The sequence below is a fragment of the Chelonia mydas genome, chromosome 27 (assembly GCF_015237465.2).
Source record: "Chelonia mydas isolate rCheMyd1 chromosome 27, rCheMyd1.pri.v2, whole genome shotgun sequence".
Lineage (NCBI taxonomy): Eukaryota > Metazoa > Chordata > Testudines > Cheloniidae > Chelonia > Chelonia mydas.
The window spans coordinates 8,426,290-8,564,750 of NC_057860.1; the positions used below are offsets into that span (position 1 = coordinate 8,426,290).

The following is a 138,461-nucleotide window of genomic DNA, read 5'->3' on the forward strand; positions in this document are numbered from 1 at the left end:
GGGCAGAGAGGTCAGAGGGCGTAAGGGATTCAAACCCCACCCCCTTAAACTTATGATTTGTATCCCCAGGCCTGGACCAAGTGCTGGACTCACACGCCCCAAAACCATGGTCCTCTAGCCCAGTGATTCTCAACCAGGGGCACGCGTACCCCTGGGGGTACACAGAGGTCTTCCAGGGGGTGCATCAACGCATCTAGATATTTGCCTAGTTTTACAACAAGCTACAGAAAAAGCACGAGCGAAGCCAGTACAAACTAATATTTAATCCAGACAATGACGTGTTTATACAATAGTTTTATTCCAATGGATTAATTTTGATCATTGTATGGTAAACACAAGACAGGGAGCAATTTTCCAGTACTGGTGGGGCCGTGACACTTTTGTATTTTTATGTCTGATTTTGTAAACAAGAAGTTTTTAAGTGAGGTGAAACTTGGGGTACGCAAGACCAATCAGCCTCCTGCAAGGGGTACGGCAGTCTGGAAAGACATTAGAAGTTTTTAAGGTCAGGCTTGACAAAGCCCTGGCTGGGATGATTTAGTTGGGGATTGGTCCTGCTCTGAGCAGGGGGTTGGACTAGATGACCTCCTGAGGTCCCTTCCAACTCTGATATTCTATGATTCTATGATTTACACAAGGAGCGTGGGGGGACCCCCTGCCCCGCATGAATCAGGAGACCTGGCGGCTCTGCAGGGTCCTGGATACAGCTTGGCACCGTCCTCCGAGAGCTGCTCTGGGGGTCCTGGGACATAAGTGGGGGAGGATCAGGGGAGAGGGGAGAAGCAGGTGTCGGAGCAAAGCTGGGAGGAGACAGGTTGGGTGCAGGGGAAGTATCGATCTCTAACCCAGGCTAAAGCCGTGGGGCTCTCGGCTGGAGTGTCCTGGGGCTGTGACTGTTAACAGAGGTGGCTCTTTACCCTGGATAATGGAGGCTTCTGCTTTTAGCTCCAAACCCCTCCAGCTCAGCCCGCAGAGAGGGACTCGGCCCAGGATGCCCTTACAAAGGGCAGCAGGCTTGGAGGACAGGACAGACGGGAGGGATAGGGTTGGGGGGAGACCACGGGGCAGGAGATGTGGACGTGGGGTCACAGCATCTCTAGGCTGCGGCGCCGACTGGGTCTCTTGGATCCTAACTGAGTCTTTTTGGTCATTGCAGGGCATGATCCTGAGCGGAAGCCGCCTTGGGGTGAACAGGAAAAGGCCTAGGGATGGAAAAACCCAGCCCCGGTGCTGATCCCTCTGTGATTCTCCTCTCTTCCTCCTTCCTGAGCCCCCCGGGGCCGCCTGCTTCAGAAGCAACCAACACTGTGCCACCTTCTCTCTTTGTCCCTCGGTTCCTGGGTAGACTAATGTGAATAATGATCAGAACAATAAATCTGGGTGGAAGACGCATTTGGCTTGCTGCTCTTTGATCTGGAGCGAGGGGAGCGCAGACACCCAGTCGTATGGGTGGTGGTGGTGGGGGGCAGCACGGCTGTGGGGTGTCAGGGGCTGGGACATCTTGATGGCTGGGGCGGGGGTGTGCGTGTCTGTGCGTGTGTGTTTGTGCATTCACAGCAGGGTGTCGCAGGGGGCCCGCTGAGGTTCCAGTCACCAGGGATAGGGATTGCTCTTTACCCCGGGGGGAGGGAGCATGAAGCCAGCATCCGCTTGGCAGGGGTGAAGGGCCAGGGGGCAAGAGGGGTATCACTGAGGCCCAGGGCAGCTGTATGAGAGGGGGATGAATGGGCTGGTGAATGGTCCCACAGCAGGGTGACCCCCTCCATGGAAGCATGCGCCCGTACTTCCCTGGGGTAGGAGGGAATCCCCTCACGCTCAGGGCCTGGAAGGTCTGGCCCCATTGCATTGGCACACGGAGCCTGGTGTGTGTGTGGGGAATGGAAGTCAAGCCCTAGAGCCTCTCCCTGTGTGGAAGTACCTTCCCTGGCCTTTGTCTGGACCCACAACCCCACGCCTCCCCCCAGCGCCCGCCGAGCAGGCTCCTGGTGGCTCCCCCCCATCCTAATACCCAGTGCAGGGGCAGGCAGAGGGGCAAGGAGCAGGGTAGGGTTGATTGTGAGGAACCTCTGGTATCCTCCCTCCCAGGCCAGTCCTGGGGCCCATGCCTGTCCGTGTAAACTGTGGGGGAGGGAGGCAGACAGCCTCATTGAGATCTCAAAGCGCTTTGTGGGCAGGAATGATCAGCGCTTCCCTGCCAATTCTGGGGGGGGGGGGGAACGAGCCGATCCCCTCCCACCCCCCTCTCCTCCGTTGACTCCTTCGCAGTCCTATTTCCCCATTCCCCCGTCCCTCAATGGACCCTCTGCTCTCCTATCCTCCCATTCACGCCCCCGCTTCCCATTAACTCATCCAGCCGCACCCCCTTCATTCTGCCCCCACCGCCCCTCAGGGCCCAATCCCACAGCCTTAGCACGGCCTTGGCTCCGTCCTCTGCCCTGTCCCCTAAAAAATGACCCTGGTGCTCTTTCAAGTGGTCTTTTGGAAACACAACCCCCCTCCCCCTTGCACCCTGTTCCCCCCCCAGTTTGCTGGAGATAACTGATGCCCCAGCAGCCTCTGCCTGGCTCAGGTCAGGTCTGCAAGGGTGGGGCAACCAGCTTAGTCACACACCTGCCTGCAGAGGCAGGTTGCGGGCCCCCTTGGGAGATCTGAGACGTAGCCTGGGGCGCCCCCAGGGGTCCCTGGAGCCCCGGTTGAAACCCACTGGGTTGCAACGGACCAGCCAACAGCCCGGCCCCCGGCTCGGTGGTGGGACCCGGCCAGCCCCTTCCAGCGGCGTTGCTGCTTTAAGAGCCCCAGCGGCAGCGCGGAGGCTGGCAAGCGAGTGGCCGCAGCGGGAGCGGAGCGACCCCAGCGCCGCCCCGCCGCGCATCCGAGCCAGACCGGGGGCCTTGGAGCAGCGCCGCTGGGGCAGGTAAGAGCCCCCCCCGCGCCTTTGCCAGCTGCTGGGGGGTCGCAGCGGCTAAACTGACACCCCCCCCCCCCGCGGGGCTGCTGCTGGGGGACCCCTTTGATGTGTCAGGTTCACCCACCTGGGCTGGTCAGTTTCCAACCTGCCCCCCCCCCCCCATTTCCACACCTGGATCCCTGCCAGGAGAAATGCCTCCTTACTTTGCCAGCCGGGCCCTGGGGGAGTTTCAGTAGGTGCCCGGCGAGCTGTGTCTCTGACCATCTTCCTCGCCTCCCCCCGGGGCAGCCGGCTCCCCTTGCCCCCTCCCCAGCCCCCCGTCCCCAGATCCCCTTGGCTTCTCCCCCCTTCTGGCCAGGGCTTAATTTGTAATGAAAGAGGTGCAGAGGGGGGGCTCAAGTAATTTTTTTTACATTCATAACTGATGCAGCAGGCCCCGAGTGGCCCCCGGGGCTTGGCCCTGCCCGGCCCCGAGTGGCCCCGGGGCTCTGACCTGCCCGGCCCCGAGTGGCCCCGGGGCTCTGACCCGCCCTGCACCGAGTGGCCCCAGGGCTCGGCCCTGCCAGGCCCTGAGTGGCCCCGGGGCTCTGAACTGCCCGGCACCGAGTGGCCCCAGGGCTCGGCCCTGCCAGGCCCAGAAGTGCCGGGGCTATGAACTGCCTGGCCCCGAGTGGCCCCGGGGCTCGGCCCTGCCTGGCCCCGAGTGGCCCCGGGGCTCTGACCTGCCCGGCACCGAGTGGCCCCAGGGCTCGGCCCTGCCAGGCCCAGAAGTGCCGGGGCTATGAACTGCCAAGCCCAGAGGTGCCAGGGCTCAGCCCCTGGCACAAATTAAGCCCTGCCTCTGGCTTTGTGTGGGCTGCAGAATTCCTACTATTGAGGGAACCGTCTCTTTGGTTTGCTGGCACGGATTTTTTTTTGCGTGGGGTGGAGTGGGGTGGGGGAATGGATTTTATTTTCTCCGCTGGTGGGTTTCGCTTCCCCAGCTGTGTCCCTCCCCGGTTAAAAATGCGAAATTTTGGCTTCCGGCTGCGTGTCACTTTGGGCATGTCAAAAAGCAACACGTTGTTACATAAGAATGAAAGTAGCTGCTTTCTGAATGGGCTCGGGGGGGGGGGCGGGGGGGGGAAGGCTGCCTTCCTAGCTCTTGGTTTGTGTCCCCCCTTCCTCCCAAGCTGAGGGGTGTGTGTCGGTGGGTTTCACATCCTGATCCAATTGTGAAGCTTGAAGTCTTGGCTGCCAGGCTATGGTGCCGGAGATTCCGAATGAAAGAGCAAATTACCTAGGCCGTGTAAAGATTGGGCGGGGACGGGGTTACGATGAGCTCACTGCCAGTCGCTTCCCCTGTACGCCGTGACGTGTTTACACACAGACCCACGCTGCCTCTCACCACCACTCCAGTCTTTGGGCCCTGCTGGCGCTGAAGAATGGCTGGATTCAGCCAAGCTGCCCATCTGGGCAGGGGTTCAGTCCGCGGCTTTGTTCCCCTCGCTGTACGTCTGCCCCGCAGAACAGCTCTGTGTCGCTCGCAAGCTGGTACTTTCCAAGCGGGTCCCAAGAAGACATTCCCTCGCTCAGCCTGTCTCGCTCATATCCCGGGACCACGGCGCTGACTCTCCCGTCAGAAACGTCTGCCCCCGTCCTGTGGTTAGAGGCAAGGCTGTGGGGTGGCGGAGAGGCAGCGCGAAAGAAATGAAACGCAGTGAGAGACGGGCCGGAAACCCGCCAGGCCTGATTCCCTGCTGCCCGTGCTGTCCTTTACCCCCATGCAAAGAATGGCACGGAGCACCGTGCAGCCAGTGCAAATTAGCGACAGACAATAGAAACAATCAGTGATTCATTAGAAACGGAGAATGGTGTGTCCTGGCTCCCCGTACCCTGTTCTAACCACTAGGCCGCACACCTTCCTGGATCTGGGAATGGGACCTAGGATGGAACCCTGACTTCCATGCTCACTGGTGGAGCCAGAAAACACTGGATCTCCTCTACCCCCAGTCTGTTGCGGACTCTACGCCCACTGAGCTGTCCTTAGTGGATTCTCTGACTTGTCGGCTGCGTGTTCTCCCCTTCGTAGGATATCACAGGGTTGAAAGGGACCTCGGGAGGTCATCTTGTCCAACCCCCTGCTCAAAATAGAACCTATCCCCAATTTTTGCCCCAGATCCCTAAATGGCCCCCTCAAGGATTGAATTCATAACCCTGGATTTAGCAGGCCAGTGCTCAAACCGCTGAGCTATCCCTCCCCTTAGTACACTCTCCTTGTCGTGACACCTGGCTGGGACGGATCCTGCACTGTGAGGTCATGTCAGCGTCCCCCCTGGAGCAATTAACGCGCGCCTGCTGCACCCCGGGAATGCGGATGGTTTTCTGATGTGGCTGCAGCCGGATTCACACACCAGTGCTCTAAGCTGGGACTCCCACTCTGAGCCTCGAAGGAAGCACAGCAGAATCCAGGCACCGGGGACCCAGGGCCAGGTGTCGCACTAGGTGTGCTCCAGGATCTGCTCACCAGGGCCTAGTACCAGGATTCCCACGCCCAACCGCAGTGCGGTGCTCGTGGCAGGGCTCATTCCCAGCCACAGCCGCCAGGGGGCAGGCGGCACATCCCAGGGCGGTAGGATGAGGCTACATGGATCCAACCCTACCCCGGTGCTGTCATGCCAGGCTTCGTGCTCCCAGCCTCTGGGCTCAGCCAGATCCAGGAGCTGTCACAGCTACTCGTGCCCCCATGACGAAGATCTGCGGTCCCGGTCTTGGGCTCATCCTTCTTCCATCAAGCTGCCGCCCCGGAGCCGTCGCTGGAAGCAGATAGCTGCCCTGTTTGCTTGGGCGGGCCTCGCTCATTCCCTGGCTTGGAGTGTGCAACACCCTCCATGAAACGAACTCCGATTCCATCCTTCTCGTGGAGATTCCCTCTGCCTGTCACTCGGGGTTCTCCAGGCTGCGCCCCCCAGTGCCAGGGATGGAGCAGAGTGGGACAGGTCTAAGCTCACTTCAGCTACGGCCGAGAGAGATGCTCACCTGGGCAGCTGCCTGATGGCTGCTCTATCCCCGACCAACCATCTCCAGCAGTGAATGGCTCATGCGGACCACTTGGTATGCTCTTCAGGCTCTTCTGGGAGCATCCCCCATCTGCCACTCATGCTGCCTTCTGAGTCCAGAGCACCCCTGGATAAGTATCCCTCCCTGTGGGATGAAGTGGCTGCACTGACCAGGAGATTCTGGGTCTGTAGCAAGGCCAAAGGATGTGGTGGGGGGATGTTTTATTATTTATTTTGATTTCTAACTGTTCAGTTTGCCTGAATGTGGAACTGCTCCATGTGCTCTGACATCAAGGGTATGTTTAGTCTGCGGAAGAGAAGAATGAGGGGGGATTTGATAGCTGCTTTCAACTACCTGAAAGGGGGTTCCAAAGAGGATGGATCTAGAGTGTTCTCGGTGGTAGCTGATGACAGAACAAGGAGTAATGGTCTCAAGTTGCAGTGGGGGAGGTTTAGGTTGGATATTAGGAAAAACTTTTTCACTAGGAGGGTGGTGAAGCACTGGAATGGGTTACCTAGGGAGGTGGTGGAATCTCCTTCCTTAGAGGTTTTTAAGGTCAGGCTTGACAAAGCCCTTGGCTGGGATGATTTAGCTGGGGATTGGTTCTGCTTTGAGCAGGGGGTTGGACTCGATGACCTCCTGATGTCCCTTCCTACCCTGATGTTCTATGAATCTATGACAGTGATAAGGTTTCTATTTGTCCCTGCCTCCTGGCTTTCTTTGTTAGGGCCTGCTGGGTCCAGCAGAGGAGTTGGCTGGTGTGATGAGACATGGGTTTGTGCAATGCTGGACTGGCACGAGCCTGCACCTGGGCAGAGTCCAGATCGGCTCGGGCACAGAACCACCGGCACAGCATGGCATTCAGGCTGAAACTGGTATCTGCCCCATTCACTCTCCTGAGCTTCCCCCCCCCCCGCCCTGCCCCCAGACCAGTGTGCATGTGGCTTCTTGCCAGGGAACATTCCAAAGGCACCTGCCCAGGTGGGTGGGGCGGGAGAGAGAGTTAACCCTTAAAGCACAGAGCAGGGAAGGTGTCCTAGCCTGGAGGGCCGAATTCCTCCCCGTCCCTTGGCCTGAAATGTGACGTGTTTGTTGCTTTGCCCCAAAAGAGTGAAACCGATGCTCTGGCAGCTGCTAAGCTGAGACCGGGCGTGTTCATTTCACAGGGAGCCGGCTGGATTCCCAAGATGTGGGGGGGAGGGATGGGGTGGGCTGCGGGCGGGGAAGAGGCCTGGAGTTTGACAGCAAGAGTGGAGCAAAGAGGCTGGCTGGGGATGTGTGCATGCGAGAACGAGGAGCTCATCCCGGCTCTGTGGAGAGGTTGTTTCAGCTATGGGGGCCTTTCAAAGCTGGGGGAGGAGGGCTTGGAGGAGAAGCTGGTCTGGATGTCGCCTCCTGGCATGTCGCTGAATCAGGGAGGAATTTGACGCTGAGTCTCTGCCCTGAGGAGTTCACAGCCAGTACGTGGGCAGGAGGGTGCGGAGACCTGCGGCCCCCGGAGGCCAGCTCCCAGCACGCGGGGGCTACGAAGCCGGGCAAAGCAGCCTTTTCGCAATCTCCCCCCGCGGCATGGGGCTGTTGGATGGGCCTGCATTGCCCCTGGGTGGAAGGGAAGCAGGCTGACCGGTTCCCAGGGTGCTCAGGTGGATCTGGATCACCTGCAGCAGCAGCAGCCCCGGGGGCCTCTCCAGATGACGCAAGGGACGGCTGCAGCCCTGGTGGCCTGGCAGGTGCAGAGGTGGCTGGGTGATGTCCTGCAGCCCACACGGCTTCAGGAGCAGCAACACTTAGCCCGACAGGGACTGGCCCTGTCCTGGACTGGGAGAAGGGCCCATGGACCCTCCCCTCCCCTCCCCTTCCCTGCCCTCCCGCACCAGCTCGGATCCCTAGCCAGCTCCCTGGCAGCATCTCCAAAGGTGACAGCCAGCTGTAACCTTGAGGGGTGGGCTGCAGGGGGGGGGGGGGGAAGTGCTCCAGTGTTGCTATGGCAACCAGGGAATTAGCATCTCCTCCGTGTGCTGGCGGCTTGTCCGTGGCCGTGTTTCCTCTGAGCAGCCCAGTCCTGAGAGGACGCAGGCCTGGGCCCGCTCCCGGCTCCCGGGGCTGCTGCGTGCTCAGCCGCCCCCTTCTTCGGCTGCTGGCTCCGGGCCGGGATTCGGAGCTGTGAGAGGCAGAGAGAACCATGGGGTCTGGCTGCGTCCGGCCGCCTGGACGGGTACGCCCCCTTTGCAGGTGTCATAGGCAGGTCCTGGCTCTCCCCTGCCACAAGGGGCGCTAGACGGGCGAGGCCTCATAGAGGGCAGCCTCCTGTTGCTCTGGGGTCCTGAGCCCACTTGGCTTTTTTTTTTAAACCCCCTTGAGTTCACCGGCCCCTGGAGGCTGGAGCTGCCGTGGACGGGTGGGAGCATGGGGTGACGGGTGGCTTTTCAGGGCATGGGCTCCCTCCGGCACTGAAAGGGTGAATGCCATTCCCGGAGCAATCCCCTCCCGGGCAGGATTTTAGGGAAACAATGGCAGACAAGGCTCCTGTTGTCTCCCAGCAGGGGGCGCTGGGGAGGGGGGGATGGAGCCGGAGTGCTGGCTGTGCGAGAGGGGGGGTCCCAGGTATTCCAGCCCCTTCCAGCAGGGGGCGCTGTGGGGGATGGAGCAGGAGTGCTGGCTGTCGGGGAGGGGGGTTCCCAGGTATTCCAGTCCCAGACCCTCCCAGCAGGGGGTGCTGTGGGGGACGGAGCAGGAGCACTGGCTGTCGGGAAGGGGGTTCCCAGGTACTCCAGTCCTAGAACCTCCCAGCAGGGGGCACTGGGGGGGGGGGATGGAGCCGGAGTGCTGGCTGTCGGGGAGGGGGGTTCCCAGGTATTCCAGCCCCTTCCAGCAGGGGGCGCTGTGGGGGACGGAGCAGGAGTGCTGGCTGTCGGGAAGGGGGTTCCCAGGTACTCCAGTCCCGGACCCCCCCAGCAGGGGGTGCTGTGGGGGACGGAGCAGGAGCGCTGGTCGTGGGGGAAGGGGCAGCTCCCCGCTGCTCCTGCCTCAGCCTCACCCTGCAAACATCCCTCCTTCGTGCACAGGGTGCCCGGTTAATTCAGCGTCTCCTCGGCTCCTGCGCGTGGAGATGATGCTCCAGTGACCCCCGGTGGGAAAGGGCGGAGAGTGGCTCTGAAGGCGGGCGGCTGGTCACTATGTGCTGTTTCTCCTTATCCCTCTCCCTCCCTCCCCACTGGCAGCCGGGTGGCATTACTCACTGGGTTCTGTTGTGCCAGGCCTCCGGACGGGACTTGTATGCCCACAGCCGGGGTAGCTGAGTGAGGGAGTTGTTAGACGGACGGTCCTGGGGCTGTAGGCTTCCCCCATGTAGCTCCTTTCTTCTGTGTCCTGTGTCCCACCCTTGCCAGTCCTGCGTCTGCTCCCGCTAGCCCCCTGCCTCTTCCCCCTCCCCCTTAGAGGGACTGGCTTTCACCCTTTCCTCTCTCCGCAGATCCCTGTGTGTGCCCGTTTAGAGAAGCGCTCGCCACCTGACGCCCCAGCTCTGCCCGAACTGCGCCAGCTGCCGAGATGCCCGTGGCTGCTACCAACTCCGACCTGGGTAAGTCACGCCCTCTCCGGGCTGGAATTGTAAAACATCACCTGGGCCCTGCGTTCCTTTATGGGCACAGGGCACCCTCGGGCTGTGCCCCTGAACTCCCATGGGGCTTAGGCAGCTCCCCACCGAACGCCCGGCATAGGTGGACACTGGAGATTGGCCCAAGTTTGGACTCAGATAAGAGGGCCCCACAACAAGATCTTGGGTGTGAGGGTTGGCCCAGAGGGGGCAGGTTGACCGACTCCGTCTCTACAGATCTGGGAGCTGGGAGAGGAGACTGTCCCGTAACAGAACGTCAGTTCCCTCTCCACACTGGGGCTCCCGCCTCTGCACCTCCATGTCCCTCGGATTGTCTAGCTGGACTCTAGAGGTGCCTGCTTCATCTCTCTTGTCAGGAGGATGGTTTATTAGCAGGGTTACGGGAGAGGACTCCAGGAGCTTTCTAAACCCACTGCATGGGGCCGTCCAAGCTCCCGAGAGCTCTGTTTGTTCCTTGCGCTGCCGGAGCAGCTGGCTGCTGGCGGGGAATGGAGGGGACATGTTCCCAAGTCAGAGGAAGGACAGCTCAGTGGTTAGAGCCCTGGCTTGGGACTCAGGATCCCTGGGTTCAATCTCCAGCTCTGCCACAGACTACATGCGTGACCTTGGGCAAGTCACTTAAGGCCAGATTTTTAAAGGTATGTAGGAGCCTAACTCCTATTGAAGCTGCTGGGAGTTAGGTGCCCAAGTACCTTTAAGAATCTGGGCCTGTCTGTTCCTCAGTTCCCCCATGTGTAACGGGCCTAGGAGGATAAATACCCTAAAGACGGTGAGGCACTCAGAGGCCGCAGGAATGGGGGTTATAGGCGTGTGTGAAATGAACGACCTGACTTCTGTGCCGGGAGCTGTGTTTTTGGGTCTGCAAAGCTCGGCCATTCGAACAGAGGCGCCAGGATTATTCTGGCTTTGGGGTGCGGGGGGCGTGCAGGGCACCAGGCTGCGCTGAACACTCACCCCCCTGTGAGGTGATGGGGGTCAGCTTCATTGTAGGGGACGAGTGGCTGGGAGCCAGATCTCCTGCTGTCTCCCCGCCTGACCCCCGCTGCCTCCCCTGGAAGGGGTAGGGACGATGCCGCGGTCAGGGGCTGGCACTGCAGGTTTTGGCTGAGGCGAGACGAAGGCTGGATCTGTCGGTGCCCTGGCTTCTCTGCCATCAGGACAGCTGGCTGCGGCTGCAGAGGTCGCTTCCCTTCCACCTGCATGCTGGGATCCTGGCACTGACCGCCGGCACTGCCGGCTCGCGGGTGTCTATGGAAACCCAGCGGCAGAAATGAAAGAGGCTGCCCGGAGAGTCTGGGCTGTGCAGCATCTCCCCCCCGGCCCCGCTGGAGTGTGTTACCCCCCCCAGGCTGCGGGGGACGGACAGAATGGGGCCTGAAGGAGGGGGGAATGAGATCGGGAGGGGGCAATGGGAGAGGAGCAGTGCAGGGAGAATGGGGGGTGTGTGCACCATGGGATGGGGAGAAGGGCTTTGGGGGAGTGAGGAGGGTTCAGGGCGGGGGGGGATTTGGAGGGAGGGTGTGTGTGTGTGTGTGTGTACGCACAGCTTCTGCTCCCTACCTCCCCGCCTCTAACCCTCTTACATTTAATTAAACCTCTTCTCTTTCGCTGGTGATTACATTGTAGGCCAGGCAGGAATCCAGGTGCTGTGCTTTAATCCGGTTAATGGCACACCCGGGCCGTGGGGCTTGGCGTGACCCCCAAGGCCGGAGGAGGGCGCTGGGAGCGTGTGCGCGTGGCTTGGGGAACAGGCGGGCACACCTGTGGGGGCGTGTGCCCGTGCAGCTGAGCGTGGGGGCGAGCGCACGGCTGTGCACCAGAGCGTGGGCACGTGCATGCCCGTGCACCTGAGCATGGGTGGAGCATTTGAACGGGAGACCTCTCAGGAGCAGCCCAGACACTGCAGGGAATGGGGTAGGGGGCCCAGTAGGGGGCGCTCTGCCCTCAGAGCCAGTGCTGACACGCCCCCCCCCCACCCCTCGTGCATGGGGCTGCTCCATCTAAAACCTAAATCTGAGCTTCTGGGCACGTGTGTTCCTCAAGGGTCCTGTGTTTCCTTTGCGAAACTTGGGGTATTAACTTGGCATCTAGGCTGTTTCCTGAGGCGGGAGACTCCATTCTGCCCCCTGTGGTTTCAGCTGGAGGCAGGGCGCTGCAGGGAGCTGCTAATCCATCGCTGTGTTGCACCCCAGCACTGGCCGCATCTCGGGGGGGGGGGGGGGTTGTATCGCACCCGGGGGCCTCCCTTGGGGGGAAACAGCTTGAGAAATACAGAGCAGGTTGAGCGGGGTCTTGGGGCCTTTGTGTGAAATGAGGCAGGACAGCCTGTGGGTCAGGCATGGCTCTGGGGTTTTGGGGAGCCTTCCTCTGCCACAGACTCCCTACGTGAGTCACTTGGTCTCTCTGTGCCTCTGTTCCCCACCCTGTAATAGGCTGAGCAGAGTGGGATCAGATATAGGGGGTGGGACGGGGTCTGGGTGGGGTGGGATGCGGGTCTGGCAGGGGGTGGGACGGGGTCTGGGTGGGGTGGGAAGGGGGTTGGGGTCAGAGTGGGATCAGATATAGGGGGTAGGACGGGGTCTGGGTGGGGTGGGAAGGGGGTTTGGGTCAGAGTGGGATCAGATATAGGGGGATGGGGTCTGGGTGGGGTGGGATGCGGGTCTGGCAGGGGGTGGGACGGGGTCTGGGTGGGGTGGGAAGGGGGTTGGGGTCAGCGTGGGATCAGATATAGGGGGTGGGACGGGGTTTGGGTGGGGTGGGAAGGGGGTTGGGGTCAGAGTGGGATCAGATATAGGGGGTGGGACGGGGTCTGGGTGGGGTGGGATGAGGGTCCGGCGGGGGGTGGGATGGGGTCTGGGTGGGGTGGGAAGGGGTGAGGCAGGGAGGTGGGACGGGGTCTGGGTGGGGTGGGAAGGGGGTTGGGGTCAGAGTGGGATCAGATATAGGGGGTGGGATGGGGTCTGGGTGGGGTGGGAAGGGGGTTGGGGTCAGAGTGGGATCAGATATAGGGGGTGGGACGGGGTCTGGGTGGGGTGGGAAGGGGGTTTGGGTCAGAGTGGGATCAGATATAGGGGGTGGGACGGGGTCTGGGTGGGGTGGGAAGGGGGTTGGGGTCAGAGTGGGATCAGATATAGGGGGTGGGATGGGGTCTGGGTGGGGTGGGAAGGGGGTTGGGGTCAGAGTGGGATCAGATATAGGGGGTGGGACGGGGTCTGGGTGGGGTGGGAAGGGGGTTGGGGTCAGAGTGGGATCAGATATAGGGGGTGGGACGGGGTCTGGGTGGGGTGGGAAGGGGGTTGGGGTGGAGGGGGTGGGGTTAGAGTGGCATGTGGGGTGGGGGAGTTGATGGTCAGGCAAGGGGGTGGGATGGGGTCGGGGTGGGTGGGAAGGGGGGCGGGGTGGGGGGCAGCGAGGGGGGCGCAGGTGATTTGGGGTGGGAGGGGCTCGAGCTGGGGTGGGTCGACCTGTCCCTTTAAATTTGTATCCGTCCTGGCTTAACGTCCTTGGATGTAATCCCTTCCTGCTGCCATGGCAACGAGGGTATAATCGACCCAGGGCCAATGCCGCCCGCCTTAAAGGGGTTAAGGCACCGAGGCCCCTGCCCCTGGGGAGGGACTCGGGACGGGGCCTCTCCCACCTGCCGGGTGCCTGGTGCATCATCCGCTTCCCCCCCGCCCCCGTGGTCCTGCTCATCCCCCGCCGCCCTTACGCCCCTGCTGGCAGGAAGGGGTTAATAATTCAGGGTGGGGCACAAGGCTGACCCCCTGCCGCACTGAGAAGGGGGCAAAGGCAGGGAAGGGGCAGGGGGAGTGGCCACAGCCCTGGGGAGCAGAGCCCTGCGGGCAGGCTGAGCTGGGCGGGTCTGGGGCTGAGCCTGGCGTGGGAGCCATGTGGGGCGGGGTGGGTGTGTGTGTTGGGTGGGGGTCTGTGTGTGTGTTTTGTGTAGCTGTGGTTGTCAGTATGATCAGTTGTGTGTGTGTGTGTGCTGGGTGGGGCTCTTGTGTGTGTATATTTGTGTGCCGTGTGAAGCTGTGGGGGCCAGTGTGATCATGTGTGTGTGTTGCATGGGGCTCTGTGTGTGTTTTGTGTAGCTGTGTGTTTGTGCACCATATGAAGCTGCGGGGGCCACTGTGATCGTGTGTGTGTTGCATGGGGCTCTGTGTGTGTTTGTGCACCGTGTGAAGATTGTGCGTGTGTTGGGTGGGGCTGTGTGCTTGTGTGTGACTGTGGGTGCTGTGTTTGGTGGGTGAGAAGCTGTGGGTGTCAGTTTGATCAGTTGAGTGTGTGTGTATGTTGCGTAGGGCTGTGGCCTGTGTGTGTGTGTGTGCGTACGTACAGGGAGCGGGGAGGATCCTATGTGGTCGACCTTTCCAAAGGTTCAATGCTCCCAGGTGCCCTCCTTAACCCCTTCCCTGCTGCACTTTCCATGGGATGCAGCCGCCAGCCCCGGGACCCTGAGCCTCATTCTCCGTTGCCTTGAGTAGTCGTTTGTCCGAGTGGAGAAAGGGGGCAGTCGTTCCCATTGGGGATGTGAATGACTGCAGGGGGCATGGGGCGTTGGAGAGCCGGACCCGCTGTGTCTCTGTGGGCCAGCCCGTTCCTGTGCACTGCTGGGGGGAAAGCACCTCGTACCTCAGCTCTCTTGGTTACTGTGTGTGTGTGTGTGGGGGGGTGTTCACTGAAAATTCCCAAGCCTGGCTACAGAATAATGATACCAACATTCAGCGCTGGCATTGGGCTTCTCCTCCCTAGAGCTCAGAGGGGTGCTTGTTGTTAGTCCCCATTTTATACATGGGGAAACTGAGGCGCAGGGCGAGGCAGTGACTTGCCCAAAACCTCAGTGGCAAAGACAGGAATAGAACCCAGGAGTCCTGATTCCCAGTCTCCCTGCTGGAACCAGTGGGAGGTAACTGGCAGTAGAACCTAGGTGCCTTGATTCCTAGTCCCCTTCTGTAACTACTAGGCCACGCTCCCAAGGGCGCAGAACAGGGAGGGCTCCTGGACTCTGTACTCTGCTCTGTCCATTAGGTAACACGCGGCGCTGAGAATAGAACCCAGGAGTCCGGTTCCCAGACCTATACTAAGTCCACTAGGATGGCACCTGCCCCAGGCTCCAGTTCCTGGTGCCGATCCACTTACTGGCGGGCTTTGCATTGGCCGGCTGGCCCCTCCAGGCACCGGGGCTGGTGGGGTCACAACTCCCCGCTAGGCAGCTGCTCTCGCCCACCTTTGCCATCTGGTGCCAGCACTTCCTGTGCCAATCACGCTGCCTGCAGCCAAGCTGTCTGATTGGCTGGCATTTTTGGGAGATGCCTGGTCTTCTCTCCAGCCAGTGGCTTCTGCCTCCTCCGCCCTTCCCCACGTGGCGAAAGCGTCGGGCTCGGCCCCATCCATCGCCTGGGCGGGCGAGCTGTCAGGGCAGTGGGATCTGGAGACGGTCGCCGTGGCAGCCAGCTCGGGTACCCGCGTCTCTGAGCAGCAGTGCGGAAGCCTGTTTCTGAGCATCCCTGACCGCAGCCATGAGCAGCAGCCCCGCCAGTGGCGTCTCCTTGGAGGGGATCTCGCTGGATTCCTCCGAGGAGTCCGAGCTCCGCAGGGAAGGTAGGGATTCTCCGCCCCAGCAGATGCATGGCCGGGGGGGAGGCTGCTTCTGGCATCATGAGGGGGATTGGCTCCCTCCCTCCCCCCCGCCTTCCCTGCTGCCTCCAGGGCTGTGGTCCAAGCTGAGCTGCGACGTGAGATGTCAGAGATGCTCAGGCGGGAGAGGAGAGCTGAAAACAGGAGGCCAGGGATGGTACAACTGAGCTGGCTAATCCCCCAACAAAGGAAGGAAAAGGGACACCAAGATGGGTTGGGGGGCAGAGGCCGTGCTTGAGCCAACTCTGCCCCCAGGGGAACCACTGACCCCCTCCCCCATTTCCCCACTGCTCCTTTCCCCTAGGGGTGCAAATCTAGGTTCTGCTCACCAGGAATGGGCACTGGGCGGGTGAGATGCTGCAGGCTGGGATCTTTGCCCAGATGGCAGCGCTGCCTGGAATTTGGGGGGCAGAAAGGGGGTGGATCTCTGGGGGGGTTGGTCCCCATCATCATGCTTTTCCCATCCCTTCCAAAGAGATGAATGGCTGGGGGGATATTCCCTCCCCCTGCTACGCAATAGCTTGTCTCTGGGGGTGTGGGACACATCAGTTCAGCTCCCTCCTACCTCTCTATTGGCACTTTAAGGCACTGTTGCTAACTGGGGTGTGGGGGCTGGGACCACGGTTTTGGGGTCTCCCTGTGCCCTTGGCTCACCCCAGGGTCTGTACTGGGGACGGGGTTCAGTATATATAGTGCAAGAGCTGGGTGCCAGCAGGGGCCCTTTGCCTTGCTGACCAGGGCATCACTCGCTCTGTGGGTGGCTCTGCACACACTAGGGTGCCCCCATTGACTCGAGTAGGGTATCACTGTGGGCAGGAGTTGGTCTGTAGTTATTAATACGGGCATTTGGGGGAAGGAAAATTGGATCCACCTCTCTTATCTCCACTGAAATGCACTGGACTAAAGGGGCTTCTCTGGGGGGCAGGCTGGAGGTGAATGGGATGGGGGTCGCCAGCATGCGTGCACCTACCCATTCTCCCTTGATTTCCCTTGAGTTGATTTCCCTTGAGTTTAGACAGTGGCTTATGAACGGGCAGATGCAGTGCTGGGAGCAGCTGCCTTGGGGGGTCCCTGAGGTGGTGACGGGGAGGGGGGGTTGGCGTCCCCGAATGGAGAATGGTACCTACAACAGCCTCATAGAGGAGGGTGCCATGGGTTGTTTCTCTCCTTGGCCTTTCACCTCTGGGGCGCTGGGCTTGGAATTAACCAAGGATCCATGCATCAAGGTGTCTGTGCTGAAAGCCCGGGTGGTCTTGACGCCCACCGCACTGGTGGACACAAGGGGCTCTCTTTCTTTCAGGGACAGCGGTGGAATAGTAGGAGGTGCTGCAGATCATCATCAAGGTACCTGAGGTCCATAGATGGCTCAGGTCTGAGGGGCGTCAGCAGAGCTGGGCGTGGGGCTCAATACTGGACAAGCAGGGGGCTGTGGGTTGGGACTGGGGGACGTTGGCAGAGCTGTGTGTGTTGAGGAGCCTACGACGGCAATGCAGAGTACATAAGAACGGTCACACTAGGTAGGACGGTCAAGCCCCATATCCAGGGTCTGACAGTGGCCGAAGCCAGATGCTTCAGTGGGAGTGAACCGAACAGGGCAATTTCAAGAAATCCATCCCGTCTATCAATCCCAGCTCCTGGCAGTGGGAGATTTAGGGATACCCAGAGCATGGGTTGTGTCCTGGACCATCTTGGCTAATAGTCATTGATGGATCTATCCTCCATGAACTCATCTAATTTGTTTTCTTAACACAGTTATACTTTTGGCCTTCACAACATCCCCTGGCAATGAGTTCCGCAGGTTGACTGTTCGTTGTGTGAAGAAATACTTCCTTATGTTTGTTTTAAACCTTCTGCGTATTCATTTAATCAGGTGACCCCAAGTTCTTGTGGTACGTGAAGGGGTAAATAACATATCCTTATTCACTTTCTCCTCGCCATTCATGATTTTATAGATCTACCTTAGTCGTCTCTTTTCTAAGATAAACAGCCCTGGTCTTTTTAATTGCTCCTCATATGGAAGCTGTTCCATACCCCTAATCGTTTTCATTGCCCTTCTCTGCACTTTTTCCAGTTCCAATATATCTTTTTTGAGACGGGGCAAGCAGAACGCCATGCAGTATTCAGGGTGTGGGTCTACCATGGATATATACAGTGGCATTATGACATTTTCTCTTTTATTATCTGTCCCTTTCCTAATGGTTCCTAACAATGTGTTGGCTTTTTTTGACTGCCCCTGCACCCTGAGCAGGTGTTTTCAGAGAACTATCCATGGTGACACCAAGAGCTCTTTCTGGAGTGGTAACAGCTAATTTAGACCCCCTCCTTTTGTATGGATAGTTAGGATTACGTTTCCCAGTGCGCATTATTTTGCAGTGATCACCATTGAATTTCATCTGCCATTTTGTTGCCCAGTCACCCAGTTCAGTGAGATCTCTTTGTAACTCTTCGCAGTCTGCTTTGGACTCGGCTATCTTGAGTCATTTGGTGTCGTGTGCAAAGTTTGCCATCTCACTGCTCACCCCCTTTCCCAGATTGTTTATGAATGGGGTGAGCAGCACTGGTCCCCGTGCAGATCCTTGGGGAATGCCGCTATTTACCCCTTTCCATGGTGAAAACTGACCATTTATTGCTACTCTTGGTTTCCTGTCTTTGGACCAGGTACTGATCCGTCGGGGGACCTTCCCCCTTACCCCAGGAGTGCGTCCTTTGCTTAAGAGCCTTTGGTGAGAGCCCTTGGTCTGGTCTACACCAGGGGTTCTCAACCGTTTCCTTTCTGAGGCTCTCCCCCCACCCCACATGCTAAAAAATTCCACAGCTTAGGGGGTAGCAAGCAGGGCAATTGCTCGGGCTTTGGCGTTTTGCCCTGGGTCCCAGTTAGTCTAACACCAGCCCTGCTCTCTGGCTTATTTTGGCGGCCCCCCTGAAACCTGGTCGCGGCCCCGCAGGGGCCCTGGACCCCCAGTTGAGAACGGCTGGTCTACACTATGGAATTAGATCGACCCAAGGCAGGTCCTGTGGAAAATGTCAACACTTAAATTTCACGCCTGTGGACGTAACTGCCTCGCTACGCCGACTTAATAACTCCACCTCCCCGGGTGGTGTAGAGTGCAGGTCACTGCAGTGTCAGTGTGGACGCTGCGGTATGATATTTTCCCTTTCATTATCTATCCCGTTCCCAATTGCGTTGGCTTTTGGGACTGCCGCTGCACAGGGTAGATGCTGGGTTGCTTACGGCGGGACTGTTCCTGGCTTTCAGGAGCCCGCCCCACACTGCCCCACGTGGACAGTACAATCGAAGCCAGCGCTCCTGGTGAGGAGGCGCGTGGCCGACACGAGGAGCACCGTGTGGATTCGCACGAGCCATGTCATTGGTGCGATGCCGGCCCGCGGGCGTAAATTCGGTCAGCTGCGTTTTGTCGTGTAGACAGGGCCCTGGAGGACTGTGGGCCCCAGGCCAGAGATGCAGTGGGGACGGACTGCTGGGAGGATGTGACCCCTTAGTCGGCGCGCGACCGCTGCTGATTAGAGGTGCTGCTCGTTTCGGAACGGCCTCTGGGTTCATGGGCCTAGTTAACCCTTCAATGGCAGGATTGTCAAAACTCCCTTGTGCTGAGCTGGGGGGGTCTCGCTGCTCAGCCTGTGTTGATTGAAACGTTGCTGCTCTTCCCTTGTGTGGCAGGCCAGCTCCAGAGAGTTCGGCACAGGGGCACCCGTTTGCCCACGCCCGTGCCCACATTTCTGCCCGGGCTCCATAGGACACGTGTTGTCTCACACTTGCACTTATCACCCACGTACACACGTGGAGACAGAGCTAGTGCACGTCTCGACGCTCACACTCCGGCCTGTAGGTTCAGACACTTGCCCGCAGATACCCGGGCGCTTGTTTGGCACATCCCTGCCCAGACTCAACCACGTTTGCACGTCCAGTGACAAGTGTGCACTCACATGCCTACCTCCCCCCATTGGCACCTGGAGACCCTAGTCATGCTCCAGCACCCCATTGTGCTAGGGGCTGTACAAACCCAGAACAAAGTCACTACCTGCTCCAAGGCACTTGGTGCATGCGTGTGGGTTCGCACATGTGCTGACTCACAGATCTGTACTGTCCGTCCCTAACACTGCGTGTGTTCTCCCACCCCATTGGCATGCACACAGATGTATTTATGCCTCCCCCTGCCTCCAAAAACATTATTTTTATTCAGGTTACCATAGCGACTGAGATGGGTGGGCCCAGCGGGGTGATGTGCAAACACCTTGTCCCTCCCCCAAAGAGCTTACAGTGTAAAGGGACAAAGGGGAAACTGAGGCACAGCAAGGGACCGTGACTTGCCCAAGCTTGCCCAGCAACAGAGCTGGGAATAGAAGGCAGGTTTCCTGAATCCTCGTCCAGTGCTGCCTCTGTTCACAGCCGTCTGTCTGCCCCCAGAGTTGGGTTGGGAATGGCACCTTGCCGTGATGAATACAACCATCCACAGAGGGAATATTCATGGGATGCTCTGTGTGTCCCGCCCCGTCCCCATGCAAATCGTCCCCTTATCCCCACTCCCTATCTTCGCTATGGCCCTTGGCTGCAGGTTCGGCTGCTGGTGCCCTCTCTCCTTTTCCTGCACGCCCTGTCTCCTGGGCACGGGCCCAGCTTGCCACAGCCAGCAGCTCCATTCCCCTAGCCCCGGCGGGGTCTGTAAAGAGGAGCCGGCTTGTGCTACCGCCCTGATTCGGCCACCCCCTCCGGCCCCGCAGCAGGAGCCCAGGAGCAGGGTCTGATCCGCTGAGCGTCACCCCCCCTGGAACGTGGGCAGCACGGAGCAGTAAACAGCCTCCAGCCTGGCTGCTCCCCCGCCCCCAACCACGCGCGGCTGCTGCATTCAGTGGCCTGGAGCCAAATCTCTTATTAATGAGCTCGGTGGATAGGGCATTCGGGGACAGACGCTCGTCGCTCGCTGCCTCGGTGGCTTGTTTGTGGTTTGGGCACATGTGTTTTGGGGGGGATCCACCCCCCCCCCGATTTGTTCCTGAGCAGTCGAGGTGCATTGGGAGGCGTTTTCCAGTGAGCCGGCTGGTCCCAGCTGGGGTCCTACCAGTGCCCCCCCCCAACTCCTCAGGGATCCCCAAATCCAGGGTTTCTCCCATAACACCCCCCCCCCCCCGACTCCAACCCCCGAGGAGGATCCAGCTGAACCCTGGATTCCCCACCTCACCCCATAAAGGGATCTGCCAAATCTGGGCTTTCTCCTAGGAACACGCCCTACCCCTAATGAGATCCCCCCGAATCCAGGATTGCCCCTCACCCCACCTGCTCACTTGTACTCCTCCTAGGTTCTGTCCAAGCCCCATATTTCCTTTCCCGACAACCTCCTGGGTCCCAGATTCCCCCCCACCCCCGCCCTTCACAGAAAGTAGCTATAAATATTCCAATGTGTTTAATATTTAACTCCCCGGCTCCTCAAAGGAGATCGTTGCTGTGGATTCCAGGTGGATTGTTGGGGCTGCACCTTCACCAGCGGGGCTATTGCCTGGGGCAGGGAGCTCACCACGGGAGGGTGGGTGATGTGTGCTTGGAGTCGAGGGTGAGTCCTGCCCTGATCCATCAGGGGCAATGCAGGTTCCTACGTTACCCTGGCATCAAAGCTCCTCCCAGTCTTCAGTATATTTACCCTCATCACATCATAGAATATCAGAGTTGGAAGGGACCTCAGGAGGTCATCTAGTCCAACCCCTGCTCAAAGCAGGATCAGTCCTCAATTTTTGCCCCAGATCCCTAAATGGCCCCCTCAAGGATTGAACTCACAACCCTGGGTTTAGCAGGCCAATGCTCAAACCACTGAGACATCCCTGTGAGCCAGGGCGGTGCTGTGATCCCCGGGTTACAGATGGAGAACCGAGGCGCAGAGAGACTGAGGGGATGTTTACGAGGTAATTAGACACTGGGGTTGGCTCGTGCCAGCCGACTTGGGCTCGCCGGGGCCAGGGTAAGGGGCTGTTTGATTGCGGCTTGGAGATGTTCGGGATCCGAGGCTCTAGGATCCTGGGAGGGTCTCGGAGCTCGGGCTGCAGTCTGAACCTGAACGCCTACCCCGCAATCAAACAGTACCTTAGCCCGCGCCCTGCAAGCCTGAGTCGGCTGGCATGGGCCAGCGGCGGGTGAATAATTGCAGTGTAGACACACCCTAGGTGACCTTCCCAAGGTCACGCAGGGTGTTTGTGTCAGAGCGTGTGCCCAAGCCAGCACCTTAACCATTGGGCCATCCTTCCGCTCACTTTGCTCCCCCAACAGTGGAGATGGGCCTCACTCGAACCCCCCCCAGATCTGAACGATGGGGTCCAGTCCAAACTGTGCAGCCGGGACCCACCTCCTTTCTGCTCCAATCTGAGACCAACTCTCCTTCCCTCCCTGCCCCTTTAAGAGCCCCGGATCCAATGCCCATACCCTTAAAGGGACAGGATCCTGGGGGTGGCGACATCTGTTCCGAGATTGGGGTCACTTCTCAGCAACCCGGGAGCGAGCCGGACACGTGGGACAGGGCAGGAGGCCGGCGGAGTTGCAGATGGCACAGCTCGCCCTCCCCACCCGGATTCTCCACCCTTGCCCATTTCTACAGCCACACCTGCCTCCTGCCCTCCTGGGTGGTGCTGGGAAATTCTCGGGTTGTTTCTTTCTTTAAGGAGAAAATGCACCTTTCCCTGCCGGCGCCTGTTACCATTTGGGGTGGGGGAGGGAGAGTGGGGGGTCTCGTGGCTGACTGGGTGCTGAGCCATCTGCCTGCAGAGAGGGGGCAGGGCAGGGGGCCGTGGTGATGAAGTGGCTAATTGCCAGACGCAAATTGGCCCCGTTTGAAGGGGTTAGGAAGTGGCCTTTCTCCCAGGGGTCCCAATGCAGGACGGCCTGACTCTGACCGATCTCGGGGTCATGCTGATTGCCAGATTCGGGGCCAGGAAGGAATTTACCCCCCTTGGGCAGATTGGGCTGGGACCTTGGAGTTTTTTGCCTTCAGCTTGGGGAGGCAGTCGCTGGCTCGGTTCATCTGCACGTCTCTCACCTGGTCAATTCCTTGCCATTGCAGGGGGCTCGGGCTCTGGTGGCCCCTTAGGCTCTCCCGTTCTCGGCCTGGGGTCCACAACAGTTTACTCTGCTGCGGGCTGGCTTAAGTGGAGCTAACGCCATTGGGTTCAGGGGGTCTATCTGGGCGACAGGCGATGGCTTGTTCCTTACAGGAGGTCAGACAAGATGAGCTAATGGTCCTTTCTGGCCTGAAACTACACACTCCTTTTTGGCCCGAGGGTGTCTCAGAAGGACAGGGACCCGGGGAGGGGGGGGTTGTTAGGAGCCAGGGAGGGGGGCTGTCACTGAGACCTCCCCATCCCCTGTCCGTTTGCCAGCGCCCCGAGCAGCTCATTCTGGGCAGCGGCGTGGCTGATTCTTCTCTCAAGGCGGTCGCAGCTTGGGACGGAGTGTGCCAGGCTGCGGGTGGTTGAATCCTGCTGGTAGGGTCTGGGTCAACTCTGTGCCCCAGCAGAGGCAGTGCGGGGCCTTGACGTCCGCCCCGTGTGGCTCTTTCTTTTTCTTCTCCTCCTCCCTCCGTCTCTGCCCCGCTTCCTTGCGCTGGGATTCCCTCGCTTTCACCCTGCCCTCTTCTTCTGCACCCCTATTTCTTCCCCCAGCCATGCAGCAGGTGCTGGACAACCTGAGCGACCTGCCCAACTCCACCGGGGCGGCCGACCTGGATCTCATCTTCCTCCGAGGCATCATGGAGAGTCCAATAGTAAGATCTTTGGCTAAGGTACAGTCGCCTGGGGTGGCCGGGGAAGGGGCAGCAGCTGTGTTTGAATCTGCTTTTCCCGATCGAGTGCAACGTCCCCTGTCCCCGTCTTCCTGCCGCAGGCGCCTTTGTGCGGCGGTTCTGTTGCACAGTCGTCCCTGGCTCTCCCTTGTGTTTCCATTTCCATGGGCGGGCTGGGGTAGCTGCTACCAGGCCAGGCTCTTCTGGGTGTGGCTGGGAGCCGCTGATGTCTGGCCTGGCCCCAGCTTTAGCCCCCTGCACTGGTATAGAGGGTCACCACCTCCTGTGACCTTGGACTGCAGCTGGCCTCCCCCAGGCCGCCCCTTGGCCAATCGCATCCCGCTGCAAAGTGCACAGGTCTGGAGCTGGGGGTCATGCGCGTGGATGGGTGTGCAACGCCTGTGCGAGCGTGTGGAGTGTCAGCGGCTGAGTTGATCGAGGGGGGGTGACGCATGTGTAACGGGGAGGAGGTGGGTGTGAGATTCTGGGAGTAGGGGTGTGTGTGTGTGTGGATGAAGCTGTTTGGGGGGGGTTGTGGGTATGCGTGTGTGGAGTTTGTAGGTGACACGGGTCTGTGGATGCTTGTGCGTGCGTGTGATTTTGAATGTCACTGGCTGATTGTTTGGGTGCTTTTCCGAAGGGTCTGACTGCATAGTGGGGTTGTATGAATGTGTGGGACACAGGTTGTGCTTTCCAGGTTGTCTGCGTGTGCTCCAATGAGCTCGTGTGTGTGTGTGTGTGTGTGCAAATTGGTTACACTTTGGAGCATGCTGGTTACACTGGTGGGTGGCGATGCACTCGTGCCTGTCTGTCTGCCGGCTCCAGCCTGTGTGTTTGTGCACGCACCCGTGTGCTGGCTCCAGTGTGTGGGTGTGAGTCTGTGTGTGACAATGTTATTTTTAGTACCCTTCTGTACATTGCTCCTCTGGGTGCCCAGGCAGCGACCTCCCACCCTGCCAGCCCCCGTCACTGGCACCGACAGAGGGGGAGAGGAGAGGCACCAATTCAAGCAGGCTGGAGATGGGCTAGCTTGCTGGGCTGCTCCCGGGCTTGGCTGTCGGGGTCCCTCTGGGGGCTGGGTGACGAGCGTGGGAGGGGGCTGGCGGTGAAGTGCCAGAGGCACAGACCCACGGGGCTGGAGGCGCTCAGGAGAGGGAGATTTCTGCTCCCCAACTCTTCTCTCATCACTACTCTGCCAGGCCGACCCCCTGCCTCTCTCGGAGGGCTAGTGGCTGGAGGACGTGTGTCTGCCTGCCTGGATGCTGGATGCTGGCTCCTGTGTCTGTGTGTGCTACCGTGTGTGTGTGCATACCAGCGCTCTGTGTGTGTGTGTGCGCCGATGTGTGCATACCAGCCTTGTGTGCATATGAGCACTCTGTGTGTGTGTGTGCGCGCGTACCAGCACTGTGTGTGTGTCTGTGTGCGCGCCGATGTGTGCATACCAGCACTGTGTGTGTGTGTGCAAACCAGCCGTGTGTGCATACGAGCACTGTGTGTGTGTGTGTGTGTGCATACAGCTGTGTGTGCATACAAGCACTCTTTATGTGTGTGTTTGTGTGTGCATACAAGCACTCTGTGTGTGTTTGTGTGTGCATACAAGCACTCTGTATGTGTGTGTGTGTGCATACCAGCTGTGTGTGCATACCAGCACTCTGTGTGTGTGTGTGTGCATACCAGCACTGTGTGTGTGTGTGTGCATACCAGCCGTGTGTGCATACGAGCACTGTGTGTGTGTGTGCGTGTGCATACCAGCCGTGTGGGCATACGAGCACTGTGTCTGTGTGTGTGTGTGCATACCAGCCGTGTGTGCATACGAGCACTGTGTGTGTGTGTGCGTGCATACCAGCACTGTGTGCATATCAGCCGTGTGTGTGTGTGTATGTGTGTGTGTGTGTGCACACCAGCACTATAGGGCAAGCAAGGAATACGGGTGTGTGTGTGTGTGTATGTATGTGTGTGTGTGTGTGTGTGTCTGTGTGTGTGTGTGCATACCAGCCGTGTGTGCATACGAGCACTGTGTGTGTGTGTGTGTGTGTGTGCGTGCATACCAGCACTGTGTGCATATCAGCCGTGTGTGTGTGTGTGTGTGTGTGCATACCAGCACTATAGGGCAAGCAAGGAATACGGGGGTGTGTGTGTGTGTGTGTGTGTGCATGTGTGCATGCAAGATGCTCGGAGACCCGATCAGCGGCTGTGACAGCTGGTGTGGCCGAGTCTCAGCGGATTCCACCGCCCGCCCCTCCCCGTTTTAGCCCCAGAGATGCTGGGCTGGGTGGGGCTGGCCTCGCCGACGGGCCCCTTGCCCCCTGCCATCCTGTTGTTGCCTAGGAGCAGATGCTGGGGTATTAAGCACCATGTGATCGGACGTCTGTGTCACAGGGCTGGGGGTGGCAGGGGGCCAGGTGCGGCATCACAAGCCCCCCCCGCCCGTCTCTTCCTTTCCGCGCAGGGCCCGGCGCCTCGCTCTCGCCGGCCGGGGGCTGCAGGGGGCCGGGGGCTAACGGGGTTTGTCTGTGCTCTCTCATCCCCCTCCGCAGGCCCACGAGCGCCTGGAGGAGACCAAGCTGGAGGCCGTGAGGGACAATAACGTGGAGCTGGTGCAGGAGATCCTGCAGGACATCGCCCACGTCGCTGGGAGCAACAGCACGGCCGCCGAGCTGGCACGCATCCTGCAGGAGCCCCACTTCCAGGTGCCGCCGGGGGGCAGGGCTGAGCATGCCCCTCTGGCTGCGTGTGTGTGGCAGGGGCTCCGGCTGGGATCTGGGGGGCAGGGCTGAGCATGCCCCTCTGGCTGTGTGTGTGGGGCAGGGGGTCCAGCTGGGATCTGGGGGGCAAGGGGTATGGCCAGGGTCACGCCCGTCTGGCTGCGTGTGTGTGGCAGGGGATCTGGCTGGGATCTGGGGGGCAGGGCTGAGCATGCCCCTCTGGCTGCGTGTGTGTGGCAGGGGATCTGGCTGGAGTCTGGGGGGCAGGGCTGAGCATGCCCCCTGGCTGTGTGTGTGTGGCAGGGGATCTGGCTGGAGTCTGGGGGGCAGGGCTGAGCATGCCCCTCTGGCTGTGTGTGTGGGGCAGGGGGTCCGGCTGGGATCTGGGGGACAGGGGGTATGGCCAGGGTCACGCCCGTCTGGCTGGGTGTGTGGGGCAAGGGGGCTGGCTGGGATCTGGGCGGCAGGGAGGCTGGCCAGGGTTACGCTCCTCTGGCTGGGTGTGTGTGGCAGGGGGTCCGGCTGGGATCTGGGGGGCAGGGCTGAGCATGCCCCTCTGGCTGTATGTGTGGGGCAGGGGGTCCGGCTGGGATCTGGGGGACAGGCAGGCTGGCCAGGGTTATGCCCCCTGGCTGCGTGTGTGGGGCAGGGGGTCCGGCTGGGATCTGGGGGGCAGGGGCTATGGCCAGGGTCACGCCCGTCTGGCTGGGTGTGTGGGGCAGGGGGGCTGGCTGGGATCTGGGCGGCAGGGAGGCTGGCCAGGGTTACGCTCCTCTGGCTGCGTGTGTGTGGCAGGGGGTCCAGCTGGGATCTGGGGGGCAGGGCTGAGCATGCCCCTCTGGCTGTGTGTGTGGGGCAGGGGGTCTGGCTGGGATCTGGGGGACAGGGGGGCTGGCCAGGGTCACGTCCTTCTGGCTGTGTGCGGGGTGGGGTGGGGTGGGGAGGGCTCTAGCTGGGGTCTGGGTCATGCCATAGTCCAGACAATGTTGCTCTCAATGCTTTATCCTCTGGAAGGTGGTAGCGCAATGGGACCAGCTCCTGGGATCAGGGGCCGATTGGGCAAATAGCTCCCCAGATCCAGCCCCCGCCCCTGCCCCTGGGGGCTCCCGGTCTGGGATTGAGACGCTCGGCCGCAGCCGGGTACACAGAGAGGGTGGGGAGCCTCCAGCACAGACAGTGTGAGCAAAGCAGCCCAGGGTGGAGGTGGGATCTGGCAGGGATCTGGTTCGGGCCTCATCAGCTAGAGTTTGGCTGAGATCTGGCTGGGATCCGGCCTGTGCCATGCGGCCTGGGATCTGGTCATGATCTAGGCTGTGCTGCATTGGCTGGGATCTGGTCTGTGCCATGCGGGCTGGGATCTGGTCTGTGCCATGCGGGTTGGGATCCATCTGGGATCTGGTCTGTGCCATGCGGGCTGGGATCCGTCTGGGATCTGGTCTGTGCCATGCGGGCTGGGATCCGTCTGGGATCGGGTCTGTGCCATGAGGGCTGGGATCTGGTCATGATCTAGGCTGTGCTGCATTGGCTGGGATCTGGTCTATGCCATGCGGGCTTGGATCCGTCTGGGATCGGGTCTGTGCCATGCGGGCTGGGATCTGGCTGGGATCGGGTCTGTGCCATGCGGGCTGGGATCTGGTCTATGCCATGCGGGCTTGGATCCGTCTGGGATCGGGTCTGTGCCATGAGGGCTGGGATCTGGTCATGATCTAGGCTGTGCTGCATTGGCTGGGATCTGGTCTGTGCCATGCGGGCTGGGATCCGGCTGGGACTGGGTCTGTGCCATGCGGGCTGGGATCTGGTCTGTGCCATGCGGGCTTGGATCCGGCTGGGATCTGGTCTGTGCCATGCGGGCTGGGATCTGGCTGGGATCGGGTCTGTGCCATGCGGGCTGGGATCTGGTCTGTGCCATGCGGGCTTGGATCCGTCTGGGATCGGGTCTGTGCCATGCGGGCTGGGAGCTGGTCTGTGCCACGTGGCCAGGGTCTGGGGGAGATCCAGTCTGTTTCCTGTCTGCGCTCTGCGTGCGGTGGACAAAGCCCCTTCTCCCCTGCTAACATCCCTCCCTTTCCTCCCCTCGCGCTGGGGCCCTCAGTCTCTCCTGGAAACCCACGACTCGGTGGCCTCCAAGAGCTACGAGACGCCCCCGCCCAGCCCCCTCCTGGACCCCATGTTCAACAACCAGCCGGTGCCGCCGGATGCCGTGCGCATGGTGGGGATCCGCAAGACGGCCGCCGAGCACCTGGTGAGCCTGGGGACGGGGTGGCTGGGGTGGGGGGTCCTGTCAGCCAGCCGGGTGCCCACGGGGAGCCTGGCAGGGGCGTGCACGTCCCACGGGAAGGATGGTCCTGAGCATTACCAGCTCTCTAGTAACATGGGCTGCCCAGTGTGGGCCTGGCCCCCTTCCCCCCAGCTCTGTGTCTGCACAGAAGGCTGGGGAGGCCCCTCCGGGGTCCTGCCGCAGCCTCTTCCCCCACAGCGCCGGCTGCCATCCCTCCTCCCACCCCGGCAGGGCATCAGTGCCGCTCTATTAATCGGTCTGTCCCACGCTTGGCGAGGCGCCGGAGTTCAGCATCGCTGCAGGGAGGGGAAGGGGAATGTGTGTGTGTGTGGGGGTGTGTGCATGTGTGGGAGGAGGCTGAGGGGATGTGTGTGTGTGTGTGTGTGGAAGAGGGGGTGTGTGTCTGTGTCGGGGAAACGGGGGGGTAGAGATGGGAGTGTGGGGGAGGAGGTGTGCGAGGATGGGGGTGTGTATGGGGGGAGGGATTGTGTGGGGATGGAGGTGTTGGGGGGCTGCGTGTGTGTGGGGAGGGGTGTGAGCGGAGGAGATGGGGGGGCTGAGTCTGAGGGGAGGAGGTGTGAGGATTGGGGTGTGTGGGGTTGGAGGGGCATTTCCCACAGGCTCCACCATCACACACAGTCCTTGCCTACCCAGGGTCTGGGGGGCCAGCCCCCTTCTGCCCCCAGCTTTGTCTGGCTACGGGGTAACAAATGGCTGGGCTTATCCTCAGCTCATCAACCCCCGTCCCCCTCCCTCCCCATCTAGCTCACCCCTCTCTTCCCCTCCCTCTCCCTTCTTCTCTTTTCTCCTCCTCCCTCTCTCTTCCTCACTCCCCTCTTCCCCTCGCCCTCTTTCACACCCTCCCATCTGGCTGGGGGGCTGGGCTGGGTGTTGCGGGGAGGCGATGGGGTGCAGCAATGGGCCCAGCTGCGGCTCCAGGGCTCCCCATGAGTCCCCGGGGGCCTGGCTATGGCAGGGCCGGGCGCTGAGGTGCATGCCCCCCCTCCACCCGCAGGGCGTGACCTTCCGGGTGGAGCGGGGCGAGCTGGTGGTCGCCCGCATCCTGCACGGCGGCATGATCGACCAGCAGGGCCTGCTGCACGTGGGCGACGTCATCAAGGAGGTGAACGGCAAGGAGGTGGGCAACGACCCCAAGGTGCTGCAGGAGATGCTGAAGAATGCCACCGGCAGCGTGGTCCTCAAGATCCTACCCAGTTACCAGGAGCCTCCCCCGCCCCGACAGGTAGGGCCCCCGCTCGGGTACGTGGGGGTGTGACGGTCCCCAGGGTGCGATCCGGACTGCCGAACTGAGATGCCTTTTACGCTGCTTTGCTGGTGAGCAGCCGCTCCTGGCCCGTGAACACACAGCCTCCAGCGTGTGACACGCTCCCAGCGAAACCCTAGCCAGCCACTCGTGAATTACACCGCGGGAGAACACCAGGACATTGCCAGCCCCAGACTTTCCCCGAGAAACGTGCCCGGTCTCTACTGCCCGGCCCACTCACCCTGCAGAACAAACTCCCCGAAAGTCCGTCATTTCGTCAAAGGAAAATGATATGCGCGCATCCTGGTATCGTCCCCCAAAGACGCTGGTTTAGATTGAACAGTGAAACGAATTGATTAACTATAGAAAGGTGATTTTAAGTGATTGCAAGTCATGAGGCATAAGAGTCAGAAGGGGTTACAAAGGAAAATAAAGAGAGAACAACGCCAGCTCATGTCCAAGCTTAGCAAGTGAAAGGAGCTGAAAAGCAAAAGGGGTTTTTCTCACCCCAAGCTTACAGCAGAGGTGGTGCCAGCAGAAAGACGGTAAGAAGGGGAGTGAAGTCAGGTGTTTTCCTCCCTTTTCTGTAATTCAATTTCATGGGCTAGAAACGTCCTGGCTGAGTCACGGTGATGCGCAGTCTGCTGTGGACGTGACGTTTGAACCGTCCCGATGATTGAATGTGAATTTCTTGTTTACCTCTCCCGCCCCCTGCTGGAGAATAGCTGCTTGAGTAGGTAATAGTGGGGGCCAATGTGGCTTTGTCTCTGAAAAACTGGTCTGGGCCTGCTTTTCTTTAACTTGGAGCATGTCAGAGTAATGTTATACAGTGGAATCTTATAACTTTGCCTGCAATGTTGATACACACGTTTTACAGGCACAATAATGTTCAGCAGATTATGAGTTTTTGAATGATACCTCAGAAGGTGTACTTTGGGGGAGGGATAGCTCAGTGGTTTGAGCATTGGCCCGCTAAACCCAGGGTTGTGAGTTCAATCCTTGAGGGGGCCATTTAGGGACCAGGGCAAAAATTGGGGATTGGTCCTGCTTTGAGCAGGGGGTTGGGCTAGATGACCTCCTGAGGTCCTTTCCAACCCTGATATTCTATGATTCTTTGTACAACATTTATCATAGTCTTGTGAACATGGGGTGCAGGCTGTCACAGGGGTTTATGCACTGCACCCCCTCTTTATACCATGCCTGGGTACATGGGGCATATGCACCCCCTGTTTATAACCCCTCCTCGGGTGCCTTAGAAACATATGTTGCTGTACCTCATTATAAATCTCCATGTGCCTGCCCTTCTCTGCTCCTCCTCCCCACCCCGGTCTGCCCCCAGCCGGGGAGCGTTCCCGAGAAGGCCAGCAGGGACTTTGTGCGCGGATGCCTTGGGCAGGGAGCTGGAAGAATTTAATAAGCAGCTGTCAGCTCAATGTGCTCAGCGGCGTAATAGAGCTGGACCAAGTGTGGCCCGGGCGCCGGCCTCTCTTGCCTTCCCCAGCTGCAGGGACCTCTGGATAAACCCAGGGGAGGGGCCGACAGCTGGCTGGATTCTCCTTGGGGTGTGGGCTGCGCTCCGGGCTCTCTTTCGGGAATGGGGGTGCTCGGTGACACCCCAGCGGCAGCTCAGTGCTCATTGTTCTGGCCAGTTTGAGTCAAGACTTCCCATCACCTGCTCCCTCCGTCCCAGACCTCTCGGGTGCCGTGGGCTTGTGTCTGCCTCCGGGAGGTGGGGTGGATAGGTGTGTAGGGGTGTGATTGCTAGTGTCGGGGTGCTCCCCCTGGAACGTGTGTTTGCCTGTTGGCTCCCAAGTCTAGGTACATGCTGGCTATGTGACCCTGGGACAGCCCCACCCCCGCTCTATGCCTCAGTTTCACCATGTGTAACAGGGAGATGACGATATATATGCAGGCTTGTGCGTGTGTGTGTGTGTGTGTGTGTGTGTGTGTGTGGGGTGTATATAGGTAGGCCTATGTGTGTAGTTGTGTAGTATAGATGTGGGCCTGTGCGTGTGAGTGTGTGTAGTTGTGTAGTACATATGCAGGTGTGTGTGTGTGTGTATCTGTGTATATATAGGGGGCCATGTGTGCAGCTGTGTGGTATATATGTGGGCCGTGTATGTGTGTGTTATACGAAGACCTGTGTGTGCAGCTGTGTAGTATATATGAAGGTGTGTATGTGAGTGTAATATGCAGGCCTGTATGTGGTTGTGTGTGAAGCTGTGTAGTATATATGAAGGCACGTGTGTGTGTGTGTGTGTAATATGCAGGCCTGTATGTGGTTGTGTGTGTGTGTGTGTGTGTGTAGCTGTGGAGTATATATGAAAGCGCCCGTGTGTTTCCCTGCCGGGTTGTTGCTGTCTGTCTGTCTGTGCTGGATTTGGTGGCAGATAATCCCATCCCGTGGCGAGGGGTGTGTATGTGTGTTTACCTCTCTAATCCCCCAGCTCTCCCCCCCAGGAGAATTTCCTTGTCCCAGCAGCTCTGATAACCCCTCCCTTCCTGGCCATGCTCCTGCCAGGGCGGGCGGTGGGCTCTGCACAAGGGCTGCCCGGGCCTGTGCCCGTGAGAGCCACAGGACCTGGGGGGTTGGCTGGTGTTGGGATCACACCCCACGGAAGGCAGTGACTGTGGGTAGATGGCAGCAAAGGCCGTGGTGCGAGCTCCCCGACAGGGGAGGGAGGGACAGAGCAGGGGTGTGCATATGTGAGGCTAAATAAGGCCCCCCAAAAGAGGCAATTATAGGCGGGAACTGCGGGAACTTGACCCCGAACTCCCACAGTTCCCTGAGAGCGGGGATGGTACCCCACAAGCCGCTGCAAAAATTTCCCACAAGGCCGTGCACCAGATAGTGGCGCCGGGGACACTGGGACCCCCACCCACAGTGCCATGCGGCTTTTCCCCATGCAGGGTGGCTCTGCGAGGACGCCCTGCACCGGCAAAGGCAGCCGGACGTGAACAGGTTCTGCCGAGGGAGAGCTAGAGGGTTTCCCGGGGTAGCTGTACCAGCCTGCCCTTTCCAGCAAAGCCCTTAGCGAACACGCTTTAACATCCTAGCGTAGCCTGGGCAAGTTGTGATTTACCGTGTGCTTGCCCATCCTCTCACCAGCCTAGGTGGCCGAGGCTGTGTATCTTGCCCAGGGCTTGTCGAGACCGCTTCCGTACCTGGTTCCCCGTTAACTCCAGGTAGTTAATGGGTCTGGGAAGACAAGTGAGGACTTTCCCCGCTTCTTAGATCCAGCCTGCACGGGTTCTGTCCCTTCCCTCCGGTACAGAATGGACGCTGGTTGCCGAGGTGAAACATCTGGGGAGTGGCAAGTCTGGCTTCACAAATGTGGTCACAGAAGTCAAAAAAAAAGACAAGCTCTCAGGGGCATGTGAGTGGAGCCTTGGGCCACCTAGACCTGTGGTTCTCAACCTTCTCAGACCCAGACTACTCGCTCAATGCCAGCATGGGGATGTCTGCCCGAGCTGGAAATGACACTCCGGCTGCAGGGTAGACGTCCCCTGCCAGAGCCAGTGGGCTGGGTGGGAAAAGTGGGGCCCTGCTCGGCCCTGATTCATGCCCTGTGGGCTTTGCACTGGGCCAACTCCCGCCCCTGTGTCAGGAACTGCAGCCAGCTCTGCTCCGTGACCCTGGCTCTGCACCCGGCCCGGGGCTGCCCCAGGAACCGTGTGGCGTATGTCGGGGCAGGACTGGTCCGAACGAAAGGGTTTCAAAGGTGCTGAGCACCCCCCGCTCCCATTACAGAGGCTGCATGGCCTCCCCTGGGTGGTGGCCGCAGGAAGTGCTATCCAGGTGGGGAAACTGAGGCACGTGCATGTGTGTCTGAGAGACTTGCTCAGAGTCACACCAGGAGTCGATGGCAGGGCTGGGAATAGAGCCCAGCAGTTATAGGCACAGCGGGAGAGGAATTTAAGGGGTTGCTGAGGAAGGCATGGGGGGGCAATACATTTAAGGGGTGGGCAGAGCAGGCATGGCAGGGGGTTGAATTTGGGGTTGGCTGGGGCAGGCTCTGTGTGTGGGGGGATGAATTTAAAGGGGGGCAGGCATGGTGGCAGGGATGGGGGGGCGGAAATTTAGGGGGATCATGGCCTGCTCCTCCAGGCAGCTCATCTTCCCTTCTAGCCTGTATCCAAGACATTGTCCCAGCACTGCCTGCCGCACCCCGCTTCAGCCTGCTCGCCTGGCCCCTGCCAGCTGATGCCAGGCAGGAACTGAACCGGGGTGGCGGGCATGGGGGCAGAGCTGCTCGATGCAGACAGGAGCACGTCACCTGCCTTTGACTCTCCGGACACATTTCTCCCCCGGCTGAGGACAAAGCAGGGCCTGTCAGCCGGCCCTGGCATCTGCTCCCTCGGCGCCATGCGCCGTGGGGCCCGGGCGCTGAAAGGAGCCTGGCAGCGAGGGGCGAGCAGGAGATGAGCTGATCTCCAGTCCCTGTGTCTCCGTTTGCTATTTGGAGCTTGTCTTGGCTTGTTACCTCACAGTGGGGAGCAGGGCAGAGTCCCCCTCCACCCCTGCTCCAGGCAGGGCCTGCCCAGCCCCCCCCTCCACCCCTGCTCCAGGCGGGGCTCACCCACGCCCACCCCTCTACCCCTACTCCTGATGGGGCTCTCCTGGCCCCTCTCCACATCTGCTCCCTGGGGGGGTCCCACCTCCACCCCAGATCCCAGCGGTGCTTCCCCGGCCCCCCCTCCACCGCTGCTCCTGGCGGGGCAAGCTCAGGTGTCAGTTACGCTCGGCTCTCGCCCTTCCAAGGTTTTCTTTGCAGTCCTAACAGCGAGACTGAGACTCTGTTATCAATAGCCAAGAGTCTGGGGAGCGATGGAGGGGCCTGGCTGTGCCCCCCCTGCAAGCACCCCATGGCCTGCACATGGGGAGTTGACGGAGGCTTTAGCCGGAGATCTGTCCGAGTGGATGGACTCTGTGGGCCAAAGGCGTTATTGTAACCCAGTCACTGCCCAGCATTAACCAGCGTCAGTCTCGGGTCAGGGTTTGGTGTCCAGAGACGTCAGCCGGCCAGTCCCAGGGCAAAACCCCACTGGAAACCCTAGGCCCCCTTTATTAAAGGGACAGAAAAGACGCATTTGAAGAGTCAGGTTTGAAGGCAGGCTTTCGTTTTAACAGCCTCCAGCGTTCCCTTGAGCTGGGGAGAGTTTCCAAAGGACAAGGCCCCGGGTCTGACAGTCTCCGGGATGGTGTTCAGGAGGGTGATTACTGTCTCGTCCGGGGCCAACAGGAGAAGTTGGTGGGGATGGGCTGGTTAAAATCCGCTCCCCTTTCTCAGAAGACAAGCCAAGACGAACACAAAAGGAGAGAGGAAAGCACAGCAAAGCTGGAAAACGCAGCTCCTCTCTATGGTGTCGACTTCACTTGCAACCTCGTGACTGGAGAAAAACAGGCCCGGCACGTGGTCTGGTCAGGCGCTCCGAGGCCTGGGACACTTGTAGCAACGTGGGGCTGTTTCGGGCATTGCTGTTAACGGCCTCTTTCTGATCTCAGCAGTCTTGGCCCGCTAAGCCAATCTCATATGAGACAGAAGGCACCGGAGAGAGGAGAAAGGGAAGGGAATCAATTTGTCTCCAGAATTCTTTCTTACACACCCCAAAAGGGAGCGGTGGGTGGAATATCTCACCCCCATCGTTATTGGGTCCACCAATGAGGCCTATTATCCGACACCCCGATTTTGGTTCATTGATTTCTGGCCCTCGGCTCCTCTTGTTCACCACGCATAACTGTGACCCCTTCCTTGAGTGAGAGCCGGAGGCTGTTTTATCCGGTCTGTCAGTCTGTCTCGCGTTCGGACCACTCCCAGCTCTTTTCTTTGGTCTAGGTCAGGGGTTCTCAAACTTCACTGCACCGCGACCCCCTTCTGGCAACAAAAATCACTACAAGCCCCCAGGAAGGGGGACTGAAGCCTGAGACCCCCCTCCCCCCCCCGCCTTGGGCGGGGTGCTGAAGCTTGAGGACTTCAGCCCTGGGCGGTGGGGCTTGGATTTTGGCTTCAGCCCCGGGCCCCAGCAAGTTGAACGACAGCCCTGGTGACCCCATTAAAACGGGGCGCAGACCCACCGGTTGAGACCAGCTGGTCTGTGGGATGGCAGCGCTTCACGCGCTTTCCCTGGTTCTTGACGGTGGAGCTCACGAGCAGGGTCGGTTGTCTCGCCGCTCCCGGCTCCAGCCCGTGCCAGGGACCGGGGAAATGGGAATTCTCCGGGCCGGATTTCCAGGCGCTCGGCACTGCCCAGCGGGGCCTGGATTTTCCAAAGAGCTCGGCTCTCAGTTCAGGAACCGGGAGCCCCAGGACGGCAAGGGCCCCTCTGCTCTCCCTGCCTGGGGCTGACCCCGCGCTCTCCTCGTAGGTGTTTGTGAAGTCCCACTTTGACTACGACCCGGCCAGCGATAACCTGATCCCCTGCAAGGAGGCAGGGTTAAAATTCACTGCCGGGGACCTGCTGCAGATCGTCAACCAGGACGACCCCAACTGGTGGCAGGTGAGGACAGCTGGGTGGTCCCGAATCCCCCACCGCTTGGCAGTACCCAGGCCTGGGTACTGCCTTGCACCCTGGGATGGCTTGGACGGGGGGGATGGGTTACTCAGGCGGGGAGGGTCATGCCACATGGAACACCCCCATCCCCAAGGCACGGAGGGGCTGGCAAGGGGACCCCATGGTCACTGCTGGTTTGGTCGATGGGATGGCGCTGAGGGCAGTCAGGGAGCTCAGCGGCAGCTGGCTGGAGGGTGAGGGTCTGGGGATGGGGGCTGTGGGTGGCCGCTGGGCAGGGGCCTCCTGGGGTGGGGGCTGTGAGTGGCCCCATAGCGGGGAGAGGGCGCGTTTGGAGATGGGGCTGTGGTGATAGGGCTGTGGGTGGCCACAGGGTGTGGGGGGTATGGGGATGCGGCTGTGGGTGGCCTCAGGGTGTGTGTGGGGGGTGTGGAGATGGGGCTGTGGGTGGCCCCGGGGTGGTGGTGGGGGCTGTGGGTGGCCCCGGGGTGGTGGTGGGGGCTGTGGGAATCGGGTTGTGGGTGGCCCCGGGGTGGTGGTAGGGGCTGTGGGGATGGGGTTGTGGGTGGCCCCGGGGTGGTGGTGGGGGGCTGTGGGGATGGGGTTGTGGGTGGCCCCGGGGTGGTGGTGGGGGGCTGTGGGGATGGGGTTGTGGGTGGCCCCGGGGTGGTGGTGGGGGGCTGTGGGGATGGGGTTGTGGGTGGCCCCGGGGTGGTGGTGGGGGGCTGTGGGGATGGGGTTGTGGGTGGCCCCGGGGTGGTGGTGGGGGGCTGTGGGGATGGGGTTGTGGGTGGCCCCGGGGTGATGGTAGGGGCTGTGGGGATGGGGTTGTGCGTGGCCCCAGGGTGGGTGGGGGGCTGTGGTGATGGGGCTGTGGGGGGGCTTCAGGGCAGGTGCGGCTGTGGGGAAGGGGCTGTGGGTGGCCCCAGGGTGGTGGCAGGGGGGCTGGGGGGATGGCGCTGTGGGTCATCCCTGGAGGGGGTTGGAAATGGAGGTGTGGGTGGCCCTAGGGCAGGGGTGCTCCAGAGGGTGGAGGCTGCGGGGGGCCCCTGGTGCGGGGCTCTGGGGGTGGGGGCCGTAAGGGGCCCCAGTATGCCAGGCTGGACGGGCGGTGGCTATGGGGACTCACCGGGCCTGGGTGCCGTTTCAGGCCTGCCACGTGGAGGGCGGCAGTGCCGGCCTCATCCCGAGCCAGCTGCTGGAGGAGAAGCGGAAGGCGTTTGTGAAGCGCGACCTCGAAGTCCCCCCCACATCTGGTAGGAGGCCCCCACGGATGCCCCAGGCTGGCCGCAGTGCACGCAGGGCCCTGCTCCCCATCTCCAGAGCGTGGCGGTGGAGCCCTGCTGCCCAAACCCTCCCTGCTCCCTACGGCCAGGGCCCTGAGCCAGGCTAGTGCCCAGCCTGGTGGCCAGTGCCCGCAGGAAGGTGATGCTCCCCCACAAACCCTGGCTGTGTCCTAGGGGTTTGCAGTGGCCCTGCCCTGACACCCCCTGCCCTGGGGAATATCTCCAGCCAGGCCAGCACCCCGATCCCTGCTGGGGTTGCCTGTGGCAGCATCTGATTCCCGCTGGGCTTGCCCACGGCTGAACGAGTCCGTTCTGCTCTCGGCAGGTGCCCTATGCGGCAGCATCAGTGGGAAGAAGAAGAAGAGGATGATGTACCTGACCACGAAAAATGCGGGTGAGTGCCCCAGGCTGCCCAGGCCCTGGGCAGGCATCCCCCTCCTCCTCCTCCTGGGCCGGCTCTTGCCCCAAATCCCAAAATTATCCTTCCCCCTTCCACCCCGTCCCCTGCGCAGGCGGGGCTGGGCACACGCTGCCCCGTCCCCATATCAGCGCTGACTGTTTTCTCCTCCCCATCCGGCCCAGAGTTTGACCGGCACGAGCTGCTGATCTACGAGGAGGTGGCCCGCATGCCCCCGTTCCGCAGGAAAACCCTGGTGTTGATCGGGGCCCAGGGCGTCGGGCGACGCAGCCTCAAGAACAAGCTGATCATGTCGGACCAGGCCCGCTACGGGACCACCATCCCGTGTGAGTAAAGACTCTGCCCCCTGGAGCCAGTGCTAACCCCGACGTGCACCCTGATCTCTTTTCCCTAATCTGACCCCTGCTCCAGAAGGGGCTGGGGCTGACTGTGCCACGTGGCCTGGCCTCACGTGACTCACGCCTCTGGGTCCTCTTAGCGTGCCCTGCGGCCAGCCGGTGTGGGCATCCCTGCCCCACGCACGGCCGGCCTTAGGGGATGCACATGGAGGTTTGGAATGAAGGCACCCGGAGCGCTGGGCAGGGCAGGCTGGGGGAGCCCTAGAGCTGTCAGGTCCTGGGGACGAAAAGCCCCTGCCCCGTCCTTCAGCACAGGGTCTGGAGAGCCAGCCGGGCAGACTGTGGAGAATCACCTGTGACCGTAATTGACCAGAGGTGAGGGCCAGGTAAGCCTGTTTGTGATGGAGCAGCACCCCCTGGTGAGGAAACGTCCACCCTGCACCTCATCTGCCTTCCATCCACGTCCCCAGGGACGGGCTCTGTGGCAGGAGGGAGGGGTGGGGGGCAAGATACCTGCCCCGCCAAAGGCAAGACCCGTTGCCTTGAACCCCCGTGAGTCCTCCACTTGTGGAACGTGGGGTGCGTCTGCCCCTTGAATTTCAGGATCCTGCTGCTGCCGGATGGGCTGCAGACGACAAAGAACCCCGAGGGGGGTGCAGTGGGACGGGCCGCTCTAATCTCCCCGTAAGCGTTTTGAAATCAAACGAGCTGTCCCTGCGATCACAAGGCAGGACTTGGTGGCTTCCGACACTGATGCACCGTTCAGCCGGGTGGCAGCTGGATCCGCAGTTTCCCAAAGTTTGTGGGTGTTTGGGCTTGTGGTTCTGGCGCAGCCCAGTGTAGGGAGACGGGCCAGCCACACGGCAAGGGCTGGGGACTGGTTCCCAAGTTTTGGATGATGATTTTGATTCAAGCTGATCACCCAGCTTGATCCCACAGTTGGGGGGTGTCTGGACCTGGGCTTCTGGTTCTGCCCATTACAGGGAAGGTCCCAGAGCTGGGCACAGGCTCTCTGGGTTCCCGGAGTTGGGGGGGGTTTGGGTGTGAGGTTCCGGTCCGGTCCCCTCGCCGGTTGTTCTGTATCTCACGCTCACCACATTATTCCTGTGTCCCTTGGCAGACACTTCGCGGAAGCCCAAGGACCACGAGAGGAACGGCCAGGTCTACTGCTTCATGTCGCGGGGGGAGATGGAGGCGGACATCAAGGCTGGCCGCTACCTGGAGCACGGGGAGTACGAGGGGAACCTCTACGGCACCAAGATTGACTCCATCCACGAGGTGGTGGAGTCCGGCAAGATGTGCATCCTGGATGTGAACCCGCAGGTTCGTGCTACGGGGACAGGCCCAGCTGGGAAGCCCCTAGTTATACTGGAAGGGAGGTTGGGGCTCTGGCTTGAAGCTCTGGAGGACAGCCACCGCTCGGGCAAAGCTGAGGCAAGCTTCCCCTGTACTCACCCCAGCCACCTGTCCCAGCCCTGACTGGGAGGGGAGCGCAGTCCAGGGCCCACTGAGTACCAGGCCTCTCTGCTGAGCCTGGTCGCACACCTAGCGGGCGGTGCCCACACGCAGGGGAAGGACTCCTGCCCGAAAATGCAACTGACAAGACAAATGGTGTGAGGGGAAACTGAGGCACAGAGTAGGTCAATGACAGAGCCAGGAGCAGAACCCAGGTCTCCTGGTTCCCAGCCATGTGGCCTACCCATTGGGAAAAACTGTCTCCCCATGGCTATAGCTGGTAACACCTTTTGGTCGGTACCCGCCAGGGCTAGATCTGAGCAGCGGGAAAAAGCTCTGGGTCCCATTCCCAGCACCCCGGCTGCATGGTCCCCCTTCACGCCTGTCCCCTTTGGAAGCTTGCTGGTCTTAGGTCTGCACTGACAGCCTGGCTCTGTGTTACCCAGGCAGTGAAGGTGCTGAGAACGGCTGAATTCGTCCCCTACGTGGTCTTCATCGAAGCCCCGGACTACGAGACACTCCGAGCCATGAACAAGGCAGCGCTGGAGAGCGGTGTGGCCACCAAGCAGCTCACGGTGAGTCCACGCCAGCCCTGTACCCCCACAGAGTGCAACCAGAGCAGGGGGTCCAACCCCCTTTCCCCCACGCGGTGCCACAAGACATTGGGGTCATAGGGCCTTCCCCAATCACCTGGCCCATGCCATGTCCTTGGCCCACATGACCCAGGGTGGCTGAGCTGGGGCAGGCCCGGGTTCCACAGGGCGTGTCCCTGTATGCACACGGCTCTGTCCACAAGCACATGTGCGACAGGCACTGGGATCGGGGCTTGCTCCCCTGTTGGTTCTTCCTGGTGGCCTTAATGGCCCCTTTAGAGGCAGGCGCTCAGCGCTTCCCCATCGAGCGCCTCCCTGAACGTGGCCACTGGTTGGACTCTCCATCCGGAGGGGTCAGCAGGAAGATCTCCTCGCCAAGTGCACGGTGCTGTCCGTTCCCAGAGCCGCCCAGGAGAGCTGGGCTGTTCCCCCGACCCGCTCTGATGGCTGGCACAGCGGGTGTCCCGTGCAGCTCCTGCCGCTGACCTCCAGGGAATGGCAGGCTGGCCCCACCTGCTCCCACCAGCCAGGCTGCGGCGAAGCGGGGTGGGCTGGCGTAGGCAACCCCTGGGGGAAGACGAAAGGAGGGCAGGGGGCCGTGGTGGGGATTCTCCAGCCCGTGCTGAGTGCAGTGCCGCAGCATGGCGCTAGAGGGCACTGTGCTGCCCCAGCTGCCAATCATTACATTTCCCATGGATGCTTTTTGCACGTGGGCCCCCTGGTGCCTGGCGCTGTCCCTGCCCCTAGAATCTTTCCGGGCTTATAATTGATCATATTCTGCCTCCTTCAGTCCTCCATCTGTCTTCAGCTGATTACGGGATCTGTCTTCAGGTCCTGTCCCAAAGAGCTGAGTAGCATTTCTGGGTGGCCGTTCCAACTGCGGCCATGCCCCTCCCCACAGGTAGCCGCATCTCCGCTCTAGGATCTCTGTATAAAAGGCTGCCACGCTCCACCCCAGAGGTAGATGCCTCTTAGTGCTGGGATCCCCGTACCGACAGCTTGCTGCGCTCCTCACCAAAGGTGGCTGCATCCCGGGGGTGGGGTGAAACGAGCCCTGCGTCGTTTGCACCTCCGCTTACCTTTGCAAAGCTCTTTGGGGACCCCCCCCGCCCCCCTGGAGGCGTGTGCTCTTTACCCCGTGCGCAGAGCTCTGGGGCAAGGCTAACGGGCGGCATCCGTGCTTGTGTCTGGGCAGGAGGCGGATCTGAAGCGGACGGTGGACGAGAGCTGCCGCATCCAGCGTGGCTACGGCCACTACTTCGACCTCAGCCTGGTCAACGACAACCTGGAGTGGACATTCCAGCAGCTGCAGGAGGCCCTGGAGAGGCTGCGCGCAGAGCCCCAGTGGGTCCCTGTCAGCTGGGTTTACTAGGACGCTGGGAGCGAAGGCCTCCCCACCCTGCCCCCACGCGGAGGGCACTGCCGACCCGCCTCCCCTCCGCCCTCCCTCCTGCACAAACCACGACGTCTCAAAGCCAAGGAACCCGGATCCCCTGCCTGCGTCCCAGGCCTGTCTTCGGGGGAGCTGCGGCCCGAGACAGGTCTCGTCCCCCCAAGGGCAGGCGCTAGCTGGAGCTGCCAGTAGGGGGTGGCGAGGCAGGGAACTGGGTGCTCGTTGAACATCCCCTTCCCCCTCCCCCTGAGTTTTAACCAACTTTGCCAGAGTTAGAGAGTTTCTTGCAGACATTCCCGAGGGGCACCCCCAGTGGAGAACCCTTCTCTGCCCTGGACACGTGGCTGGGGGGCAGTGGCCCCCCATTTCCTTCCAGGAAGGGCTAGGGTGGCCATGGGGAGGGTTGAGAGAGCAGCCCAAGGCGGGGCAGTGCCCAGGACACTAAACACAGCCTCTTTAGTGCCCGGAGTGGGCACCGGGTCCCCCTTCAAGCCAGCCCCAGGGCTGTGCCCGGAGCCAGATCCCAGCAGCCGGCAGAGGGAGGTGGGCATGAGGAAGGCAGTGTGAAGCGTGCCGCAGGAGGTGCACAGAGCTGGGGATGCCAGCTGGCACCTCCCTCCATCCCTGCGCGTTCTCCCTTTCTCACCCAGCTGCCCGCTCCATGCCCAGGCTGCATCCCCCTTCCTGGTCCTGAGCTGCCCTCTCTGTGCAGAGGTGCCTGGCACCACCTCCAGCAGCTCCCCGGAGCAGCTTGGGGCATCTCTCCTCACTGGCCTAGGCCAGGGGAAATCTCAATAGGGACCAACCGGCTCAGGAACAGGGATGTTCCTGGCCATCTTTCTTCATCGTTCCCCACTGGGCCAGCGGGGTGGGGACGAGGGTGCAGCGGGGCGGGTTCGGAGCCCATCACCTCCCTGGGCTAGAGCATCAGATTCTCCCTTAACCCGTGTCTGGGGTTCGGGGCAGGAGGCTGGTCCACCAGGGAAATGAGCTTGGTGGGCTCAGTGGGCTTCTTGGATCAACCGTAGAGACTAACTCACTAATTCCCCACCGTGAATCCACAGCTGCTCCTCAGCAAAGACTGATGAGTTATTTCAGGGCTGGCTGGCTGCGGGGGCAGAATTTCCGAGGAAATTACTGGCCAGTTTGGTGCTGCGGGAGAGATCAGTCCCGTCCCAGGACAACAGGCGCACCTTAGCGAGCCCAGTCCAAAAATCGGCATGGTTCCGATGCCCTACCTGAAAGAGACGAAGCCACCACGTGCCCTGCCTCACCTGCTCCCACAGAAAACCCGTGATGGATTCATCCGGAGTGGGCCACCGCTCTGGACGACCCAGAGCAGAAGGAATCTTCTGGGGAGATCTGCACCAAGCAAATGCACAGCTATCTCACTGCCGAAAATTCAGCTCAGTTTACAGACCCAGCCCCCGCCTTCCGGCTCCGAACCGGATAGATTATTCCCTCCTCCCAATTTGAACTTTTGCAAATGTCCCAGCGATGGTCGGAAAAGCTGCCCCGACTTCCCCCCCAGCTTAGAGTCTGTGATTGTGGGGGTATTGAAGGGGAATTGCGGCACCTCTGGAAATCAATAACTTTAAGGTCCAAATGGTTGAAGGAGGCACCCTTGAGGAGGGTCTTGTTACATCCCTGGTGTAGGACACAGGACATCTGGGCACAGGACATCTGGTGTAGGACACAGGACGTCTTGATTCCCTGCTCTGCTCCAGCCTCCTGGGCAAGTCACTTAATTGCTCAGTGCCTCAGTTTCCCCACCTGTCCAATAAGGTTAAATTAATAATACCCGATACTGAGAATACATCTGTTATTGTAAGTGAGGCCCTCAGATACTTTGGGGATGTGGTGGAACCTAGAGAGTTAAGTAACATAAAGCTCTGGACCATAGACCTCAACTGTAAGTTTTAGGATTTATAAAGTGACAGCAAAAAAAAATAAAAACCATAATGATTGGATAGGTAGAGCCAGCCAGGGGCATCACTAGATATCAGGTAAGTAATTGCCATCGCCAGACCTCGGTTTGCCCACCCCAACTTTTCATAGGTGTATCGGCTCCACTTTTTGCCTCCTGCCCCAGCTTTGCAGGGAAGAAGTGATCACACATAATGTTCTATATGCTAACGCAACTTTGCCCCGCTCCTGGAATTTTTCTGAAACGGTGCCTCTGGAGACAGTCGGCAAAATCCAGGTCCGGGGGGATCCTCAAAACATGGGGCCAGCCGGCTCTGCGGTTTAGGGTCATACCTGTTGCTCAAAAACCATTAGAACAAAGATCAGGAGGGTTGTGTGTGGACAGTGGACAGCCCGCAAACAAGCTGCCTGCCTGGGTGCGAGAGCCGAGGCGGGAAGGACAGGTGCCTTCTGATCTGATCACCAGACAGGTTTGTTAGTAACCCGGCGGGGTGGGGGGGTATTTATTTATTTTCTTGGTAATAACTTTTGTCTTGCGTATTTCTTTAGCCGAATCCACACGCAGACTTAACTGACCCCATCGAATGTTAAAGTTAGCTGGTCCTGCCCTCCGTTTATTTACCTGCCACAGGCGATTTTAGCCCCGGGCCTCAGTTTCCCCTTGCGAGAATGCCCTCCTTGGTCAAGCGCTTTGAGATCGACTGGTGCAAAGCGCTAGATAACAGCTGGCTAGTACATCTCCGCAGTCCCTGGGAACCGCATGACATCGTTATAATTTCTGAAGCCGTTAGAGGCCTCAACTGAGATCAGGGCCCTGTTGTGGTAGGTGCTGTACATACACAGAGGGTCCCTGCCCTGATGGGCTTCCAGTCTCAATACACAAGTGGTAGGAGGGGAAACTGAGGCACAAAGGGGTGGGGAAGTGACTTGCTCAAGGTGACTCAGGGAGTGCCGGGAATAGAATCTCTGGATACCTGGTCCAGTGGGCGATGCTGTCTCCTCTTGGCTTCAGCGGCGGCTGGGTCTTCTGACTCCCATCCACGGGGCCCCTGCCCACAAGTCCTTCCCTCTGCTCTGGAGTGCAGATTTCCGTGTGTCAACAACTACCTCAGGCCTCAGCTGCAGCAGGGCAAAGGCAGAGCCCTGGCCTTGGCTCGGGCAGGTAACCGAAGAAGGAGCTGTTTGCAGTTGTTTCCAAACGGCTTTATTTGCTGAGTTTTTTATCTTAAGGCAAAACTCCGTCTCCTGTTTCTAACCGGCCTGGCTGCGGTGTGCCCCTGGGAACCCAGACCCCTGGCATGCACAGGCCCCATGGCAGCCGGTGGATCTGGGACGCTTCCAGTTTTGGGTGCCTGACTTGGGATGACTGGGGCCTGGTTTCCACAGGTGTGGAGTAGTCATTGCTGTTGGTGTTGGTTCTGACCCCCCCCTCCTCCCACAATGTGTCTGTGGCCCCCGTTATTCTGGTGTCAGAGACCCCACAAACTTACTGTATTTATCGCAAGTCAGGCACCCCAAATTTGGGGCCCCTTGTAAAAATTTGGGCCTTAAGTTCTTGTTTCTCAAATGGCCGGAGTTCCCCTTTAAAAGCAACTGTGGCTAGGGTCTCCCCTGCTGGTTGTCACGGTGTGGTGGGGGCAGAGGGAGCCAGGGAGAGACACCCATTGGGAAGGGGTGATACCCCCCCAAATTCCAATGCAGATCCCCTTTGGGAGGGCGCTGTCCAAACTGTCCCTACCCCGGCTCAACAGACCGCCCTTCCTTACTATTAAAATGCCACCCCCCTGAGCTGCACCCCCCGTTTCTGTTCCCACCTTCACTGGGGGAGTGACCCCCAGGTCTCTTGCCAAGAACCCGTTCCACAGGGTGTATTTCCGTTGTAAGATAATAGCTATCACACAGAGGAGAGGATTAATGTCCCTTGTTTTAAAAAATGCTATTTATGTAAAGAAGAGAAACTGGCCGTATCCCTGTCTGTCGGGCAAAGCGGGGTAATGCAGCGGATTGATCAAAGGTAATGGCCCAGCGGCAGGAAGGTGTTGGCCTCCCATTGCTCCGTGGGGCTGGCGGTAAAACGCCAGGCTCTGAAATCAGAGCGTTTTGGGGGCGTTATTTTTGGTTGGTTTTTAATGTTGGATTTACAGCCTGGCAGTTAGATTACCCAAAGGACTCAGCACCCAGCGGGAACCTGGCCCGCTGGGCAATTTGGTGGATTTGGTGCTTGGTGATCTGGGCCCAGAAAGTTCTGGTTTGTTTGGGGTAAATCAGCGCGACTTTTTGCCCCGGGGTCTGTTTTGCATCTGTAGGTGACTGTGAGGTTGTGTGAGAGAATGGGGCTGTGTGGGGTGGGGTGTAAGTTTGTTTCCCTGTGTCTGTATGCAAGTGTGTGTGTGTGTTTGTCCCTATGAGTTTATGTCTCTGTGTCTGTACACATGGGGGTGTGTTTGTGTATGTGCATGTGTGCCTGTCAAACAATTGCCAATTCTTGCAATTTTATCACACGTTTCACACTGTTTGTTTATTAGTCAAATCCCCAGCTCCTGGAGTCAGGTGATTCTATGAGACTCTTAGCTTTTTTTAAAGTAAGTTTCTATCCCTCCTGTTCGCGGGGAAACTCTTGCAAACACAACCCTGAAAGGCGCTGACACCTTTTGGCAACTAAAAATGATTATTTTTAAAGTCTCATGACTTTAACACCAATCTCCTCTCTTTTCGGGGCTGGACTGATGATTTTTTAACATTTGAGGTTGGCAACACTGATGCCCTCTCCTCCCGCTCCGTGTGTGCGCATGCGTGAGTACGTGTGCATGCAAATGGACGCTGATGCGTGTGAATGTAACTTCTGATGACGACTCACTCCATGTTAATGTTACATTTGCTTTGTGGGGCTTAGCCAGGGATGGTGACTTGACAGTTTTTCCCCGAACCCCTTTTCTGTCCCAAGCTCTGTTTCCTATTGAAGGGTGGGATTAACTGGATCTAAAGACGATGTACATATTGCCTTCTGGATGTGTCACTAACATACACTATAGCGAATGATCCTGCACTGCCCCCATCCACAAGAGAAATGGACGTGTTTGATCTCTGATTTCCACCGGTCTCTCCTAGTCCACTCCCGGCTCTGAGCTTCTCCATTAGTCTTCTTGAAACACACGTGTTTTTAATGGTTCCATGTAAATACTGAGCAACAGCGAGCTGGAAAATGCTTTTTCCCCCCTTCTCTTTGTTTTTGGTGAATGGTGATAGTTCCCCTTCCCCTCCCTGGAATTGTCTATTTCTTAGACTTGTGTTTATTAGAGAGCTCAGCGGTGTGATGTCCGTGTCGGGTCGGTGTTGCGTGTTAGAAGCTGGATAATTTGGATTGTTTGTGCCCTGTTTACACCACGCTGCCCTCTATTCGTTGGAGCTGCCATGTTTTATGGTGGAATCTCTCCCTTTTTTTGTTTCTGAACCTGGGGGGGTCCTGCTAGCCCCCCCTGCCGCCTGGTCACCTCTGTGTGTATGTACGCGCCTGGTGATCCTGACCGAAGGGGCGTGTGACGATTCTGGACCAGTGCTTGGTCAGGCTGTGATGCAGGGGCAAGACACCCCCCCCACTTTGCCAGGCAGCCTCCTTTTGCAGCAGGACCCACAAACCCTCCCACCAAGCAGGTCGAGGGCCTGATCCTGGTAGCTGCTGAGCTGCAGGTGGGTGGCAATTGCCCCTCCATAGGCTCGAGGGGGGTTGAGGATGCTTGGGACCTGGCGAGAGGGGCTTAGCCTCTGGCAGCATTGGTCTGAAATGCCCCTTCTGGTGGGGGTGCCATGCCAAGATGGCTCTGGCTGATGGCTGGTTTGGTATGGGAGAGGGGTGACCAGTCAATGAGGCAGATGACATCAGGCCTGATTGCTGCCCCAAAAGGACCATTTTCAGGGCTATGGGGTGAGGTCAGGAGGGGAAGTCACATAGGTGCCCCCCTCCCCTCAGCCCCTCAGTGCTTCCAGCCCAGGCAGGCTGAGGGCCCTGGCCTGGGTGTAGATGACCTTGTGAGACCGTTTCTCTCCGGGGTGGGCATGGCCCCATGGAGCTTTCTGCCAGGATGCGCCTAGTGGAGAGGCCGGGCGCCACTCGTTCCCTGTAGCCGGGGGCTGTGATGGGCTTCGCCAGCAGTGGCGTTTTACACCAGGGGAGGAGCTGGCCCCTAATTTAAAACGTTAAGTCCCCCCCCGGCCTCCCCTGTCTGTCGGTCCCTTCTCGTCCGATTGAACGAATGACAGTGACTTTTTTGTACTGACTCTTTTCTATTCCTAGTTACTTTCTGAGCTGGGTTGCTAGACGCTCGGAGCCCTGATGCTGTACATTTCTTTTATTTCTCGGTTGTGCGAGCTGATCCCATGTACCTGCCGGTGAATGACTCCTTTTGTTACTTTTCAGTTACTTTTATTAAATTTAAAGCAAAAAAAAAAAAATCCCTCACGCATGCTGGCTGTGTTGTTTTCATCTTGTCCTCCTTGGCGCAGGCATTTCAGAGGCATCCTCCAAGGAAGCCAAGTGAGTTACACTGTTGTAAAATGGGTGTGAGAGGAGAATTGGGCATTCTGTGCCTCAGTTTCCCCATCTGTGTTAACAGTACGGGCTGATCTCCTGGGGAGGTGAGACTGGAAAGGCTTCGAATGAATATTCGTGTCTGTAAAAGGCCTGGAGATCTACAGCGGGAAGGCGCTGGAGAGGGGCAGGTTGTTATTGCAGGGGTCCATTTGCTAGTGAATACCTGATGAGCGGGCATATGTCTGGAAGAGTATGTGTTTGCCGTTGAGTGGAATTGAATGAATCAAGGTGTGTGTGTGCGTGTGTGTGTGTGAGTGAGTGGTGTGCATGGGCTTGTGGCGTGTGCAAATCAGGAGGTGCGGAGCAAGGTGTGTGTGAACATGGCCTTTGCTACACTCTAGGGCATTGGTCTCATGCCTGATGCTGACACGTGTCAGCCCCGGGGTGCTGAGCAAGTGCCAAGACCCAGTGGCACCTGTGGACGGCTGCAAACCACTCCCCGCGCTGACGTGGGGAGCCCTGGTTAAACCCAACTGGGCCAAGGAGCAGCTGTGCTGAACACGGTTTGTTCTTCTCCAGGCTCGCCTTGCAGCCAGCGTGTCTGCAGCGGTGCCGTGTGTGTGTGTGTGTGTGTCACTGTATCTGAAGGAGCAAAGGGGTGTGTGTGTGTGTGTGGGGGGTCAGTCTGTCTTCAGGGCGGCGTGCATGAGTTTGTCCGGAGCAGTGCATCAATGTATCTGAGATCGGTGGATCCGTGAGCACCTCCACTTCGTTTGCCCGGCTGTTGCAGAGCAAGGCCTGGCATCCCCAGGCAGCGTTGATTAAAGAGTTAACAGCCCTTGGCTTATCTGCTGGGACTGAGGCCAAGCCGGCTCCCTGCCCACCTGCTCCTCCCACCCCACCCCAGCCCACATAGACTCCAGCCGGCCTCCTTTGCTCGGGATTTGTGCTGAGCTCTGCAGCCTGCAGCAATGTGGCCGGTGCTTGTCCTTTGCCTCTGCCTGCTGGCCTTGGGGCTGCTGGGGGCCCGGCACTTCGGCCCGGGGGGCAACCCCTTTGCCGGGGGGCCCCTGCAGCCCCCCAGGCCGCTGGTCACGGATCAGAAAGTCAGGGACAAGGTCCTGAAGCAGGGTAAGTGCAGAGCGTGAGCCAGGGAACATGCCAAGGGCCGGCGCGGGGAGAGCGTGAGCTCTAAGCTGCACCTGGGCGGCTTCGACACCGTCCCACGGGCACCTGTCCCTCGTCGCCTTTTGGCTGGCAGTGGGGGGGGCATCCTCGGACTTCCCCCGGGGGGGTCGCTCACTCCCTGCCCCTCCCGGTTGTGACCCTCTCCTGGCACCTGCCAGCCCCTGGCCGGGTATAGCCGCGATCACGCCTGTCCGCTAGGTTTCCTGTGGGCAGTTCTGACGGCCTCTCTGATCATTCCACCACGTTTGTCCTTTCTGGTGTCTACGGGGGGATTAGTTTAGGGATTCCCTGAACTCACGCTCTGGGTGAGAGCTGCCACGGCAGTTGCTAGCTGTCCGATTGCTTGAGTGTCCTCCCGCTCCACCTGAGAAGCTGGTGAATTTAGCTGTGTCCAATTATGCTCTTTCACAGGGGAGGGCGGTTGTCAGTTTCTCCTTCCTCCACAGCAGGCGGCATGGCCTTTCTTTGCAGTACCCTCAGTTGCTGGGATGCTCTTGATTTTTGCCAGTGCTTCACTTCCAGGCTACAGGGCTTTTTCCAACTAAAGTCAGCGACATCTAAATCCCATAAATACCGTTTTCGGTCAGCTCTGATACGCTGGTCCAAATCGACTGACTTTGAACCACTCCGGAGGGGTATTTTAGTGCAGACTCGGCTTTCTCTGATGCAAAGATAATTGTTGTGGATCAAGATCCATTCCACTCTCCAGAAAATCCAGTGGTGGCCCTCGCTGAGTTCTTGAACTGCCTTTGTTAATGTTTGATAGAGATGGGTGGCACTTTTGTCAGCGTAATATGTCCCTAGGGTCTGCCTTAGGCCATGTCTACACTACACTGCTTGGTTGGTATAGCTGTGTCGGTCAGGGGTGTGATAAAACCACGTGCGGTGCCGGCAAAACCCCAGTGTGGATGCAGCTACGTCAGCGGAAGAGTGCGTCTGTGGGCATCGCTAATGTGTCATCTGGGGAAGTGGGTGGCTATGCTGGCAGAAGAAACTCCTTCTGGTGGCATATGCTGGGTCTAAAGTGGGGGCCCTGCTGGCATAGCTATACCAGCAAAGCATTCGCAGTGTAGACCCGGCCTTTTGGGCAGTGGGAGATCGCTCTGACTCCGTACCACTTCGGAGTTTTAGTCCTGGGCTGAGTGCACGGATCCCACCTTCTAGAGCTGCTGGCCCGGGATAATCCCTCTTTAATCCACTGTCACTTTGGTTGCCAGACATCTGGAACTGAACCTGGCCCGTTGCACGGAATCACCAGTCTGGTGCGAGTCCGCCCAGGCGGGGTCCTGGGGAAGCCAGAGGGTCCTGCCCTCCAACTTCGCAGTCTGATGTGACTCTCAGCCAGCCAGTGAAACAGAAGGTTTATTAGACGACAGGAACATGGTCTAAAACAGAGCTTGTAGGTGCAGAGAACAGGACCCCTCAGCTGGGTCCATTTTGGGGGGCAGTGAGCCAGACAACCATGTCTGCCCTTCACTCCATGTCTCCAGCCAGCCCCAAACTGACCCCGCTCCAGCCCCTCCTCCTCTGGGCTTTGTCCCTTTCCCGGGCCAGGAGGTCACCTGATTCCTTTGTTCTCCAACCCTTTAGCTCTCACCTTGCAGGGGGGAAGGGCCAGGCCATCAGGTGCCAGGAAACAGGGTGTCGGCCATTCTGTGTGTCCAGACCCCTGCACACACCTGCCCTCTAGGGCTCTGCAACGATCAGACACCCTTATCCCACCACCTAGATACTTAAGAACTGCATAGGGGAAACTGAGGCACACCCACAATATTCAGAGGAAACATTAAGAACAGTCCCACTTTGTCACACTGAACCTGGCCCGTTGCACGGAATCACCAGTCTGGTGCGTAGTTCTGAAATTTTTCCTAAACACGGATGGCAGGTTCTGCTGGATCTGAGGCTGTGTTCCCTTATGCCCCTCACGTTCAATGGTTCCGTTTTCATCTGCTCTGAATCACTCCCGTCTTCCGTCCCTGCTGCGTTACCTGCTCCATCTTCCGACAAGCTAAGAAAGCGTCTTTCCATTCCTGCGTGGGGGTTTTTCCCCCCTGGTTAGTGTTTTCTGGGTCAGCTTTGCCCCCTTCCCTTTCTGAATCAGACCCTGAATTTGATCATTGAGATGGAGCAACAGGGACAGAACCTCACCCCCCACTCACCTAACACGTCCCTTTTCTAAATGCAGCAGGAGCCACCCGATCAAACCTCCGTGGCCCGTGGGCCTCATATTTGTTGGATCGGCCCGTGCCACGCCCAGACGCTCCATCAGAGTCAGGAGATCCTGGGAGAATTTGCAAGCTCCATTTTGCAGCCTGGGGCCCAGAACAAATATCCATATTTGTCACCCCCCTGAGTCACAAGACCCAGCTTTGCAAGGAGAACTTTGCTCCCGCGGGGAAGCGAAACAGTTTGTCCTTAGGAGCTTCTTGCAGGCGGAGACCCACCCCATAGTGCCCTGGCCACCTTTTCTGCCGGCAGTCCCCCCTCTGCCTGCTTCAGACCCCCTTCCCTGGGCCCCAACCCTTTTCTTAAAGGGGCCGCTCCCATTTCTCTTCATATCAAATTTGTGTGGCTAATAACAGGAAACAAATATTCAAAGTTATTAGCAAATCTAGACAATAGGAACCTGCTTCTAAAACACCTCGCGCGAGCGCTGTTCTGGCCTGATGGCACGGGGGGAGAGGGGGACCGTTTCTCGCATCGCACCCCTGCTCTCTGGGGTGCCTCAGTCATTGCTCAGAGCCGGCGTCTGGTGGGCGCAGTCTCAGCCCAGGACTGTCCCCCCGTACGTGGGGCAACACTGTCTCCACCCACTCGCCCTGGTCGTGTGCAGGACCGGCACGGCCTGGGTGGGCGCCAAAGAAAGAACCCAGAACCAAAAGGTTGTCCCTGCTCCAAAGAGCTCACAAAGCGGGGGACTAGCAATCAGGACTCCTGGGTTCCATTCCCTGCTGCACCGCTCTGTGACCTCGGGCAAGTCACTCCCCCTCGCTGTGCCTCAGTTTCCCTCCAGAGCGGGTGTTTGTTTGAATAGATTCACTGCTCCCACCGGTAAAATTTGGTGAGTCCCCCCGGGGTGAAAGGTCAGTATTACTCAGGTAACCAACCCTGAAGACCCGCTCCCCAGAGCCAGACGCTTCGTTTGAAACCTGCCCAGCCATGGAAGCAGGAGCTGGCCCAGGACACCAGATTGGCATGGGGACGTCCGCTGATGTCCCCTAAGCCTGGCGCAAGGCAGCCAAGGTGAGAGAAGGGGCAGCTCACACCCAGGCCCTGGCCTCAGCCGGGCCGCATCACTTCTCCAAGGCATGGACTAATTTGAGGGCCGACAGACTCCCCCCTCATGCCCTGCGGTGTCTGGGCGAACAGCCGGTCCGGCCAGTCCTGCAGGCGCCCCATGCTCATGTCCTGCCCCTGAGTCCCGTTTCATTTTGAATCTTTGTTTCCATCTGCACCTTCCTCCACCCCCTGGTGGCTTTGACTCAGCCCGGCCACCGATTTTGTCGTTATCCAGTGGCACGATAATCCCCGTGGTCCGGGGCAGATGGAAGAAGCCCTTCTGGGTCCGTGTTTTTAGATTTAATCTGTGTCTATTCTGGTCTGCGGGGGCTGGGCTTTTTTTTTTATCTCCCTCCGCTCCCATGCTGGAGTATATGTTCGCTCCAGCTCCCGCGGGCTGGCTGGCTGGCTTAGGGCCTCGTCCTGCTTAAGAATCAGACCCAGACAGAGAGGGAGAGAGGCCACGCCGAGGGTCCTTCCAGCCGCTCTGGCAATGCAAGGGGGCCTGGGTGTCAATGAGAATCAAATCCTCTCTCTTTGGGTCGGTCCGGGGCTTGTGTCCGGTGTGGGGGTTCCCTCGCTAGCGGGGGGGGTCCACATCAGCTCTTGCCTGGGGGTGAAGACCCGTCCTTGGGGGAGGCAGGAGTTCACCCGGGAACAAGTCCAGGGGCAGCAGGTTTGTATAATTTTTGCTGGTGCCCAGAACGGGTCTAAGTCATCCCCCAACCCCCCAGCCTTGTAAACCGATGTATATTTTTAAAAATAATGTAAAAATGGACTGGAAACAGTACGTCAGTATGTGTTTAACAGTTTCCCTGTACTGCACAATGTGGGGGGAGTGTGGGGGGATGAGGGCTCTGGCTCGGGGTGTGGGCTCTGGGGTGGGGCTGGGGATGAGGGATTTGGGGTATGGAAGGGGGCTCAGGGCTAGGGCAGAGGGTTGGGGTGCGGGGCCGGGGGACGAGGGCTGCGGGGTGGAGCCGGGGATGAGGGGTTCGCGGAGCAGGAGGGGGCTCAGGGTGGGGCAGAGGGCTGGGGTGAGGGCTCTGGCTGGGGTGGGGGGCTCTGGGGATGAGGAGTTTGGGGTGCCAGGCCCTGAATATTTCTGAAGCCCAGGGCCCATACAACTTGCTGCCCCTGAACAAGCCCTCTGTTTGGTGCCAGTCAGCCAGTCCAGTCTCTTTATGATGCTGCTCTCTGGATCTCTGCCCAGCCCAGAGCTGGCGCTCAGCCTTCTGGGTCTCTGCAGCAGCCCCGGAGATCGGCCGTGGGGCACTGGGGTGGGGTTTCCTGCCATCTGGCTGCTCAATCCCCTGACAGCTAGGACCACCGAGGCAGAGTGGAGTGGGGATTCACACCTGCCCCTGGGCTTTCTGGCTGTCTCTCCCTCTCCCTCTCTCTCCAGGTGGCTGCCTATCCTGCCGGAGCAAATAACCCCTGGGTTAGGCCTGAAACTGGAGTGAAGCTGTTTGCTAAAGCAAAATCCAGCCGTAGCTTTGTCCCCCAGCTCAGGATTGGGGTGGGGCGGGGGGGCAGGGGCGTGAGCAGGCGCTTGCCAGGGAATTTAGGTGGTGTCATGGAGTCCCCGGGCGATGCTCTGGACCTGCTCCCTACGAAGCCAGGCAGGACTCTGGGGAAGTCTCCTCTCTGGGAGCAGACTGTCTGCAAGGCAAACAGCTCACACAGCTTCCACCTTCCTGGGTCTGACCTCAGAGCATTCAGCCTCCTCTGCCCCTCCGTGGGCTTCCCACAGTGAGTCCACCCAGGCAGGGTCCTGGGGAAGCCAGAGGGTCCTGCCCCCCAACTCCGCAGTCAGATGTGACTCTCAGCCCGCTGGTTTATTCGACGACAGGAACATGGTCTAAAACAGAGCTTGTAGGTACAGAGAACAGGACCCCTCAGCTGGGTCCATTTTGGGGGGCAGCGAGCCAGACAACCACGTCTGCACTTCACTCCCAGCCAGCCCCAAACTGAAACTCTCTCCAGCCCCCTCCTCCTCTGGGCTTTGTCCCTTTCCCGGGCCAGGAGGTCACCTGATTCCTTTGTTCTCCAACCCTTTAGCTCTCACCTTGCAGGGGGGAAGGGCCAGGCCATCAGGTGCCAGGAAACAGGGTGTCGGCCATTCTCTGTGTCCAGACCCTTGCACACACCTGCCCTCTAGGGCTCTGCAATGATCAGACACCCTCATCCCACCACCTAGATACTTAAGAACTGCATAGGGGAAACTGAGGCACCCCCACACTATTCAGAGGAAACATTAAGAACAGTCCTGCTTCGACACAGGTGGTTCCCCAGCAGCTGCTGGGCCTCGTCTCTTGGGGCTCGGTTCTGCACCCCAGGACTCCCCGTTGGGAGCCCTTTGCCTGCATCCCCTGGCGATGGGACCGGCCTCCCCGCATTCCCAGCAGCTGCGTTGTTGAGCCATCTTGGTCAGACAGGTCACTGGCCCTTAGGGTGATCAGATGTCCCGAGTTTATAGGGACAGTCCCGATTTTGGGGTCTTTTTCTTATTACCGCCCCCCCAGTCCCGATTTTTCACACTTGCTGTCCGGTCACCCTACTGGCCCTCCACCCGGCCCTTCCGCACTGCTGGATTCGCCGCAGGCCTCTGGGCAGCTTCTGCACGTGCATCTCCATCCGCTCAGCCGTGTGGCTGGATGTGTCGGCCCGTGGCCCCCTTGGGCCAGGTCCTGGGCGGTAGAGGAGGGGAGTGACCACGTCTCGGCAGCTGGGCTGCTTGTCGCCAGGCTGCTCCTGTCTCTGGAGGGGTGGGGTAGTCTTGCTCCGTCCCGGGCCAGGCCCCGCGTGTCCGAGGTCGGTAGCTGATGCAGGTGGCTGCCCAGCCCTGAGTTGCTTTGGGCCTTCGTGACCCAGTCGTCAGGACTGCCTTCTCCTTAAGGGCCCTGCTGTGGGTGTGGGGCCTGTAGCGGGAGCCACCCGCTCGGCGGACCGTAGAATGAGCCGGTGGCTGCTGGCAGACTCCCCGACCCTCTCCTTGGATTGCTGGGGCCGAGAGCAGCACCCCCTCATGCCCTGGGCGGCACTCGGGGACCCACACACCTGTCCCAGTCGCTGCAAAATGTTTTCCACTCCGCCCTTTTGTTCTGCTGGCCACACACCTGCTTCGTTTGGGGCAGCTCCGCCCTAGCTGGCCCAGCAAGCCCCAGCTCTCTGCTACTCCGGGAGGCTGTCTACTCGAAGCACGGAGCCCAGCCCCGCTCGGAAAGCTGCCAGGGAGCCCCTATGTGGTATCCTATAGTCACTAGGGTGGTGGAGGCTGCCCTTTGTTGGGGTAGCTGGTCTGACATGGTCCCTGCTGAATCGTCCCCAAATCTCATTTGTGACACCCACCGGAGGTCCCCGGCGTCAGCAGATGGGCTCCGCCGTCCCCGCCTAAGCCCCAACCCCCTTTCGGGGAGCTCAAGGGTTAATCTCGGGGTCAGCGCCCACCCTTCCCACTGGCGCAATCCTTTTACCGTAGCCCCAGCCAGCCCCAAGGGAGAAACCCCAGCGCGAGAGACTCAGTGAAAGTTACGCGGGTACCTGCCCTGCTCCAGTGCAAGGTAGTGAATTGCTCAGCACTAGATGGACATGCCTGTCCCCTGACCCCCCCACCCCCCCTGCTTCCCAGACCCCTGCAGCCATTCACACCAGGGCAGGGTGGGCCTGAGGCCCTACGGCTCAGATTCCCTGGTAGGACCGACCCCCCGAGGCGCAGGGGCCGTGCCTCCTGGGTGTCTGGGGTGAGATGCAGCAGCGGGGCCAGGAGAATGAGACAGAGGGTTTCGGGCTGGGTGGCAGCGACCCACGTCCCCCCAGCATAGGGCCGTGGCGTGGGTCGCCCCGCCCGCACCCCCGGGATCCTGCGGGCTCTGGCGTTGTTAACCCTTTGCCCTCCCTTGCCAGGTTTCGCCCTGGAGAAGGTGCCACCTGACCTGGACGCCATCGTGATCGGCAGCGGGATCGGAGGCCTGGCCGTGGCGGCTACCTTGGCAAAGGCCGGCAAGCGGGTCCTGGTGCTGGAGCAGCACGACCAGGCGGGGGGATGCTGCCACACCTTCCAGGAGAAGGGCTTTGAGTTTGACGTGGGTAAGCGGTGGGAGGAGCCCGCTGGATGCTCGCGGGCGAGGACGTCAAGGGAGTTGCTGGATTTCTTGGGGCCGGGCCCGGCCTGTGGGACCCCCCCCCACAGCTTCTTGCCTGGGCAGAGGGCAGTTCCCCCGTCTGCGGCGCTCCTGCTGGGGAAATGGGGTCAGGGTGCGGGGGCTAGCCTCCACCCCACCCGGCACTCCCGCCAGAAGGGTGACCAGATGTCCTGATTTTAAAGGGACAGTCCTGATATTTGGGGTTTTGTGTTATATAGGCCTAGGTGCGGGGGCTTCCCCAACAGGAGCGCTGGGCAGATGGAGCGGGTCGGGGTGCTTGGGGGTGCCTATTTTTCCAGGGACCCCCCCCCCCAGTTGACCAGGGGCGAGCAGACAGGGGAGCAGAAGGGATTGATGAGCCATACTGGCTGGCACAGTGGGCATCGCCTGCCTCACCACTGTCGAGGGGTTTTGTGGGCATCGCGGCAAAGGAGAGTTTAAGGCAGGATTTGAAAGAGGGAGAGGTCTCACTGCATGACCTGGGGGGCGGGGGGTGGGCAAGTCCCACCCCTGCTCTGTGCCTCAGTTTCCCCATTTGTAAAATGGGGGTCATGATAATGACCTGCCGCCCAAGGGGGCAGTTAGTTAATATTGGTAACATGGCGGAAGGTATGTCTGATTCCTCTAGGGGATGGTCGTGTGAAGATCCCCCCCGCCCCCCCCCCCCCCCCCCCGGTGCTGGTACACTCTCTCTGCAGGGTGCCGCGGGGACACGGGGCCTAACAGCAAGGTTAGCTGAGGTCAAAACCAAACCAACCCCCCCCATCTCCACCTCTCTGAAGGTGACTCCAGGAGCAGGACGACGGCTAATTGGTTTACTTAATTCCCTAGCATCTGCCGCTGTGGGCTGCCAGATTCATGTCAGATCTCACAAGCTAAGCAGCACGGGGCCTGACCGGTAATTGGATGGGAGGCCGCCCAGGTGGCTACCGGTGCCGGGGTAGGTGGGGCTCTTCTGCCAGCCATAGGCCGGTTGCCCAGCCGTGGTGCTAGCAGCGTGGCAATTAGATCCCAGCAAGGGGGTGGCGTGTGGGCAGTGCGTGGCACCGGGGCATGCTTCCTCTGGCTAGCCGCAGCACGCGATGGGGCTGGCCCGGATTGCCCCCTTTTCTCCAAGCTGCATCCCCAAAGATCTCACCTTCCAAGCCCCTCCCCACTCCATATCACCGGGGCTAAGCCTTTCTCTCTCCCTCCTGGCCTGGCAGGCATCCACTACGTGGGTCAGATGCACCCGAAGGGCATGCTGCGGGTGGCTTTGGACCAGCTCACGGATGGCCAGCTGGAGTGGGTGAGGCTGGAGGACCCCTACGACAGCGTGACGGTAGGGGACCGGGACTACCACTTGTGTTCAGGCAAAAGGACCTTTGTGGAGGAGCTGGAGAAGCAGTTCCCGGCAGAGAAGGAGGCCATCAGGGAGTTCATGAGGCTGTCCAAGGTGAGAGCCGAGGTCGCGGAGCAGACCCCTGGCTGCAGCAGCCCCAGCTGAGGTCGGGGCCCCACGGCGCTTGGTGCTGTACATGCGCCCAGCGACAGAACCTGGCCCTGCCTGGGAGGGGAAACCAGAGACACAGAGAGGGGCGGTGACTTGCCCAGGGTCACTCAGAGCAGGGAACAGAGCCCTGGAGTCCTGAGGCTCAGTCTGATGCTCTGACCATTGGACCATGCTGCCTTGTGATGCACGGGTGCCATTGTGCTGGAGAGTCTCCCCCTCAGGATCTGAGATGGCTGGGACCCTCTCCCTCCCTTCCTGGGGGGACAGAAGGCTCTGCCAGGCCCGTTACTGTGGGTTGCTCTTGCCTTTCCTGTAGATGGCGGCGACACGGGTGCCCCTCATTGCTATACTCAAGATGATCCCCCTCTGGCTGGCCACGCTGCTGATCCGCACTGGCCTCATTCACTGGGTCTCCCCCGTCTTCAAGATGGCGGACACCAGCCACAGCCAGGTCATGGAGCGGCTGACGGCCAACAAGGACCTGCAGGTGGTCCTCAGCTACTTCTTCTACGGTGAGGTGGGCCCCAGCCACCTGCCCCCTGGGGTTCCCCCCTATGAGGCAGGGTGCCCTGGGTCAGCAGGCTTGGAACTGACTGCTGAGCCATGCCATGGGTCCCGGGAAGGGGTGGGGGACGTCTTACACTCCTGGGGACGTCTTGACCATCCCGGTGCCGCTCCATGGACGTCAGTGCGGTTGGGTAATGCACTGACTGAGCAGGGGGGAGCCGTTGTCCTGGAGTATGTAGCCAATGAGTTCAGTTTATGATTCATTTATTATAAGCATTATTTATGATTTTACTTCATAGCGTGTTTAGTTTATTATTCATTTGTTGTGTGATGTTATGATTAATTAACATAATTATATATAATACCCTCAATGGTATAATATAACAGCCTGCTACTGCCTTGCAGCTGGTGGAGTTACTCCCTTAGCTCAGCGGGTAGGCGCGTATGTTGAGGGTACCAGTGTTACCCAGGGTTGTCAGAACCCCCAAGAGGGGCAACTTAACTATTTCACTCCAGGAACAAATCGACAGGAACTCAGCGATTCCGTCTGATCAAGGATTGAATGCGCTCCTGTCTAATACTGCAGTTTATTAGATTTAAGCACACACCAACATAAACACGAGGTTTAGAACATCCCAGCTATTTACCAATATTCGGAGACGGCATTGAGTAATCCGCGACAGGTCAGCGCGGGTCAAACGCCTCCCTGCCAGGGAGTAAAGATGCGAGGAAAACGTCTCTCCCAGGATAGCTCCCCGGGACTGCTCCCAAAGTACACTGGTATCATCTAAACTTTCTATAATTAACTTCTACAAAACACATAGGTCAGAATGACCCGCCACTAAATCATCCCTTTTCTAACTTTCAATAAACTTTTACTATCAGAGCCATCTAGATTCAAGGCTGTCCATCCACATATCTCCTTTCATTCTCAGTTATTTACTTTGCTGCCCCTCCTCCCATTCTGATTAGCAAAACTGCCGGTAGTTATGACCTTGTTTCTAAAAGCCTGTCTCCAAATGAACCCTTCGCTAATATGGCTGCAATTAGCTTGATCACATTCTGGGGTATATACCCCCTACAAACCCAGGGCAACACCAGGTTCAGGCCTTGCAAGGGGCATTCCAGTGCAAGGATGCGGCCCCTGGGGTTGGAGTGAGATCCGGGGGGGGAGTGGTTACTTTTTGTGACCTGCCCCCTTGCCGCCAGGCGTTCCCCCCCGGGACTCCAGCTTCCTCATCAACGCCCTCATGGTGCACCACTACAAGCGTGGCGCCTGGTATCCACGAGGGGGCGCCAGCGAGATCGCCTTCCACGCCATCCCGGTGATCCAGCGGGCTGGAGGCGCTGTGCTGGTGAGAGCCCGCGTGGGGAGGATCCTGCTGTCCGAGGGCGCGGCGCTGGGTGAGTCCCGGGGGCACCTGGGTTACCCCTCCCCACACGGTGGAAGTGCGTTTGCTAGGGTCTGGTGTCCTTGTCTCCCGGCAGGAGTGACGGTGCAGAAGCGGGGCCAGGAGGTGGTGGTTTATGCCCCCGTGGTGATCTCGGACGCTGGGATATTCAACACCTTTGGGACCCTGCTGCCCGCAGAGATCAGGAGCAAAGCAGGTAAAGGGGGAGCAGCCCTCTGGGACCTCAGCAGAGGTGGTGTCTGGCCCACCCCTCTCCAGGAGGCCAGGCAAGGGCCCAGTCTTGCAGACAACTGGCACCGGTCCATGGGGTGGCAGAGAGAATGGATGGGCGCGGCTGCCAGCGTCGGGCTAGTCCTGCTCTCCTGGGCGCATCTGGGAAGTCCTAGGGCGGCCCCGTGGAATTGAACCCTGGGCCTCCAGACCCCAAAGCGTGAGGCTCGCCTGCTTGTGCTAAAAGACCGGGAGCAAAACCACAGGGGCAGGAGTTGGCCCAGAACTAGCAGGGGCTGGAGAGACAGACTGTGTTAGCCTGGGGTACCAGAGCAATCGCCAGCGGCTTTCCCCTGCACCACCCATCTGTGCCCCCCTGGCCCCTCGCTCTCTCTTACAGTGATCCAGTCTGTGCTCAGCATGGTACAGCATGGCATGGGCTCCTTTCTGGTCTTCGTGGGCCTCCGGGGGACCACCGAGGAGCTGGGCATCAAATCCACCAACTACTGGATCTACCTGGCCAACGATCTGGACGAGATGTAAGTGGCAGGCCAAAGGTCCCTGGGACCTCTCGGTCCCCCCCTCAGAGCAGGTGTGCTTCTCTGCCTGTCCCATCTCTGACACCTGGGTCCTGATCCCGTGCCTCGGTTGGTCCGGATCCTGTGGTGCTCTTCAGAAGCACAGAGCATCAGAGATCTTAAGGCCGAAAGGGATCAGCTCGTGGTAGACCCAGTGACCCGGCCCCGTTCTATCCTTTAATTGCGTTATGGTAGCACTGAGGGACCCCAGCCGGGAGCAAGGCCACGCTAGTGCTGGGCACAGAATAACAGAGGAGCTTACATTTGAAACAAACCTCTGCCGATTCCGCCCCCAAGCCACCCGCCTAGACTCCCAGGTGAGATTTTTCCTCCTTTCCTGCCCGACGCTGCGGTGCGGCATTGCTGCGTGCTGGCAAACAGCCGCTACGTCCCGCCCCAGAGGTGGAAGCATTTCAAGGGCGAGTGACGGGATCCCTGCACGTCCCTTACCTGCCGCACACTTGGGGAGGTGAACGGGAAACGGAAGTAGTAATGGAAAACATTGTGCAAGTGAAAAATGCCCACTTTCGTCAGACGACGCTGACCAGAGCACGGTTAATGATGGAATTAAATAGACAGGGTCTGTACGTTAAGTGTTGCCGATGGAAGGAGCCGTAGAAGCAAAAGTTACTATTCCTTGTCCTCTCTATGTTCCAATGGTTATTGTTGATGTTAGAATAGCAGCTAAAGGCCCCAGTGTGCTAGGCACTGTATGGACACATGGTAAGAGGAGACAGTCCTGGCTCTGATGAGTTTACCATGTAAATAGTTGAGAGATGAAGAGAGGGAGGGGAAACTGAGGCACGGGGCAGGGAAGCAACTAGCCCAAGGTCACCCAGCAGGTCAGTGGCAGAACCTGCCCGCTAGACCATGCTGTCTCTTCAAGCGCTCTGCTTCCCTTCTGGCTCGCAGGGTCTGTCGACACGGTCGTGGTGGGGTGTGCGTGCGGTAGGGACGTCCGCTAGGGGACGTCTGCGCTGGAAACATGGCAGAGCTGTGGCGCCATGGTGTAGACATGCACCGCAGTGGCGGAAGGGGTCTTCTGTTGCTGGAGGGGCGGTAGGGGTGACCTAGGCGTGGGGGTCGGGGTGGATTAATTACACCGCCCAGGGCAATGCACAGGGCCTAACTCCGGAGCGCAGATCAGCCCTCTGTCTGGGCGGACTTGTCGGCCGTACCAGACAGAGGTGGTGGAGGGACAAGGGGAGAGCTAGGTGTGTCCCAGCTCAGCCGGAGCCTGTGACCTCAGCCCCTCGCCCCACAGTGTGCTGTGACCCAGAGCTGCTCGCAGGCCAGGCCCCAGGGGTCAAGGTCAGACCTGGAGGGCAGGTCCCAGGGGAGCGGTTTGCGGCTGAGTTCAGACTCATTCACTTGTAAGGGGGAGGCGATGGGAATTGCCCCCTGGCAGAACGCATTCTGCCCTCACCACCCACTAGGCAGCCCTGTTACTCCAAGCACAGGAGGGGGTGGGGGTAGGTGGCGACGGTGGCTCATGGGTGTAGAGGGCTGGGGTGCAGCCCTCCTCCTTCCCCTCCTCCCCAGGAGGTCTGGCATCCCGCCGTACCATTTGCGCTCTTTCTGGTCCTTTCAGGATGACCCGCTATGCTGCCCTCAGCAGGGAGGAGGTCAGTGAGAACGTGCCCATGATGTTCATCACCTTTCCATCAGCCAAGGACCCCACGTACCAGCAGAGGCACCCAGGTACCCACCCGGAGACCGGCAAATGTGTCCCGGAGCTGGGAACCATTGGAGGGTGGGGTGGGGGATATGAGGGAGGTTCCTGTTCATGGAAGGTCAAGGAGATGCCTCCTGGCTGAGGACCAGCAAGACTGAGCCAGTCCTGCAAAGGTTAAGTAGTGGCCGTCTCTGTACCTGCTGGCCACCCTATCCAGTAGCCAACGGGCTCACACTTCTCACATGGGCCTGTTACCCCCTCCTTAAACCCCTGCCACCCTCCGTATGGTGCCCTTGGATCTAAGGATCATGCCGTCCCCTGGCCAATAGTGAAATGTCCTGGGGACAAACCCCAATCATTAGAGGGCTGGAGAAAATGCCAGATGGGGGGTTGTGCTCGGACTCTGGTGCTCTCCCGACCCCCTAGGCAGGAGAGCCCAAGCGCCAGCCCACTCTCGCTTCAGGGTCGTGCTGCCCTCCGAGCGTCGGGTCTAAGCGTCACCACCCCGGCTGCCCTGGGGATTCCTGCCCCGGAGGGAGGTGCCGCCCCCAGCTCAGCAGGGGCCGCGGGTGAACCCAGTAGCTTGTGGCTGAGCTAGAATGCAGGCCAGGTGTCCTCCTGGTTCACGCCGGCTGAAGACCCGGTCCCATATCTTTCAGGCCGACGCCTAGTCCTAGGGCCGTGACTCCAATCGATACATCGCCCTGGCCGTGCGTGCTCCTCTAGGACAGCCATCCTGCCCCCACAACCACGTTTCAGGGGGCTCCAGATGTCCTTCTCCCATTTGGGGGGCTGGCCCAACATCACAGAATGGGGGAGTGTTGGTTGGGGCAGGGGCCTGTTCAGGAGGGTCCCCCGAGGTTTGGGGCCAGCTTGAATCAGCTCTGTCCTCTCCCTGTGCTCCAGGCCAGTCCTGCATGACCATCCTGACCATGGCTCGCTACGAGTGGTTCGAAGAGTGGTCAGGGGCTGGTGTGAAGAACAGAGGGGCTGACTACCATGCCTACAAGATGGAGATCGCCCAGCGGCTGCTGGACATGGCCTTGGAGAGGTTCCCTCAGCTCCGTGGCAAGGTGACACCCCAATAGACTCCTCCAGTGGGCCTGTGCCGGTTTCTACTGGTGGGCCAGTAGTTCTGTGACCAGTGACCCCTGGAACCATTAGCCCCATAGCTCCATTGCTCTGTGCCCAAGGGCTAGCTGCCAGAAGGTCCCAGGAGGACCCAAAGCTCAAGTTGAAGTAGGCATGGCCCTGTACGTAGTGGGTGAGGGCAGGTCCAGGTTCTCAGATCAGCCTCTCGGTCTCTGGGCCTGGGACTGCTGGGGAGGATTCGTACTCAGCTTGGGGGGGGCGGGGGAAGAGCCACAAGGGATTGTAGGAGCAAAGGTCCTGCGACAGCTGGTTTGCCACCACGTGATAACCGCGATTAGCTGGCGCAGAGGGGACATTACTAGAGCCCGTTCAAGGCGTGTCACGGGGACTGGTGGCAGCCAGAAGCCATGTCCACGCTGGAAAATAGATGGATTCCACACCCATGTTAGAGCCCTAGTGTAGACAAGGCAAGCTGTCGCTTGAATGTGGAGCAGCTGGTCAAGGGCCCCCTTAGCTGCGAGCCCAGGCTTAACCCCAACCCGAAAGCCCGGTTCTGAAAAGCAACCGGAGACCCCTTTGATAGCTCCAGGGGAGCCTTTGGATCCAGGCGAAGGCCCTGGCTTGTGAAGAGATCACTGCACCCGGGACACGCACACACACACGCATGTACACGCACACACACACGTGTACACAGCAGGGAGCGGAGGGCCCGCCTCACTCAACGAACACACGTGGGAAGTCCAGCTTGCTGTGTCGGCACTGGGATGTTCACGTGTTAACACTTTTTTAGTCCCCCCCTTTCCCAGTGAAGACAAGCTGTGGGCGGGTGGGTGGAGTGGGGGTCCAAGGGCAATGGGGCAGGGACCCTGACCTGGAAGGACTTGGGCCTGTATAGTTGGACATCATGGGGTCCTAGAGTCCGTGCTGGGGGGGAGTGGGTTGAGGGGCAGGGCGTGGGGGCTGGAAGGGCTGGCGGCGGGCGGTTTCTGTAGCCCCACGTTGCTCCCTGGCCTGCATGTTGTCCCCCTATCTCTGGGCAGGTGGAGTTCCTGGAGGCGGCCTCCCCTCTCACCAACCAGCACTACCTGGGGGCGCCCCGCGGCGAGATGTACGGGGCCGAGCATAACGTGAGCCGCTTCGCGCCGGCCGTCGTGGCCACCATGCGGGCGGAGACGCCCGTCCGGAACCTCTACCTCACGGGTAAGGGCAGCCTCCAGCCCCGGGGGCCGTCCCCACCCCGCCCCGGCCGGTGGCGCTCACCCCGCTCCTCCTAGGCGTCGGGGTGGCCCACCGGGCCTTGGTGGGGGCCCGGCAGGTTGGCCCCTACTCTTGGGTTGAGCCCTGACTTCACAGGAGCGGGGTTGGGGGGGTCCCTCCAGGGCCGGGTTGGTGGAGCTGAACCCAGAGCTGAACCCCTGCCCGGGGCGGGCCGCTCTGGGTGGCGGGCGGGCTCGGGGGCAGCATGGCAGTTCCGCTGTCTGACGCCCTCCCGTGTGTCCCCATCCCAGGGCAGGACGTCTTTAGCTGCGGCCTGGCCGGTGCCTTGCACGGCGGCCTCATCTGCGCCTCCGCTGTCCTCAACCGCATCCTCTACGTGGACCTGCTGCTCCTGAAGAAGAGGCTCAAGAGGGAGCGTGGCAAGAAAGCAGCCTAGGGGCCCCCCCGGGGGGGGGGAGTGGACCCCATCCCTGCTCACGCGACCCATGGACTAGCTGCCCCACCTCCGTCCTCTGATGCTCAGCCTCGCCGTGCCCCCAGCTGGGGCTGGGAACGTGCCGGAGAAGGAAGGTCGGAACCTCGTCTACACACCCGTTCTCACCCCCAAACCTGCTTTTCCACCCCCAATCTGGGATTTCCCTCCACCCACCCCGGCCGCTGGCTCTGTGGATCGGTCTACACGGCAATTAGACACCTGCGGCTGGCCTGTGCCAGCTGACTCAGGCTCGCAGGGCTCGGGCTAAGGGGATCCTTAATTGCGGTGTGGACATTTGGGCAGGTGTTTTGGGATCCTGTGAGGTGGGAGCTCGGGTGGAAGCTCAGATGGCAGCCCGGGCCTGAACATCTGTCTTTCCAGCTGCTGGGCCATTGCCTGGAATGAGGAGACAAAACCCAACCTGGCTTTCTGCCTCTGACATTTTGGGGTGCAGTCCAGCCCACTGAGGGGCTGTACCACCCCTGGCCTGCTGCCTCAAGTGCATTGCAGGCAGCAGGCAGGTTCCCATCCTGAGTGTCTGAGGAAAACCACAGCCCTGGTCCAGCAACTCTGCCCCAGCAGCCTGCCAGCACTTGCCGGTCACCCTCTGATTCCACCAGCCTGGGTTGCCACTTCCCGGGTGGCCTCAACACATTCCCCGTCCCCGATTTCCCCCCAGAATGCGTGTTCTGCGCTGTCCATCCCTTGCCTGGTCTGTTGCCCCTCTGAGATGCTCAATATACAACAGCTTGCCACCTTCAATGGAGTTACCCAAACAGTTTGCAACATTGGATTCGTTTTGATTAAAGAATCAGATTCGTTTATTGAACTACAAGAGTTAGATTTTAAGTGAGTACAAGTAGAAGGCATTAAAGTCAGAAATGGTTACAGGAGAAATAAAGGTAAAACGCTTTCTAAACTGAAACTAGGCTTGGTTCAAGGTGAAACTCTTATCCCAGGTCCCCTGAAACGCTGCTGACCCAATTCTCCAGCCAAGATCTGTTCCCAAAGGCTGTGTCTTTTGTTGTCTTCGGTGAAAGACAGCAGGCAATGGCTGGCTGGGGAGCGATCCTGTGGGGGTGTCTTTGCCCCCAATTTTTATAGTTCAGCCACCCGTTTGCAATTGCATTTTCCTGAGGGTCACCCCTAGATAAAGGTCATTCTCGCTGTGAGGACGGAGACCAAAAGCTGCTATTGTTTGCTACCATGCGGATCGGTTTGGTCCTGCCCCCCCTTCCTTGCCAAAGAATGGTCACATGCTACGTACATGCCCCCATTAGCTTTGATGACACCTGGCTAGAGGCGTCAGCTTGTCCTTTGGCTTGGAGAAACTGGTTTACCCCCTCCCCAGCCTTGGCTGGTCGACACGCCTCCGTCCCGATTTCAGCTGAGGGTCATCACTGTACAGATAATGTCGCTGCACCCCTTTCACCAGGCCGTTACTGACCAGCGCGTGATTCGTTTTCAGAGGATACCGCACAGGGCGTATTGTGTACAACGATTATGACAATGGTGTGTCGGGTGTGAATACAGGGGTGCACCCTGTCGCACTGCCGCCAGCTGGGAAGGGCGTCCCTGATCCAGGGCTGTACAGACAGGATGGACTATGGGGTGGTGCCTTCCTCCCCCCTGCACCCCAAATATTCCAGCCTGCGGCAGGGGCTGGAGGGCACAGCTACCGTGCCGGGCGCTGGGTCCAGAGGTTGCAACGCTTGGTTCGATGCCCAAATCGGAGGCGGCGGTGCCTGTCTGCATGCCCAGTCCTGCGGCTGCAGTAACGGTATGGCTGTCCAGAGAGTGCAGATTGGTGCCAGCCTGGGAACTGCAGCTGTGACTCACCATCCCCGCCATGGCTAACCAAACACCAGCTGCCCAGCAAGGAACTCACGCTAGGTATGAGCTTGGGGCAGCTGAAAAACAAAGGGGGTGAAGCTGAAGGTGGTGCCAGCACCCCCGGGTGGGTACAAGAGGGACCAGCACCCTCGCCACAGCTCCCTCCAGTTGTCTGCTGCTGGTCCCAGCTGGGTTACCCCCCCACCCTGTCTGTCGTATGTCGCCTGGCGCTGTCTGGTCCTGGATCCCACTTCCTGCCCTGCTGGCTGTTGGCTTATTTCCCGACGCTCCACGGTCCTCGGCAGTAAGGCACGCAATGTGCCACTCAGCAAGGACGTGGGCTCAGCTAGCTCTTTGGGGATCCCCGCTGAGCTCCAATGAGAAAAAGCGGGGCACACATGTAACGGTTGTCGGCAGGCGGGATCGAACCTGGGACCTCAGTGCATGAGCCCAAAGCCACCTGGCTGTTAAGCAAACTCATTAATCTCCCTCTAGGTGGTCTCGGTGCCACCAGACGGGACAGACCGCCACACCCAGCAGGTGTGTGGGTTCATACTTCCCCTCGCTGAAGAAACGCGTCCCGACCTTCAGAGACTTCCCAGTCGAAATCCCGGACGAGCCCCCACTTGAAACGCCAACAGACCTGGGCGGTCGGCGGGTGAGATCGAACCTGGGGCCTCTGGAGCTGAGTGCATCAGCCTTTACTGCATGATCTAAAAGCCAAGCGCCTGGTAGCCCAGGCCGTAGAGCAAACTCATTAACTCGCTCTCTCTCTCCAAGGGGTCTCGGGGCTACGAGAGGGGACAGAACCCCGTGCCCAGGAGGTGTGTGGGTTACACACGCAAACAGGCTCCCGTTTCTCCTGCCGTGCCAACAAACCGGGCCGGGGTGTGCAGCCATTATAAACCAACGGGATTGCGCCAAAGCCACACCCGAAGCCATCGCTCATGGTACAGCGCTCGTGGGGGGCGCAGAAGGGCGAACCCTCTGAAGAGCTCTGGCCCTGAAGGAGACGAGATGGCGCTCGTGAGGGCCCTGGACCTTTTTGGCTTGCGCCAGAGCATCCCACGGGACAGCGCTTGGCGGGGACGCTGGCGAGTTGTTCGCTCCGACGCCGGCCTGGCCCGCAGCACAAGCTTCCCGGGGGGGCTAAGGGGAGCGGCTGGCCCAGCCCTGGCAGGAGAGCGCCCCGTCCGGCCCGGGTTTGCCCGCTGCAGCCTGGCTGCCGGGGGCTGAGCTGGGCCCCACCGTGTGGAGACGGCAAAGGAGATTTAAAGCCAGCTCTGTCCTTGTCCCTGCCCCACGTGCCAGGCAGGGCCAGCGGGTGCTCAGGGGCTCGGCCCGTGGAATTTAGCAAAGTCCAGAGTGTAGCAACGTGATTGCCTGGGGCGGGAGCCGCTTTTATTGCCCCCCCGTGAGGAGTCGGGCCCTGCAGCAGCTGCCTGCTCTCTGGACCGGCCCGGGGCGGGGGAAATGCTGGGGCCAAAGGACGGCGGGCGCCTTGTCTCCCATTGGCGCAGTGGGCGCCCTTCCCCTCCCGGTGCCCCCGCCCTGCTCCCTGCCCCACTGATGCCACCCTGCCGGAGCTCTCTTCTCCAGCTTCATCTCCCCCTACCTGAGCCTCTTACCTGCCCTCCAGCCCCCAGCTCTGCCCCCTTCCCTCCACCACCCAGCTCCCCCATGGGAAGGTTCAGCCCCACACCAGTTATACCCCCTCCCCCAGCAAAAACGCTCCCTTGCCTTGCCCCCCAACAGGCCAGCCCCGACTCCAGTGGGGGAGCCGTGCCTCAGCTCACCAGCGCCCCCTGCAGATTCCCCCCAGGACCTGCACGCCAGCAGTCCACTGGGATTGATCTGTGTCCTCGTGGGACCAGGCCCTCGCACGCAGGCAACAAACACGACACCGGCAGGGTTTTGACATATAAATACAAGCAGCTCGGGTTGGCCCCGTTGGCTAACTACACAGGGCAAGCAGCCGAACAATCAAACAGCCCAAGGCAGCAGCAGCCGGTGCTAACAGCCCATTTCTAATACAGGGAGGGGCCGGCTTTGAGTGGCGTTGTGACCCCCCCCACGGGCCCGGTCCCAACACCCCTGCAATTGGGCCCGGCTGCGCTTTTGATGCAGGGGCAGGCGGACCCAGTTTGCATGATGTGAGAGCCCGGCACACAGGATCGCAACGTCACTCACATCTGGCCCTGGTGCCCCTCCGTCATGGACTGCCCATATTTATTTGAGACAATGAAGTTCAACCCCACGGCTTGAGAATCAAGATGATCACCAGGTGCGTCGAGCGGGACGTGCGAAAATGGTCGTCAGCACCCCCAACTTCAGCCAGTGCCAAGCCACGGCCAGGCTGGGACCCCGTCTCTGGTGGGGGTGTGTGGGCAGGACCATCCAAGGAAGATGCAAGAACCCTGCAGGGGGCAGTCCCGGGATAACCTGGGGAAGCGCCTGCCTCACCCCCGACCTCTCCCTAGCTGAAGTTGCAGATGTCAATGGCCATTTTTGGGTGCCTCACTTGATTCACCAGGTGATAATCTTGAGATGAGCATCTGCCCCAGTGATTCTTGCTAAGATGAGGACCAGTGATCCCCATGCTTCAAGGCCTGGGCTGAGCCGCTGCTGGGGGTCAGGAAGGAATCTCCCCGCCTGCTGCACAATACGATACACTGGGGGGTGGCATTCAGCCCGCTGAAGCGTCCACCACTGGCCACTGAGATCTGTTGCCAGTGGCCTTTCGTGACGCAAACGACCCACTGCGGAGGGCTCAGAAGAACTTGTGAGTTCATAGCGCCCGCCCTGCCGCCGTCCCCCCCAAACCACACATGATCAATGTGGGGTTGAACTAGGGTTGCCAACATTGTCTTTAAAAACATATGGGCTGTGGGTGACAGAGGGGCACCGGGGTCAGATGTGAGCAACGTTGCCACCCTGCGTGCCAGGTTCCAACGTCATTCAAATTTGGCCCGGCTGCCCCGGCATCAAACGGGCGGCCGGGCCATATTTGAGTGGTGTTGGGCCCTGGCACGCGGAGTCACAACCCCACTCAAATCAGGCCCGGCCGCCCCCTCCGTCAGCATCCTCTTTGACCCTGTATTTCAACCAGAGGGAGCAGCCTAAGCTCTGTCCCCGGCAATACTGAATCAAAGGCCCCCCCAAGCCCAGCCCCAGCAGCCCCCAACCTCACCCCCACCCCCACCCTACTGGCGTCAGCAGCACAGGGCGGAGTCCATGGGGAGGGGCTCCCGCTTTAGCACCGGTCTCTTGTCTCCAGCCCTGCTGGGGCATGTCCTGCCACGGTGCCCTTGCCCCTTCCTGGCTGGTGCCCCCATGGCAGGGGGTGGCTTATCATGGCAGTCGTTGGAGAGAGATTGGCCGGGGGGGGTTAATCGCCGCCACCCCAAGGTGATGCCAGCAAGTGGCGAGCTCCGTGGTGCCCCCTAGAATCTGGTCTGGTGGTTAACGCCTGTTGCTGGAGGGTCTGCCATGATGACGCTGTAGGAGGGCGGCGGGATGGCAGGGAGCGGGTACAGGGACTGCTTCGACACCACCTAGGAACGGAAGCATGTCAGACAGCTCTGCCAGGCGCCCCGCCGAGCCCGCAGCTGAGAGACGTTTGCGGTCACCGGGGAGGAAGTGTGATCTAGTGGGTAGAGCGGGACGAGGCGGGGGACTGGGAGTCCTGGGTTCTATCCACAGCTCGGGAAGGGGAGCTGGGATCAGGGCTCGGAGCAGGGGGCCGGCCAGAGCAGGATCCAGCGAGGGAAGGTGCTGGAGACGGGCCGAGTGATTAAGGCCAACGAACTGACTCGGAGCCAGAGCCAATCAAGCCGGCTTGCTCGGCGCTGCACTGGGCAGCCCGCAATGCACTGGTCAGTGGCCAATGCCGCCATCCGAGCCCTGCTCCCCCATCTCCCATGACGCTAGCCCGGGCTCACCCCACCGGCCAGCGGGCACGGATGGGCTCCGAGCCATAGAGATCCAGGAGGAGCCATGCGAGTCCTGGATGGGGCACAGCAGGCTGGGCAGAGGGCAAGGCCCTAGGGCACTCAGTTCTGCACCAGCTGGCAAGGGGCTGGCGACGGGTGTAGCAAACTGACAGTGCCCGCTGCTCCACGGGCAGGCAGATGGAACCCACCTCGCTGTAGGGCGGGGGGTCCTCCTGGGGCTGCTGGATGGGGGACTCGGGAGGGGCCGGCCCGGGGGCAGGCGGGACGTGGGGCTGCGCTGGTTCGACGCCCTCCGTCTGGTGCAGCACGCTCCAATTCTTGCAGCACTTGTACATGGCGAAGAGGCAAATGACCCCTATCATCACGCCCATGAAGATGAAGATGAGTCTGCCGGGAGAGAGAGACACGTGGCTGCAGAGGGCAGGGCCAGGTGCGGTCACGGGTGCGGGGTGAGACGGCCACTGCTGTCCGGGGGCTTTGGTTCTAACCCGCCCCGCTCTGGAGAGTCCCCGAAACACGGCCCCTCCCACAGCGCCGGGCCCAAGTGACCCAGCCGTCCCTGCCCTCCCCCGCGGGCCATCCATGCGCTCAGCCTGATCTCTGCTCACAGCACCCCTGCACGGGGCAGCATTCCCCACACCAGGCACCTGCCGCTCCTGGGGCTGGGGGGGCCCGGAGTCGATGCGGATCAAGGGACCTGGACTCCTCTAACTCTTACCCAAACATGTTATTTGTCTCCTCCTGAAACTGTGGGTGTAGGCTACAGCAGTGACCACCACAGCAGAACTCTCCCGAACACCTAGCAGAGAGAGAGAGAGAGCGCCAAGGGTGATTCCCTGTGACCCCAGGCCTGCGATCCGTGGCAGTGCCAGAGGAAGCGCTGGCTTTATGCCCATGCTGCATTCTCCCTATTCTAGGGCAGGGCAGGGTGCTGCCCAGTCCCAGGTGTAATTTAGAGCAGCCTCAGGGCTGCTGTAACTCACGTTCATTGTCCCATTGGCCTGGGAAGCAGCGAATCGCTGCAGGGCAGCATGTGCCAGACGTGCCGCCGATCCACGGTGTATGCCAGTGGCTGGGTGTGGCGCCCCCCCACTGTAAAGATAAGGCCTTTTCCTTTAGCCATATTATAAAGCCTTAAGACTAAGGCCTTTGTCTGCAGCCAGATTACAAGAGCAGCAGCCATTAGCTAAGAAGCAGGAAGTCACATCCTCACATTCCAGCTAAATTACATTGAACCACTGTAATATCGGGCTGTTAAGAAGGAAACCCCCCCTCCCCCCATCCTAATTGCACCCACTATCACCAGCTAAAGAAACAGAGCTTAATCTGGTTAAAGAAAACTTAGTTTGATAGTATCCTGTCTGGCAAGGAATCACTTATCTATACGTGTGGTTGTGAAATCCTCACTTCTTTATTGTTTTGTCATTAAGGTCCCCACTTCCCTATTGTTTGTCTGTGTGATCTCTGGCTGGTTCTTTGATTGTTTCTGTTCCATGATTAATTATGCTATGTGTAAATTAATTAAGGTGGTGGGGTAGGATTGGTTAGAGAATTTTGTTGGGATTGGTTAGTAAAATTTTAGTAAAATGACTGGTTAAGGTAGGACTCACGTTTCACTATATAAACTGGGGTCCAGAAGGAAGTTCTTTGGGAACCAACTCCAGGACACAGCCCCCCAGTCCAGCGCTGCCAGATCTCAACACTCTGCCAACGACACTGGGCAGAAACTGGAGTCCCCCAGGTGGACCCGATCCTGACTGGCCAGCAAGAAAAGTCCATCTGGCTTCCTGGGAGTGGTGAGTATTGCGTGTGTAGCGTGTGCGTTCTGGTTTTGGTGATTGTTAATAATTTGAGGTTAAGTAGGCTATTACCGTGTAAGGCTCTTTTACTGGTAAAAGACCCTGCAAACGAGTATGCCCGGAGCCCTAGGAATTGGGTAAGGGTAGGTGCCTTTCACCCGGAGCTGTAGGAGCTAGGAAGGGTTGAGGGGGGTCTACACTGACAGGGTTACGCCTTGAGACCATGGAACCGGGTAAGGGCAGGTGCCCCTAGCGTGTGTGAGTAACAGGGAATTTTGTGCAGGTAACACCACCACGAGCCTGGGAGGGGCCTGCCCCGGGGGCATTCCTGACGAGAATTTCTGCCCTCTTTCATTTCCCTCCATCAGAGTGGGGTGAAGGGGGACCCAGTAGGCCTGGGACTTGGCACCCCGGATTGAGAGCCACCCGGGCTATGGCTAACGGCTCTGGAGGCCCCCACAGAAGCAGGGCTGTGAACGTGGCCTGGTGTCTGGGGGACGGGACGGCGGGTGGTGTGGCAGCTGGGCGCAGCGATACTGCCCGGGAAGGCTAATGCCCCACAGGTGGGGGCAGTCGTGAGTCGGGGCAGCGCCGGCCGGCGGGACGGGGCCGAGTGGCAGGACCGGGACGCACAGAACTTACATGGAGACCCCGCAGAGGAGAAAAGTCTTTGGCGAGACCTGAGGAGGGAGATAAAGCGTCAGTGAGAGCAGGCCAGGCGGGCTTTCTGTGCCTCAGTTTCCCCATCTGTGCAATGGCAATGAGGCCCCCCTACGCTTGGAAAACACTTTGAGGGCCTCAGATGAGGAGGCCAAGTTAAGATCGAGGTGGATTATTTGGGTTTTATTCACTTTGGACCCAATTTTACCATTTGCCTCCCCCCAACCCTGAAGTGATCGACTTCTTTGAGATGAGCCGTACCGTGGGGGCTGGAGTGCTCCTGGCCATTACAGCTCTCCGGCACGTCGCATCTGAAGAAGAGCACAAACCCTGGGGTCTTGGCCAAATTCCAGCATGAGTAATTCCCTTCTAGCTCCTCTAATTCCTCCTCGCCTTTCCGGCCTTAAACTCTTGTGTAGCGGCAGGTGGTTAAAGTGCTTCTGCAATCCGGCCCAGAGGTGGCTGCATTTCAGTGCTGGGAGAGCCATCCCCAGGTACAGGGTTTGTGCATCACGCTGGAACCCTTCCTGATGGAACAGACATGAAGAGCCCGGACCCCTCTCCCGCAAGAGCCTGCCCGTCCTGGGATGTGAGATCCCTCGGCCTGAAGGTGCCCCCTGATCTTTGCCATCCGGGCGTGAGCGCTGTCCCGGCAGAACGTGACACGTCGTAAATGAATCCCTAGCCCCTGACTTGGTCCTGGCACTTTGACCAGGGGTGAGTGGCAGGGTTTACCCCCCTCCCCCCCCCATCACGTACTGCAGCACGGGCGCTGGGCTGCGGGCATCCCGTGATGGACGCCTGGCCTCTCTGCGGGCCGAGGCTGGAGACTGGGGACAGAGCCAGGCTGGGCATTAGCAGGGGGCGTCAGGGGTTGGACTGGAGGCTGACTCAAGCCATGGGCTTTCAAGCTACCCAGGCCCCGGAGCCTGAGACACTGTGGGGTGCAGGGTATTCGCTCTGCACGTGGGCTGGCCATGAACCAGCTGCAGACCCCTACTGCTAACCTGTCGTGGGGGAGGGATCCCCCCAGAGATCAGGGGCTGAAGGGGCCCTGTTGCGTCCCCCTCACTGAGTCCACATCTGCTCAGTTGCCAAGTGCTGGAAATGCCTGGACAGAGGGAGGGTAGCCCGGGGTTAGGGCATGAGCCAGGTTCTGCCACAGCTACCCTGGGTGGCCTTGGGCAAGTCACTCAGTCTCATAGACTCATAGACTTTAAGGTCAGAAGGGACCATTATGATCCTCTAGTCCGACCTCCTGCACAACGCAGACCACAGACTCTCACCCACCCACTCCTGCGATAAAACCTCTCACCTATGTCTGAGCCACTGAAGCCCTCAAATCATGGTTTAAAGACTTCAAGGTGCAGAGAATCCTCCAGCAAGTGACCCATGCCCCATGCTGCAGAGGAAGGCGAAACCCCGCCAGGGCCTCTTCCAGTCTGCCCTAGAGGAATATTCCTTCCCTACCCCAAATATGGCGATCAGCTGAACCCTGAGCAAGTGGGCAAGATTCACCAGCCAGACACCCAGGAAAGAATTCTCTGTAGTAACTCAGATCCCACCCTGTCTAACATCCCATCACAGGCCATTGGGCCTATTTACCATGAATAGTCAAAGATCAACTAATTGCCAAAATCATGTTATCCCATCATACCACCTCCTCCATAAACTTATCGAGCTTAATTTTGAAGCCAGATAGGTCTTTGCCCCCACTGCTTCCCTTGGCTGTTCCAGAACTTCACTCCTCCGATGGTTAGAAACCTTTGTCTAATTTCAAGTCTAAACTTCCTGATGGCCAGTTTATATCCATTTGTTCTTGTGTCCACATTGGTACTGAGCTTAAATAATTCCTCTCCCTCCGTGGTATTTATCCCTCTGATATATTTGTAGAGAGCAATCATATTTCCCTTCAGCCTTCTTTTAGTTAGGCTAAACAAGCCTAGCTCCTTGAGTCTCCTTTCATAAGACAGGTTTTCCATTCCTCGGATCATCCTAGTAGCCCTTCTCTGTACCTGTTCCAGTTTGAATTAATCCTTCTTAAACATGGGAGACCAGAACTGCGCACTCTATTCCAGGTGAGGTCTCACCCGTGCCTTGTAGAACGGTACTAAAACCTCCTTATCTCTACTGGAAACACCTCGCCTGATGCATCCCAAGACCGCATTAGCTTTTTTCATGGCCATATCACATTGGCGGCTCAGAGTCATCCGTGGTCAACTGATACTCCGAGGTCCTTCTCCTCCTCTGTTACTTCCAAGTGATGCGTCCCCAGTTTACAACGAAAATTCGTATTAATCCCTAAATGCCTGACCTTGCACTTCTCACTATTCAATTTCATCCTATTACTATTACTCCAGTTTACAAGGTCATCCAGATCCTCCTGTAGGATAGCCTGGTCCTTCTCTCAATTGGCAATACTTCCCAGCTTTGTATCATCCACAAAATTTATTAGCACATTCCCCTTTTTGTGCTGAGGTCAGTAATAAAAAGATTAAATAAGATTGGTCCCAAAACCGATCCCTGAGGAACTCCACTAGTAACCTCCTTCCAGCCTGACAGTTCACCTTCCAGTGTGACCCGCTGTAGTCTCCCCTTTAACCAATTCCTTATGCACCTTTCAATTTTCATATTGATCCCCATTGTTTCCAATTTAACTAATAATTCCCCAGGAGGCACCTTATCAAACACTGAAATCTAGGTAAATTAGATCCACTGCGTTTCCTTTGTCTAAAAAATCTGTTCTCAAAGAAGGAGATCAGGTTGGTTTGGCACAATCTACCTTTTGTAAAACCATGTTGTATTTTGTCCCCTTTACGATTAACCTCAATGTCCTTAACTACTTCCTCCTTCAAAAATTTTTCCAAGACCTTGCATACTACAGATGTCAAACTAACAGGCCTGTAGTTACCCGGATCACGTTTTTTTCCTTTCTTAAAAATAGGAACTATGTTAGCAATTCTCCAGTCATACGGTACAACCCCTGAGTTTACAGATTCATGAAAAATTCTTGCTAACGGGCTTGCAATTTCATGTGCCAGTTCCTTTAATATTCTTGGATGAAGATTATCTGGGCCCCCTGATTTAGTCCCATTAAGCTGTTCCAGTTTTGCTTCTACCTCGGATATGGTAATGTCTACCTCCATATCCTCCTTCCCATTTGTCATGCTACCATTATCCCTAAAATCCTCATTAGCCTCATTAAAGACTGAGGCAAAGTGTTTGTTTAGATATTGGGCCATGCCTAGATTATCCTTGACCTCCACTCCAGCCTCAGTGTTAAGCGGTCCCACTTCTTCTTTCTTTGTTTTCTTCTTATTTATATGGCTACAGAACCTTTTACTACTGGTTTTAATTCCCTTTGCAAGGTCCAACTCTACTTGACTTTTAGCCTTTCTCACTTTATCCCTACATGTTCTGACCTCAGTAAGGTAGCTTTCCTTGCTTTCCCTCCCATCTTCCACTCCCTGTATGCTTCCTGCTTTTTCTCTGTGCCTCAGTTTCCCCACCTGTACAATGGGGATAATTGCACTGGCTGGGAGGCTGACTGCATTGAATGTTGTGAGCCCCTGGGATCCTATGGTGACAGGGCCCAGATCACTGCCTCCGGGCTAGCATTGGGTTAGCAGCTGGCCTGGCGAAGCCTTGCTCATGCTGATGCCGTTCTCCCAAGGAGCGGGCCCTTGCTAGCAGCAAGGCCAGCCCTTGCTCGCGGCCACGCTTCGCTCTGCAGGGCGGCGGGGCGCGTCCTCACCGGCAGTGCTTGTGCCGACTGGGCTGTGAGCGTGGGGCGCCTCCTGACCATCGCGGTAAGTAACGCAGCGTCTCTACTGACACGGTGTCGACCTCGCTACCGGGGAGGTGGCATTATTAAGGCAGCGAGCGAGGACCTAACTCTGGTGTGGACCAGGCCGTAGCGAGCGACGGACTGCCCTTCCCAGCCCCGGAGGCAGTGTAGACGCACAAGAGCGCCCCCTTGGGGAGCTAGCGTGGAGTAGCCAGGGGCGTCAGAGCAATGCTGTGGTAGCTGCTCCGGGCTTTCCCCCGGGTCGCTCCGAGTTCCCCAGCGGAAGGATTTCGCCCCTGCAGGGACTGGAGCAGGCTCAGCGGTGCCAGGGCTCCGCGAGCGAGGAGCTGGTGGTGCTGGCGAGCTGACGGCGCTTGGGGGGCAAAGGTGGGCGAGGGGGCAACATCTCAGCCGCCACTTCTCTACGCCAGATTGTGAGACAGAATCAAAACCCGGCAGAGGCTGCTCCCAGGAGCCCACGGGCAGGGAGCTGTCAGGGGCCCGGCTGCATCTGGGAAGCCTTGCGCAGTTTGGGTGCTGCTAACCACTGTGGAGGAAACAGAGCCACGGAGAAATTGTCACCGGATCTACATCTCAAAGCAAATCGGGGCAGAACCGAGAATAGAACCCAGGAGTCCTGGTCCCTGGCGCTAACCACTAGGCCGCACTCCTTATCCGGAGCTGGAAACAGAATCCAGGAACCTTAACTCCCAGGGTCCTGCTTGGATCCCCACCCCATATGCCCCCCCAGAGCGGGACATAGAACCCAGGAGTCCTGATGCCCATACCGCCCCCCTCGCTGTAACCACTAGACGACACTCCTTCTCAAGGCAATAGCAAAGCTGGGGTGAAGAAGGCACCAAACCCATGGGCCCCAGGCCACGTCCGAAGATGCCCCAGTCTCAGGTGCAGAAGCGAGCAGGGTACGCCATGCTGTGATCTCTCGCCAGCTGCCCCTGCCGCCCTCTTACCTGCTGGAAGTTGGCAAAGAGGCAAACCAGGAGCAGGTGGGCCAGGGGTCTCCGGGGCGGGGGCATCCTCCCCACAGCCAGGCTGCCGGTCGCAGCCGGCTCAGGCACAGCCACTGCGTTCGCTCCTCTGCAACCTTTGCTCTGGGGATGGGCCAAATCCCCAGTTCGCTCAACACCCAGCAAAGCTGCCAGGGCCCTGGAGCCACCTGGGCAATGAGCCATCTGGGCAGGGTTTGCTCTTGAGTGCCTGGCCGCAGAGCAATGCGCTAAAAGCCGCAGTAACCCAGGGGCTGGGCAAACGGGGCTGTACTGGGGGACGGGCGAGGGCTGGGTGACTGAGTCTCCTGCGTTGGGGACGCCGGTGGGGGGTGATGAAAAATCTCTCACGTGAGGCAAATGGGACAAATTCCTCACAGATGTAAATAGGAGACACTCCACTGATGTCCATGAAGCAGCAGGGAATCTGGCCCTGGGAGGGGGCTGGGAGTGACCCAAGATCCTTCCAGGCCCCCGGCTGTGGGCGAAGCAGGAGAGTCGGGGGGGGAGGGTCACTACCTCCTAGCAAAGGCCTCGGGCAGCATCTCTGCCTGCTCTCAAGCTGTCCCCGCCCCCCCGATCAGCAGGCACATTTACAGGGTTCAGCCTCAGTGTCCCCATCACACTGACGGCCGCACCGTGCAGCCCCGGGTGAGATCCGGGCTCCTTTGCAAGGGGCACTGGGTGGACGTTCCGGGAGAGACGGTGAATCAGGCCGAAAAGTTCAAACTGCAGCAATTTTTGCCAACTGGAAAAACCAAACCGATGGTTTTGGTTTGGGCCGATGAAAGGCTTCGCTTGGATCGGTCTGAAACCCTTCGTTCGCTTTGGCCTTTGGTTTCAAACCTGTCTTTGGCCCTACTCAGCTTAAACATTCGACCCGAAACGTGCGGCCAAACCAGGAAACTCCCATGTTTCATTTCAAAACTTTATTTTCGCATTGGGTGCCGGGGTGGAACTGACCCTGTTTTGCGTCAGTTTCGGTTGCAATGAATCAGAATTTTTCGACTGAAAACATGTTTCCATGAAACATCCCTAGCGAGCTCCTGCACCGAGAGACCAGGGCCCCGGTGCACCAGGGGCCATAAATGGAGCAGGAGACAACCAAGGCCCTAAAGACCTTATGCTAGACCAGGGATCATCTTTTTTGTGTTGTGTTTGTACAGCACCTAACACCACAGAGGCCTGTGGTGCTCCTGGGGGGCTCTAGTAATATAAAGCATAAGGATTATTATCTGGGGAGATCAAGGCTGATCTTTCCAAAGAGCGCGGCAAGACCCAATTGCTATTGAAAGTAAGGGACTTGACCAAGGTCACACAGCAAGTCTGTGGCGGAGCAGGGACGTGACTGCGGTTCTCCCGAGTCCCAGCCCGGTGCCTTATCCCCCCAGCCCCTCCACTGCTCGCTGATCCCTTGTTATTAAACATCCCGGACCGACCAGCTGTGTTTACACGAACACATTGTGCTAGGCTCCCAGCCTGGCCCGGCTCCCAAACTCCCCTTGGCATCTCGGCAGCGGGGGAGGAACGTCAGCGAAGGAAAACAAACAGCCCCAGCAACACGCAGCTCCTCTCAGGTGGGCTCCGCTGAGGACTGATGGGTCTTGGGGACCGAGCCGCCCTCTTCGCCGGCGGGGGCTCTGTCCGGGGCAGGGCTGAGGATCTGTGGCAGAGCGCGTGGGGGGGCTCCACCCTCAGCCGGCTGCTGATCTTGCTCCGTCAGACCCACACGGGGCCTCTTACTTGCAGCGTCTATTTCCCTGGTACCTTTCGTTGCCCCAGCGTGCGGGCCTCTCGGCTTCCCCAGCCAGCCCAGTTTGTTCTCATGCAGATCAGGAGTGGGGGGGTCTGCTGGCCTCTGCTCTCAAAGGCCTGGGAGGCTCTGGGCAGGAGAGAGGATGCCAGTGAGTTCCCGTGCAAGGCAAGCTGGGTGCTCGGGTTCAAGCCAAGGGTCAGCGCCCCCAGCAGGGATCCAGGAGCAGAACCAGCTCCGGTGCCTCTCGGTGCGGGGAACGCGCTTCACCAGCAGCGCCTCCGGCTGGGCTCTGACCCGCGAGGTGTGGCAGTTCCAGGGTCTCCCCACACGGTGTCAGCGTTGGCCTGGCAGTGGCAGGCAGGGCAGGTGGGGTCTCCGGGCCCACGCTGGGACGGGGATTCACCCTCAGGACGAAGGGGCTGGACTCCCCCAAAGCCTGAGCAGATCCGGTGCCTGGGCCAGGGCCAGCTGGGAAGCCTCGCTTCCGGGGTGCGAGGGGGAACCCCGGGCTGCCCCTGCAGGCAACAGAGCCAGAACGTTGTGGGGGGGGACCCCGGGATCTGAAGGGGAGAAAAGCTTCAGGACCAAAGCGATACAGTGATCACGCGACCTAGCCTGACCCAGGCGGCCTGTCCAGCAGGGCTGCTTGACTAGGAGGGGAAGGATCCTCAAGCGGGGGGTGAGGGGGGCAGTGTCTTGGCAGGACTGAGTGACAGCAGCGGGGGTGCAGGGTGGGACTGAGGGGCTTTGGCAGAGTTCAGTGGGTGTGAGCCCCTAGGACTGGGATAGCAGGGGGCTGCGGGGCAGGTCTGAGGGGCATGGGCAGAGTTCTGAGCAGTGGGGATCCCAGGGCGGGACTGGCGGGGGGTGGAGGAGGGTTGTGGGGGTCCTCCGCCCTTTGCTCTCAGGGGAGCTGGAGTTTTGCTGTGCATGCACGGTGTGGGGTGTGGGGTGTGCGTGGCGGGAGCTGCCGTTTCTTTCACCCGCCGATCCTTGCAAGAGCCAGGCTGGGGTCCCAGCTCGGTTCCCGAGGGGCCCCGGGGACCCAAACACCGGTGGCGCCGTCAGCCCGGCCTTTGCTCTGCCTGCTCCCGCCAGGCCCTGCACGCAGCCGGCCCCTCCTGGGCGTGCGTTGCCTTGTCCGCCAGGTGCCCGAGTGAAAACCCCTCTCCCCGGGCCAGGCCCCGCTGTGGAGCGACACCTTGAGATCTCCGTGGCCGGGATAACCGCCGCCGGGGCCCCTCCGGCACCGTCCCGGCTGAAGCAGGAGTCTGGAGAGCGGCCCGTGCCGGATGGGGTGGGCGACACCCCCCGCCCCGTATCGCAATGGGAGATGGCTGAGCTCCCACAACTCTGCAGGCCCCGCTGGGTTCTGAGCTCTTCCAGGGACCTGCTCCCTCCAAGGCGAGATTCCCGGTGCCTCTGGCTGGGCCGGAAATGCCAAAAGCTCATGGTGGATGGGGGGGCCGGGGCCTAGCCCCCCCCACAGCTGGGCCTTTAGTGCCAAGGTTTCCCCCCTCCGTACTTTGCTCTGCCCCTCCGGGGTCTGTGGGTGCAGCAGCTTTTGGCGGCGTCCCCCAGAGGCACATACGCCGCCCAGGACACTGGAGCATCTCCAGACGCCCACGTGTTAGCTGGGTGGCAGGGGCCAGGGCCTGGGCTGGAGGGGGCCTGACAGCTCGGGTGCATGGGGTGGGCTCCCCCCACAGGCCTCAGTATCCCGGCGTCGCCCTATTGGGAGAAAGCACCAGGGCTGCCTAGGATGTGGGGAGGGAGCTGGGAAAAGCTCCGGCTGCCGGGGCCCAGCCTGGGCACTGCTTGGGGGGAAGCTCACACTGCTACTTTGGCTGCAGCCCCCAGCCTGGGCTGGCAGGGAAGCTGGAAGCAGCCGTGCTGGCTGGGAGCGTGGGCGGGAGATGCCAGAAGGGCTCCAGGGAGCGTCTGGGCCGGCAAGGAGGGAAACCAGATTGCAAAGAAAGGAAAACCATGTGGCATCCGAGGGGGCAGCGGGTGCGGGTTGCCCTCGAATGGTCTCACCTGCTCCAACGGGAGCCAAGCCTGCTCACCACGGCACAGCTCCCCCAGGCTCCATGGGCACAGCACCACAAGGGGGGACCGTGCTGGGGGCTGCATGAACTCCTCAGCTCTGCTTACACCCTGACCCTGGGGTGGGCCCTCAGTGCCCCCCACACTTCTGACTCAGGGTGGTACGGGAGTGGGCGATTTAGTAACACCAATCATGGTAGTGCCCTGTGGGTGCCCGGGGGGCCTCCAGCACCGAGCTGCCCCCAGCAGTGCTTACAGTCCGCGATCCCCGCAATCTGAAGCATGGCCACTTCCCGCCAGGCCCCAGCAGTGAATTGACCGGGGCTGCCCCCTGCGATGAAAGTTGAGCACGTCCATAAATGCTTTACTGAGTCACGGCTGAAGCCACGAAATATTTGTCTCCGTCAGAGCTGGTCGGGAAGCGGAATTCCTCCCCCTCGTCTTGAAAAAAAAAAATTCATTCCCAGTCGGAACAAAACGCCAAAATTTCCCACGGAACAAAAGTTCCGAAAAGTTTTGATGCGGGACCATTGACACGTTTCACTTCGACTGAGGACCTCAATTCCTTTCCTTTAGCCTGTTATCTCACTGGCATGAAGTTAGCATGTTACAGCCAGCCCAGGACCAGAGCGAATCCAGATCACATCCCCATTTTAACAGGCTGTCGACGTCAAAACACAGCGTAGATCGCGTTTTCTTTTACCCTGCCCCAGTTTCCCCCCGGCGCTCCCAGGGGGAGCTGTTTGCTGCTTGTATGGGAACTCGCTCCTCGACCTCTGTTACGGCGCAGAATCAGAAACGCAGCACTGCAGAGGGCAGTCTCCGGCCGCCTGCTCTCAGAAAGGACCAAATAATCCTAGAGCATCCCTGAGCGGGGGCTGTCCAGCTTGTTCTTAAAAACCTCCAGTGACAGGGATTCCACAACCTCCTGTCCCAGAGCTCAGAGTTAGAAAGGTTTTCCTAATATCTGACAGAAATCTCCCTTACTGCAGATTAAGCCCATTTCTTCTTATGCCACTTCCAGTGCACACAGGGGTAAATCGATCACAGTCCTCTTTGTAACAGCCCTTAACATACGTGAAGACGGAGCCGGTGCCCGGTCAGTCTTCTTTTCTCAAGACTAAATATGCCCCGTTTTTTTAACCTTTCCTCACAGGTCAAATTTTCTAAAGCTTGGATCATTTTTGTTGCTCTCCTCTGGACAGTATCCAGTTTGTCCACATCTTTCCTACAGTGCAGAACCCAGAACTGGGCACAATGCTGCAGCTGAGACCTCACCAGTGCCGAGTAGAGCGGGACAGTTACCTCCCGTGTTTTGCATGCGACACTCCTGTTAATACACCCCAGAATATATTAACCTTTTTCACAACTGCCTCACACTGGTGACACAGATCCAATTTGCTCTCCACTGTAACCCCTTGATCGTTTTCAGCAGTGCTACACATAGCTAATTATTCCCCATTTTGTAATTGTGCATTTGATTTTTCCTTTGTAAATGAAGGACTTTGCACTTAGAATCATAGAAGACCAGGGTTGGAAGAGACCTCAGCAGGTCATCTAGTCCAACCCCCTGCTCAAAGCAGGACCTAAAAAATAAAGACCACTTTGTCTTTATTGACTTGCATCTTGTTTTCAGACCAGTTCTCAAACTTGTCCAGGTGCTTTTCCATTCGACTCCTGCCCTCCAAAGTGCAAGCGACCCCACCCAGCGTGGTGTCATCTGCAAATTTTATAAGCATCCTCTCCACTCCGTTTTCCATGTCATTAACGAAAAGATTGACTAGTACCAGACACAGGACTAGCCACTGCGGGATCCCACTCGATAAATATGCATTCGTTAACTAAGCGAATCAAGTATAAATGGCCTAGAGAGAATATTGGCGCAAATTTGTGTCTTTGTCAATTGGTGCCCAGAAATCGCTAGCAATGTGAACCCTCAGAAGAATAGCTTTGTTTGCAGTTGGATATTACAGACAGAGGGGAGCTGGGAACAGACTGAGTTGGAAAATTTCACAGGCTCCATGACATTTTTTTGCTGAAATTTTGAATGTCGACCAAAGCACTCAGATTTGTATTTTTTGGCAAACACTTGGTTTCGTTTTTCAAGCTTTGTAAAAAAAATTGTAAAATTCGAAATTCGGAGGCCAGTTTTGGGGACCATTTTGAATTTCAACGGGAAAAGACGAAGCCACATTTTCATGATTTTCGGTGCAAGACTTGGGTTTCAATTTTCAGTTTGTGTCTCGTGGTGGGTCCCATTTTAGGTTACCATGACCCCAGATGGGCCCCCAAGCCACCCTTCAGCACTAGAACCGGGTGACATTTTCTGCAAAATTCAAAGTTGGGACAACGTATTATTCCGTGAAAACATTTTCAACTATTCTTCTTTTTGGGGGAAAAACTCCCTCCCCAATCACCAGCTCTTTGGTTCTGCTGGATGAGTCACGCTCTGGTGGTGCGTGGAGAGAATGCAGAAGTGACATAGCTTCTGCTGAAAGAACAGGAGGACTTGTGGCCCCTTAGAGCCGAACAAATTTATTTGAGCATAAGCTTTTGTGAGCTAAAGCCCACTAAGCATTTTGAGTGGTTTTCAAAATCCCGGACCAAAAATATTTCTGCAGTTAGGGAAAAGCTAAATGCCTCATACCGTTTTAAGGCACAGCCAAAGCCTGACTCATTCAGAGGAAACTTTCCCTTTTGTTTTCTAGGAGCACCTCTAATTTCTTTCTGTCTTTGGGTGAAAGAGAAAAGAAAAACACTTTCTGTGTCACGTAACCCCACGCTGAGTAAGTCATCCCTTCCCTGAAGCCCTGCAGCGCCTCGAATCGCTTTTGACCTTGTCATGAGCAGACAGAATTATGTGCGACTGCCACGTGAACGAAGGCTGGGGCTGGCTCAGCGGTGGCTGATGGCTTTTGCAGCTGATTCCTTAGTGGTGCTTTTAGGTTTTTTCCCCCCGCTGCTCTATGGGAATCTGCCATTGAGCCCTGATTCCAAAGGGAAGTCAGAGGAGGTGGCAGGGACCAGGGGATCTCGGGGTGCGGGGAGAGAGGAGGAAAACAGCAAGGAGAGAGGGAAGGAAAAAAGGAAGGAAAGAAGGAAAGGTACCAGGGTGATAGGTAATAAATGCCTAACTAGAGAGAAAGAGACAGGTACAGAAAAGGAGGGGAGGAGGGAGAGAGGCAGGAAAAGAAGGAAAGCTAAACAAGGCCTAGAGTGAGGAAGGAGGGAGGGGGTGCACGAAGGGGGCCGGGGAGGAGGCCGGCACATTCTCTTGGCCAGCAGCCCCCCCCCAATTTACGGGCCTGTGACTCTCCTCTTCCATCACGCAGCTGATCGGAATGCGCCAGGCTGGGACGGAGGAGCCTGCACCCTGCGTGGGGACTGCCCCCAGTCAGTGGCTGGCGGGTCCCCTGAACGCTATCTGAGTTCCCTTACCCACCCCCAGGTTGGCTGGGGGGCTCCCAAAGATGCAACGTCCTATTATTTGGCTGGTGGCCGGAAGGAAACACCCAAGATTAGGGGGATTGGGTGCCCTGCCGTGCCCCCCCGAGGCAGCCCGCTCAGGATCCGCCATTGTAACCTGCCAGCCCACCTCCCCCTCTGCACCCCTGGGCCCTGTTCACATTGGCTGGGCAGCACAAACCCCTGGCTCTTCCGCAGCGCATCTCATCTCCAGACACTTTCCAAAGGCAGGCAGGCTCCTTGCCCCCATTGGACGGATGGGGTTAGTGGAAATGTGACACTTTTTAAATCAAAAACTGACGTTCTAATGAAGCCCCACCTAAGATCCCATCCGGGGCTCACAGACAGCTCCTGCCTCTCATTCAAGCTCCTCCTTAATGATTTGTGTTGCCATAGCCAGGCCCTTGTGGTCAAGGCTGTTTTAAGGGGTGACGGTAGTCACACTAGATAACCGTCTTCTAATAGCCCTGGCAAGGGTCAGCGGCGGGATTAGAACCCAGGATTTCCAGCACCACAGCTTCAATCGCTACCATTTATGCCTAAAAGGGTACCTCCCTCAGCTTGCAGCAGCAATAGGCTGTTATCCTTTAGAGGCCCAGCTTGTACAGGGGCACAAAGTGCACTTTGCCTGTGTTACGCAGTGTCGGTGACTCTCATGATAGGAGGTGTTCTGAAAGCCCCAGCTCCTGGAGTCACGTGTCTCTCAGCATTCATTAAAATAGAAAAATTAGTTTCTAGCCTTCCTGATTTGGGAGAAAAGCATAAAAACATGACGGGTCCCTAAAGGGCCAGAGCCCAGAAGCAATACAAAGAACCCAACACTGTTCATTTTAAAAAAAATCTCATGATTTTAAAGCCAATTTCAGGATTTTTATCAGGGGCGGGTCCCGATTTACCACTTTGGAAAGTGGTTCCAGGGAGTTTGGATCGGGCCCTGGGTTGGCCGCACCGGGCAGCATCGGGACCTCTCTCTGCTGCTGGGCTAATGCCCCGCAAATCGAACCGGGGGCCCCAGAGCTACAAGCGGCTGCAGCTTACGCTACCTCTCTCCAGCGACAGCTGTCACCGACGCACGTCCGCTGGGGGCCGGCGCCGAGGGACCCTGCAACGGGCCCTCACCAGCAGGCTCCACGAGCAGACAGCGTGTGCGGAGAGGCGGGCTCAGCTGGCCCCCGGCCCACCAGCGCAATGAGTTTTGGGTGGTCTCTGTCAGAGCCAACAGAACCCCGCCTGCCTGTGCCCTGTGGATGGGCGTCCCTGGCTAGTGAGAGGCAATGCGGGCAAGAGGCTGGGGCCATCCCTTTGGGAATGGGAGCCGGGGGGATCCTACAGGACAGATGGATACGGCGCGTGGGCTAAGGTTTTCTTCCCCTTTATCCAAAACAACAGCAACACACAGAGACGGTTTGTCGTTTTACGTAACCAAAATCGGCCCTGGCGGGAAGCCACGGGCCAGCTGCAGTGAGCCGGGCCGTCTTTCTCTCTCAGGGCGCTGGCGAACAGGAAACAGCGGGAGACCAGCTGGTTCCCAGGCCTCTCGCCGGCTCCAGATCCTGCCTGGAGGGTCTATCTGCGCTGCGACAGTTCCTTGTTGTTAGGTGCCTTGCGGTAGCACCTAGGAGCTCCAGTCACGGCCCGGCCCCACAGCGTGCAAGGCGCTGCACAAACGCCGAGCAGAAAGCCAGCCCCTGCCCCGAGGAGATCACCCTTGTCCTCGTGGGGCCTGGGGAATTGGTATCGTTCAATGCCACCTTCAGGGAAGTTGGTGCTCAAGGGGATGCAGCGGGTGAGTGACAGGGGCAGGATTCGAATACAGGTCGTCACTCCCGGCCCCCGTGGAGAAACCACAGCACTTGTTGGGCTTTTTACGGGGAGGGACCGGGCAGGAGGAGGGGGAGAGTTTGTGCCTAGGCTGGTACATCCGCGGGGCAGTCTGGCAGGGCCCACGGTCGCTGCTTTCCCTCTCCCTCCCCTTTAGCAACTCTGCCCTCTGGGGAGACTCCCGCCTCTTCGACTCCGTGCCTGGTGGGAATGAGAGTCCAGTCCGGGATTCCCCTGTCTCTCCGCTGAGATGTGGGGCGGGTACAACTGGGATGAATCCGCTTGGAAGAAGGGGGCAAAACCCAAACTGGATTTTGGTGGGCCCACCCGGGAAGGAACTTTCCCTGGCCCCTTGCAAATCAAGCTGCGGAAGGGCTCTCTCCTTCAGGGGGCACAGAGCGCCAGCCGCTTGTTATTACAGACATTGCTACCACCTCTGTCGGCCTGGGCTCTGCAGAGGAGGGGCGGCAGGGGGTCAAGGGGCTTGACTTGGCCTCAGCAGCTGGTTCAATTGCTGGCCCTGCTACTGTCTCCTTGCCTGGCCTTGGGCACGTCTCTATTTCTCACCTGTAAAATAGAGCGACTGATTCTTCTGTTGCCTCCCTTGTCCTTTTGGGGGCTATCCTCCGCAGGGCAGGTCCGTCTCTCCCAGTGGGGCTGTCCAGCACCGTGGGGCGCACGTCTCATTTGGGCCTCCGAGGAGCTACTCTCCTGCAAATACTAAGGAAACCGAGAAGTGGGAGCGATTGGGAGGTGCACCAGGAGGGAGCGTGACCAGAGGGGCAGGCTGGGGTGGTTTCTACAGGGCCATGAAGAAGAGGACTCGGAGCCCAGTGTCTAAGTTCTGGCTAAAATCACTCCGTTCTTATGCAGCACTTGTCATCTGCAGATATCCACGGGCTTGACATAGGCGGTTAGTATCACAACCCCCCTGTTACACTGGGGAAACTGAGGCACAGGTCGGGGAAGTGACTTGCCCAAGGTCACCCAGCCGGCCGGTGGCTGAGCCAAGAACAGAACCCCCGTCCTCTGGAGCGCTGCGCTAGCCACCAGGCTACGCTGCCCCGGCGAAGCACAGCCCATTATGCCCGCTCACCTCTGAGCCTTTCAAATCCCGCCCATTGCTAACGTAAGCGCCTTCACCCCAGCTAGCGCCGAGGCCGGGCCTGGCGCTGACCTGCGCCCAGGAGGTGCGGCTGGGCCCCCGAGCCAGGACTCTGTGCTGGCGATCCCCCCAGCAACCCTCGGCCTCCCCTCTTCGAGCAGGAAGCATTGTGTTTCCCTGGAGCCTCCAAAGGGGCTTTTCTCGGCCCTAGGCCAGCACGGTCAGTAGGTCCCCAGGCTGCCGCCTGCCGCTGTCCCGGGGAGGCTGCAGGGGGAGCAGGGAGCCGTGAAAACCACCCAGTTCGCAAAAGGGAGGGTGGTGGGCAGGGGAGGAGCGCGGCAGCTCCCAGCTCTAGGAGCTGCCCCGCCCCCCCGCATGGGCCAAGAGTCCCCTTCCAGAGATGGGCCAGGAGAGGCCCCTGGGCTCGGCTGCAGGGGTGTTCCCCCGGCCTGGGTGGGTCTCAACTACTCGGCGCGGGACCCTCCTCCCACCCAGCCAAGAACCCCTCTCCAAAGCAAACCCGGCTGAATGTACGAGGGGGCCAGGCAAGCCGAATCCTCGCGTGATCCCAAAGCACTTCCTGGCCCGGCAGCCAGGAGAGCTGGGGTATGACCCTTCCCACCTCTCGCCTATTCACACTGTGACCCCTTTGGGGTGGGACTGCCCCTTTCCAGGGGTGCACACAGCGCCTGCCCCAGGGGGAGCCTTTTCGACACTCCTGTCCCAAAATTCAAATGATACCAAAACTCAGGCAGCATCGACTCCCCCCCACCAAGGCTCAGCCACTCCCCTGCAACGTGGGGTGTCTGGAACCCAGCTCTGAACTTCGCAGCTGCTGTGTGGACGAGTGATCAGCACCTCAGGGAAAAGGCCACAACTGGTTTGCGGCTGCCTGGTTGGGGCAGGCCCGGCGATTGTGTGAGGAAGATAAAGGAGTGGATCCCCCACTCCTCTTGCACAGCCCACCCCGCTGCCTGTCCCAGGGAATTTGTGTGTCTTGAAATAGCAGCAATGGCTTTGCTGCCCAACTGATGATGACATCTCGACCTTACGCTGTCTCCAGAAGGCAGGCGTGTGGGGTCTTCTCTTCCTCCACAGTCCCGAGCTGGGAGACGCTCAGCGGTGGCTAGGGACCCAGTCTGGGCTCAGCTCCCCCTTGAATTTTGCCTTGATGGACTCAGGGCCGGCCCTAAGCCCACTGGCACCCCAGGCCAGGAGGGCCTTCGGCCCCTGCCTCCGTTGTTAAACGTTTGAATGCCTGAATGTTTATTTCATGTGTGGCTCATTTCGTGACTTGAGGCACGATTTGCATGCATGATTTATCCCTGCCCTATAAGACGATACATTTGCACGCTAGGATCGCCTGCCCCTAAACCCGGCTTTGGATGGGGCTCATCGAAACCCTGCAGACGGATACTGATCACCACCAAGTTTCCACCTGGAAACAGATGGGGGTCCAAAGCTCCCAACGGCCCCCAGCTTGAGGGAGTTCTGATTCCGCGGCTCTAGCCGGAAACCAGGCCTTGGGCTCTTCTGGAGTATGCCTGGACATCAGTGAAGGATTCCCATAGAAGCGCTCTCCAGAGGGGATTGCACGGTGCAGCCGTTAGACCACTGACTTGCAGCTCACACTGCCTTGGGGTCTAGTCCTTCCTCTGCGACCCTGGGTCAGGCACTTCCCTGTCTCTGTGCCTCAGTTTACTCACCTGTGAAATGGGAGCGAGGACACTTTCTGTCGCCGTCAGGTCTCTGGTGCTAAGGATTATGTAGTTTTAAAAAACCAACAAGGCTGGGTTTGGATTCATGATGCGTGTCCCAGACCCAAACCAGGAAAACTCAGAACCCTTCCGCCCCATTTCCAAATGGTGCAGAACACAGGGCTGAGAAGAGACCTGGGCTCCCCTCTGCTGGTGTGATGAGATGACCAGGGCAGGAGACGGCCAGCCAACAGCCAGCACAGTGTCCACAGTCCTATTGTGCGGGCCACATTGCAGCTAGGCCTCTCTGGGGGGGTGGGGTGGGGATTATGGCCCTAAGTCAAACCCAGGGTCTTTCTGTGTGCAGAGTAAACTTTCTGCGCAAGCTACTCACACCCGGGCACCAGGACTCCTGCGTTCTCTCACTGTCGCATCCGAGCGCCTCACAAACTACTGAATTGAGCCGCACGCTTGTCCCCGGGGAGATAAAGTCCCCTTGCACCGTGGGGGAAACTGAGGCAAAGAGAAGGGGCGGGATGTGCTCGCGGTGGAACACAAGGAGAGTGTGGCTGAGCTAGGAACGGCGCACAGCTTGGCAGAGGCCTCTAGTCTAGGGTCTGCACTGGGGCACCCTCTCCCCAGGCACTCTGCCCTCGTCCTGGCTCTGCCACTGCCTTGTGGCAGGACCTTGGGCAGAGCGTTTCACTGGTCTGTCCCTCGTTTTCCGCTGCTGCAAAATATGGGTTCTTGGGGCTAGGGGATCTTTCACCCTTACTGCCCGCTGTTGTATCTCTGCCCCCCGGGGGCTTGGGTTGTGCCCTTCAGCGGTGCCCTCTCGTGCAGACTGTGCCACAAACAAACGACCGGAAGATGCCACCTCCTCTGCGGCACATAGGCTGGGACTCTCCCAGGTCGTCAAGGGAGTCAAGGGCCCACCTCCGAGGGTTGCGGCCTGGCGGCTTGAGCACGACGCTGGACCCAGTTCTTCTCCTGAGACACCTTGGGCAGGTCACGTCCCTGCTTTGTGCCTCAGCTTCCCCATCCACAAATTGGGTCTGATGATACGGACCTCCCTCGGAAAGCACTTCGGGACCTGCCCATGCAAAGCCCTGGTGAAGAACGAGGGATTAGGGGACTTCAGTGCAAGTTTGGGACCTAATTCTCTCAGGCAGCTTTACAAATTTCCACCCTGGCCTTTTTCTTGTCGGCTCATACAAAGCCGAGGCCCAGTCTCCAGCCCGAGGCTGAGCCATGTGTTGTCTGAGCCAAAAGAAAACCAGCAGAGTCCATTGTAATCAACAGGTTTAATTGTTGGTGGAGGATAGCGATTTCTGCCTAGATATCTCGTTATCCACTCACCTTAGCTGCAGCTTCATGCAGACTAAACAGCCTGGGATAAAAACACACACGGGTTCAAAGCCATTATCCTTCCCAAATGCTTACTGAGTGAAGCCCAGAGCACGTGCTTCTGGGGTGGCGAGAGGTGAGGAAAACACTTGGGCCCTGCAATGAAGTCCGGAGGAAGAGAGAAGTCAGGAAATATCTTGTTGCCTCTCTATAAATCCAGGATATGCCCACATCTGGAATACGGCGTGCAGATGTGGTCGCCCCAGCTGAAAAAAGATCTGTTGGAATTGGAAACGGGCAAGAGAAATGATTAGGGGTGCGGAACGGCTTCCGTAGGAGGAGCAATTAATAAGACTGGGACTTTTTAGCTTGGAAAAGAGACGACTAAGGGGGGGCGGATATGACAGAGGTCTATAAAATCATGACTGGTGTGGAGAAAGTAGATAAGGACGTGTTATTTACTCCTTCTCATAACACAAGAACTAGGGGGCACAAATGAAATTAATAGGTAGCCGGTTAAAAACAAACAAAAGAAAGTATTTTTTAACACAACGCACAGTAAGCTGTGGAACTCCTTGCCAGAGGATGTTGAGAAGGCCAAGACTATAACAGGGTTCAAAAAAGAACTAGATAAGTTCATGGAGGACAGGTCCATCAATGGTTATTAGCCAAGATGGGCAGGGAGGGTGTCCCTAGCCTCTGTTTGCCAGAAGCTGGGAGCGGGTGACAGGGGATGGATCACTTGATGATTCCCTGGTCTGTTCATTCCCTCTGGGGCGCCTGGCATTGACCACTGTTGGAAGACAGGACACTGGGCTAGATGGACCTTTGGTCTGACCCAGTGTGGCCGTTCTTAAGTCCTTATGAGGGATGAAGAAGCTGGATTTGGAAAGACCCTACAGCACGGTTTGCCCGGGGTGGGGTGCGGGGGGTGAGATCAATCTTCACGCCCTGGCCAAATTCCAGTTTGGGTCATTTTATACTCGACTTCCCTAAATCCTCCCTTTGTTTGCAATCAGATAACATTTACAAGTGGGTCCTGAGCCCAAAGAGGATGAGCACCACTAGTCTAGAAGGCCCCCGCTGAGCCTGGAGTCCTGTCCGGTGCTGCACACCCTCAGGGACGCTCCCTGCCCTGCAGGTGGACAAGGCACATGTAGGCTTGGAGAGGAAGGGACTTGCCCACCCAGCTGGGAACACAGCCCAGGGACCCGCCCCCCCCCCGCGGCCCCCACGGATGTCCCACAGGCCTACGCAGCCCTTCGGTGGTGCCCAGGCCTTGGGCTGGGTGGGAAGTTTCACTCCAGGAGCTGCCGGAGCAGATCCGAGCTGCCCCCCCAAGGAGGGGCACCCCTTCGACGCACCAGCCCTGCGTGTCGTTGCTCTGGCAGGAGGTGCTGGGGGTGAGGGGCCCAGGCAGGGGTGGGGAGGGGGCTCGCTTTGGGTGACACAGCAGGGCCGGAGCCCAAGACGGAGCAACCGGGCCAACATGCCCGTGAATTTGCCTCTTCCCAGCGATGATGGGGAAGAGCCGGCTCCTCTCGCCACAGCCAGGGGGAAATGTGCCACCAGAAGGGGAGACCCCCCACCCGCGCCGCCCCTTCCCGCAACCCAACAAATCAAATTAATCTTTTGGACTTTTTCAGGGTTCCCCCCCACATCATCTGGCTCCCAGCTGCGGGGGCCTTGGCTCCTCTCCCCCCGCTGTGATTTTTGTGAGCTGGGCTCCCTTCCTGCTGATGTGGCAGTGAGAGCGATTCCAGGCTGGAAACCCCAGCCCTCTCCTCTAGCGATCACCGCTCGGATTTTCCTTTACTCGCTCCAAGCTTCGGATGGATTCTCTGCCTCCCCTGCCCCCTTCTCTAAACTCCCAGCGCCTTCCCCTCCTGGGTAGCACCGGGGGCCTTTTCCACCTCCTATCTATAGCCACCCAGCTCCCTCTTTTCTCAGAGCCACAGGGAGAGATGGCTCCTGGCCCAGAAGCGCTGCGGCATCTTTCATTCCAGTTTCTGTTTTCCGACGCTTTGTCAGAGTTTTCCGGCTCCCGCCAGCGCTGGCTCCTCCAACCCTGGGTTCCACCCACCGCCCGCCTCACCTCCTCGGCCTCGCTAATCACGACGGGGGCTGCTAGAAGATGCTGTGCCAGGCACCTGTCCGGTCCCTAAAAACCAACTGCTCTACGCAGATCCCTCTCCCTCCTTTCTGTCCCCTCCTCTCTCCTCTTTTCACCCTGCCTTGCAGTTTTGTTTGGGGGTGGGCAGCGAGATGCCCCCTAAACATTTCATGCAAACCGATCTTCCAGGTCAAGCGGTGGGCGGGGCGGGGGTGTCAGTCACCCCCACCCCCCGGGATGTGGGAAAACTCCCCTGATCTCTCGAGTTTCCAAAAGTGGGGTGCTCGTCCCTCTCTACTGCTGCAAAATGACATGGTGCAAAGGATCCTTTTGGTCTCTGCCCTTGAGGTGTGATCAGGTGGAATCAGGGCCAGGGTAAATTGCCAGCACTAGCTATTAAGCAGCTAAATCAATGTTTTCTCTCATACTTTTCTTGGCCCGGCCCAGTGAGTGTGGTCTAAATGTATTGACACAACGACGCTGCACCCGCTTATGCCAGGGAGGAGAGGAGGGGAGCCCAGGGTGGCCTTTAGGTTTCCATTTGCCTTTATGCAGGATTGATTTTGCTGATGGGTTTATTTCAAATCTCCAAGTAGCTCAAAGGGGCTTGCTGTCAATACAGCAGCCTCAGTGAGCCGGGGTGGGGGTGGGGGGCCTTGCCGAGCCTCCGGGAGGCCCCCAGACCGGGGCTCTTGCGCATCGAAGCTGGAGAAGCAAGCTGCAAAACGGAGGGTCCTTTGCAAAGAAATGCCCGCTCGCTGCTCCCTTGGGGAAGGCCCCTCCTCCCATCCGAAGGGGGTTTTAGCCAAAACCAAACGGGGCAGATGGTTTTGATCCAGATCAAGGCTGGTTTTCGGGAGCGCCAGGGGCTCCCAAATCAAGGGTGACTCGCCCTCCTCCGCTCCCGGTGGGATCCTAGTGGACCCTGCTAGAACGGTTCTAGACCTGCCTCCAAGAGGCCGCCCGGCCCTTTTCTTCATTTGCCCTTATATGGAGCGTAGCCTCACTTTGCTGCTCTTTGGCCATTGGTGGTGGGGGTGCAGGTTGCGTCTGCGGGGAGGCGGGGCCGCCTCTCTGGCCAATGGGATGCCGAAGCAGCGGCCCAAAGGGGCGGAGCCATGGACCTCTCGCACCAAACCAGGGACGGGGTGGCGGTAACTGGGATGATGCCGATGGGAGGGGGGTGCAGCGGGGTGGGGGAGATGGGGCCCGTGGGCCTCTCCAATAGGAAGGCAGGCAAGAATGCGGAGCGGCTTTCGGGGCTGGGGCGTCGCCTCAGTGATTCCAGATGTTTGAGTGACTCAGCCTGGAATCCGCGCTGGTTCCAGACCTGAACAACAAGGAGAAGGAAGCTGCCCTTTAATGATGGGGATTTGAAAGGGGGGAGCCACTGACAGCTGCCCTTTCCGCTCGGTATTTAAGGGTTTAAACGCAGCTTTCATGCCGGCCGGGGCTTGAGGCCGGTTCCTCTGGGCACCCGGCAAAGTTGAGGGCTTTTTGTTTGCTTCCACGTTCACGCTGGAAGGGCCACCCGCTCCGGGGCGGAGGGGAGGGGGGAAAGGGGCATCGGTCAGTAGCGGGGAAATTGCAGGAGCAGCTGGGGGTCCCCGCGGGGAATGGGGTTCCAGCATGCAAGGTGCTGTCCGTGCATGCAGCAAGGGGGCAGCCCCTATCCGGCTAGACAAGACGGAGCGGGGAAGGAGCCCGAAGTAATCCTCGTTGACCGACGGGGAACTGAAGCCCAGAGAGGTTAAGGGCCAATTTTTTTCCCTTTGGGAAAGAGCCGCCTAGGAGAACCGGCAGAGCTGGGAACGGACGCAGATCTCCTGAGTACCAGCCCAGTGCCCCGGCCACAAGACCAGCCTTCCAAGCCCCTCCAGGGGCCACTCGTGGCCATTTGTGCTGGTGCCCCATCCTGCTAGAGGAACCTTCTTTCCACGGCTCACTAGCCAGCCAGCCCTCACGGATCCCCCCACACCGCTCCGCCGCAAGCCCCCAAAGAGGGAACCTTCCCTCTTGTATGGCCAGTCTCCAAATGCTCCCCAGGTCCCCCGCCGCCACCACCCAGCGGGGCCCAGCCCAGACCTGCACTGCGGAAACCTTCACCTCCTGCCCTTCCCCGGGGTGCTGCGGGCTGTTAGGGAGATGACGTGTTCCACCCCAGAGGTGGCTGCACTTTGGCAGCATGTGGCGCTCCCCCCGTGCAGATGCAATGGGGTGGCCCCCTGAAATGAAAGGAGCCCTAGGAGCATCGCACACCCCAGGTGTCAGGATTATTCTTGCGGGAGCCAGGGACCCGCAGCCCCTTCTCCCTGGCCAGCGACTCCATCTCCAGCCTCCAGATGGACCAGAGCGTCTTGCCTGTTTGCTTTGGCATGTGCGGGGGAACCACGTCAAAGGCCTGTGGGCTGGGGCTGGCTGAGCCAGGGCTCTGCAGCGCCAGGAGATGGAGCCTGAGGAAAGTGAAAAGCGGGGGAAAGCGACACGGGGCAGGGAGGGAAAGGGACCGAGGATGGGAGAGGGGGCAGGGGGAAAGCAGGAGAGAATGGGAAAGGGGAACAGAGAGCAAGAGAGACATGCAGGGAGTGACCCTGGGGAGCGAGTGAATGTGGCAGAGTATCTCAAGGAGAGAGAAGGGCCTAGGCAGAGAGAGGAGAGGCGGGAGGGGAGAGACAAACCGATCCAGCTGGGATGAACATTAAATTTTTCAGTGTGGGGTGGAAGGGAAAAGAGAGAGAGGAAAAAAACACGGGGCAGAGGATGGAGAGAAGGAGAAAGAAGAGGGGGAGGGTGAAAGCAAATCCCCCAGCACCCCCAAGAGCTCCTCTCTCTGCCCCTTCCTGACAAGCCGGAGTTAAAGGGAAAACGTGTAACGTCCCCTCCACTGCCTCACCCCACCCCGCAGGGCCCCTTGCTAAGGGGAGCTGGGCTCTCTGCCTCTCCTTCGGAGCCGGGGGGATCCAGAGCAAGGGGTGGGGTGGGGGGCTAAGGCAAGGGGCCCCAAGCCTTTCAGAGCCTGGCCCTGGGTTATTTATAGATGGGGTCCAAAGGGAAAACAGGACACTGTGTGTGGCACGCCCAAGCTACTTGCCCCAGCTCTCCCTGTGCAAGGCTGGCCCGAGCCGCTCGCCCGAGTCCTGGCCCCCTCTCCCCGGACGGGGCTGCTCACCCAAGCCCTGCCTGCCCTCCGCCCGGGCCCTGCCTCCCCCCTGCACGGGGCTGGCTTCTCCCCCCTCCCACAGTCCCCTGCACCCTGTTTGGTTTTTTTGGCAAAAGTGGGCACTAGCCAACGGGACCAAGTGGCCACATTTGCCAAAGAAAGTTGGAACAGCCTATCCCGGCCACTGGGTCGCCCAATGGTCCATCTAGCCAAGCATCCCATCTTCCGACAGCGGCCAATGCCAGGTGCCCCAGAGGGAGTGAACAGACCAGGTCATCATCAAGTGATCCGGCCCCTGTCATTCAGGCCCAGGTTCTGCCCGTTAGAGATTGAGGGACACCCTGAGCATGGGGGCATGTCCCTGAGCAGCTTGGCTAACAGCCACCTTCCACCCAGTCCCTAGCTAAGGCTGGTTCCTCCTACCTGAGCACCTATCTTCTCTGGTTCTCTGCACTTTCTTCCCGAAAACTCACCCGGGGGGGGGGCTCTCTTCCCTCCGGCTCCAAGAGCTGACGAGACCCTCTTCCCTCCGGCAGCCTCCTCCATTGCTTTCTCAGCGCCTCCTGCAGGCGCTTCGCTGAGCTAAACAGCCTCCCCGCTCCAGCCTCTCCTGAAGGTTTTGCTCACTAGCCAGCCCTGCCCCTTATCTACCCCAGGCCTGATCGAGTCACCTGTCCCACCTGCTCCACCTGGGGAGGTGAGTGAAGTGTGTCCTGGGTAGGATTGAGACCCAGCTCTGCTTAAAGGGCCAGCTGCCCCGTGACAGGCTAAACCGACGTGGTCACTCTTGAGACAGGACAGTGGTTCAGACCCCAGAGCAGGGGATTGGATGATTGGGTTGGGGCTGGTCCTGCTCTGAGCAGGGGGTTGGAGTAGATGACATCCTGAGGTCCCTTCCAACCCTGATCTTCTATGATCAAGCCTGGGATGGGATTGTACCAGAATCTCAGGAGCTGCTTGCGGGAGATTTTAGTGGAATCTTCTAAAACCCAGGAGGTGTCCACCGTCGTGGGCCGAAATCTGGTAAAATCAGCTGATCTCAGGAGGCCAGAAGGGACCCCTAGGTCATCTCTCCCGACCCCCCTGTGTATCCCAGGACAGAATTTACCCCGGTTCCCTCAGTAGTGAGCCCAGTCGCTTGTGTTTGACTAACACATCTCTTCCAGGAAGGTTCTCCAGCCTTGATCTGAAGACATCCCAAGATGAGGTATCTACCATGACTCTTGGGAGCTTGTTCCAGTGGTTAATCGTCAGGCCCTTATTTCCTGTTTGAATTGTTCTGGCTTCCACCTCCCGCCATTTCTTCTTGTCCTGCCCTTTCCTGCTAGCTCAATGAGCCCTAGATTTAGCGCCCTCAATTTTCTCCTCGTGACGGCGCCGGTACGCTGTGATCGCATCCCCTCTTGATCGTCTTTCTGATAAATTTAAACACGCTGAGCTCTCGACGACTCTCACTGTTGGGCATTTTCTCCAGCCCTCGAATCATTTTGCTGGGTCTTTTCTGCCCCCTCTCCAGTTTTTCCACATCCTTTTTCAAAGGCGTATTCCAGTACCAGTCTCACCAGCTCCATACCCAGAAATAACATCACTGCCTGCTCCCAGTCACTTCTCCCCTGTTCATATCTCCACCCTCTTGGGTCAAAATCTGGCGAAATCAGCTGATCCCAGGAGATTTCCCCCACAATGGGCCAACAGCTCACGGGGACATCTGTTCTCAGAGGGTTTCAGCTGCATGTGAAGCTGGACTGGAGAACAGGCCCTTTGCGATTTCTGGATCCCAGCTGGATTTCTATCCAACCCGCTCCTTGCTCCCTTGAAACTCAGCGAGGTGGGGATTCGGGGGCTATCTCTGGAAAGCCCACAGAAATCCAAGTCTCATAGCAGAAAGAATCCAATGAGTAATATGAATAAATAATTGCGAAGCATCTCACGGTGAAATCGCACCCATGCCAAAACAAGCCTGCCAGGGACACCCCGGAGCTAAGCAACCCTGCACCAGCCTCTGCAGACTCCCTGAGAAGGAGCTCAGGGGTTCACAGACACTTGGAGGCACCCACCTTTCCAAAACCGAGGCTGTATGCACAGGGCCATTTGGTCACTGCTGAAATGCAGCTGCCTCTGGGGTGGAACGCGGACGCCGAGCTGGGCCAGCAACACAGCAACCTCACAGCGGAAGGGTAACAAGGAACATGCAGGAGGGGGATAGGGAAGCAGAATGGCCTGCCCGGAGTTGGGGCAGGGATGGGACACTGGGGCCAGCACCCCAGCTCTTACAGATAATGCCAAGGGAATTGCAGCTCTCTGGCACTGTCTGCTGCAAATGCCTCTTTAGACCCATAGTGGGCCATGGGTCTGGTACCAACGCAGGAGGGAAGAGAATCCCAAACAATACTGCATGCCAGGCCTGGGCTGCGTCCCTCGGAAGACGTGTGTCGGGGACACCTGTATGCCCAGGTGTGGTGTGTGCAGGCGTTTAGGTGTAAGTGTGGGGGGAAGGCGGGGCGGTACAGGGATGTCTAGATGTGCTGACAAATGGCTAGCCACACATCAGCGGATCCGGGGGGAAGACTGGAGAGGGGAGCAGGGAGCAATCTGGCTGTTGTGGGAGTGTGTGTGTACTTGTCACGTGCAGAAGTGGTGTGTGCGATGCGTGTGTGTGTAATTGTGGGTGACAGCGTGCGGCTGTAGCTGTGATGGACGCACGGGTGTGGACCCATATCCCCGTGCCATGGGCGAGGTGTCATTGTACAGACAGTATGGGGGCGGGTATAGGATGGGGGTGGATACGCTGTGTGGTGTGTTCTGGCTATGGGGCAGTGTCTATAGTTTGGAGGGGTTGTGTGTGTGTGTTGGGGGAATATGCAGCACCATGTGGTGTGTGTGGGGACTATATCCATGGGGAACTCTACGTGGGTGTGGGGGGAGGTCGACAAAGCCCCCCAGCGGATGGCTATGTGGGGAGGGCTGTACAGTAGAGGGAGTGCGTCCGGTTGTGTGGGGAGCAATATACAGCCACAGCAGCGGCGGGTGTGGGTGGCCGTGGGGGGCTGGGTGTGTGCTGGGGGGATGGGGGTGCTGCCGGGGGTGCCCAGGGTGGTGCCGGCTGCCCTGCTGGTGGTGACATGGAATGAATCTTGGAGCCTTTCCCCGTGTTTGTTTGGAGACGGCGGCTTGGTCCCACTTTGCACGCCCCGTCCTGGGCCCAGGGCGGCTGACGACACGGGAAGCTCACGCCAGCCTTGGAATGCGAGGCTCCTCTTCCCCACTCCGGACCTGGGGGGCACAGAAGTGGCAGGGTGCAGCCTGGGGTACCCCGGGCCCCCCCACCATGCTTTGCAAGGGAGCGGAGCGGGGCCCCTGCCAGGTGAGTCACCAGCCTGTCGGATTTTCCCCTGTCACTGCAGGACGCCTGGGCACCAGCTGATGCCACCCTGGGGAGGGGTCAACCTATGGAACCCCCTGTCCCCTTCGGAAACGAAAGTGTTTAAACCACGAGGCCTGGGCCCAAATGAAGGGGGTCCCCCCGGTGCCCTAGCCGGAGGGGGCCCCAGCGCCTGCTCTCAAAGGCTTCAGCAGCACCAGTGCCTTGGCACCAGCGCGGGTCCCGACGGCGTGGGCAGAGCTGCTGCCAGGGGAGGGCGCTGGGATCAGAGCCTTAGAAAGAGCCGCAGCCCCTTTAAATCCCAGCTCCGCGCTGCATCCCACCCCTTCTCCCCGCTGCCAAGGCGGCTTCTCTGCCTTTCCCTCCGGCTCCCTGGGGATTTGGCCACTCCAGGTGCAAGGCCGGGCCAAGGCCTCCCCCGATGCCAGAGTAAACACGGCCCTAAGTGGCTCGCTCTGCCCCACACGGTTTGTGCTTCTTGCTGCGTTTGCGATTAATAGCGCGGTGCCTGACTCCGGCTGCAGCTCCCCGGGTTAGACCTGCTGCTCCCGGTCCTGTGGGGTGTGTGTGGGTGAGCGGGGGATGGAGAAGGGCAAGGAGCATGGGGGCAGCAAGTGTGGACCCCCCTCCCCCCGCAAGGAGGAGACAGGTCAGGAGTCAGCTGGGGAGTGAGTCTAATGGGTGGCAATTATAACGAGCTGGCTCAGTGCGTGGGAGCATGGCTGCCTCTAGTGGCCAGCCCCGGGGACTGCAACAGCCTGCTACTGACACACAGCGGAAGGAGCGACTCCCCTAGCTCGAGTGGGTGGGGCCTGTGCTGAAAGTGGCCGGTTTGAGCCCCGCTCATGATTGCGGGGCACGGAGGCTCGACGCTGGTCAGCAGAAGGGAAATGCTGCCGAGCGGGCTGGGGAATCATGCCACGCGGAGGGGGCTGAGGAAAGGCCCCAGCAAAGTTGGCTGGAAGGGCCTCTGCAAAGCCAAAAGGGAGGCTTCTCCGCTGAGGGAGGGATGGGCACAGCTCCAGCTCCTTGGGCTGCATCCGAAACCACTGCATGACCTAAAGGGCCTGCTCCTCAGCTTGATTGCAATGGAGCTGCCTGCATTTACACCAGCTGAGAATCTGGCCCTATACCAAGGGGCCCGTTCCATGGGGCTGGGGAAGGTGATCTACTGAACTTCAAAGAGTTCTTGGAGCCAGCCATAGAGAACCCCGAGTTCTGAGCCCTGTTTGCCCCACACAGGGATTGCCACTGACGTCAGTCAGAGCTCCACACCTAGGGTGGCTGCAGGAGCTATTCCCCAGTGGAAGGATGTCGTCCCCTCAGGCTGTCGGTGGTCCCAGCCGGTTTGCACATGGTGGTGTGTTCCCAGAGCAAACACGGGATCTTCTCACCTCACCCCTGATTTCCACCAGCCTGAGTTACTGCTGCGTTCTGGCTGGGCTAACTCTGCCTTCAGTGGCTGTAATAGGGTCATGAAGGATTTTGCAAGAGACCCAAAATACACCTGGAAAATCAACCCAGGTGCGTGGGGAGGTCACCCAGCCTAGTGGTTGGTCCATTCTCTTGTAGCCCTGGCTCACACACTGGTTCTTGGTCACCTTCCTTGGCCACATTGGGACGCTGATGAGTCTGCTACTGGGTCTTGTTGCTCAGGCAATAGGGGCCCAGGGGTTGAGGGCCTCAGTTCTTAGCCCCATGGCTGACAACTCGCAACTCGCCCAGGGCTGTGGCTGATTCACAATCCCCATGGGGGACGAAGTGGGGGCATTGGTGGAGCAGTAGAAGGCTAAGGAAGATGCAAGAAACTCCGCAGTGAGGGAATAACCTGCCCCCAGGGAAATGCCCTCAGAACCCCCCCATGAGTAAGAGGTTGGCTCAGGTCCTGAAGTCATAGGGATGCTGGGAGCTGGAGTGTAGAGGGAAGACCAGGAGAGGGGGGAACATGCCGACTGAATGCTCTGAATCTCCTCTTGCATTGCTGTAAACCTAGCGGGAGCTCCTCGGGCTGACAGCGCTGGGAGAGGAGAACCAGCCCCCGAATCCTGCCTTGCTCCGGGTGAATGATGGATGCCGTACAGGGCACCTAGCACTGCTTTCCTATCTCGCTAGCCCAGGGTTACCTGGGATCAGCGCTCCACGGGAATCACGACCATGCACCCAGCTCTGAGGAAATCCAAGTAGAACAGGTTGGAAAACGGGGTGGTTTTTTTCCTGTAGAACATTTTGACATTTCATCAACCCCTTGCCCCATTTTCCATTTCCATTTTTGGCTGAAAATGTTGAGATTTTTCAGAGTGGGGGGTTTCAGACCAGAAATCGAGACTTTTCCAGGAAAGCAGGTGCTTCCCACCAAACCATCTGTTTCTCCCAACACCGAATTTTCCACCCAAAAAAGGTTCCAAGGGAAGGTTTTCCAACCAGTTGAAATGCTGAGACCTCGCTTTCATCTCGCAAAGCTCCCTTACTTTTCCTACCCGAGATGCACAGTGGACCCAGATGGTGAGACTTGCCGGTGAGGATGGGTTGGGGGAGGAATTTCATGCTGATTGTGTCCAGTTTGAAACGCCTTTCCCACAACTTACTGATCTCCCTTGGCTTTTCCAGAGGATCCCTGGAGTTCCTCTGAAACAAGCCACGTGCCTCCCATATACCCAGCAAATACTCAGTGGAGCAGACAGTTTGTTCTGTTTTATAGGTTTCTCTGTGCGGGGAGCTGTAATTTTACAATTGGTCTGTGACGAGCTCCTGTTGTCGGCCTGTAAAGATTTTTATCTGGATGGATCCTTCTGCAGAACTCAATGGAAAACCAGGGGCAAACAAACACCTCCACATTCTCAGCGGGTGTACGCTGGCATTGCTCCACCGAATTCAGTGCTACGCCAAATTACACCAACTAGGGGAACTCCTCCCGTTGACTTCAAAAGAGCTAGGGCCTATTTATGCCAGCGGGGGATCTGGCCCATTGGAGCGATGCTGCTTTATACTGGCTGGGGGGGCTGGTTCATGGACTTCTGGCCAGGTTCTCCAGGACGGCTGGAGGGATGCTTCGGCCAGTCAGGGGCTCTTTCTCTAGTGGAGCCAGTGAAGTGTATTCTCTCCCCACACCTGTTCCTACATCCACCATACTTTCTCCAGCTGCAGCCACTGGCTACTGTCTACTCCTGAGCTAAGATTTTGTTATGGCTCCCATCAGTGGAGCACCTGGAGGTTGCACAAACTGTAATGAACTTACCCTCCTGATATCCCCCATAAGGGAGGTCAGGGCTATGACCTCCCTGGTACAGATGGGGGAAACCGAGGCACAGAGCGATTAATTGACTTGCCCGAGGTCACCCAGGGACGCTGTGTATGGAAGATAGACCACCTGCATCACCGGTACCTAGCACATTCCAGGGCAGGCATGTGCCACCCAGCTGCACCCGTTCCACCTGGGATCGCAGGGCAGATGAGTTCCGGCTCGTCCCCAACACAGATACCCTCCACCCGCCCGCCCCGACTCCAACCTTTAGAGCCACGCGCCCGCGTGGGACGGGGAGCAGGCCGGCCGGGGCTGCTGGGCAGCCAAGAAGCAGAAGAGGAGGGTGTTTTACCAGGCTTAGTCAACAGAAAAAGGGTCAAGAGTTCACCCTGGCTATGTCTGATTGTCCAGGAGCCCCTGTGCCTGCAACACAGATAGGTCAGAAAGGTCCCACTCTCTGCCTTAAACTTGCAGCCTCGACAACAGGTCATGGAGCTGAAATCTCCAGCTGGTCCCTGGACACGTCTGCTCCGGCTGCTGAGTACACGCGGTGGGTTATTGGTGGGACAGGGATTGTCTTCGGAGCAGACACCTCCCTGCTAGCAACCAAGCCCACTCCGTCTGCCGGGCTCCCCTGGGGTCACCACCGAGCCAGGGGATGGCCCCTCCTTGGCTCTCCTTCTCCCCCTGTCCGTCACGCCACGTCCCTCATGCTCATCCTGGGCCGTGGGCGTGCTGATTTCCAGCACCAGCCGCACCTGCCTGGCCCAGGGTCTGGCCAGTGTCCCGCTCCTCCCAGCTGTGCGGTGGGGGAAGGAGGGGGTCTGTCCCTTCTCCCACAGCGTGATCCCATGTCTCCGTCTGTCCCCTGCCCCCTGGCCCCGGCTGTGGGAGTCGGGGAGGGATGCTAGGGCAGCGGTCCTTGCCGGATCCCACTCTTCCCAGCTTAGTAGAGTGCTGGCAATTGACAGCACGGGAGGATCTGGCCTTTCATGTTTACTGACACCAAAAGTCTGCTGACTTTGTCTGAGCGAGCGCCTCAGGATCTGACCCTTGGCTACCTTTGATGAGCATGGGCAGGGAGGGGGGCGCGAGTCTGGGGGTCAGCAGAGCTCGGTTCTAGTCCCACCTCTGCTGCTCGACCGGATGCCCGTCACTTCCCGTCTCTGTGCCTCAGTTTACACGGTAAGCGCCTCTGGCAAGGGCTATCGCTCATTAACCGTCCATGAAGCACCCAGCATGGTGGGACCCCATTAGGGCCACAATATAAATAACCACTGGAATGCGATGGCGCTATGCAGGGGGGCCCATAAAACACATGGGTGAGGGATCAGCCCTCTAGAACAGTGCCCCAGGTGCGAAGAGCCCCCGCTGAGCTGGGATCCCTTGGAGATTAGCTCAGTCAAGCCAATAATCTCCTTCTGATCCTGTCTTGTGCCTGTGACCTTCTCCTTTTCGCTATGATCCTGGGCTGCAGAGGTGTGGGGTATTTCCAGGGACGTTTTGACCTGGCAGCCTTGACACGTGGGAGCCACCTGGTAGATGGGGAGGGGATGGCTAGTGTGGGGAAGGGCTGTGGGTCGGGGACTGCTGTCGTGGAAACTGAGGCGTGCTTGCCCAAGTCCTTCCGTCGGCTGAGGACCCCCCCAGGAGCAAGTAGACGACAGACCTGCCCTAGGCAAGACGCCTGCTCTAATCCAGCTAATTCCCATCAGGGATGCCCTCAGTGACCCGGTCCCAGCATTCAGCTCTTTCCAGCGCCCCCAGCCCCTCCTGCCTCTCGTACAGGCAGGTATTTTAGGGGGTCGGTGGGCCCAGGAGAGGGTGAGAGCTAAAGAAGAAAGGAAAGGCAGACAGAAGCCAGAGGGCAGATTGGAGCAGTATGCCGCTCTGGTGGTGCGCACAAGACACGATGGACCCCCAGGGGGGATGGGAGCATATAAGGCTCCTACTCATGGCCCCCAGTGTAGGGGCATGCTGTAGGGATGGGAGTTGGAGATGGCAGTGATGCCTCCTGCGCCGGTTATTGCTGCCCTAGGGAGGCTGCTGTCAATTACAGCAGCCTGTAGGGCTGCTCTAAGTTACGCTACAGGTTATTTTGGCCCCGGAAGTAGTCCAGAATCCAGGAGACATGAGTGCACCTCTCTAGGCTGAGTCTCCAGGAGGCAGAGCACAGACTCCAGCCCGGGGACACAGAGATGGAAAGAGGCCAGAGGCCTCAGGGGTTCAGGCAAATATTCAGATCACGTGAGGTCTACGACCCTTGGAGCGAAGGGTTCACAGTCTCCAATCAGACCGGTGCCACAAGCCCCCACCTCTCACCCCGAACCAGGCCAAAACCGCAACATTGCCCACAAACATGCTCCAGATCTATTTATCTGTGGGTGCTGATCTGGCCCCCGTGGTAGCAACTGGCATGGACCTTGGAAGGAGGAGCCCGGGTTTCAGGGAGCCCCATGAAGTCGGTCTGGGTGCACGTGGCTGGAATGCTAGCGTCTCTGTAGATCGTTTTCTTATTAAAAGAGCCAGCAGAGTTGGACAGGCCTGGAGCCCCCTCATGAAACACCCCTCCCCGCAATACCTGAGCCCCTCACAGTCATTATTGTATTTATCCTCACAACACCTGTGAGACAGGCCTGTTACACCCATTGTACAGATGGGGAACCGAGGTACAGAGAGGCTATGTGACTTGCTAGAGGCCTTGCAGGAAGTCTGTGGCAGAGCCCAAATTGAATCCAGGTCTTCTAAAGCCTAGACAAGTGCTTTGACCACTAGGCAAGCCTTCCTTTTGGCCACAGCCCTCCAAATAAGGGGGAGCGCACTCCCTGGTCTGGGGATACATTATGCACGTCAGGCTCCCAGGCTGTCAATCCAGAACCATTGACGGGCAGGAAAATGAGCGCTACGACTCTGAAAACGGTGCTTGGAAACAGTTCAAAGGGTGACAGTCATGCGACCGCTGCCGTCTCGGCCAGCACTCCAGGGCCTGGGGAACCTCCAGAACGGAGAGCGGGAAGTCCACAGCTGCATGGAAAGGAGCAAGGCTGCCCCACTGGTGGCTATCGCAGACCCACATCCTCTGTGGATCGGGCACAGAAGGAGACATTCACCAGCGGGCGACATGCAGGCCCAGTGGCTTTAATGGAGTTGCACAGGGCAAGCCCAGGGCAGCATTTGGCTGAAACTTTAGGCCTCCATTTTCCAAAAGGGACTCGTGATTTGGGGGGCGGGTCCCAGCTTGAGACGCCGTAAAGGGGCCTCCAGAAAACCCTCGCTCCCTGAAAATCGGCCCCCTTGCTGGGGTCTCAGGTTGGCCTCCCAAACGCTGAAGCCCCCCCGGGTCCCTAGAGGCAGGCCAGAGAGTCCCCATCAAAGCCCAAGCTGGGCTCCGGGTCCAATTTCTCCCATTTTCGTGTCAAGGGGAAACAGTACATCCAGTCCTCTTTGTCTGTGCACCGCGTCGGGGAAAAGCCCTAGAATAAAGAACTGTTTGTGGAAACGGGACGGAGCAGTTGGGAGCCCTGACTCATTGTCAGGCAGGAGCGGAAAAGGCAGGAGAAGTGGGTGTTGGCCCTTGACGGGGCAGCTGTGCAGCCACAGAGCTCAAAGTGCTTGGCCAAGATGGGTTGGTATCGAGATCTCTGCTTTAGAGGTGGGGAAACTGAGGCACAAACGGGCAGCGTGATTTGCCCCAGGGTTGCCCCAAGAGCTGGCACTGGGACGAGCTGCCTTGTCTCTTGCTTGGCACACTAGCCACCCGAGCACAGCTGCCCAAGTACGCACTCCGCTGCTGTGCATCAACTCCGGTGCTTGTTCAAAGCCCGTGTGCTCCTTTCTGGTCCCCGGCTCCTTTAAACAGCCTGCTCAGGGCTGTTTTGCCTGGTTGGTGAGACGCCAAATATAACAACCCAGAGAGCCAGCAAAAGAGTGAGCTAGCGAGCAGACGAATATAAATATTCCAAACTGTGTGTGCCGGGGGGGACGCAGCTCAGGAGCGAGAGGAGGGAGTGAGAGGAAGGCTGGGATGGATTCCTTGCAATGTATAATTTGGGAGGTATTTTTAGGGGAAAATTGAGTGTCGGCCCTCTGGCATCCTGGATCTCCTTCAGAACCAACCTCAGCAGGGCCTTTCAGTCCTGGGTGGAGGGGTCCTGTCCTGTCCTTTCCACGTCCCTCTGCCAGCGTGACAAGATGTCACGGTGGCCCCTAGAGGATCTAGAGGGGCTAAGCAGTGTGAGCCCCCTACCAGCGCCGTCTGGTCTGGGCCCTGGAACGGGTGCTGCAGGAGTTGTGTTTCTCCAATGCTCGTCTCAAAGGCAGGCTGCTCTCGGCAAAAGGCTTGTCTGCCTGCAGGGCTGCACCGGGTTAATTCAAAGTGCGGTCTGAAAAGTCTGGTGGGCGTTTTTGTTTCCGTTTACATCAGTCGGTTTAGCGGCAGTCCAGGATCAGGAGCAGGTTTACACTAAACCAAAAGCAGCCCGTAAACCAAAACCTGAGTGTCCACCCAGAGGGATAATCAACCCAAGGCTAGGCAGGGCCTAAGGCAGTAGCCCTGTTATCCACTGAAATGTCCCGGAGTGAGGTCTGCTCCTTGTTGGCCTGGCTGTGGAAGCCTCCTGGGATAGTACGAAGATACTATGGGGATGGGCGCTCCATAAATACCATGGGATGGATGGATGGATGGATGGATGGACAGATACATCGATAGATCATAGGTCATCAATCAGGAAGGGATATCTCCAGGACATTGTGGGGATCTTTAGAAGACACCAAAAGGTCCACAGACCAAGATCAATCTATCTTGGAACAACTACAGAAGAGCTCCTCCCCAGAGAGTCCACTTTAGGTTTTTCACTGAGCCTAGTGGATGGACAGGACGGGACTTTGGGGCTTCGGTCAGTGTTGGGTGGATGCAGAGGCTGGGCAATCAGGATTCATGCAGATCAGAGTTCAGTGGCTTGGTTTATCATGCAAGTGGCCCTTCAGCCCAAAGTGCCTTTGTTTCCCACTGCCAGAAAAGGCTTGTAAAGGGGGAGTTCCCAGAACGGAGAAAGGGGCACTGGGCGTAGGGGTGGAGGGATGGTGAGGAACAATGCGAGCACTGTTTGAGTCGGCCAAATTCAGTTCAAGCAGGGTGGGTTTCAGCTTGGAGCACCCGGTAGTGCTTGTGACCGAAAGCCACCGTAGAGGAGGTTGTGGTTTGGGAGCCCACCCTGAGAACATGGGGAACGGTGAGAAAGACACCTGCTTCTTCACACACCAAGTCACCCCCTGCCTGCCTGCACGAGGCTGGAACTGCCGCATGATGAAATGTACGTTACGACAGCGCATGGTAACTTCGTTACAGGCTGGCCGCTGCATCGAGGTTGGGAGGGGTCGCACCCTACATTGCATCTTCACTGGAGCCGGTTGGATGGCTGGGCAGGGGGGTTCTGCAGGAAAGTTTGCCTTTTCATGGGGGGTGGGGGGGGAAGGAAACACAAGAAATACAAATTTGAGAGGAAAGCAGACACTTCCGGCCGAAAGTTTCACTTAGCGGAAAGTCCGATTTTCTCTCGGGAAAAAAAAAAATGGATGGGAAAATGTCAACCAGCCGTAATATACAAAACCCCGAAACCAGAACCTCTCTGGGTCATTCCCCTCCGACTAAATGCATTAGAAAAGCTACCTCAGTGGGCTGCAATTTACAGAAATACCAAAGGGGGTGAGATGTCCAGCTGCCATTAATTTTAACGAATGAATTTTAATGAATTATGATCTAACCATCTACATAGCCTGTCCCAAATCCCCTTCTTGTTCTTACAGGCCCCAAGTATCATCAGAGCCTCTTTGTGCCGGGCCCTGCCCCAAAGACCGTATTCATCTAAAAACAGAAGGGAAACTGAGCAAGGAAGTGACTTTGCTTCCCCGCGCTGTGCCTCTGTTTCCCTTTTGCGTTTAGAGGGATTAGGTCACGCAGCAGGTCAGAGCATGGAATAGAACTCATGTTCTTTGAGCCCTGGGTCACTGCCCTGTCTGCTGGACTGCATTGCTTCTGTTGGCAAAATCTTCCCACGTGGCAGGGTGTGTAAGTCCCCCAGGATATGGGAGAGCCAGGAATAGCCAGGGCAGGTAACCGCGAAACCATGATGTCTGTTAGCTGCTTGAAATCACTAAGGACCCTGCCTGTGTGCATAATCACATGCGTGCTCCTTCTCCCAGCAACATCCCATTGGTCACTGCTTTTCCTTACACTATAACAGAAGCTGTTTGGGCCGAAAGCACCTCGCCTCTGTGCACAGGGAAAAGACAACGGAGTCGATTGTCCCACGGCTTCTATCTCCCTTAAACCCGCCCCATGCCCACTCCCTACTGGATTTCGGTTGCCTGGCGCCCGCAGCTCTAAGGACCGGGGAGGGTGTGTTTAATCTATTTTCACTGGCATGGCTTCTGCCCCCGTTCCCCGTGCGCTAAAACCCGACAGCACTGTGTATTCATCCGGCTCAGAAGATCACAAGCCCAGCCTGGGAAGTTTAAATGCCTTTGGAGAATTCTAATTACACGCCAGCCTTCCCAATGCTAGAATTAAACTCCATTCTGGAGGCTTAAGTGGCAGGCAGGACAGGTGTGTCCTCGTGGCCTGGGTACCTCTGCCAAGAAGCCTATCCTGTGGGCTGTTTCCCTGGCTGCCTGCCATGGGAAGCAGATTCCTTCCCATTCATTCCAGCCTCCTTGCAAGTAGCTTTGAAGCGGCTGCCGTTCCGGAACACCCTCTGTAATTAGCCTGCAGGGACAACTACCTTCTGGCTGCAGGACCAAACAGCGTGGCCAGGAGCTTCCCTGCTAACCAGCGGTTTGGGGCCTGGCCCCTCGGTCCCTTGGGACCAATCCAAGCCCCTTGGTTTGTGTTTTTAATTTCTTCGCCGGGGGACGAAGCAGCTTGGTCCGCAGCCCTCTGTTAACTTTGCCCTGGGAGACACGATCCCTTTCCTTGGGTGAGATACCCACTTCATTCATTTCCCCATGCGTAAAGGCCTCCCACCCGTGGATCTCAGCTGCAAGGACTGCTCTGTGTCCTAGGAGAGGAGAATCCAGTCTCTGCAATGGAGGGTGGGGCACGGGGCTACACAGGTGGTCTGCAGGATCCCAGTGTCTCTGCCCTGAGACTTCAGCACTTTGCGGTCTGCTTTCGAGACCGCTGAGCACCGATGCCTCCGTGCAGGGGCACCTGGCCGCCCCGGCACTGCTCCCTCAGCTCCCTGGAATGCCAGGCACCCATGCCAGTCAAGCCAACTGTGTGGGCCCTGCCAAAGCCTCAGTGAGGCCCGGGCTCCCCTGCTGCGTGGGGAGCTTGCCGTAAAGTCAAGGCAGTGAAATTCTCCAGCTGCCCAGCATAAGTAACGCACAGCGCTTCAAGCCCTCCTGAGGACCACAGGGATGGGCATGGCTGACCACAGCAAGGGTGGCCAGCGATGGATGTTCCATCGATTCAGATAATTCCTGCATAATACGCTCAGATAACGCGACGGCATGGAGAGACCAGGGTGATGATAGAGATAGATAGATAGATAGATATTCTAGAATCTAGGGATGGAGAGAAAGGAAGAAAGAAAGAAAGAAAGAAAGAAAGAAAGAAAGAAAGAAAGAAAGAAAGAAAGAAAGATTGATTTACTGTGGGTTTGGATCCAGGATACTGGTTCAACCCATTATAAAAACACGGGTCCTTTGCAACATTGACCTTTGGGTCCAGTCTTGGATTTCAAACGCCCCCCAAAGTTGCAGGGTGCTGGGCTATGGTGCTTTGGTTCAGACCCTTTTGGTTCTGATCCAGATCTCTTGGATGGATCTCAGAACTGGGCTGCAGATTGCCCAAGCGCCAAGAGATTTATGGTGCCACCTGCTCTCCGACAGGACGGAAGCGGTGTCTCTTGTCCCCATGCTAGCTCAAGGGGGCAGTGTGGCCCAGTGGATAGGGCACCTGAGTGACAATCTTGAAGCCTAGAGTCTATTCCCAGATCTGTCACTGACCTTGGGCAGATCACTCTCCTGGGTTGGATCACTCTCCTGGGGGGAGAGGTGGGATAGCTCAGCGGTTTGAGCATTGGCCTGCTAAACCCAGGGTTGTGAGTTCAATCCTTGAGGGGGCCATTTGGGATCTGGGGCAAAAATTGGGGATTGGTCTTGCTTTGAGCAGGGGGTTGGACTAGATGACCTCCTGAGGTCCCTTCCAACCCTATATTCTATGATTCTGCGTGCTTCGTTTTCCCCTCTGAGAAATGGGGATAATTGTTCACGACAAGTGATGCGGCAGGCAGGAGGAGTTGTAGGAGAGAGATCTTTACTGAGCGTGCACAGAAGCCTAGATACATGCTGAGATGCCTGAGTTTGGTACCAGCCTGGCCCAGCTTATAACCAATCCTCTGGTGTCACTAAACCAGGTCCCTCTGAAACCTGACCCTCTTTCTCTAGTTCCACTCATTACTGTTATCTGTATTACCGCCGTGCCTAGAAGCCCCAGGCGTGGACCAGACCCCCAGCGTGCTAGGTGCTGTACAAACACAGACCAAAAAAGACACTCCCTTCGCGAGGCCCGCTGGATGCCAAGCCGCTGCGTAAGAGCCAGGCGCCGTCACGAGGTGGCTACTGGCCCGGACGCAGCAAGAGCGAGCCGGGGCAGACAAACCGCATAGCGAACAGGAGGCTGCAGACGTGAAGCGAAGCGGCGGGATCCCGGGCGGATCTGTAGGTTCGGGGCAGAGTCCGCGTTGGACTCCCGGCTGTTCCGATTTCAGGAGCATGCTCAGAAACGGAGCGGGCCAGCAGCCGCCTCTGCCCTGAGCTTGCTATGCTTTCCGAAAGCTTCGTATTCCGAGCACAGGCTAAACTCGTCTTGGCCAGTCTCCTCACAACAAGAAACCTCAACGCAGCGGCCAGCAGCTTCTTTCTCTCCCCTCCCCCCATAATTTGTTAGCTCTGTGTCCCGGCCCAGGGAGCCAGTTGCACTACAAAAGCCGGGCAGAGGGCTGGTTTTTTTCTGGGCTCGCTGTGATAAATGGACAGGCTGGAGTGCCTAGGTTTTACATTTCCTGTTATTCCAAGGAGAGGCAGGGTAGCTCTTAACATAATTCTGACGGGCCACCCTGCAATGTTTTCCTAGGAGACGTGACAACAGATAAGTAAAGGGACCGGAAAGCGCTCGGGGGGGGGGGGCGGGGGGGGCCTGCTAGTCCGCAGACAGACAAGAGGATGCTCCACGAAAGCGGTCAATTCAAAACGGCTCCAAGGAAGTGCTTTTTTCACGCGACGGCCTGTGGAACTCATTGCCACCAGATGCCATTGGGGCTCAGCATTTTCCAGAAAGGGATGAGGCATTTATATGGATGAGGAGGACATTTTCAGAGTTATAATTGTGACTATTAAAAGTAAATGAGGTTTGGAAGGAGCCCAAACCCTCCTGCTTCAGGGCATGGGATGATTTTTCACTGATGGTGTCAGGAAGGAACTTTTCCATAGAACCCAGATCGTTAAAGGCATTTAGGTATTGTTGCACTCAGTGTTGCAAATCTAACCAGCTGAGGAGCCGAAATCACATTGACTGTCAGTGGGATTTTGGCTCCTAAGTGCCTAAATCCCTTGTATATGTAGGCTCCTAATGCAATACCTTTAAAAGCTGAGCCTAACGACTGGGGTTCTTGCCTCTTCCTCTGAAGCATCTGGTGCCAGCCACTGTCAGAGACAGGACCCTGGGGTAGATGGACCTTGGGTGGGATCCAGCCTGGTGTGGCTTATGTTCCTATTAGCACCTTTCCCCCGGGTGAGAAGGGAAGTCCTGGCTCTCAGGAGACGGGACTTTCTGTATCTACCTCACTCATTTTCCTAATCCGCCCCGGTAACATACCAGCTGATGACCCACATGAGCCGAGTTTGGTGAGGTCTCAGTCCAGCTCCCCCCGGGCTGCTCTTAACAGCTCAACAAATTCCCACCACAGCGGGCACTGACTGCCCCACCCGCCACGCCAGCGTCTTCACCCCACAACTGCATGGGCCAGGGAGACCAACTCCCCTGGGGATGGCCTCTCTCGAGCGGGGCTGCGATGTGGTGGAGGAAGAGCATCACGTGTCGTGGCCCCTCCAGACGTGGTACTTTGGCAGCACCCTCCCTGCATTCTCCATTCAGAGGCAGGAGACCCCTGCTTCTGTAGTGAGGACCCCTGTGTAGCTTCCTTTGGGCCAAATACTGACCAACTCGTCCATGGGGCTGCCCTGCTGTCCCTTCTCAGTCTGTAACTCAAGGGGACTCCTCTAGCCTCCACTGGGAATTTGCTTCAGTGGGTTATAGCATCGGCAGCGTGGTACAATGGTTAGGGTGCTAGACTAGTATTTATGAGACCAGAGAGCTGGCTTCTAGACTGACCTCTGCTACTGACCCCTTGTGTTCCTTGAACATGTCACCGCCTCTCCTAAACCCATTGTACAGATGGGGAACCGAGACACAGGGGGGGCTAAGTGACTCACCCAAGGTCACGCATGAAGTCTGTGGCAGGGCAGGGAATTGACCTCCCAGTTTTAGGCTAGATCTCTAACCACTAGACCAGCCTTCCCTATGAATATAAACAGCACCCGGCGCTGTAGGGGCCTGATCTCAGCACTGCCAAACAAAGAGAAAACGCAACACTCAAATGCTGACACCAGGAATTAAAAAGCAGCTGCTCGAGGGTAGGAAGGGCAATCTGGGGGTCTAGGACTCAAGAGACCGGGGCTTCAATTCCTAGATAAGCCAACAGACCTCCTGCGTGAGCGAGGTCTCATCGATTGTGCGTACCGCGTGCCTCAGTTTCTCTGGGGCAAGCACTGCCCAACCTGAGCGGGGTGACTCCATTAACAAGGCCAAGGTGCTGGGGCCCTCTGGCGACGAGGGCCATACGACTACCGAGGCAGGTCTCTACCCGGGGCGACTCCCCCTCCCAAGCCGGCGGAGAGGGGGCGAGGCGGCTGGATGGAAAGAATGAAGTCAGGGCCCAGCGTAAGCTGCCGGGGTGCAGCCGCTCGCGCGTATGGTCGCCCGCCAAGGTGGGAGTCCAGCCCCGGCTTGCCAACTTGCAGGCAGGGCTGGAAGAGGCGCGAGTCCAGAGCGGGTCGCAGCGGGAGTGGGAGCGGATCGCTGGGTTTATGGCCGACGCTGGCTGGTGCTGATGCAAAGAGTCCCCCCCCTGGGTCTTTCCCGTGGCTCCTGGGCAGGAAGGGGGCATCGCTGGCAGGGGGGGGTGCAGAGCCACTGCCCAGCCAAGCCAGCGGAGAGACCCCGGCTGGGCTTTGGATCGAGCGCCCCATGCCCAGCTCCCTGATCGCTCCGACCTGCTTTTCTTCCCCGGGTGGATCTCCTGCTGACCTACGTCCCCTGGGGGGGGGGTCCACAGAGCAGCCTGGCCCGGCAAGCATCTGCACACTGTACCCCCTGCTAACGTGCCTCCGCCCCCTCCCTTCGCAACCCCTGTTCCTCACCCAGCCTCTGCCCCGCCTGCTGGGCCCACAGGCGGCTCTGGAGTTTGCAGGGTCCTATGAAATTGACTGCCCTTGGGCCTCACGGCCTGGCCATAGGGCTCAGAAGCGGGGTGTGTGTGTGTGGGGGTCCTGGGGAGGGGGGCAATCACCCAGCGCTTTTATGTCCCAGAAGGGGTCTCTGCCCCCAGGCTGGATCCCGTCAGCGCAGGGTCCCATGGTGGGCACGGAGCACTCTTGCTACAAGCTGGTCATAGCGGAGGCTGCAAAGAGGGTCAGTATGGTGGCTGGGGGGGTAGGGGTAGGGGGTGAGGGAGGTCATGCACTTTCCTCTCCCCCTAGGAACTGTACCCAGGTCCCCCCCCATTCCAAAGAGGCCCTCACTGTGGGCTGTTCTGGTCGCCCCATCTCAGAAAAGGTACGTTGGAAATGGACAAAGTACAGCAAAGGGCAACACAAGCGATGAGGGGGGTGGCTTCCGCACGAGGAGAGCTTAAAAGCTTGTTCAGCTTGGAAAAGAGGCGACTAAGGGGGATATAATAGAGGTCTATCAAATCATGACTGGGGTGGAGAAAGTAAATAAGGAAGTGTTATTTACTCCTTCTCATAACAAGAACCAGGGATCACCTGGTGAAATTAATAGGCAGCAGGTTTAAAACAAACATATGGAAGTATTTCTTCACACAACGCACAGTCCACCTGTGGAACTCCTCGCCAGGGGATGTTGTGAGGGGCAAAAAATATAAGTAGGTTCAAAAAAGAATTAGGTAAGTTCCTGGAGGACAGGCCCATCAATGGCTATTAGGGAGGATGTCAGGGACATAACCCCATGCTCCGGGTGTCCCTAAGCCTCTGACTGCCAGAAGCTGGGACTGGACGATGGGATGGATCACTCGATCACTGCCCTGTTCCGTTCATTCCCTCTGAAGCACCTTTCACAGGCCACTGTCGGAAGGCAGGACACTGGGCTAGATGGACCCTGGTCTGACCTATTACAGCCTTATGACTTTTAAGTACTAATGAACCCCGGGTTGGATCAGAGCTGTAGAGTCCCCGACTCCCATCGCCCTGAGTTATCCATTTCCCCCGCCCCGCATCAGCAAACCCGCGCCCTGGGGGAGCCGTGACACACCCAAGCCCAGATTCCCTGCTCCTGCCTTTGGCCAGAGGCAGTTTCTCCTCCAGCAGGGAGAAAGAGAAAAGACAAAGTGCGAGGGAAAGATATTTCCTCCCTCTCGGCAAGCGGGAGCCCGGGACAGGGGGTGTGTGTGCACCAGTTAGGTTGCAGTAGGAAGGGAAGCCCTGGGTCGTGGCTCTCAGGCAGGGCCGGTGTGCGTTTGTGCAGGGGGAACCCTGCCAACGCAAGCAGCCTCCGCCCGTCTGGTGCGCCCACTGCCAGATTTATAACCCACTTCCGTAAATGCCTTTGCAGTTTCTCCACCTCTGCCCTACCACCTGCCTCCTGCCTGAGGCAGGGTGACACCTGGCCGTGGGGGGAGAGGGGGGGAAAGCCCTCTTGTGCTGGCTGCCCTAATAGAGGTGAGGTTCGTGCTGCACGTCTTCCCAGGATAGCAGTGCCCCTCGTCTGCCCCGATCCGGGTCGTGCATTCTGCACCTCTCTGCTCCAACAGCCCGGCCGTATCCCTTTCCTCCCGTCTTCCTCCACCGCCGAGACGTGGCCACTGATCGCCAAACCCACGTGCTGCCTTTGGCCTGCCTCGCCGGAAGCTGGCCCCAGGTTAACCACAGCAGCCGTGGCAAAAGTTAGACCCGCCCCCTCTTCTCCCCCAAGTCTGGCGCCCCCCTGCAGCTCTGACTTGCAAAGCCCCTGGGCAGATGCGCTGCAGAGCGGGATTTGCACGCCCAGGGTAACTGAGCTCCTGCAGCAGCCATCCCCAGCCAGGCTTTGAGGTTGGCTTCTCTTTGTGGTGACGGGGGGATGGGCCCTGCAATGGTGCGGATCTGCTCTCTGGCCTGGTTCTGATTTGAAAGCGTCTCTCTCTCTCTCCTGCTCTCCTTTTATCCTTTCCTTCCAACATCCTGCTTGCTCCCCCGCTGCCAGTGTGGAGGCTTCAGGAATTCACTTGGCTCCAGCGGGAGGGCGGGTTCCTTTGCAAAGCGCCGGCCGCGGGGAAGCGTCGGCCTTCGGGGCAGGCTGGGCAGCGGGGCTGGCATAAACGGGGCACAGGGCAGGATGCGCGGGCTGCCCTTGGGCCAGCTCCGTGCCACGTCCAGCTGAGCCGGGGGTGGCGGAGAGTGTGGGGGGAGGCCTGGCCAAAGTGGCCACGTGCCCTGGCTAGTCTGCACCCCTGCAGTGGTCATTGCAGCAGAGTTGCAATTTGGGGCGGCCCTGGGGGACCCCACAGCTTCTGAATAGGGCAGGTGCAAACAGCCCCCCTATCCCTGCACCTGTGCAGGGCTGGAGCTGGCTCCAGGTGCAAACCCGCACCGAACCCCAGCTCACCCAAGGTGCAGTTAATTGGGGTGCAGCCGTGTCTGGCTCCACCTGGCGGGTGCAAGGGCGCGGAGAGGGCGTAAGGAGGTTGCACGGGACACGGCTGCACCCCGGGGAGCTCAGCAGCGCTGCTCGTTCAGCCTCGCTCGGCAGCTGCAAACACGTGGCTGCATGACATCTGCACTGCAGCTGCTTCCTTTGCCAGATGCGCCCCTTTACACAGGGGGCAAGTGGTGTCTTTTCCCGGACTGCGCCCTGCGCGGGGGATCAGATCTCAGCAAAGGGCGAAAATCCACCCCTGTGGAGTGGAGCCAGCCCCAGAGCTAGGAACCATTTGCCTCCCGCCTTAAGGACTGGCTGTGGGCCCCAGGGGCGTAATGGAACTTCGCGTGCTGGGCCCATGCACGGGGTGGATTTCATCCTCTGGGCGCACGGTCTAATAAGGAGCAAACGCTTTACGGTGGTGCCTGCCAGGGATCTCTTACACACACGCCCTCCGCTCACACGGCAGAGTGACAAATCTCATTGGCGCAGTTCACACGGGGGAGATCCGACTGTAGCCCCCGTGATTCCGCCCGCCCCGAGACCGGTCATGATCTCGCCATTTCTCGCCGGGAGCGTGGCACCTGACCCAGACGCTGCACAGACACCGTAGAAAAGGCCGTGCGGGCCCCAGGGAGCTAACAGTCTGGGGACTAGCCTGGCAAAGGGGAGGAGAACTGAAATACCACCACGCCTGCGTTGCCGGGGGGGAGCTGGGACTCAGAGCAATTAAGTGAGTTACCCAAGGTCACACAAGGAGACTGTGGCAGAGCAAGGAAGTGAAACCAGGTTTCCAAAACCTAAGGCCACAAGCTTGACCCTTCAGCCAGCCTCCTGCTCTGGGCCAAAAGTTTTTTTAAGACCATAATCCCTCTGCAAGAGCCCGGCTCACTGGCTGCCTGGAGCCTGGCTGCCTGGCGTTCGGGACCCCGCTGGGTTCCAGAGGCATGGAGCGCTCACATGAAGAAGCCGAAACCTGACCGTGGCCCATCTGAAGAAGACTGTCCTGCCAGGTCATGCCAACGAATTGAAGCAAGCAGAAAAGAAAGCAGCATATGGCCCAGCCCGGCTCGCTGGGGGACAACTGGGGCATGTGCGTTTCCTGCAGTGCCTTATCCGCAACTTGTTTGCCTGGTTTGCCTGCTGCAGAGAAGCCCTCAGGGAGGATTTCTAATGGGCACTGGGTGTCTATGTTACTTGGGTGGCTTTGCAGAACTCAGAGGTCATTTAAAAAGTGCCGTGGGGCAGTAATAATAAAAATAATGCGTAGCTCTTAGAAAGCACGTTTAATCTTTAGATCTCAAAGCCCTTTACAAAGGAGGTCAGGCTCATTAGCCCCATTTTAAACAGGGGGAAACTGAGGCATGGGAAAGGGAAGTGGCTTGCCCCAGGTCACCCACCAGGCCAGAGCTGGGCCTGGAACCCAGGGCTCCCGCATCCCAGTCTCGTGCCGAATCTACTAAATCCGGATTGCTCTTCACGGGCGCGAGCGGAAATCGTGCAAGAAGCGAATCCACACGCTGGCCAGCGTGCTGCCCTTCACTCGCTTTCCCTGCAGCCCGCCCAAGGAGACAGGCCTGCCCCACGCCTGCCTGAGCGACGACCCCATGGGTGCACCTACCGAGGCAGAGCAGCCCGGCACAAAGAAGAAAGCTGGACAGAGGGTTAAAAATAAATTGCTCTCATCAAAACGATTCCATACAATGCCACCCTGCCAGCCCTGCGGAGCGGGGTCCACGGGGCCTGTGACACTCAGGGTTAGCTCCCGTTGAAGTCAGTCCCGTTGCTGGGGGCAGAGATCGGGCAGCGCTGAGCACTTCTGCAAAATGTACTAGGTGTGAGCTCGGATTCCTTCCTGTCTCTCCCTAGATCCTAGAACGCTGCCGTATCTAGCTAACCCTACAACCTCTCTCACTAGAACCGGGAATGCTGATCTATCTGTCTCCCTATCACCACACAGCCCCCCAGTTCCTGTCTAATCTGGTTTTTTTAAAAGATCTGTCCTAGATCACAAGGAATTATTTGGGGGCAGTATATAGGAGATCAGACAAGATGATCCCCATGGTCCCTTCTGGTCCGGGGATCTATGAATCTGTCTACTGCTACTCCTGGAACGCTGGTCGGCCTAACGGTAGTAATTCTACACTAAAAAATTAGGTCAACCCAGCTACGCCGCTCAGGGGTGTGAAAAATCCACCCCTCTGAGCGCAGTAGTTAAGCCGACCTAACCCCTGGTGTAGGTAGCGGTTGGTCAAGGGAAGAAGTCTCCCATCGACAGAGTTACGGCCTCCCGGGGAGGTGGATTCCTGCGCTGATCGGAGAACCCTTCCTGTCACTGTGGGTAGCGTCTACACCAAAGAGCTACAGCTGCACAGTTAAGCCACCTCGTGTTTCAAGTGTGGACGAGCCCCGAGAGGCGTAGCTAGGCCGAGGGAAGGATTCTCCCATTTACCTAGGTGTCTACACTGGGGCTTAGGTCATTTTAATTACAACTCCAGGGTGCGACATTTTTCACAGCCCTGAGCGATGTAGTGAAGCCGAACCAACTTTGCCGTGTGGACCAACGCTCAGCTGGGTGTCCGGGGCTCACGGTGGGGGCGCCCAACCCATCGGACTTGGAGAAATGAATGGCACACGCGACACAACGTATTCAAGAAGCGGAGTCACATCCAGGCCCCGGGGCCTGCCGCTCCTTTCGTGCTGGTCCAGTTCAGAACTTGCTGCTTTGAAGCCAGTGAAGTAGCGGTGAGAGCAGAATCCGGCCGTCGAGCCCAGAAGGGGGACAGAGGCGGGGTCTACGCCCCTGGCCGGAGAGGGGCTGGACAGCCTCAGGGACTAGGGGACTGAGAAGAGCCACAGAGAGGCTCAGCAGAGGGAAGGTTTCATGAGAGGGGCCTGATCCCCGGGACACAGAGCACCCGCTTCGATCCTACCCGGGAGCTGGCCAGGGGGCGGCCCAGCCCCATGCTGGATCAGCCCCGTGGCGAGCAGGGGCTCTGGGGTTTGCTCGCTCTGACACTCCCGTGATGAGCCAAGCCCGGCCGTGTGCGGGGAGGTCACTTTGTCTGGGGAAGCGAATGCATTTTAGTGGCACTTCTGGTTCTCTGACAGCACCCTCGCCTCAGCCCAATTTAAACCCACCCTCTTAGCGCCCCCTCCCCGCCCCCGTCACTGCCCAGCCTGGAACACCTTTCTGGCCACCACACCCCTGGGCAGGACCCTCTGCCCCCGGCGGTGCCACTGATCCCAATTCCTTGGTGAGAACGAGCAGGCAGAGCCGGCCCAGTAGGGCTAAGGACTGGGCCCAGTAGGGCTAAGGACTGGGCCCAGTAGGGCTCCACCGGTGTCCTAGCTACAGTGGAGAGAAGAAAGGGAAGAACCAGGGCTCCTTTTCTCTCTCCTTCTTCCACACTCCTCCTTTCCTTTTATGTGCCCTCCTCCCTTTCTCTCCCCCCTCCTGCCCCTCTATCTCTTTCCCTCTCTCCCCATCCGGTCTGCCTCTCTCCGTATCTCTCTCCCCCTGAATCTCAGCAAGGTCGCGGCTCAGCCAGCCGTTCCCCCATCTGATCCTCTCCCCCCGCCCCCCCCTGCCAGCTTTCTGAAGTTTGAAGCTGTTTTTTCCACAGCTCCTGCCAAGAGCAGCTAATGAGAAACAAACCCGGCTCCTTGGACTGCAGCTGATCTCAGCCCACAGCTCTGGGGCCTCTTCTCCCCATCCCTTCCCGGAGCCAGGGAGAACCAGGGGGTGAGGCGTGGGCTTGGCCCCACCACCAGAGATCGGATCGGGCAGAGGTGGGCAGCACCCACCACCTCCTCCCCACAAGGAGAAGCAGCTCCAGGGGGGACAGGAGTCACCGCCCCGGCTACAGAGCTAAAGCCGTGTCCTGGGTGCTTGGCTGCATTAGGGCCCTGATCCCGGCAGCTCCCAGATCCAGTGACCCCCATTGACTGCACTGGGCTCTGGGGTTTTTCTGCCCCGCAGCACTGGGACCTGACGCATGGATGTTTCCAAAGCCCGTTGGGACCAGTGCATCGAGCCCTTGGAGAGCAGCAGCTTCGCCACCCATGGGTCATCCCAATGCAAGGGGACGCTTGGGTGGCGTACAACTCCCACACCTCAGTAGGGGGTGTGGCCAGATGGAAGGGGGTGTGGCCAGATGGAAGGGGGTGTGGCTGAGCTGTGCAGGCTGCTGCCAGGACCCCTGGAAGTGGTCCCAGGCCTGGGGGAATGCAAAGGTGGCTTAAAAGGCCAGTGTCTATCGCAACCCCCTGGAGCTCTGGATGATTGTTACTCTGCTGGGGTGGCTGGTCTCCAGGCCGGAGCCAACAGAGGGGCTGGATCCTCCTCCCACCCAAGGAAAGGCGGGATGCAGCTGCATTAAACATAAGAACCCAGGAGGAATCAGGAGAGCCCCACGGCCGCGGTGACGCCGCCAACAGGCAAACGCTGAAGGGGGAGCATGCCCCGTTCATGCCCCCACCCTGGCAGCCGTGCCCTTGTGACGAGGGTGTGGGGCAGTAGCACTGTGGGCCCATTGGTACAGCGACCTGCCTGCCTGCTCCAGGACGGTTCCCTTCTCAGTCCTTGGGGAACTCTAGGGGGGGCAGGATCTGTGGGTCAGCGGAGTGGGAAGGGGGCTCGGAGTCCAGCGGCCTCGGTTCTAACCCCCACGCTGCTAATAGCCTCGCTCACTCACCCTGGGGCTGCCCCATCTATTGCAGCTGGAGGCTCTTTGGGGCAGGGACTGCTCCACACCGGCTGCGTTTGTACAGCTCAGCCGGGGCCTCAACTATACCGTTAACAGCAAGGGGGGGGACAGAGAGGGCCTTTCCCTCCCGCCCTGCGGAAGGACGGGCTGGTTTCTTCCATTGAGCAATGCTGCCTGGAAATCAAAAAGAGTGGTGGTCCCAGCTGCCGCTTCCGAAGGGCAGCAACCCGCCTGTCCTCCACTCAGCCTCCAGCAGCTCAACCTGCCTCCTTTAAAATAAAGGATAAACCCGGGGAAGTCCTTTCCCTGTCCCCCACCCCACCAAGACAGCTGCTTCCTGCACCTAGGCCCAGGGCGGCCTCCCGCTACATTCCTCCGGGATAATGACTCAGCTGAAGTTGACCCTAAAAGGACAAGACTGCGGGGAGCTGGGGAAGGAGAGGGCAGCTGCTGGGGTGGACAGCGAGGAGAACCAAGGAGAGGGGGACAGATGGAGGGGGTATGTGTGCGGATAGGTAGAGATAGAGGGAGGGGGTTTACTAGACCGGGACTGGTGTGGCCACACTGGATCCTGGCATTCCTCCAGCGGTAAAGCGCTTCTGGGGTAGCCATGGCCCCAGGCGCTGATCTATAGATGGTCAGAGACCAAGGCCAGCTACCAACAATGACTCAAACTCTACAGATAGGGAATAGCGCCCAGCGTAGCCGCAGGAAACCGAGGGTGGCCCGTGGGCTCATACACCTTGGCCGGGGCGTTTATGGAACAGCCTGGCTCACCAATGCAGGAAGAGCCACGTCTCCTCGCGGACCTCTGGCAGGCCAGAAACGGGACGATGCCCATCAGGGGCCCCGGCAGCTTGCCCAGCTCTGGCTGTGACTGGGGAAGCAGAGACTTCAGCCCTGGGAGGCCAGTGAGCACAGCTGGAGGGAGCATTGAAGGACCCAACTGGCCAGGCGGTCTTCGCTCCCCGCTTCCCCCGGACTCTCGCGGCTGCAGATTAAAGCCAAGGCTTGCAAACGGACACCACGCCCTTGTGCGCGACACACCGGGGGGAGGGGGCAGGTCTGGAGAGGGGAAGAGAGAGGGAAGCCAAACCACCCCACCAGGATGCTGGGCTCTAGGGGGCTGATCCTGCCCAGGGTTGCTGCCCAGCGGAATGTCTCACCCCACGGCAGAGCTGGTGGGAAGTGAGGCCAACAGGGAGAAGGGTTTGCAGGGTCAAGCCCCGGAAATTGTTATTACACTTGCACCTGCCGGCCCAATCGCAGTCCGGGCCCCATTGCGCTGGGTGCTGTACATACACACCGCAGGCCAGGGGCAAAGCAGAGCCCAGTGCTGCTGATGCCTGGGTCACTGCCCGGCCCTCCAGTCCACACTGCCTCCAGCAGAAACCCAACTCAGCTGCCCCGGCCTTCACACGCCGGTTCCCTCTCTGCCACAGCCCCCCACCTCTCCCTCACATAGAGATCCGTGGGGCGCAGGCACTGGGCATGAGGAATGCACCTCTCCAAGTGCAAAGAGCCCCCACCCTGCAGCCAGTCCCTTTCTCCGCCCAGCGACGGGCAGGCACGGTTTCCAGTGCCCAGAGGAGGAGAGTGAGCTGGGCTGGGTGATGGGACTATGAACTAGACCCTGGCTTCCTAGGGGCCTCAGACCATACTGTGAAGCTGGCCTTTGGCGGGGGGGTCATCATTTCTGAGCCCCCCAGGAGCACAGGCCTTGCCACCCTGGGTCAGATGCAGGGTGCAGCTAATCCAGTGCCCACCCAGTGCCAGCTGCTTCAGATGCAGGGACACATGGCCCTCCAGAAGGCCGTGATGGACTCACCTTCTCCACAGGAAAATTTCCTTCCTGGCCCCCATCAGTTAGAGGACGTGGTCCAGCGGGAAGGGGTAGAGGTTAGGGCAGGACACAGAGAGGTGGGCGGAAAACAGAGGCCAGATGGAGACTGTTCTGTGTCTGGGGGCGGGGGGTGGGGGGATGGTTTCATTTCCTTCAGATGGAAGCCCCCAAGGATCATCTTCTCCAGCACTAGCCCCCCTCCCCCTCTCTACCGGGGTTGCTGTGTGTTTGAAGCCAGAACCCGCCAGCACACGAGACTTCGGTTGCTGAACCAGCGGGCACAGGGATGCTCCAGCCATGGTGTAGGTCCGGGTGGCAGCCGAGCAGCAGCCCCTCACCTGCAGCGAGCAAGCGCAGGACACAGGATTTCCTGGGTCACTGAGCCCAGGTCTGCTATCGCAGGCAACCCCGGCACACCATCCTGCCCGTGAACGTACCGAGCTGCACCTTAAAGCCAGTTAGGTTGTGGGCACCTGCTCCGGAACCCCCCTCTTCTGACGGCCAGAACCTCCTTCTTTCCAGTCGGACTCACTCACGGCCAGTTTGTCCCTGTTTGTTCTGGTGCCGATCCTTGTCCTTTACCTCCACTGGCTCTTCTCCCCACTGGTGTCCACCCTCCGGATGGATGGGCCCAGAACCATCTTGTCCCCTCTCAGCCTTCACGGGGCTAAACAAGCCATGCTCGTTGAGTCTCCTCCGGCGAGATTCAGGGGACCGCTGAGCCAAAGATCCAGCAGCCCAGCTCTGCACCTGGTCCAGGCCAACTTCGTCCTGCGCGAACGTGGCTGACCAGCCAAAGATCCAGCAGCCCAGCTCTGCACCTGGTCCAGGCCAACTTCATCCTGCGCGAACCTGGCTGACCAGAACGGGACGTGGGATTCCAGCCCAGGGCTGGCCAGTGGGATACCAGAACCCAGGGAGCTGGCACTGACTCCACTAGCTTTTGAGGCAGGTCAGCGGTGTAACACCCACTTGGGGTTTCCCAGCTTCTGGAGCTTTGATCAGAGCCAAGTCCTATGGGAGTTAGGCCCAGAACCTCAAAGGTGTTTAGGTGCCTGCAATTAAGGCCAGGTCTACACTAAAAACATAGGTCAACCCAATGACATTGTTCAGGGGTGTGAAAACTCCCCCCCCCGCGGCCCTGCTGCTGTTGCCTTTTAAGTATAGACAAACCCTTGGATGGCTGTCAAAGCCCCCAGCCCGTTCCCAGCAATGGCCAGAGGGCTTTGGCAGCCATCTTGGTTGTGGCCATGCCCTCTAGAAGAGGCTCAGGCCAGAGCTGCAGGAGCTGGGAAAGCCCAAGGGGGTTTAGACGTGCCAGAAGCATGACCTCTGGGCTGGGACTCGTGCCTGCCTGACCCTATGGTCCTGAGCAAGTCACTCGCACGCAGAAGTGGCCCCTGGTTCTGAATGCCCAACTGGGGTCTGCTTTTCAGAAGTGCCGAGTGGGGGGGGGGTGCCCAGAAGAAAATGGAATCCCCCCGCCCCGCAGGAAGAAATTCCCACATTTGTTTATTTACATTCCAAACCGAAAAGTCAACGTTTGCCACAAAAGAGACGTTCCAAACAATTTCCATTCAAAAGCATCCACACGTTTCCTTTCCACATGACAGCGCACACCAAACAACGCAACCCGCAGCCAAGATCAAGTTCTATAAACCGGCTCATCTGGCTTCGGATATGATCACATAAGAGTCAAACTGAGAAAGTCGACCCATTTCAGCATCAACATGAAAACGGGGCGACGTTACCGAAACAAGAGGGTCGAGACCAGTCGGTGACTCCCTCTATTGCCTTTCAGCCAAAATGATTCACTTCAACTTTCTCCCCTCGAAAAAAATGTCATCGAAGTGGCCATGTCCCTGCAAAACATTTCTATTCTGATGAATTGTCATTTTCCAAGAGCACACTTTTGTCCACAAAACTTGGCCCAGGTCTTGGCCCGGTCTCTGGGAAAGCTAGAGAGAATCACAGCTTCTGTCAGTGTCTCATAGCCTCAGTAAAGAAGCCCGTTTATGTTCATTCCGGACAATTTCTGGCTCTTCTCTACCGCAAGAGACCCTGCACATCCCTTAGATTCCTCCAGAGCATCAATGTCCAGGTCCTCATTCCTCTGGGATGCTGCCAAGCAAGTGCCGAGCGTCCTGTCTAATAAACTAGATGCTTCACTTAGTCTGCTCCATCTCAGGAGGGTGTGGGATGTAGGAGCCTTCAGTTTCCCTCCCCGACGAAGTATTGGTGCCCTGGAGGAAGTGCTTGTCCCAAGAACAGTGCTCAGTGTCACCATCAAGTGAGGGTTTGTCTGAGAAACAGCTGTGTGGGAATGGGTGTGTGATAAGGTGGGCCAACCCTTCTGTGCCGGCCATGGTACAACAGTTTCCCCATATGCCTCAGTTTCCCCTTCTGTTTGCCCATGAAGTGAACTGTCTCTTGCTGTCGGATACAAAATCCCACCTCTGGGCATAATTTAGTCACGTACACCTATGTGATAGTTCCCTCCAAACCCTCGCGGTCAAACCATCCTCGACAAACCCACAGTAAACGTGGAAAGGTGCAAGAGTTTGTCCAGGCCCCCAGCCAAACAGTCAATAGCAGGACTGGGCTCCCGGTTCCTTTTGCCTCTGGTCCAGCCCTCCCGGAGAGTGACCCGTCTCCAGACTCTTACCACGGGCCCCGAGTCAGGTCCCCTGCAAGACAGCTCCGCACAGGGCTCCACCACCCAGGGCCTCTCTGCTGGTGTGAGTCCTCCCCGTGCCCAGGGCACCGCCCTCCAGGGTCCACCCTCTTGCTTCTGGCTCTGCTTCCCCTCAATGAGCTGGGTCTTCCTCTTTAGCCCCATGGCCACTGCCCCATCCTTCTGCCCCAACTTTGGTGAGTTCTCACCAGCAGTTCTGGGCCAACGCCGGTGACTTTCTCCCAAGCAGGTCCCGGTCCCGGGTCCTTGTCTCCTCTCAGACAGCTCCCACCTGCTGATCTCCTCCTTATCAGGCCCAGGTGTCCTCTTTTAAACCCAGTTGGAGGGCAGCTGACCAGTCACAGGTGCACTGGAGGGACGCTACTCCCTGTTAAAGGGCCAGCGTCACCACATGTGCGTGTGTTGGTGTCGGGCGTGTGTTCTTTCTTAGAGTGAGTTCACAACCTGAGGCCCAGATCCCACATTTCTGATTAGTCCTGTTGCAGGTGAAGGAATGACGAATCCACCGGGAGTGGCGGCTGGGTCAGGACTGAGATCTCTGCCCACCTATCTGATGACTGGGATTGGTGGGTGGAGCCTCCCAAAGCAATGGAAGTCCCACCCCTTCGGGTGAGGGCGGGGCCACAGAACCCAGATGTCAAGCGAGTTCGTGGGATGACAAATAATGAGCAATGGGGGGGCAGGTTACAGAGGAACCAGGGCACCAAGCAGAGAGCCCCGGATCACGCCCGCTGGGTGTCACATCTTTAACGAAGCCACCCTGTCTCCCTGTGAGGTTTTATCCCCATTTTATCGATGGGGGAAACTGAGGCACAGTCCGGGTAAGGGACTTGGGCACACCGAAGGTCAACAGGAATCAGGTTCCTAACTCCCTTAGTCCCCTCTGTCAATCCCAGCCGCTGTGGCTGCCCAAGGCTCCGTGTCTCATGGCTAAGAACCCAGGAGTCCTGACTCCCCGCTCTCAGCGCCAAACCGGTGGCTCTTCCATGGCATCACGGTGCCCTGGCTGCTTGTAATTCCAACCTCCGGGTCACGGAATAAGATCCCAGTTTCCCAAGCCAGGTGCCTGGCTGGGGTTTCCTCTGGCTTCCGCTGGGTCCATGGTGGGCGGGGGGGATGCAGAGCCCATCTCCCCGTCAGTCCCCTGGGGAAAGGAGCTTCCCCCACCTCCCGATTTGCCCCCGGTGGAGTTAAATGGGAGGGCAGAGGATGGGGAAGGCGGCTGGCACGGGAGTGGGCTGGCCTGGACTCCAGTGGGTCATGGGCAGACAGGCCCCTGCTGATCCCCCTGCCCCCCGTGCCCTGGTGAGTGTGTGTGTGCGGGGTGGGGGGGCGTTCTCTCTGCAGCTTATTCCCTCTCACCTAGTTCCCCCCCCCAGCACTGTCTGGGCCTCCCAGATGGCAGGATGAGTCAGTGGCTGCAGACAAGCCCCAGACTCGCTTCTCACGCTGCCTACGACTCGGCTCATCCCCTTCGCCTCTGGGGTGTGTGTGTCACCATATGGGTTTAATGGCACAGGCCGGGGGGCGCCGGGGGGCGCCGGGGGCAGGAGAGGGGATCTGGGAACCCGCGCAGGGGGGTGGCTGCCCTGCTTTCGCAGCCGGAGGGCACGTCCAGCCTTCGAGCTGGCTCTGATCCAGCCGGCGCTCGCAGGAGAACGCAGCTGCGGCAGCATGAGGGGCCAGCAGCCCGGGGTACGCTCCCCGTCCAAGACCCTCGGGACGTCCTCAGGGCGTCCTGTCTGCAGCGGGCTAGCGTGGGCGTGTCGCCTTTGGCTGGGAGTCCCCCCCCGCAGCTCGACGGCTCGACGGACCCCAAGCGGGAGGCTGCTGCAGACCTGGAACGGACTCGGTGGTCGAGGGAGCTGGGGCACCCATTGAGGACAAGTGGGACATGCACAGAGACACTGGTGCGCACACCCGGGCACTTCTCCCATACGTGCAGGGCCGCACCTTCATATTGCACACCCCCACGCCCTTGCTCCAGGCACACGCACGCAGACAGCCACGCACGCCCCTGTGCATTGCTCATCCACAGGTGTGCACAAGGATGTGGTCACCTACCCATGTGCTCTTGCACCCATCCTCGTGCGTATTTGCTCACGCACACCCCCTGCACACTCAGCCCCCCCATGCAAACACACCCATGCATGCTCCCACCCATCCCTGCACACTCCTGCCCCATGCACACGCACACCCATGCATCCTCCCTGCCCCCCATGCACTCACGCTGTCCCTGCACACAAGGATGCCCACTTCCTGACCTCGGTTACCGACTGCATGGACAGCCGGGCAGATTTCCCTCTGGCCAAGCCCTGCACTCCCCAAAGGAGGGGTAATAACCGGCCTGCCAATCGTTCGTGTCACCGCCCATGGCTCTGAAAGGGGGCTGGTTGCCCATCACTGCCTGCTAGGCCAGAGGTCATTCTGGCTGCTGACCCAGCAGAGACCACCGGTGTGGCTCTCCTCGCTCAAAGAAAGTTTAAAAGTCCTGGCTGAACTGACCATGCCCCTGGGGTCCCACAGGAACAGGAGCTTGTTCTTCTGCAGCAGCTTCCCCGGAGGAGTGCCAAGCCCTTCAGAAGAAAACAACCAACCCCTGTGTGAGCTGGGCAGAGAGCGTCATCCCCAGGCTACACGGAGGGAAACTGAGGCACGGAGAAAGGCTGGTGCCGTGGTCAGGGCACTAGCCTAGGACTTGGGAGAATAGGCTTCAAGTCCCTTTCTCCCCCAGCCCGCATATGCGTAGGCTCTGTGTCCCAGTTCCAGGGCTGGCAGGATAAAGACCGGGAGGTGCTCAGATATTTAGGCCAGATCAGTACCTGACAGAGAGGAGAAGTGACTTGCTGAAGGTCGCTCAGCAAATCAGCAGCGGAGCTGGGGGTACAACCCCTGCCTCCCGTAGCCAGGGTGAGAAGACACACTCTCCCGAGAGCCGTGGGACCCCCGGCTGCTCCGGGGCCGTCTGCCAGGGATGGCAGCAGCAGGAATCACTGCATCAACTCGCTGTCAGCGACCAGGGCCTCGGGCAGTTGGCAAAGCTCTGGCTAGGTGGGGGAGGGATAGCTCAGCGGTTTGAGCATTGGCCTGCTAAACCCAGGGTTGTGAGTTCAGTCCTTAAGGGGGCTATTTAGGGATCAGGGGCAGAAATTGGGGATTGGTCCTGCTTTGAGCAGGGGGTTGGACTAGATGACCTCCTGAGGTCCCTTCCAACCCTGATATTCTATGATCCTTAACTAGCTGAGCTGGCCACACTGCATTACTGAGGGACACAAGCACGGACAAACCCCCGGGGAGAGCGTGTGTTACAGATCCCCCACCTGCGTGGGGTAGGTGTCTGTTCCAGGGGGAGCAGTGACCCATTAGCAGCTTCCGGAGGTCCCTGGGTTGACCCAGATGGAGCCATCACACAGACTAGGGATCCGTGCATCCGATGAAGTGAGCTGTAGCTCACGAAAGCTCATGCTCAAATAAATTGGTTAGTCTCTAAGGTGCCACAAGTCCTCCTTTTCTTTTTGCGAATACAGACTAACACGGCTGCTACTCTGAAGACAGACTAGGGAGGCGCCCAGATGTTGGGATGCCAGGGGCATGCAGGTGTCTTGGTGGGAGCCCAGGGGATGCAATTCATTTGCAAACACATTCACGTGATTGACTGCGGAATGATTGCAACAGCTGTGCCCGCTCCTCAGGCTGCAGCCCTCCCTGCAGGGGACGCTGTAGCGGCTAAGTTTAGAGGAAGCTCCTTAAATCCAGGCACTGAGGCCCAGTAGTGAGGTGAGTCTGGGGCAGGCACTGTCTCTTTGTTCTGACTATACAGCACCTAGCGCAGTGGGGTCCTGGGCCAGGACTGGGGTTCTGGGGTGCTACCACAGAACCAAGGTTAATAATAAATTCTAGGTCTCTGTGCTGCATTGCTCCTTGTAGGGGAGTCCTGCCTAGAGACCCCAACCCAGATCAGGGCCCCGCTGGGCGCTGTACAGGCAGCTGTACAGGACGGTCCCTACCCCAAAGAGTTAACAATCCAGACAAACAACACGTGGTTCAGGGAAACGGCAGAGAGGCGACGTGCCCAAGGTCACACGGGGGAGTTCGGAGTAGAAGCCGGGTCTGCTGAATGTTAGCCCAGTGCTCTGCCCACTGGACCACGCTACCCCCCGGCATCCTCCCCGCACTAACTAACCTCCCTCCCTCTCCGCCGAGTCCGGTCGCACCCATACACAAGGCTTCATGAGTAACCCAGCATGGCCTGTCTGGGGACGCCATCTAGTTCCCAGCAGGGTATCTCCTTTGGTACAGCTGCTCTGCAGGATACAACATCCTCGTCCCCCCACCTCCATCACCCCTTCTCCCGCATCGGCCTCCCAGACCCCAATTCTGCCTCACGTTGAGCCCTCGGAGCCGCATGCTGTGTTTCCATCCCCTTTAATCTCCAGCTGCCTTCGGGATCCCTTTGAATCATCGGCCAGGGCTGTGAGTCATCCAGAATCCTGCAGAGCTGGTGTGCGAGCCAGGGCTGGATAGCCGGGGCCTGTGGGTCAGGAGTGAGGGGCGTGGGCGGAGCTGGCGTGGGAGCCCAGGGCTGGATAGCCGGGGCCTGTGGGTCAGGAGTGAGGGGCGTGGGCGGAGCTGGCGTGGGAGCCCAGGGCTGGATAGCCGGGGGCTGTGGGTCGGGAATGAGGGGCGTGGGCGGAGCTGGCGTGGGAGCCCAGGGCTGGATAGCCGGGGCCTGTGGGTCGGGAGTGAGGGGCGTGGGCGGAGCTGGCGTGGGAGCCCAGGGCTGGATAGCCGGGGCCTGTGGGTCGGGATTGAGGGGCGTGGGCGGAGCTGGCGTGGGAGCCCAGGGCTGGGATAGCCGGGGGCTGTGGGTCGGGAGTGAGGGGCGTGGGCGGAGCTGGCGTGGGAGCCCAGGGCTGGGATAGCCGGGGGCTGTGGGTCAGGAGTGAGGGTCGTGGGCGGAGCTGGCGTGGGAGCCCAGGGCTGGGATAGCCGGGGACTGTGGGTCGGGAGTGAGGGGCGTGGGCAGAGCTGGCGTGGGAGCCCAGGGCTGGGATAGCCGGGGGCTGTGGGTCAGGAGTGAGGGTCGTGGGCGGAGCTGGCGTGGGAGCCCAGGGCTGGATAGCCGGGGACTGTGGGTCGGGAGTGAGGGGTGTGGGCAGAGCTGGTGTGGGAGCCCAGGGCTGGGATAGCCGGGGGCTGTGGGTCAGGAGTAAGGGTCGTGGGCGGAGCTGGCGTGGGAGCCCAGGGCTGGATAGCCGGGGACTGTGGGTCGGGAGTGAGGGGCGTGGGCAGAGCTGGCGTGGGAGCCCAGGGCTGGGATAGCCGGGGGCTGTGGGTCGGGAGTGAGGGGCGTGGGCAGAGCTGGCGTGGGAGCCCAGGGCTGGGATAGCCGGGGGCTGTGGGTCGGGAGTGAGGGTCGTGGGCGGAGCTGGCGTGGGAGCCCAGGGTTGGATAGCCGGGGGCTGTGGGTCGGGAGTGAGGGGCGTGGGCAGAGCTGGCGTGGGAGCCCAGGGCTGGGATAGCCGGGGGCTGTGGGTCGGGAGTGAGGGGCGTGGGCAGAGCTGGCGTGGGAGCCCAGGGTGGGATAGCCGGGGGCTGTGGGTCGGGAGTGAGGGGCGTGGGCAGAGCTGGCGTGGGAGCCCAGGGCTGGGATAGCCGGGGGCTGTGGGTCAGGAGTGAGGGGCGTGGGCGGAGCTGGCATGGGAGCCCAGGGCTGGGATAGCCAGGGGCTGTGGGTCGGGAGTGAGGGGCGTGGGCAGAGCTGGCATGGGAGCCCAGGGCTGGGATAGCCGGGGGCTGTGGGTCAGGAGTGAGGGGCGTGGGCGGAGCTGGCATGGGATCCCAGGGCTGGGATAGTCAGGGGCTGTGGGTCGGGAGTGAGGGGCGTGGGCAGAGCTGGCATGGGAGCCCAGGGCTGGGATAGTCAGGGGCTGTGGGTCGGGAGTGAGGGGCGTGGGCAGAGCTGGCATGGGAGTCCAGGGCTGGATAGCTGGGGGCTGTGGGTCGGGAGTGAGGGGCGTGGGCAGAGCTGGTGTGGGAGCCCAGGGCTGGGATAGCCGGGGGCTGTGGGTCGGGAGTGAGGGGTGTGGGCGGAGCTGGTGTGGGAGCCCAAGGCTGGATACCCGGGGCCTGTGGGTCGGGAGTGAGGGGCGTGGGCGGAGCTGGCGTGGGAGCCCAGGGCTGGGATAGCCAGGGACTGTGGGTCAGGAGTGAGGGGCGTGGGCGGAGCTGGCGTGGGAGCCCAGGGCTGGGATAGCCGGGGGCTGTGGGTCGGGAGTGAGGGGCGTGGGCAGAGCTGGTGTGGGAGCCCAGGGCTGGGATAGCCGGGGACTGTGGGTCGGGAGTGAGGGGGGTGGGCAGAGCTGGCGTGGGAGCCCAGGGTGGGATAGCCGGGGGCTGTGGGTCAGGAGTGAGGGGGGTGGGCAGAGCTGGTGTGGGAGCCCAGGGCTGGGATAGCCGGGGACTGTGGGTCGGGAGTGAGGGGGGTGGGCAGAGCTGGCGTGGGAGCCCAGGGCTGGAATAGCCGGGGGCTGTGGGTCAGGAGTGAGGGGTGTGGGCGGAGCTGGCGTGGGAGCCCAGGGTTGGATAGCCGGGGGCTGTGGGTCGGGAGTGAGGGGCGTGGGCAGAGCTGCTGTGGGAGCCCAGTGCTGGGATAGCGGGGGGGAGGGGGCGGGCCACAGGGCAGGACTGAGGGGCAATGGACCAACTTTGGGGTCAAACTCCCCCCCCACCATGTCCAAGTGGGTTCAGAGTTGGGTAAAAGGCCCCACACCCGCAGCCCGGTCAGCGGCAAAGTGACACCCCCCCTCTCCCCCCCGCTTTGCACGCTCCCTAGGAGAGGAGTGGTTGCAGGAACAGTTACCGGCCTCTGACTGCTCTTCCCCCCCTGCCCCCCGCCCCCCCCGCCACTTCACGATGACGTATCCCGCGAAGCATTCGCCGCTCCCGCTGTCTCCCAGCACCGCCGCGCATTTTCTGCAGCGTCCGCTGGGCCGGAGTCAGATTTTCCACGGCTAGGCAGGGTTTGGGTTTGAAGCGCCGGCCGGGTGGGCGATCGTGCATGACATATCTGGAGGGTGAGCGAGGGGGGGAAGCTAACCACTCAGCCCTCCTTCCCCATCAACGCACTTGGGGGGCTGGGGGCTCCCTCAAGCAAACTCCCCCAGACCTCCCCGGCCGAGCACGAGATCTGTCCCTGTGGGGACCTCGGCAGCTCCCTCTCTCCAGGGCCTTTCCAGAGATGTTCTCATAGCGAAGGTGTCAAGTTTAGATGCCAGACACAAGACACAGCAGTGTGTCCCAGCGTGCTCAGGAGGAGATCTAGGGAAAGTGTGTGTGTCGGGGTGTAAGAAAGAGAGAGAGGGAGGACTCTGTGTCCGTGACAGAGAGGACTGTGTGTGCATGTACGGGTGTGAGACAGGATTGTGAGTGCATGAGAGGGCTGCAGCTGTGTGTGAGACAGAGAGGGTTGTGTAGCTGAGTGTGTGATTAAGAGTGCGTGTCTGGGTGCTTGTGTAGTGATTGGATTGCACTGACCTTAGCTGCACACCGAACCCTCCTCCCGCCAAGGAAGCTGCTCTCGCTCCCTCCTGCAGGTCCGATCAGCCTTCGGTCCAAACACCGGCCACCCTTAGACCAGCTCTCAGGCATCCTTGCGGTTTCTCTTTGCAGAAAGCGTCTGCTCGGCTGCCAGAAGATGGATTTCCAAGCAAGGCCGCTCCGACGGCCTGGAGAGATACGAAACCCAGCGCAGACACTCCCGTCCTTTTCCCCAGTTGCTAGTCTCAGTTGTCCAGTCCCAGTATCTCCCAGCAGGAGGCGCTGTAGGGGAAGGTGCTGGTGCGCTGACGGTGGGGGGCGCTCCCTGCTACCCCAGTCCCAGCCTGTCCCAGCAGGAGGCGCTGTAGGGGAAGGCGCCGGCTCGCTGACGGTGGGGGGCGCTCCCAGGTACTCAGGACCCACCCAGCATCCCCACTCCATGTTTGCCTCTCGCTCGTTCCCCTTTCACGAGACCCGCCCCTGTGGATTCTGTCGCCCTGGAACGGAGATGGTTTTACCTGGCAGATCCATCCCCGAGTTGTGAGCCCTGGAGGTGCACTCAGGTGGCTGCGGCAGGTTCTTTCCTTTCCTTTCATTCCTCCTTCTGTTCACCCCGCTGCTCGCAGCAGGGGAACCTGTTCACACTCTCCTAGCCTGGCTGCTTGCCAAGCCTGGGAATCCAGCTCTGACGTCTGCCTTCCCGGCTGCAGGGATGGAGCGGAGGGCACGGGCTACGGCTCTGCTTTGCTGGCAGAAGGCAGAGAGGTGGCAGACGCCCTCGAGTTGCAGCGCACGTCCATCCACTCCAGGGAGATGGGGCGCCAGGGCGTTCCCCCGCAATGCGGGCAGCGTAGCTAGAGAGGCACGGGGCGAGATCCTGGAACAACCAGGAGCCCCGACATCCCAAGGCACAGGGCACGGGCAGTAAGCAGGTGATGCTCCGAGATGGCAGGGCCCCTCGCTGCTCTGGGAGGGAAATGTCCACGAGACATTTTTTTAAACACATAGTGTGCGGGGAGGAATTCATGCCAAGTGACTTTGGGAGGAATCGCAATTGGCATCACAACACTGAGGTCCTGACTGCTCCATGCCAGCTGCCCATTGCTTGACGCCTGTTGCACACGCATCTAGTCGCTCAGTTCATGGCGATTACATGCTGGATAGTCAGATACCAGCTGCAAAGTGCAAGGTGTTTGCACACCAGATACCAGCTTCAGAGTGCAATACGTTTGCATGCCGGATGCCAGGGGCAGAGTGCAAGGTGTTTGCACACTGGATGCCAACTGCAGAATGGAAAATTTTGGGGTGCCTGATGCAGAAACCAAAATGCGACCTACCTATGCTTTGTACGGCTTAGAGGGATTAACTGCAGATTCTCGGACAAACCCGACTCTTTCTGCCTGCCTGAAATCCCCCCAGCCCCATTGTTTTGGAGATGATATTCGATCTCACTCTACACCCTAACCTCATGAGCTTCGTTTCTGTGCACTGTTGAAACAGCTGCCACGTCCTGCCCCAGAGGTGGCTGCATTGCAGTGATGGGTGAAGAAAATCCCAGGTGGTTTGGAATGAGAGCGAGTGGCTGGGACTGGGAGCCTTTTGCCTGCTCTCAGTGCGGTGGAGCTCCTGAAGTGAACTGGACTCTTCCCCCCACCCCACCCCCCTTCCTCTTTGCTGGCCTGGGAAATGAGCAAGGAATGTTCAGTGAAAGGGGAGTCTCGACTTGTTGATGTGCAGTGAGTTCACTGCCGGGGTGAACGCCAAGAGCCAGCGATTCCTTGGCAGCCCTTCTGGAACAGAGTGAGCTGTCTAAGGAAAAAATCTGGGGGGCTCCCCAGTGACGATGTAGTACAGAGATCGGGGGACGGGGGGCGGCAGCTGGTGACATCTGGAAGGGGACAGGCGAAACTGAAGGCTGGTCTACACTGAAAACTGACATCAGCATGGCTACATCTCTCGGGGGTGTGAAAAATCCACCCCTCCCGGAGAGGTGCAGCTAGACCGACCTAACCCCCAGTGTAGACAGCGCGAGGTCGGGGAAGAATTCTTCCGTCCATCTAGCTACGGCCTCTCGGGGAGGTGGATTACCTGCAGCAGGGACCTGGCTGCCCACCCTGGGAAGTTGCTGCCGCCCCGGCGTGAGGGCTGCGCGTGGCAGAAGGGGTGGAGGGACTCGGCGCTCAGGGGGCCGGGTGCTGTGGGTGCTTCGCCGCGGGATGGGAGGCACTGGTGTGTCTGGGGAAGGCCCGGAGTTGGGCTGGCTGGGAAACAGGAATTTCATTTTGCAAAAAACGTGGAGGTTTCCGAATTGGCGGCCGGGCCACGTCGGAAGAAAACCGAGATCTGTTGGGTTTTTGGGGTGGAAAAAAGATGGGCAAGAGAGAGATCCATAGGCCGGTGGGGAGGGCGCTCACCTGGGCTGTGGATGCCCTAGCTTCGTGCCCCTGCTCTCCCTTGCAGCAGGGTTTTGACCCTGTATCTCCCAGGAGAGCATGCTAACTGTCACGGAGTCCCCGGGCGATGCTCTGGACTTGCTCCCCACGAAGCCAGGCAGGACTCTGGGGAAATCTCCTCTCTGGGAGCAGCCTGTCTGCAGGACACACAGCTCACACAGCTTCCACCTTCCTGGCTCTGACCTCGGAGCATCCAGCATCCTCTGCCCCTCCGTGCACTTCCCACAGCGAGTCTGCCCAGGCGGGGTCCTGGGGAAGCCAGAAGGTCCTGCCCCCCAACTCCGCAGTCAGACGTGACTCTCAGCCAGCCAGTAACACAGAAGGTTTATTCGACGACAGGAACATGGTCTAAAACAGAGCTTGTAGGTACAGAGAACAGGAACCCTCAGCTGGGTCCATTTTGGGGGGCAGTGAGCCAGACAACCACGTCTGCACTTCACTCCTTGTCCCCAGCCAGCCCCAAACTGACTCCCCCTCCAGCCCCCCCTCCTCTGGGCTTTGTCCCTTTCCTGGGCCAGGAGGTCACCGGATTCTTTTGTTCTCCAACCCTTTAGCAGGGCCCAGGCCATCAGTTGCCAGGAAACAGGGCGTCGGCCATCCTCTGTGTCCAGACCCCTGCACACACCTGCCCTCTAGGGCTCTGCAACGATCATACACCCTTACCCCACCACCTAGATACTTAAGAACTGCAGAGGGGAAACTGAGGCACCCCCACACCACTCAGAGGAAACATTAAGAACAGTCCCACTTCGTCACACTAACCCCGAGGCTGCAAGCTCTTCTGCTGCGGGTGGGGGACGGGAGGGTTCAGGCTGTGTCTGTGCAGAAACGGTGGGGGGGGGGAGCTAACATCTTTTATTGGACCAATTCCTGTTGGCAAGAGACAAGCTTTCCAGGTACGCAAAGCTCTCCTTTAGGCTGGGTAAGCTTGAAACCTTCTCTCTCTCACCGAAATTGGCCCATAAAAGGCATTACTTCCCCTGCCTTGTGTCTCTCTAATATCCTGGGGCTGACACGGTGACGACAACACTGGGAGGTGGCAAATTTTGCCGTCTCTCTCGCCGCTGAAATTCCATCCTGGGCCCAAGAAATGTTTCTGACGGATCAGCATTTTCTGATGAAAAAGTTTCCCCGGAAGATTCCTGACCAGCTGACGTCCTAAGGAACCCTCCCATTTCCCCTCCCACCGACCCTGTCTTGCCAGCCTCAAGTATTCAAAAATCATCTGCCTCTCTGTGCCTCAGTTTCCCCAGCTAAAATGGGGGTAACGATATGACTTCTTTAGTAAAGTGCTTTGAGATGTAGGGAGGAAAAGCTCCGTGGAGGAGCCCAGGATGGTTCTGATCATCTCTCCCTCCTCCAGTCCCATCTCTTGTCCGCATTTCGGCAGCTGTGCAGAAGGCGACATGAGAGGGCTGCTCCCCCCTCAGCTCCCTGCAACATGACTCCGCTTGCTTGGGTCCCTGTCCCGCCACGCTGGGAACCCTGAGAGCCCGCGACCGCCCATGCAGGATCCCTTGTGGGGGTGAGGGTGGGACGCTGCAGTCTCTCTCAACCGCTGAAACGTGGATGCTTGGTTTTTTTAGCATAAAAATTCCTCTCTTCCCCTCCTCCTCCGGCTGGGCACGCCACGGCCAGGATCCGAGCTCCCCGGCTGCTCCAACAGGGGCGGTCCTTGCGAGCTGCTTCCCTGCAGATGTGGGAAACATTCAGGAAAATGCTCTCCCTTACCACGGCTGATGGCTAGGGCCCTGTCACGGAGTCACGGGACGATGCTCTGGACCTGCTCCCTACGAAGCCAGGCAGGACTCTGGGGGAGCCTCCTCTCTGGGAGCAGACTGTCTGCAGGACACACAGCTCACACAGCTTCCACCTTCCTGGCTCTGACCTCGGAGCATTCAGCATCCTCTGCCCCTCCGTGCGCTTCCCCCAGCAAGTCCACCCAGGCGGGGTCCTGGGGAAGCCAGAGGGTCCTGCCCCCCAACTCCGCAGTCAGACATGACTGTCGGCCCGCCGGTTTATTAGATGACAGGAACATGGTCTAAACCAGAGCTTGTAGGTACAGAGAACAGGACCCCCCAGCTGGGTCCATTCTGGGGGGCAGTGAGCCAGACAACCACGTCTGCACTTCA

General features: G+C 59.0%; 2 protein-coding genes and 1 long non-coding RNA gene across 6 annotated transcripts; 2 read left to right on the plus strand and 1 right to left on the minus strand.

The window, feature by feature from the left end:
* The first annotated feature begins 2,789 nt into the window (after nt 1–2,789).
* Nucleotides 2,790–47,593, plus strand: MPP2 (membrane palmitoylated protein 2). 4 transcript variants are annotated; one of them, XM_043536924.1, is made up of 13 exons: nt 2,790–2,914; nt 9,420–9,527; nt 22,860–22,978; nt 25,516–25,668; nt 27,776–27,925; nt 28,977–29,204; nt 35,592–35,723; nt 36,886–36,991; nt 37,347–37,415; nt 37,604–37,765; nt 38,898–39,100; nt 39,679–39,807; nt 41,021–47,593. In XM_043536924.1, the coding sequence occupies exons 2-13, from the start codon at nt 9,497–9,499 to the stop codon at nt 41,195–41,197; spliced, it is 1,659 nt and encodes a 552-aa protein (XP_043392859.1). In that variant the 5' UTR covers nt 2,790–2,914; nt 9,420–9,496; the 3' UTR covers nt 41,198–47,593. The 4 variants fall into 4 exon arrangements, with proteins under 4 accessions (XP_043392859.1, XP_037743036.1, XP_043392857.1 ...); XM_037887108.2 differs by having other exon boundaries at nt 22,860–22,960; XM_043536922.1 differs by lacking the exon at nt 2,790–2,914 and adding an exon at nt 14,893–15,164.
* A 1,024-nt stretch (nt 47,594–48,617) lies between these two features.
* On the plus strand, nt 48,618–65,889 carry LOC102937353 (all-trans-retinol 13,14-reductase-like). The gene is made up of 11 exons (XM_037887044.2): nt 48,618–48,803; nt 56,046–56,228; nt 57,490–57,719; nt 58,093–58,288; nt 59,493–59,687; nt 59,772–59,891; nt 60,306–60,444; nt 62,075–62,184; nt 63,065–63,231; nt 64,291–64,450; nt 64,759–65,889. Exons 1-11 carry the CDS (start codon nt 48,644–48,646, stop codon nt 64,902–64,904), a joined length of 1,806 nt encoding a protein of 601 aa, XP_037742972.1. The 5' UTR covers nt 48,618–48,643; the 3' UTR covers nt 64,905–65,889.
* Nucleotides 65,890–119,405: 53,516 nt separating this feature from the next.
* Nucleotides 119,406–126,617, minus strand: LOC122463920. Its single transcript, XR_006287679.1, has 3 exons — nt 126,526–126,617; nt 122,577–122,790; nt 119,406–119,933 (listed from the first exon to the last, which is right to left on the minus strand). It is a non-coding gene; the product is annotated as an uncharacterized LOC122463920 (long non-coding RNA).
* Between the last annotated feature and the right edge of the window lie 11,844 nt (nt 126,618–138,461).

Excerpts from the sequence above, each read along its gene's own strand:
- LOC102937353 (XM_037887044.2), top strand. The coding sequence starts at position 48,644 with ATGTGGCCGGTGCTTGTCCTTTGCCTCTGCCTGCTGGCCTTGGGGCTG. Across the intron at positions 57,720-58,092 it reads AGTTCATGAGGCTGTCCAAG|ATGGCGGCGACACGGGTGCC; the intron begins GTGAGAGCCGAG and ends CCTTTCCTGTAG. Across the intron at positions 64,451-64,758 it reads CCGGAACCTCTACCTCACGG|GGCAGGACGTCTTTAGCTGC; the intron begins GTAAGGGCAGCC and ends TCCCCATCCCAG.
- MPP2 (XM_043536922.1), top strand. The coding sequence starts at position 15,083 with ATGAGCAGCAGCCCCGCCAGTGGCGTCTCCTTGGAGGGGATCTCGCTG. Across the intron at positions 27,926-28,976 it reads AGACGGCCGCCGAGCACCTG|GGCGTGACCTTCCGGGTGGA; the intron begins GTGAGCCTGGGG and ends CTCCACCCGCAG. Across the intron at positions 35,724-36,885 it reads ACGACCCCAACTGGTGGCAG|GCCTGCCACGTGGAGGGCGG; the intron begins GTGAGGACAGCT and ends GTGCCGTTTCAG.